Consider the following 120,982-nt stretch of genomic DNA (forward strand, 5'->3'; position numbering starts at 1 on the left):
ACGTTCATACCCCACTCCTTAAAGGTGAACCTCATTGAAAATAAAGTTATATATCAATGGAAAGCTTATGATGTCAGGATACTAAAAATAATTTTTTCCGATTTTTTTGATGGCCAATAAAGCTGAAAATTTTTAAAAAATGAATGAATGTTTGGTCTTTTTTAAGGCGCCCAAAAGCACCCAAATCAATCGTCTATGACCTTGGGAATGCTTGTGACGTAAGCTCAGGGTTCGCAGTCACGTGATCCTACTCGGAAACATGTAAACAAGACTTGCTTCCTGTACTTTGCAAGCTGCCCGGCAAGTCTGATTTTCACAATATAGCTTGAAATTAGAGGAATCTTCAAGTTCCTGGTTCCTTCTATATATATTAGAAAGAATAAAATTATTGTCAACATATACATTTTCCGTAAATTTTTGACAAAATCAGTCATAACTGGCTGGGTATAATTGGGTAATTGAGTTTGAATTTCGCGCTGGGATCAATTCCATGCGCAAATGCTTGCTGCTACCGTATACCGTTCATATCATGGACTGAATAAACATGATCGTCATTGATCGAATAACAAATTAAATACTTGTTTGTGACATTCCCTATTCTTGATTCATTTCAAAATATCTGATTTTTAAAAATATCGTCTTGCAGTAAACAAAAAAATAATAAAAAGTCCAGCCCATTTTCATATTTAGCGCATTGCGGTAATACATTCTTTCCACACAATCACGATTGAAAGAAACAGATACTTTATTATGAAATAAATACAATTTAGGCTTAGTAGACCATTATTTGATGGAATTCTGAAATCTGAATAAAATTAAAATATTGTCACTTGTGTCACGATTCTTTAATGATAGTACAATCAGTATACGGTACTGAAAAAGTGAAACATTCATGTTTTATGGATTACCGAACATGATGCGTAAATTGCTGCTGAAGAAATTGCAGGAACCCGATCAAGGTTGACATGCACAAACACAGCGACTAGCTCGCGCGTCCGGTAGCACCCCGGGGTAGCACTTGCGCTGTGTGCCCGGCTGTGTGTTTCAGCAGATTTGATCAATCGCTTATATTTGGAACATTTACAGGAATAAATGTTGCTGATGAAGTAGCAATAAGTTGGAAATATCAGAATGTGAATATCAAATCGGTCATTTTGTAAGCAAGTACAGTACAGTCGCGGATACCGAACACTCGGCGACTGAGACTCAGTCAGTCACTGAGTTCATCCCGTAGGGATGTATCTACGAGTTCGCCGACCGGTTGTAAAGCTAAGAAATAATTAAAAAAATCCTGTACATATACCTTATTCTATTCCTTCATTTTCTCATTGTGATAAGTTCATCTCAACTTGGTGTGACGATCTGAACTGGTAGCACTAGCAGTTATTTTTTTGTTATCTGTTTTCATTCCGGTTCTTCGGCGAATCTTCGCTCTCCATGCTTTACTGCAATATTCCCTATGCATATCGTGGATGGCTTGGCCTATCCCAAATCACCACGGCCAGCACTTTTCCCATTTTACAATAGGTAACAATTTGTTAGCTACCTGTATAACGGCCTGAATCAAGGAAACTAAAAAAGCTTTGAAACCGCGAAAGGACCTAACACCCTCCAGACAAGCTTCAATCACCGCTACGAGCACTCGCAAGTTCGGTATTACCATCCCTTATGTCTCAGATGTTTCTGAGAAGCTAAAGAGGATCTTCGGACAGTTCCAGATCCCGGTCTCATTAAAACCCTGTAACACTGTGAGACAGAAGTTAGTCCATCCCAAGGACAAGATTCCTCAACGCAAACAAAGCAACATTGTTTATGCGATTAGCTGCCAGGATTCGAACTGTGAGGACTACTACTTAGGAGAGACAAAACAACCTCTCCATAAGCGTATGTACCAACATCGTCGCCCCAGTTCGACAGGGCTAACGACTCTGCGGTATACACGCACCCTAAAGCGGCCAAAGACAACTTTGAGGATAAGGACGTTATTGTGCTCGACAAGGAACATAGGTGATATAAAGGAGGGGTGAAAGAAGCAATATAATTATGTTCGTAGGGAGAGCCAACTTTGAATCGCGGAGGGGACTACGCCACAACTTGTCCAAGAGTCACGAACCGACTATCAGGAAGGTCCCTCGACGACTCCTGTGTGCCGTCATCTACCATTGAGACTTCACAATGGTCAAGAATACAGTGTCAATTCAAGACCAGTCGGCCTAGTGATACCGTAGCCAGCAATAAATAGTAAGTCCAGTTGAATAGAATTATAATTGATCTACCTGGATGATTGATAACATTCATAAAATATATATATGAGGATGATACTTATATCAATTAAAGCTTATAACAAGGGCTTCCACGTGGTGGTCACCTGCGTTTGGGGGCTTTTTTATTCTATGTGCTACGAGGATGATACTTATGTCAACTAAAGCTTTTGACAAGGTCTTCCACATAATGCATGGTCACCAAGTTTTCGTTTGTGAGCAGGGGGAGGGGGTCACGGTCATATATATAATATATTCGTATTTGCTCAAACATAGCTGTGCTATCTAGTATGCGTTTGTTTCAAATAAAACCACGCGATTCGTGCTTGGTGAAATTGAATCGAATTGAAATTTAAAAAAACCTGAATCAAAATAACACTAAACGAACTTCACAAAATTCAAGATAGAACTTTACATATTATATACTGATAAAATCAACAAAGTCGAATACGTTTTGATAGTGCACGGCAGTCAATACTTATTTTATTATGTGACATCTGATTATGAATACAAAATCAAGTGAAATTACATCATATAAATTATATTGCTTGAACATAAAAAAATGCACGTTGACATTGCATGATCGGAATTTGATCAGCATCCAACTATAGACGAGCCAATTTACGTATGAGCTAGACATAAGTGGAATACCAATGATTTTGCTTGCTAGTGACTCTAAACACCCTCCTGAACAACATATCCAAAAAGGACAAAAACAGACACAGGGGAAAATGGTAATATACATCTATTCAAAATGGCCGCTAATGCAGGGATCAAATTTTACATTTGGGCGAATACGTATATAAAACCCATCTAATTATATTCCGTTCAGTATAGTTTGACCTATCTCCAATGTACAGTTCTTGAGTTATAGCATAAATGTCAAATGTTAAATTTTGGTCTCCACCATTGTGCATAGGAGTGAAAAAAGTAAAAAATGCTCCAATTTTGATCTCAAATTGTTCCGCTTGGAACAAAATTTTAAACAGAGGAATAGTTTGCTATATCTCAGGTATTTTGTTACCTGGGTAACATCACATAATAGGTCAAGGTTAACATGATTCAACGAGCTTTTCTTTTCTATTCTTTGGTTAAAATGTTTTACCTAACAGAACAATTAGAGACCACTTTGAACGAAATCGGAGCATTTTTGATTTTTTTTACACCTTTGCATAATGATGGAGACCAAAATTTGACATTTGATTTTAATGCCTATAACTCAAGAACTTTATATCGGAGATCAAACTATACTTTTTCTGAATCCCAATACTGAGCGAAATACAATTAGGTGTTTTTTTAAATCCATATTCCCCAATTCGGAAAATTAAGGCCTTTTGTTGTTGTCCTTTTTGGATATTTTGCTCAGGAGGGTTTTTAGAATCACTAGCAAGCAAAAACATTAGTGTTCCATTTTTGTCTTGCGCCCATTTTGGTGCACCCCATGAAAACCACATTATTCATTATCAGTTGGACCAATCAACAACATTGTTAGAATAATTTCACCACACAATTGGGGTGAATTATTTGCAAAGCTCCATTCTGATTGGTGATTAAAGTGACCCTGGGGTTTGAGAGACAACCTTTTTGTCTTTTATTGGTAATTTTAATTACGTTAGCTTTTTAATTCAGGTAAAATTAAGATCAGAAAGATGGTAAAATATCTATTTCAAAACCCAATTCTTTAATTTCTGAAAGAAACCAATGCCTATTGACTAGCGCCATTCGTACTATACAAGCATTCGATAGGTACAACATATATTGGAGAAAGCAGAAATTCGACACATTTTTATTTCAGGCAATTGGCCTAGCCGAATTTATGAATGGCATATGGTGGTGTGAGCCAATCTGAAAATCCGGCAACACGAGTTGAGCTCTGCATTCCTAAGTAGCCTAGTCACACATGTCACATGCGAGCATAGTAGGAGTGAATGTTATGTCAATTTCATCTGGGGAAATAAACAAAAATAGAATAAATTATTTATTATAATAATAATAATAATAATAATAATAATAATAATAATAATAATAATAATAATAATAATAATAATAATAATATTGACACTGAAGGGGGAAAGGTCACAGAGGGGTCAAGTAGGGCAAAAATGTGATTTCAGCTACAGATTACATGGTACAATAATGAGATTTGTACATTGACCTCATCTATAGACGGTGCATATGGGGTCCTCACCGATTTGGGTTCAAAGGTCATTAAGGGGGTATTTCCGGTGTATAACCAAATACCTTCAAAATGCTTCTTCTGCTACATATTACATAGCACAATGACGTCACTTGCATATGCATCGGCTTTATCCAGTGCCCATATAGTTTCTTCACAGAATTGGGGTCAAAGGTAATTAAGGGGTGAAATCCTACAATTACATTATCTGGACATCCGTAAGGGGTATGAGGCTTAAACTCAGTGACAACAAATCTCATGACCAGGGGAACAGTTTGCAGGGGTCAGAACAAAGGTCATGCAGAGGTCAAATTTTAGAAATGCATTTTCTGGATATCTGTAAGGGGTACGGGGCTCAAACTCGGTGACAAAAAACTTAATCACCAGGGGAACATTTTGAAACATTTTGCAGAGGTCAGATACCTCCACAACACGCCCCAGCTTGGTTTGTGGTCTATGGCCACCATTTGCCACTAGTTCATATTTGAATTGTCAAATTTGGTACAAAATACACAATTATGTTGTGAAAAAGTTTTCCCTGTTTGTAATTTGTACTGCGCAACTCTGATATATGTGACCCGTTCTGACAAAACCAGGAACAAGTTTTGACATTTCATGATTTAAATACAAATGTAATCACTAGACAATAAGCTTTAAAATGGTACCAAAATTATATAAACTAGCGGGTCCCTGCTAGTTGAGTAAACGGGAGCGGTTAGTAAACGGGAGTGGTTAGTAAACATGGTAAACGGTGATGATAATCATGGTGTCTTGTATATAGATTATTCATCCAGTATAGTAAATGATCATGTTAGCTTGATAATCATAAATATCCAGACCTGTGATAATGTTGTTACTCATTCAATCCCTCAGATTATACTTTTGAAACAGTTCGTGACAAAATGATTGATTTTAACTTTATCCCAACAAACATAAAACATTAAGGTTAAAAGAGGTTGGTAGAAAACATTTCAATATCGGGTTATAATAGTATAAAACATGTAAGCAACATCTTAAAGTTGCTGCAAAACATTTTAAGCGATTCCGTAAATTGTTTATAGCTAGGCCTATATTATAGCCAGGATTTAATTGCGGGACGCGTCGACAGGCGCCGCAGAATTTCCAAAATGTGGACTTTCACCCACCCCTAACATTAAAACCTTTTCGGGCTATACTGGACAGTTGAACGACTAATTCGGTCCCTGTTGGCTACAATTTAACATTCTCTCTGAAAAGTGTACTTTTTTGCAAATCTTTTACCCAATGACCCCCTTTTTCATCAGCTTACACCGATGATCATCCCGAAATGGCTTCAAGGCCTTTAGGCTTACTTTGACCAAGTTTCCAATTCTGAGGGGACACAACCCCCTGCACGGCGCGCGACACAATGGTACTTCGTGGCCATTCAAAAAGGTGGCGGCAAGAACTTCGAGTGTGCCCCCCCCCCCTTTCCCAAATTCCTGGATCCGCCACTGTCAGTCACGTACACATACGTAGGCCTACGCGGGGTAAGCCAACATTAAGTGCGTCCATACCATATGCGGCAATGCGGGTGAATGGTGCCGTGTACGCGCAGGTGCGTGACTCACCACTTACCTCGCGTGTTGTACATTTGACGCATTTGCTGTTATGACCTGACCCATAAGGTTATTGACCTCAATGGCCTAGCAACCAACCATTTTTTTTGTTATTTCCATAGTGATTGAATAGTTTGGCAAAATGAACGTCAGATGGTTTAATGGCAATATATACCAGATCAATGTACGAATAAATCAGAGTTGAAAGTCAAAGCGGAGCCTATTCGCGAACAAGATTTAGCGACTTCCTTGAGTAATGGGCCAATTAGTGTCTTGCCTTAAACAGGATTGAATACATGTTTTAGGGATTATTATGGGAGAGCGTTTAATTTATTTTTAGGTAAATACCACTTTAAATTTTATAGCCGAATTACACAGTATCCCTTTAATTTTCATTTTTGACTACGTCATGATAATGGGCTGTCCTGATTGGCTGCCTTTGCCCGTGCGTGGTGACGGAAAACCGTCACTTTCTTCCATTATGGCAGGTAAGCATAGGCCTATTCAAATTTGTATAATTATTTCTGTTCAGATTTCATTATTTTTAGTGTTAGCAATCGGTTTAGGAATTTTAACGATTTTAAAAATCGTTTCACATTACTGTAGGGCATTTAGTATTAGGGAAATTTATGAGCAAATGGTATGGAATCAACAACGAAGGAGGGATTTGGACTAGAGGGAGAGAAGTCTGTTTGGCAGGAAGGCCGAGATTGAAGAAAGAGAGAGAGAGTGTGTGGGAAAGTACGAGAAAAGTTGAAGTGGAGGAGCGACGAGCTACTATTGATACAGAAGTGAGGACGTGGGAGGGGGTTAATGCAGCGAGAGTGAAGATGTATGTGCGGGGTATGCAGAAGGATAGATGGGAGTGGAACTTGGTTGAGGAATGGGTGCTCTATCTGATAAAAGGCTGATATTGAAGAAATAGAGAGGGCATAGAAAATTGGGAGGAAAACTTGAAGTAGTTAAATTGAAGAGCTATTTTTGATGCAGAGGTAGAAGCATGGGAGAAAATTAATAGGAGCGAAAGACAATAGATAAATGTTCAAAATAGGGAGAAGGAACAACGAGGGGAGGAATTGAGGGAGATGATAGCAGAGGTATATGACAGGGAGGAAGGTTGAAGCAGAAGCATAGGTAAAAGGGTGAAAGTTGTGCAAGAGCTGAAGGAGAGGGAGCATAAGAGTGAGAGAGAGGGAGAGAGAGAGAGAAGTGGGATATTGGGCGATTGGATGTCCAGAAAGCGGAGTGTAATAGACGAAGTAGAGAGCTTGAAGGGAGAGCTGTTGAGTTGAGTGATGAGGCAGCTAAAAGTCCAACGACGACGTGTTAAGTTTAAGGACAAGAAGGAGGCCTGCCAGCGCGTGTTAAGAGGTAGACAGACAGATTTAGAATGGGAGGCGGAGTTGATGAAAAGGAAGTGAGGACTGAGAGACTTGGAAAACCAAGAAGAAGAGAAAGACAAGTCAGTGTGGGGGCACGGGGTGGCATCTGAGGGAGTTGATGGTGTTGAGAGAACAGCGAGATGTAGGTGACGAGTGCGACGTTGAGGCAAAGAATGAGAAGCGTCCGTTGGAATTTGATGGAAAGACCCCATTGTTACGAGTCATACTAACTCAAGGCCAAAATCACCTTTTACCACAATTTACACGAATGCACAACAACAATATATTGTTTAAAACATGGTTTAAAATAATACAAGTTTAAGTGACCGTTTATGGTTCGAATTTCAACCAGCCTAAGCATGTAGCTCCCGTGGCCCAGTGGTGAGGGTGCAGGTCTCGTAAACATGAGGTCCTGGGTTCGATTCCCGGGCGGGATCACTTTTTCTACTTGTCTCCTTTATTATTTGTGACGGCGAACCTGGTTAAAAATTATGTTTATTTATATAATTCCTGTCGATCATGCCACTGTTTTTCCATGTGTCATTTCCTCACAGGGAGGATGGCAACTTATTTCTCGCATTTACGGCCCTAGCTACTATGGGCTATTTGCGGGGAGGAGATAAGTTTAAGTGACCGCTTATGGGTTCGAATTTCAACCAGCCTAATCATGAAGCTCCCGTGGCCCAGTGGTTAAGGCGCATGTCTCGTAAATCTGAGGTCCTGGGTTCGATTTCCAGGCGTGATCACTTTTTCTACTTGTCTCCATTATTATTTGCGACGGCGAAACTGGTGAAAAATTATGTTTATTTATATAATTCCCGTCGATCATACCACTGTTTTTCCATGTATCCACTTTATATAATCAGGGATTTCCCTAATTTTGCAATACACTGAACTTTCTGGAATAGCAGGGAATTTCCAAGATTATTGATAATTCTGATTGAGTTTGTTTACTGTAACCAAAGGGGTTTTCCCTAACACATGTCATAACACATAAACTCTTGGTTTCCCCTTTCTCTTATCTCTCATTAATACTTTTAGGGGCTGTGCAATAATTATGAGCCCGGGGGGGGGGTAAAATTTCCGAACGGCCCGCCAAAATATCGCTTGCCCCCCCCCCCCCTCGGCCGGCCAAAAATCGCTTGCCCCCCCCCTCGTCCCGCCAAAAAATCTTTGCCCTCCCCCCTTGCACATGCCAAATTTTTGGGATCCCAATTTGCAAACCTTACATGGTCTAGATATATGTTGCGAGCGCAGCGAGCAGGAAAACTTGCATATTAAAGCGTTTCCGTAAAGAAGAATTACGCATCGCACAGGAGAAAGACGAATTCCGCGTACACTGGTATGTAATGTGTTGTTTGTACTGTTTACACTGACTGCTCATATCCATAAGTACCAGACTTGAGTCCTGTTGATCAGGGACAGTCTGTGAAAGACTTTATACAATCTTATTGCTAGTCTTCGCTCCGCCTCTCGTGAGCTGAGCATCTTGTCGTCCCAAAAAGCAGGACTAAATCCTTCGGCGACTGGGCTTTTTCCATCGCGGGCCCCAACCTTTGGAACAGTCTGCCAATGGACACACGCAAAGCAAAATCCATAGAGCAGTTCAAGTCGTTGTTAAAATGTACCTGTTTAATTTGGATCTCTAATTTGTTCTTTAGGGTCATATAATGTGTTTCATATTTTTATTGATTGCATCTTATTATGTTCTTTCTGGTGTTATTGTTTGCATGTTATTATGATCGTTGTATACATTATTTCACGAGGGTAGTTTCTTGCTTGTTGCCTCGTTTTCCGCATCTTTCTTCCTCATGCAATATTGTTTGATCATTAGGACCATTCAGATTGTCTTTATATTATGATTTTTTTGCTTTATATTGCTAATCAATATGAATGTAAATTAGCTTTTGGTAGTGGGTAGAGCTATATTATTATTATTATTATTATTATTATTATTATTATTATTATTATTATTATTATTATTATTATTATTATTATTATTCACACCATGGAAAGACTTATCAACTTTAAGGCATGTAATGAATACAAGCAGTGGACGAAGGAAGCTAGCAAGTAACACTTTTTACTTGTTGAGATGACGCCCTGAAAAATTTGAGTGTCAATGACGTATATTCTAGTCACCATGAATGATTGATTTTTCTATCCTATTTCTTCGTAATCCTTTAAGGGATCTAAAATGAGCGTTTATTGCGTTTCGACAGTATTTTTTGAGGACATGAGAGCACCTCAGACCTATCGAATTGCATTCTGAATACGAAGCATGTCTTTCTGATATCAAATAATTTTCATTTTTGAAAATCACAATATAATAAATTTTATGACAAATTATAAAATTTGATATTTTTCAAATTTTTGATATATAACAGTCCTCGAAGTAAATTATATAAATCTAATGATATATTCTTAAAGTGTATGTAGCAGGGAGGAAAAGCCGACGGTCAATTGAAAATTTTGACCTTTCATATTGAAGATATGGATTTTTTCCAAAAAGACCTAATTTTTTGGTGTTTTGGGAAAAAATCCATATCTTCAATACGAAAGGTCCAAATTTTCAATTGATCGTCGGCTTTTCATCCCACCTACATACACTTTTAAGTATAAATCATCAGATTTATAAAGTTTACTTCAAGTACTGTTAAATATCAAAAATATCAATTTTAATGATTTGCCATAAAATGTGTATTAAATTGCGAATTTCAAAAATCAAAATTATTTGATATCAGAATGACATTCTTCGTATTCATAATGCAATTCGATATGTCTGATGTGCTATAATGTCCCAAAATAAATACTGTCCAAACGTTCATACCCCAGCCCTTAAGGGGTATGAACGTTTGGACAGTATTTATTGTGGGACATTAGAGCACATCAGACATATCGAATTGCATTCTGAATACGAAGAATGTGATTCTGATATCAAATAATTTTGTAATACACATTTTATGGCAAATCATTAAGAATTGATATTTTTGATATTTAACAGTACTCGAAGTAAACTTTATAAATCTGCTGATTTATACGTGTATGTAGGTGGGATGATAAGCCGACGATCAATTGAAAATTTTGACCTTTCGTATATATGGATTTTTCCCAAAACACCAAAAAAATTAGGTCTTTTTGGGAAAAAAATCCATATCTTCAATATGAAAGGTCAAAATTTTCAATTGACCGTCGGCTTTTCCTCCCTGCTACATACACTTTAAGTATATCATTAGATTTATACAATTTACTTCGAGGACTGTTATATATCAAAAATTTGAAAAATATCAGTTTTATAATTTGTCATAAAATTTGTATCATATCATGATTTTCAAAAAATGAGAACTATTTGATATCTGAAAGGCATGCTTCGTATTCAGAATGCAATTCGATACGTCTAAGGTGCTCTCATGTCCCATAAAAATACTGTCGAAACGCTCAAAACGCTCATTCCAGATCCCTTAAGTCCCTAGTACACAAATTCCCAAAACAAAATATTGTCCCATGGGTGGCGAAAGGTCATTGAACTTCACATGGGGTCAAATTTTAAACTTCACCAAGTTGTGTCGAAAACATTTCTAATGTATTCCTCTGGTCATAAGGATTCAGAAAATATATAGTTTTACCTAGATCTAGGATGTACAGTTCTTGAGTTATTACCAAAAAAGCAGAGGATGATTTAAGGAAGCCCCATCATGCACTGTAAAAGTGTTATCACTAGAGTTTCAACTGCCACTTAAAATTCCAAATCCCATTGAACTCTGTGCAAAAGATGTTGTTTTAGAATTGCCCGTGTGTCATTATTACTTGGTCGATTTCAGATCTAAAGTGATGTATGCAAGAAGGATAATTCACACCTTCTGTAGATAACATAAAATGTGAAATCGACCAACTTTTTGAAGGTGTTTTTATTGTAAATATATCTGTCCAAATTCAAATTTAACCATGCACGTGTGTATGCAGTGGGCGGACAGTGGTGTCATGTTCACTCACACAGCTGTGCTAACCGCAAGACTTGCTGGGAAGTGCTTAAATCATCCTCTGCCAAAAAAGGTCAATGGTTAACCACTGTCCTTTTAAACTTGCTCCGATTTTTTATGAACATGGTGTTACATACGTAGATTAATAGTGTGTGAGGGACTGAACATTTCAGTCTGAACTTGGAGCCGTGGAAGTGTGGGGTTCCTGTGGTGGTTTGTGAGCGGGTGCCTGTAGTGTATGCGGGAGTGATGATGACTGGAAGGCAATTTTGAGTGGGTATTCTTTGGATATAGTACATTTTTCTCCATAATTGTTACAACATACCACTAAATTCCTCTTCAAGTGCATTTGCAATAAGATTTTGCGGGGCTGCAAGGATACCGGCTGGAAACATTCGATCAGTGCACTGCATAAGAACAAAACACAGAAAACAAAACCGTGATTATTTGTCTTATCTTATAATGATGGAGATCTTGGCCTCATCATTGTTACGGGTCGCAAAGACTCACACCTAATACCTTTTACCAAAGGTCACACATGCAGAACAAAACACACTGTTTGTATATGCGTGTACATAATAATCACATAAATCACATATCTTTTTACAACAGATTAATTACCAGATTCTAATTCTTGATACAAAGTTTTGTTGCAAAGCTGCAGACGGCTCTCTGACATATATCCTGTTTCAAACTTGTTCAGCGAAGCTTTCTGTTGACTTGAACACATAAATCCTTTGCGCGGTCCCTCGGGTTTATGCATAATGACTAATGTGGATTATGCTACTTTTAATTTACTATAGTCCGGCTGCCAGTATGTATGACATTGTTTTGGTGTCCATAATATTTTTTTTGATTGATATTGCTTCTCAAGACCAACATGACTCAAAAATAAGTTTACTGGACCTCTGTCAGCATTGAGCGTTTTCAGACATGGTGTGTCAAAGTTCATACAGAGGCCAAACTTCAAACTACACAAATGTTGTTGAAAAGTTCTCCAAATTATTTCTTTTTGTCATGGCGATCCAGAAAAAGTATACTTTAACCTATCTTTGACATTCCCTTCTAGAGTTATAAGCAGAAATGTCAAAGGTCACCATTTGACCTCCACAGGGGTCAACACCTGAAAAATACTCCCAGAAACACTGAACTGTGTTCAGTGAACACCCTGTGAACAAATCTGCTCAGCTGGCCGAAGATCTGTCATGATTGAGAAAGACATGTTCATCTAGCATGACGCAGTATCGTTATTTACAAATACACCCATAGACAAAGCACTTGAAGTCATCAGAGACAGACTTGCAGATGACAAGACTTTTGAAAAAGCGGACACTTCTCAGCGCAAATGACATCATGAGACATCCTGAAATTCATTTTAACAACGATATATTTTACTTTCAAAAGACCAATATACAAACAACTATTTAGAGCAGGGATGGGAAGGCCGGTGTCTCAAATAATGGCTACTTTCTTTATATGGAATTTTTGGATCAATATGCCATTGCCACAGCTCCCATTGAATGCCAGTCAAGCCTTTGGAAACGATATGAAGATGACTTTTTGGAGATTATCCATATCGGAAGTGCAGACAAGCTGATTGACCATCTAAATCAGTTCGATAGCACAGGGATATCAAGTCACTTATGAAACAGAGGAGGAGGGGAAGATTCCGTTTTTAGACTCTTATTATAACGAAAACAAACACCGACCAATACCTCAATTTTTAATCCCATCACCCACTTCATCATAAGCTAGGAGTCATCAGAACCCTTTTGTACAGAGCAGATCGCATTGTTACCGAGCAAAAAGATAGAGATAAAGAGGCCACATATCAAACAGGCACTATAAGCAAATGTGGTTACTCAGACTGGTCGTTTGAGAGAGTCAAAAAGCAACGCACCAATAAAACCAAAGAACTCGGACGATCCAAAATCTCGGGGTATGGTGGTTATACCATATAGACGAATCCAAGTAGCCAAGTCATGGTCAGGATTTGGTCGGACATCTTTGGGTAGCAGCTAGCACCAACCTGATGTTTTGAGCGTTCAATTGTGCAAATAAAATCCGCCTAATACCTAGAGAAGATGCAAGGACGAGGAGGGTTAATAGAATAATAGCTAATAATATATATAATAATTCCGCAGGTAATCCCGTCGCATCTATTCATACATATAGTCCTTTTGTTCGCAAGTACGTCAATGCATAGATACCGCGTATAGTTAATCCGATTATTAATATGTCACTTCAACAACGAATAGACCATGCTGTGTGTTTTGTCGAAGGGAACTGTATTGTGTTATTCTTTTGTCTACCTGTGTTTTCGCGAAAGGTGTAAAACGGGTGATGGAATGCAGTTTAAAATTTCCGCCAAGGCCGAATAATTTCACATTTTGAGTGCATTGTAGCCGACGGCTACCCAACTAAAGGCTGCTAGTCAGGTGTAGGAATGCGTGAATTTAGATTCGTCTATACGTGCAGAGTATATCAGAGAGCACCGTATCTCTGCAGCAGTGAAGCCACACACCACATTGAGGAAAATGTTAGTTCACCCTAAAGAAACAACAAGATGTGTGCATGCACTTCCATGTCGCAACTGCACACACATATACGCTCGTTTATTGGGGAAACAGGTTTGGAATAAGAATGAAAGAACATCAGAAAGAATCACATAATATAGGCAGGTATATCCCAGGAAAAAACTAACACCTACAGGGTGTAACAATAAAATGTGTACAATTGCATTTTGACTTCTCAGGAAAAAACTAAAAAAGTTACGGCACAAATGTTATATGCAATTGAATCAGTAATATCTTGACTAAAAGAAGACGTTTATTTGATTTCTCTACTAGCTTGGGTTCAAAAGTTATGTCCGATTAATTAAACCGTCCAGAAAACGTGTTGGGCCACTTTTGCCATGTTAGCGTATATCAAGTTTGAACCGCGTAGATTGTGCTTATCATGATTAAACATCAAAGAACTGACACAAAAGAATTATAAGTGGTGTTTCTTAATTAACATGAACTTAATAATAATATGATATTTCTTTAAAATCTATAAATGAAGTCATGATATTTCTTTCAAATTATCTTATAAATAAAGTAATTTCTCATATCCCTGAAATATCATTGGTAAAACTGAGAACAGTTTTTGCACCCATAAGTACAAAACAATAAAAAATTGAAATTAAGTTCAGCTGGGCTTCTAGCTGTTCTGGGGCGACCACTATTGCCAGCATTTCTATCAACAAATTTTACATACTTCTCATAGTTATATGTAATTGTATGCCTTGATGGAAGACTAGAGTTGGGAAAATGAGATATAAACAATCTTATGGTTTCTGCTTGACTCCATGTGCTACCTAATGTAACAAACATAAAAATGCGCTCTTCAAACGTAAATTGGGGTTGAAGTTGTTGAGCTGCAGCTACGATTTCTACTAAATGAGGTTGTTATGTCAGTGCTTAGTTCTGACTTTCAAAAACTCAAGGAGATATTCTATTATGTTATCATTTCTACCACTTCGAAAATACCCCATTGTTTAAAACGACTTATCATAAGAGCACCGTCCAACTGGTCCATGGTTCAACTCTATTCGGTCAATTTTAGACAAAAGTGAGAAAAGTGGTTTTAAGACTAGGTTGCATAATTGGCTATATCTTCACTTGTATACCTACGATTTTATTGGAAAAAAGCTTATTATGGTGGCTAAAGAAATTATCTTGATGGACATATAAATATCAAACCAAAAAGTAAGCAGCATACTTGTGTCATTCTATTTTCAAAATTGTACAAATTTTATTGTTACACCCTGTATTCCTACCGGAAAAACACTTGGCACATATGTTGGTTGGGTTAATAGGATAAAAAAAAGCCTCACCATTTCGACTAACATGTATCCAGATATAAGCAAAACATACAAACAGATTAATTTCAGTCAATATCTTATCACTTGATCTTGAAAAATTCACTGTACAGGGTAATGTTGAAAAAATAATGTTTTGACATCTTTATGTGAAGTAAATGCCACCATTTTCGCCTAATATGTGTAAGCAAAATATACAAACAGCTTAACTTCAGTCAATGTATCATCCCTGGACCTTAACATTTTCAAAATGGCTGCCATTTGCACTGTACAGGTTAAAAATCATTGAAAAAAATAATGCTTTGGCATCTTTATGTGAAGTAAATGTCACCATTTTCGCCTAAAATGTATCAGCAAAATATACAAACAGATTAACGTTTGTCAATTTCTCATCACTTGACCTTGAACTATTCAAAATGGCTGCCATTTGCACTGTTCCGGTTAAAAATCATCGAACAAATAATGTTTGAACATCTTTATGTTAAGTAAAAGCCACCATTTTCGCCTAAAATGTATAAGCAAATATATACAAACAGATTAAGTTCAGTCAATGAGAGAGGGCGGCGCAGCTTATTTTCTCAGTCATGCATACAATCAGCTTATCCAAGAAAATCACAACACTACAGCTAAGACAGCAAGTGCTAGTATTAGATACAGTTCAGTCAAGAAGAAGCAACCAGCTAGTAAGGTTGCGAAACTTCACTACTAATTGTGAGTACCTGGATTTGTTATGAGAACTCTTAGACCAGGTTGAAACTGAGCTGAGTACCACTTGGAGAACAAGAAATTCTCATATGGTTTATCTGGACCAGTTTTGCATGGGGAACAATAATTTGATGAGTAAAAAGCCCGTAACCTGAGAACTTTTCCGTGAGGGCGCTTTTTTTCAAAATGGCCGCCAAAATCCAATGAAAAACACATTTATGGTTAAATTAGTCACTTCATCCAATCAGATTTTTTTACATCAAACGAAAGCTAATAGTTCCCCCTAAAATCACTTTTCGTCACTAGCTCAACAGGTAACGAAATTCAATGTTATTGCAAGGCAAATGTGGAAAATCTGTTGAAAACTACCTATCCAAGCACATTTTTTGACCAAAAAGTGTTCCTTACAATATTTTTCAAATTGTATGTAATTAAATGAAAAAGCACGCTTATATTGTCCATATACTAGCGTCACTAGAATGAGCAACGGCCAATTCTCTTTAAATTGCAAATCTTGTGCAAAAAGTTACTATTTTCGCTTGTTTTGGCATACGGTTGTAAATTCAATGAACTATGACTTTGCTAAAGAGCGCTTACATATTGATCTGATCTTAAACAGTGACATCTGCTGCTCTCCACTCTCTTGCAATGAAAATTGCACGAAGGGTATGAAGCGCCAGCGGTTCCTTACATGGTGGTAGTAAGGATATATCTGCAATCTTTTTACCTTTTGAAACTTTCGATCAAAAATATCGTATCTTGCTTCGTTGACATCTTTACCCTTCACTCTTTGCATAATATTTCTGACGGAAAATCTGAACGGATGATTGTATACTCTCTTTGTTATTCCTCACTGTCATCTTCTTCCTGATTACTGCTAAGATCGGGAATCAAAATAGCATCTTGTTTTGTGATACGAAGGCCTTTAAATAATTACAACTCAGCTTTTTTGTGCAAGGGGAAACGTCAGTGCTGGAAGCTTCTGGAGTCAAAGCCAAAGCTTGTGGACACGTTCTGCAACATTGGAATATTATATTTTCCACCAGAAAGTTAATGCAAAGAGCTAGAGGAGTACATTTCACTTCTATACGGAGTGAAGGGCAAAGATGTCAACGAAGCAAGATACGATATCTTTGATCGAAAGTTTTCAAAAGATAAAAAGATTGTAGATATATTCTTACTACCACCATGTAAGCAGGCACTGGCGCTTCATAACCTTCACGCAAATGTCATTGCAAGAGAGTGGAGAGCAGCAGATGTCACTGTATACGATGGTGGAAACATTGCTGACAATGGGTGGAACGAAAACATGGAACCTAAATGGGTTGAAACGGTAATGCCTGAGGACGTCCAAGAACTATTGGTAGAGAATGACTATGAAGATTTGAGTGATCCTGACGATAAAAACAAAGAGAAATGCATCAGTGAAACTATGCAAAAACGAACAATTTATAACACTGTAAGCAACACTATTGAGGCATTCTAGTTTACAAGTTGCTTTTGGGGTCTTCTTTAATACATAAAAGCAATTCTGGTAGTCATCGTTGCCGCCATTTTAAATCAGAATCTACCTTTACCACCCTGAAGTACTTCATTATAAGTTCAAAAAGTCAAAGACAACTGAACTGTTACTTTTTTCAACTTAAGTAACATTTCCTGACGCTTTTTTTGTTGATATCATACTATCTTTCAATTTTGTCGGCCATTTTGAATTTTGTCGCACCCTCGCCTGTGACATCATATTACCTTCGTATTAATAATCTGACCTGGTAATGCTTTACCGCTATCAATAATAACATCCAAAATCTGATTAATGAACGTTTGGACAGTATTTATTTTGGGACATCAGAGCACATCAGAGACATATCGAATTGCATTCTGAATACGAAGAATGTCATTCTGATATCAAATAATTTTGATTCTTTGAAATTCGCAATTTAATGCACATTTTATGGCAAATCATTAAAAATTGATATTTTTGATATTTAACAGTACTTGAAGTAAACTTTATAAATCTGATGATTTATACTTAAAGTATATGTAGGTGGGATGAAAAGCCGACGATCAATTGAAAATTTGGACCTTTCGTATTGAAGATATGGATTTTTTTCCATATCACCAAAAAAAATTAGGTCACTTTAAGAATATATCATTAGATTTATATAATTTACTTCGAGGACTGTTATATATCAAAATTTGAAAAATATCAAATTTTTATAATTTGTCATAAAATTTGTATTATATTGTGATTTTCAAAAATGAAAATTATTTGATATCAGAAAGAGATGCTTCGTATTGAGAATGCAATTCGATAGGTCCGAGGTGCTCTCATGTCCCACAAAAAATACTGTCGAAACGCAATAAACGCTCATTTTAGATCCCTTAAGGTAGCAAACTGCAACTTTTAAATCGGTATCTTTCTTGGGTTTTGTGATCGCCGTGTCTTTATTTTTCAACCAATTTCACGGATAAGGTCTTAATTTCGATCTAAAAGATGCAGCTATTGGCCGCTGGTTCCAATTATGGCATATCTGTCTTTGTTTAGGATATACAGTAGGTGAACATAACTGGTACCTTAATTTTTTTGGCTTACTGTATATGTTTTTCATTGATTTTGGTGGCCATTTTGAAAAACCGACCTAAGCTGTGACCATTTCTTAAGTGACTAATTTAACCATATAATATGTTTTTCATTGGATTTTGGTGGCCATTAAAAAAAAAAGCGCCCTCACGGAAAAGTTCTCAGGTTACGGGCTTTTTACCCAACAAATTCTTATTCACCATGCAAAACTGGTCCACCATATGAGAATTTCTTGTTCTCCAAGTGGTACTTAGCTCAGTTTTAACCTTATTTATTTATTTATTTATTTATTTATTACACTTTATCACTGGCACAGAATTACAAAAAAAATATATAATATTGCACATAAGTTACATCAAAAATTACACAATAATATGAAAGGAACATTAGATTTAAAAAGTCCAGTGAATGGCTGGAGCGAACAGGTGCCAGGCACCTCTAAGACCGCCCCACCAAAACCAAAAAAGAAGGGAAGGGAAAAATAAATTAGAGGGGTGAAATGCAGGTAAGTTACATTTGCCTGCAATTTGGACAATTACAAAAAGATGTCCAAGTGCAAACAGAAGTTGCATCAAAGGTGCGAGCAAATTTGGACTGGTAAAACTCCAAAACTTGTTGCTTAAATGAAGCAACAGAATTTGTAGATCTGATAATACTAGGGAGCTGGTTCCAAATGGGCACCATACGCTGAAAAAAGCCCATCTTGTGGCACTCAGTTTTAGAAAGCTGATTTACCAGCAACAAAGGATTAACCTGGTCTATCTCGTAATAAGAGTCGCACGCTGTATGTATATGCAAGAAACGCCTATTCTTAATTCCGCATTCATGCAATGTTCGCATTAAATTTGTATTGCCCGGCAGCCCCGCGTATAGAAAAACCTGAATATGTTAGATAAAAAGAAATGAAAATTAAAAGAGCAGGGTTCCGCCTGTTTACATATTAAATGGGAAGAGAAATAATTGTTCTCAAATATTAATGAATTTAGACAAACATACGGGATATATTATGTCATAATACCAGTATCTGTAATAACTAATATTTTGCATCTTAAATGCGCAGTCCATATGCACAAACGAATAATAGTCTTCAAGATATTAAGCAGAGAGAAGATATCCTTGAGGCTGAGTTCACATAGGCCCAGGAGTATACGATCAGGCGAGTATAATAATAATAATAATAATAATAATAATAATAATAATAATAATAATAATAATAATAATAATAATAACAATAATAATAATGATAATAATAACAATAATAATAATAATAATAATACATACGGGACATCGAGGCATAATAATAATAATAAGGCGTTTCATACAGCGTCCAATACCAAAAAGGCATCTAGGCCTCTAAATACCATTTTTGCATATTAATCGACTCGATGCGACTCAATCTTACTTCGCGGAAGAACTTCGTTTCCTAGTTATTCGACCGGTTGAAACTTTAATAGCATTACTCGTCGATGGCCGATAGACGGCCAGTTAAAGTACATGCCCTATCACACCACTCCACGCCATACATAAATTCTCCCAGTCACATTTCCCAAATATGAAATTTAAAAAAAGTACAATTTTAATTGACTTCTTTTAAAGTTTGGCAGAGGCGGGGTTCGAACTCACGGCACATCACTTAGTACTCTATGAGCCTAGCGCCTTAGACCACTCGGCCACTTGTCCTGTTGCTATTCATTTGAAAATTATTTAAAAATATAATCGCAACTTCAACATAGGCCTACCACGTGGCAAGCAAAGGCAGAAAACGTATTATATTTTGGAATTTTATCTGCTTAAAACATTAATGTGTATTATAATAGAGCTACCATTATTTATATTGTTGAATTCTCAAGCGCATAGAGACAATTAATACGAGCGTCCTATGATACATACACAATACATAAAATCGATTTTGATCTTCGGCCACGTGCTCTTGGCGGAAGTTGTATTACGAAATTGACAAGGACAACTCCTTTTGTCAAAATTGATTAATCCTATTGTTGAAGAGGACAATAAGCTTATACTTATGTATAGCATTTGTAAAAAGCTGAAGTCTTTGTTTGCTTTGGCTAAATCCCTGTTCAAGTCTTGCGTCTTGAGTCTTAAGTGGTGGTTTAACCAACAATTAACAATGAGAGGACATTCCTGAACCTCGTTCAGTTTGGGATGATTTGAAGTGACCGCCAATTATGACCATTTGATATTTAATACCAGCAATGTGGAAAAAAAAATAATGTAGTGCCAAAATAATGTACCCTTTTACGGAAGGAGCAAAGTTTAACAAGTTATAACTCCGCTTCTGCAGTACGAATGTCAGCGGCGAATGTCAGGTTATTATTTCCCAATCTTGAAAAAAAATTGCAGGCAGAGGTGGGAATCGATCTCGGTACCACCCGGTTAAAAAGCACTGTGCAAGACCACTAAGCCAACTAAATATCTGTTATGAGATGTGTGACATTAATCTTTGAGATTGCTTAATGGAACAAATCGCGGAATTAAGTCAGTAATAAAAGAAGTTGATTCTTCTTTAGCGGTCAAATTGGATAAAAGGGGAAATATGTGTCCCTGCTCTAAAGAAAATATAGGTTAGAAAATTATCAACTAAATTTAAATTAAAAATTGAGATTTTATATTTATTTATTTCACGAGGCGGCAGTTTCATGCCCATATGACAGTTTTTAGTCATTTGACCTCAAATGACCCCTGGGAGGGGGCCCCGGGGTCGGATGACTTAACGAACATAAACTTCTTCTTGCCAGGACAGAACTACACCACCACACCGAATTTGAGCCCCGTACGACCTAGTTTCATGCCCATATGACAGTTTTTAGTCATTTGACCTCAAATGACCCCTGAGAGGGGACCCCGGGGTCGGATGACTTAACGAACATAAACTCCTTCTTGCCAGGACAGAACTACACCCACCCACCGAGTTTGAGCCCCGTACGACCTACGACGGCCTCACATTAGCAGTCACAGACAAAACCTAAATCTACAGAATACATCCATTACTCGTCGATACTCGAAAGAGCTCAAAATAAATAACTTAGAAAATTTTCTTGACGTCCTTTAACATGTTTCCATGGTTAGCCATGGAGATCTATACTGTAGAACTGATCGGTGACTAAGTCTGCTTTATTGGGACGTCTATCGACCATCGACGAGTAATGGCGTACAGATATTTTAAGCACGGATTTTTAATTCTCACTGCACGGATTTTTAATCTCACTGCACGAACGTGCCAGGAGGCACGTTAAAATAGCCTCTGGATGAGTTAATATAAATTATATTAAGCATTTTCCTTGCTTGAGTGTGGTCCTATCAGGACACAAGCGTGAATCCACACGAAGCGACCGTTTAAAATAAACAAACTTAAATAAATCAAACTGACTTTACGCATGGCGTTTGTTTTGAAACACACTACATGTACTAGTGCCGTACTATTACCACAGAGAACCTATTCTTGAGAGGGCACTCTATTCACGTGGTTTCTTTTCCAACGCTAAAAGATCACGAATTTTGGTGGTTTGCAAATGAAAAGTGTCCGCACTATCGATTGATTACGTAACTGTTATGAATAATTTATTAGGTTTTTCAATGCAATCGCCTCGACCCATTTATATATATTATCTGTATTATCAAAGTACTTGGAATAGCAATCCGGTGAGTTCACTGAACTACGCCCTAATACTGATGGAGTTTTAATGGCGTTAATTCTCTCCATACACAGATGAACAAATACAATAGATGAAGGTCAACACGTATGACCTCCTATGTGACATGTTATATGCGATGTACAAGAACCTGAATATCATAAAGATCAGTATTCGTTTGTGCATATGAACTGCACATTTACGTTGCTAAATATTACTCATTATATATTATGACAAATATTGGTATTATGACAATACGGTATATGGTCCTGTGTCACAACCTGGGGTACCTTTGTGTTACATAGTAAAAAAATGAAATGGTTCATACATTTTACCTACACATCTCATTTGAAGTGGTTCATCCTTCTGAGCATTTTGACACCTTTTTTATGGAAATCGGTTAAAAATTGAGAGAGTGCAGGCAAAAACAATCACAAAGTAGGGAGGATGTAACCCCACCTATTTTTTCCACATTTACAATCATTCTGAGCAAGTATTGGTCTTTTAAATGAACTTTTGTATTTATTCACTTGGTTTAGATGTCTGGGAGTTCATTTAGACATTTTTACTAGATTCAAATTTTTAAAGGGGGTTTTAAATCAAATTTACCATATGAATCCCTCCCCCTAATCCTCCTCCCCCTAATCCTCAGCCACCCTTGGCACATTTCATGCCAAACGGCATAAGAAAATAATTGAAAAATATTTGAAAACAGGATAAAAACACGAGTAATATAGAATAAATTAGCCTCAATTTAAGACCTAATTGAATCTTCTAAGTGAAGGAATACTCAAGAGACAGTGTTTTGAAATCCAAACTGCACATCAAAATGTAACAAAGCCACCTTTTTGTGTACCCCAGTATATGGCACAGGATCATATACATTGTATATAAAACGACTACACCACATTTCGCCATACTGCATTTTAGAAACGCTTGCTGTTAGAATAAGAAAAATTTTAATTGTAATTATTGCACAGGTCACGGCGACCCTGTGACCTTTCCGGAAAAAGCCGAGTGGCAGGTTTTTCAAATAAATATTTTCTGTGTAAAAACTGTACCATCAGATAGGTAATGGAATATATGAATATTAACTGTACATCTATCACAACAATTTTTGATAACAATTTGCGTCACAATTGATCTAGTATAGAAGGTAGAGAATTTATTTCAATCTTATATACGCCATTTTTTTTTTTAATTAAGTGAAAATTAATTTTGTAAAAACTGTATTTTTTTAATGTAATTTTCACATTAGACCCGACAAAAGATTACCGTTTTGTTGTTATGATAATCTAATCTTTTGATTTCGTAAATAAAATTACGGGTCTAATGTGGATTTAGGATGCAAACTGGAACAATCCAATGCCTTGTCAAAAGCATTTGCTTCAAAATGGAGTTCGGATGCACTTCGTAATACAACTTCCGCCACTACGGGAAAGCACATGCACCGTGCCAGCAGAGCACGTGGCCGATATCAAAATCGATTTTATGTATTGTGTATGTAGACCTATTCATAGGACCCTCGTATTAATTATCTCTATGTGCTTGAGAATTCAACAATATAAATAATGGTAGCTTTATTATAAATACACATTAATGTTTTAAGCAGATAAAATTCCAAAATATGATGTAGTAATGAAGTTGCGATTTATTAATATTATATGTTTAAATTTTCACGATGACACTATCAAGTCCTTCGTGGTCGAGCGGTCTAAGGCGCTGGACGTATGGTATACTTGATAGCCAAAGCGGTGCCGGCCGTGAGTTCGAACCCCGCCTCTGCCAAACTTTAAAAGAAGTGAAATTAAAATTTACTTTTTAAAAATTTCATATTGGGGAAATGTGACTGGGAGAATTTATGTATGGCGTGGAGTGGTGTGTAAAACGACTAATAGATCCTGCTATCATGGCGTCAGGTCAATGTTCATCATATCCCGTATGTTTCTTAAATTTCACTCATATTTGAGACAAATTGCTGTGCCCATTTTATAGGTGCACAGGTAGACCCGTGTTGTGTTTTATTTTCATTTCTTTTTAATGAAAGAATTAAGGTTTTCCACTGCACGGGGGCCACAAGGGTGATACTAATTTTAATGCTATATTTTCAAAACGAATACGTGTTCCCGGTTGGCTCTATAGCGATTTAACAGAAAAGGTATTTCTAGTACAGTGCAGCGTCGGACTCTAGCTGAGAGCGTAGCCTAAGTCATTATAGACTCCAATAATGGCTCTCCATACACAAATGAACAAACACAAAGGAGGGTAGTCTCCTCCGTGACCAGCTTGATTTCGATGGAGCGAAACCAAATTGGCTGTGGAGGAGACGGGTAATTTTGCCATGCAAATGAGCTGAGTGTCGTAGCCCTGCTATTACGCTGACTTTCGTATTCGGCGTGGAGGACGATTTCGACCTCCTGGTTTGTTTACAAACAGAGAGGTAGACAAAAGACCGTTCTGCTTGTCCAAACACTCAAGTATCAGAAGGATGGTCCACAATAGCGTGATTCACATAACATGAATAGGGATTAAAAAGCTGTCACGTAGAACCATGTGCTTCTATTGTCCAGTTTGCCATCAAGATTTCATAGTGGAAACAGTTCAGACCCAGAACAGGATCATGTCAGAAATTAATATTTTGTTCTGGGTCTGATTCACACCACTCCACGCCATACATAAATTCTGCCAGTCACATTTCCCCAATATGACATTTTTTAAAAGTAAAATTTCAATTTTAATTTTACTTCATTAAAGTTTGGCGGAGGCGGGGTTCGAACTCACGGCGGCGGCGGACTGCTTTGGATACACTATGAACCCAGCGCCTTAGACCACTCGGCCATTTGTCTTCTTGAAATTCATTTGAAACTTATTTGAAGGTATAATCGCAACTTCAACATAGGCCTACCACGTGACAAGCAAAGGCAGAAAACGTACCATATTTTGGAATTTTATTTGCCTAAAAACATTTATGTGTATTATTAGCGCTCAATTAAGTTAACTGCGTGTTTTATACAAAAAAATCCAATAATAAACAGTGATAACTGGGCGTCTGTATGGACAATACATTATATCGATTTTGACACGTGCTTGTGTCTCAGTACATTTCCATGGTCAGTAAAATACTAGCTAATACTATAGAGGAAAACCTACCATTTTCTTGTATACACGTTCGATGTTTTTATCAATTACATAAAAATTCCATTTTAGACCCCAAATGTTTTTTCAGGAAATAAAAGATTAGATTACCATAAAAACGAAACAGTAATCTTTTGCCGGGTCTAATGTAATATTCACATAGGATTTTCAACGTTTTTTCTATCCTTATTTTTGCTCAATTAAAAAAAATATTTTGGCGTATATAAAATTGAAATAAAATTCTCTGCTTCTTAAACGACATCAAATGTGCCACAATTGGGTATCACGAATCGTTATATATGATGTGCAGTTAATATTCATATTTTCTTTTATGCAGAGGATGCTTCAGTTTTGACAGGAAAAATATTTTCTTGAAAACCCTCTCACTCGGTTATTTTAAAAAGGTAACCACGCTTCCCTAGAATGTGCAATAAATTAGCATTAAAATTTTTCTTATTCTAACAGCAAGCGTTTCTAGAATGTATTTTGGCGAAATGTGGTGTGGGTCTGATTATTCGGACTATACATGTACATGTCCTTATCATTTTTCCTACCTCAACACGTGTACCCAACACACGAGATATTGCATTCGTGGCTCTCATTTCACAAAGAAGTACAGTCCGCTTCCGCAGTGGCTCTAACAATTCCTTCAATACAAGAAGTTCTAGAAGTCTCTCTTCTTCCTGCAAAGACAAAAGGTGTATGTTGAACAGAAATTGGCAATTCCCTGAATATTTTGAATATTTCGAATATTTTGAATATTTCGTCGATGCGAACATGATATCGACGCATGCGCATTGACAATGAAATATTCTTAGTTAAATTGACCTTTTCGGTAAATCTCATAAGCCTTTGTGAGTAGACGCGAGATGTCATTTGAAGTCGCGCTGATACGTTGTAACTCCTGTAAGTAGCAAATTGTTTTATCGCAAACACACCGATGGACTCGGGCTTCTTAGCAAAAATACTATAGATGATACGTTTCTTACCAACTACGCATGCGTCACACAGTGTTTGAATGACTCAGGGGCGTCGATTCGGGGGGTGTACAGTATGGTTTTGTCGACGGCAATTTTTTGTAATTTGTTGACCCAAATTTTTTTAGCCAGGACGGCGCTCATCTTTTTTTCAAATACATTTTCATAACTAGTAACTACTATACCATTAAAGGGGGGTAACCCTATTGGTTTTGGATATGGATTGTCTTTAAAATTACATAATAATATCAAATATCGCCTCCTTTATGCTGCTTTGTGAAAAAACGAGAGCATTTTCAGCGTAAATGTGAATAAATAGCCAAATTTGCAATCCAATACCTTGGTATACGTGAATTGCATTCTGGGCAGGCAATGACGAATGCTGACATGCTGTACAATGCCCGGCCCGTATTGAACGGAAAATGTTTTTTTTTCGTACCGTTTCAGAAAAAAGGAAACAAAATATATTTCCCTTGCAATATGTACATTTCAAATGAATATAAAAAAGTTTGGGTAAAATGGAGAGGAAAAAACCCTTCCGAGACCGGGTTTTGAACCGGTACCTCTCGGTAAAAAACAAACGCGCTAGTCAATTGAGCTATTTAGCACACCACGCTTTCCGTTTCCGTTTTCATAACTATATACGGCGCACCGTCTTGCGGTGACTGATATTTCGTTCATAATTCCCTCCCAGAATTCCAAAGTATTTACCATTGTTTACACACTGGTATACCTGTAAAAACCGCTGTGATTCATGATTTCTCCGGAAATACATCGACTTGGAGCGTCAAATTTCAGGATAGTAATGAGAAAAATAGTATCTATTATGTGATACCAAAACCTCATCAACAATGAAAAAAATCGGGGGATGATGCTGTCGATCGGGTTACGGACCTTTAACAGTAGGTCTAATACAACAGCACAATTTCGTAACACATTACTCTTTTATATGCCTCTCACAATTTGCCGACAATCACACATACCTATGACTACATTTGCCGAGAGTCACATGGTTTTGACGACAGCAGTCAAAATTGTGTATTGAGGGTGTCACCCCCCATACCCCCCTCTAGCGACGGCCCTGGAAGGGATAATCCGAAAATCCGAATTTGTTATTTTGATTTCAATATACAGGCTGGGATTATCAGTCTGCCGCCTGGACAACCAATTCTTTAGAAATGCTTAGTCGCGCTAAAAGTCGATCGATACATGTAAAAATCAGCACAATTCAGAGATACACCTTTTTGCTATGAAATTAATTTTCTCGGTCAAATATAAAGCAAAAATTTTTTTTTTCTTCAGTAATGTCAGTTAAAAACTTGGTGCTTGGATATACATTTTTTTTTTAAATCCTGGTGTTAAAATTAAGCATCAAATTGTGTCTTTTAGTGTGATATTTTTGATTTTTATAGGCCTTGAATTCGCCTGCGAGCTTTTTACGGAATTCATGTTTTAGCGTCTCAAACTAACATAGTTTGCTAAAGAAAGATATTTCCCACCTCTGTAAAGCACATCGTGTGGGTCTATATGTTATAGTTTTGTCAGAATTTCCGTTTTTGTTTTACCCTTTTTCCATTCATGATCCGAAAATGTCAAACTAAGTAAAAGTAGGCAATGGTGAGTACTTTTATCTCGAGAGCAACCAGCAGAAATAGTCGATATTTCCTTTGTTGTTATCCAGGTCAATTTTTCATTGAAAGCAAATTGCCCGACCAGCGATTAAATCCCCAATTGGGTGTTCTGGTTAAACATGATCAGTAGGAGCGCTATAGGTCTGGGAATTTCTTTGCTATATTGAAGTTCTGGCAACACTATAGCCATGCCGGTATTCCTATTAAACCCAGGGATATCGATCCACAATGATAGTACTAGCCTTTAGATTTCACGTGTTGATTTAGAAATTTTTTCAGCCGACAGTGAAAGATGGTGAAATCAAAACGGAAATTCTGACAAAACTATGATATATAGCTCACGGTGATGTGCTTTAGAAAGTTGGGGAAAATCCTTCATTAGCGAACTATATTACTTTGAAAGCTAAAAGGTTGATCCAAGAAAAAGCTCGCGGGCCGAGCTGAAGCCTATAAAAATCGAATATCTTACACTAAATGACTGAATTTCAGGCCTAAGTTTAACACCAGGATTAAAAAAAAATCAGTATCAAGCATTATAGTTTTTCCAGCCATTTACTGAAAAAATGAAAATTATTGCTTTTCATTTGGCTGAGAAAAAAAATTTTGCACTGAAAAGGTGTAACTCAAAATTTTGCTCATTTCAACACCAATTTCGATCGTTTGTATTGCCTCATTAAATGACTGAGTGAGCCTTGCAGAACAAAAGAATCGGTTGTGCAGGTAGCTGACTGTTATGTACAGATTAATTCTTACCCCGGGAGCTTAAGGTTTAAGGTTATTAGTTATTTTAAACTGTTGTGATTTGGTAGTTCACAGCATCTTACGAATGGTAGTGAGCTTTGGCAAAAACTGCATTGTTCAATTCATAGCGAGCGTGTAGAAGAATTAAAATATCACAGATATACTTTTATAGGTGCTGCGGTTCTTGAGTTACGTTGTAAAGAGGGCTGAAACAACAACACTTTTGTAAAACGTATATAACTAATTAGCAACAATAAATTAAGCACGTTTGCGAAGTATACGATTTGTAGAATGAACTTTTGCAAAACATCAAGGTGTTAATTTTTAATAATATATTGATCTACATAATGAAAATCGATTTTTAGGTTGTTTCGACCAACAATACCTCGTCTACCCTTAAGCCTTACAATAGGTTTGTATAAAATAACGGGATACGCAAGTCGAGATGTAGGTATTCAAAGATCTAACTTATGAATAGCAATAGCATAATGACACCACCACTGATACGCCATACTCGGTTTAATAGCCCAATTCAGACCCACTCATACTGCAGTTACTGTCCGTTTTCCTATACACAATACACAGTGCTCTTTCCCATTGACGCGTGACCTTTACAAATAGCCCTACGTTAACAGTATGGGGATATGACTAGTTAACGTCGCTGTGTGAAAAATAACCGGCCAATATTAAAAGTACTCTTCTAAAGTTCTAGAAAATATAGTTTTTAACATGTCCTAAATTTTTAGCTAATTTAGATGTTTGGAAATATTCGTACTTTGGTGTTTTAGTTAATGTTATAGGTAATAGTACATTGCCTAGTTAACGTCGCTGTGTGAAAAATAACCGGCCAATATTAAAAGTACTCTTCTAAAATTCTAGACAATATAGTTTTGTAACATGTCCTAAATTTTAGCAAATTTAGATGTTTGGAAATACTCGTACTTTGGTGTTTTAGGAAGGATATGTAAACGACAGATAACACCAAAAATATGAAGAAATTATTTCTAAACCGTGTTAAGTCAAAAATCATTATGTTGCTCATTTTCAAGAATGCTGGTTTACAAAAAGCACGACATTGTCTGATTTCGTGAACAAAGCCACACATAACATTGTTTCCTTTCGTTTCCTTTATAATCGGTTACCCAACTGAAGCTATGAATACCATCTTTATTGCGATATCGCACATGAAAACAGTCACTTGTGCACAACCAGAGAAGATCCGATTTAATCAGTTGAGCTGTTTCAATGAGTGTTATCTTGGTTTAATAGCTTTTAATGGGGTTAAGTCCTGCAAAGGTCGAGATGAATTCTACTGTAGACATGACTGCATCATGTATAGATAGCACAACGTGTTTCTCTTTTTTACATTAAAGCTAGGAATAAAATGATCTTAAGGTGGTACTACACCCCTTGATAAATTTCTGACTATTTGTGCATTTTTCTCCAAATCTAATAACACACTGGTAACAAAAGTTATGTTTGAGGCCAATTATAGGAGCAAGGAATCCAGTTACTACACTGGAATTTCAGTGACTCAAGACAAGCGGTACATTATTTATGATAAGAAAAGAGGCACTGCTAGAATGTATCTCATTATATCTCATTCTTAACATATATAATGAACCACTTGTCTTGAATCACTGGAATTTCAGTGAAGTAATTTGATTCATTGCCCCTATAATATACATAACTTTTGTTACCAGTGTGTAGTTATTTTTGGAGAAAAATGCTAAATTAGTCACAAAATTTATCAGGGGGTGTAGTATACCTTAAGTGGCGGTCATTTCAAATCATCTCATTGAAACTATGTGGGCTAACAGGAATGTGTTCGTATTGGCAAAGAGGCTGTCAATTCTATAGAAACAGTGAAACACTACAAGTTTGATTGTCCCCGTCAAATAGAATTTGGTGGAATTGGATGAGACATCTCATATAGCTGAATTTATACTATATGACTGACCGATTGGTTTTTAGCCAATGAGATAGAACTCCTTTTTTTGCGAGCTACCTTTGACCAAGGGATCAGTCTTTCGTCGTTCATCGACGCAGTATAAATTCAGCTTATTTTATAAAGCGGCGCTTGACGGTGAAGATTACAGACCCACGCACTTTGCTGCAGGGTGTATTTCTATTGGTTAGTTTCCACTAACATAATTATTTATCTGGAGATGACGCTGTGCCCCCTCCCCTCCCCCCGACAAAAAATGAAAAATTAATCCACCTCTCCCAGATTTTAAGCTTATCGTATACTTATTCTGTTGTGAATAAAAAGTGTTTTTCCTGTGCAAAAATCAAGACTCTAGGTGCTTTAGGTTTGTCAAAATCCGAGATTTTGAATAAAGCGCCGGAACCGGCGTCTTATTATTACGATGGAATTATTAGTCCAACACATACACGATGTTCATAACACACAGTACGTACACGGCGTGCGGAACGGTGATCTACACAACAAAGGGTCGTACCATAACATGACCGAAGGAGTAATACGTATTGGCGACATACGCGCTGGTAGTAAATTCCAATTTTCTTTGCTTTGCCGTAGTTGTTCGGCTCAAAAATAAAAGCGGATATACAGGGTTTAACAATAAAATAATTTATACATATATTTTTGACTTTTCAGGAAAATACTAAAAGAGTTATGGCACAAATTTTATATGCAATACAATCAGTAATATCTTGGCTAAAAGAAGACGTTTAGTTGGTTTCTTTACTAGCTTGGGTTCAAAAGTTATTTCCGATTAATTAAATCGTACAGAAAACGTGTTGGGCCACTTTTGCCATGTTTGTGCATATCAAGTTTGAACCGCGTATATGTGACCGTACAGCACGAATGAGCCGTAAATGTCCTAAATTGTATTCTGAGTTACAGTGTAAAATGGGCATGAAGGTCATATTCATAGGTATTTCAATTTGGTGCTACGTGTATCTCATTAAATGAGGTACACGTAGCACCAAATTGAGGTACCTATGAATACGACCTTCATGCCCATTTTACACTGTAACTCAGGATACAATTGAGGACATTTACGGCTCATTCGTGCTGTACGGTCACATATATGCTTATCGTGTATTAAACATCAAAGAACTGACACAAAAGAGTTATAAGTGGTGTTTTTTCGTATAATTAACATGAACTTAACAATAATATAATATTTCTTTAAAATCTATAAATGAAGTCATGAAATTTCGTTCAAATTATATAGACAAAGTAATTTCTCATATCCCTGAGATTAGTAAAACTGAAAACAGTTTTTGCATCCATAAGTACAAGCTAGTACAATTACAATAAAATTTTGAAATTAAGTTCAGCTGGGCTTCTAACTGTTCTGGGGCGACCACTATTACCAGCATTTCTGTTAACAAATTCTACATACTTCTCATAGTTCATTGTCATTGTATGCCTTGATGAAAGACGAGAGTTTGGAAAAGGAGCTATAAATATCTTATGGTTTCTGCTTGACAGAAAGTGAAGTTCACTGGTAAATAATGTTCTCAAGACAGATCCAAATAAGTAAAATTAGGTACTCACTAGAAATATTTCGATTCCTGTCAGGAATCTTGTTCACTCTGGTAGTGGTGAGTGGTAGTGTTTCTAGTGAGTACCTAATTTTACTTATTTGGATCTGTCTTGAGAACATTATTTATCAGTGACTTTTATGAACGATCCTGATGAAGTTGTTGAGCTGCAGCCACGATTTCTAGTAAATGAGGTTGTTATGTAAGTGCTTAGTTGTGACTTTCAAAAACTCAAGGAGATGTTCTATTATGGAATCATTTCTACCACTTCAAATACCCCATTGTTTAAAACTACCTATAATGAGAGTACCGTTCAGGTTGGTCCATGGTTCAACCCCGGGGGTTTAACTCTATTCAGCCACTTTTGTAACACTTAGTAGACAAAGGCAGTTTTAAGACTAGGTTACATAATTTGCCGTATCTTCACTTGTTTAATATCGATTTTATTGGAACAAAGCTTATCTGATGGCTAAAGAAATTATCTTGCAGTTAGCATCCTGGACAACCGATTCTTTTGTTATGCAAGGCTCACTCAGTCATTTAATGAGGCAATACAAACGATCGAATTTGGTGTTGAAATGAGCTAAATTTTTAGTTACACCTTTTCGATGTAAAATTAATTTTCTCGGCCAAATGAAAAGCAATCATTTTCATTTTTTCAGTAAATGTCAGGAAAAATTGTAGTGCTTGATACTGTATTTTTTTCAAATTCTAGTGTTAAACTTAGGCGTGAAATTTAGTCATTTAGTGTAAGATTTTCGATTTTGATAGGCTTAAACTCTGCCCGCGAGCCTTTTTTGGATCAACCTTTTAGCTTTTCAAAGTAAGATAGTTCGCTAATGAAGGATTTTTCCCAACTTTCTAACGCACATCACCGTGAGCGATATATCATAGTTTTGTCAGAATTCATTTCGTTTTCATTTCACCATTTTTACTGCCGGCTGACCATTTTTCAAAATCAACGCGTGAAATCTGAGGCTAATACTAGCATTGTGGATCGATATCCCTGGGTTTAATAGGAATACCGGCATGGCTACAGTGTTGCTAGAACTTCAATATAGCAAAGAAATTCCCAGGCCTATAGCGCTCCTACTGATCATGTTTAACCAGAACACTCAATTGGGGATTTGGGCTACCAAATCGCTGGTCGGGCAATTTGCTTTCAATGGAAAATTGACCTGGATAAACAACAAAGGAAATATCGACTATTTCTGCTGGTTGCTCTCGAGATAAAAGTACTGACAAAAACGGAAATTCTGACAAAACTATAACATATAGACGCACACGATGTGCCTTACAGGGTGGGAAATATCTTTCTTTAGCAAACTATATTAGTTTGAGACGCTAAAACATGAATTCCGTAAAAAGCTCGCGGGCGAATTCAAGGCCTATAAAAATCAAAAATATCACACTAAAAGACACAATTTGATGCTTAATTTTAACACCAGGATTTTAAAAAAAAATGTATATCCAAGCACCAAGTTTTTAACTGACAAAAAAAAAAAATTATTGCTTTATATTTGACCGAGAAAATTAATTTCATAGCAAAAAGGTGTATCTCTGAATTGTGCTGATTTTAACATGTATCGATCGACTTTTAGCGCGACTAAGCATTTCTAAAGAATCGGTTGTCCAGGTGGCTGACTGCTTGATAGACATATAAATATCAAACCAAAAAATTAGCGGCATACTTGGTTAATTCTATTTTCAAAATTGTACAAATTTTTATTGTTACACCCTGTATCTGACAGTAAAAACTAACATAAACATTTTATGGCAAAGAAATGCTAATCTATTTTGTATGATAATGTTATAATATGGCTTTAAATTTAATAGGTAAACAGAATACTTTATTGCTAAGGGTAAAGACGAACTTTCTGCCCATTTCCGTTGATTTGTAAGTTTTGATGCATGATGTCTTTAATAAATTATTGATGGCTGCATGATCTATATGATTCCTTCACATTTTTAATTTTTTTATTCTGTACTCAAAATGCTGAAATAATACTAGTAATAATTGTCGAGAATGGTTTCTGTCCATTTTGATCTGAAATATAACAAGGTATAAAGTGAAAAAAAACCCTATTGGTTATTTTGGCTGTTTAACATGTAGTTCTATCATATCTATAGGAGAATATTAGTCATGAAATATGCCGGGGAAATGCTTTATGTCGAACTTTGCTCTGTTGACCTACAAACACAACAAATTTAGCTGATTTCATATAGGCCTACATTGTACATGTTGTATAGGTGTAAGTTGGGACATGTGTAAACATTTGAAGTTTGCCAAAAAATCAGGTTTGAATAAAATTAACCAATTGTATATTATAAGATCGTACATTAAGCGGTGTTTGTAAAAGCCTTTTTTTATAACCATTGTACAAAGTGGTTGGAATTTGATGAAATAAACTGAATTGAACCATGAACGTATACTAAATCTTATTTAGTAGTAATACGTCCATTGAACTTAAAGAATAATATGGTCAATTGTGTCAAAAGCTTTAGCTAAGTCTATACAAATGATACACTCCTTAGCACTTTCATTATTTTCGATTACTTGCATTTTTGCCACATGCGACATGAGTGAAATGACTCACTAAATCCATTTTAATATAAATTCAATACTTACTATTTCCCTGGCTTTAGGTTGCAATGGAGACGATGTAACAACCGTAATGCAAACTATTATGAATATCAACACCAATGCCCCCTTCTCCATGTTGATACTTTTCAGCAACTTGTGTATTTGATTTAAAATTGAAGACTATTAGTATCTATGATTCCAGTAAGTCAGTCTGACGAAACAGGTTGTGTTCTTTACCACTGCCGGCTAGTCATGTGTATACCTGCTGGTTTGTCAAAGGTGTACCTGCGTGACAAATATGGCATGCAAGAGTCACCACAATCACACACTTGAATGAGTACAAAGAACATTAATAAAGAACCTGTCACCACGGTTAGAATTCAACTTAGGTGAAATCCAGGGTGAAACACGTACAACGACCCTATTCATGTTTTATACAAAATAGAGGAGTGTCGCCAACTATTTAAGTTTTTCAACGTCAGCACTACATGTAGGCCTATTACCTTGAACTTTCTAAAATATATCGATCGCATTTTGTTATGAATCAAAAAAAGAAGAAAAAAACTAGTGGCAAATGGTGCCATAGACCACAAACCTAGCTGGGGCATGTTGGTGTTGTGGAGGTATCTGACCCCTACAAAATGTTCCATAAATGCGCCCCTGGTCATGAGGTTTGTTGTCACCGAGTTTGAGAACAGTATTTATTACAGATGTCCAAAATATGCCATTCTAAGATTTGACTCCAGATGACATTTGACCTGACCCCTGCATGATGTTCCATAATGTTCCCCTGGTCTTTGTTGTCACCGTGTTTGAGCCCCGTACCTCTTACAGATATCCAGAAAATGTAATTCTACGATTTGACCCCTGATGACATTTGACATGACCCTTGCACAGTGTTCCAAAAGTTTGTTCTTACGGAGTTTGAGCCTCGTACCCCTTACAGATGTCCAGAAAATGCATTTAGAAAATTTGACCTCTACATGACCTTTGACCTGACCCCTGCAAAATGTTCCACCGGAGTTTGAGCCCCATACCCCTTACAGCTATCCAGAAAATGAAGTTCTAAGATTTGGACCCAGATAACCTTTGACTTGACCCCTGCAAAGTGTTCCAACATGTTCCTCTGATCATTAAGTTTGTTGTCACCAAGTTTGAGCCCCGTACCACCTACAGATGTCCAGGAAATGCATTTCTAAAATTTGGCCTCTGCATGACCTTTGACCTGACCCCTGTAAAATGTTCCCCTGGTCATGAGATTTGATGTCACCGAGTTTGAGCCCCATACCCCTACCCGTCCAGAGATAATGCAATTACCCCCTTAATGACCTTTGACCCCAATGGTTCAGTTGAAACCTGTTTTTGCCTGCGAAATGGCAAAAACTGGCAATTTGTTAACAGTTTGGCCGGTTTAAAAAACTAACTAGGCAAAAAGAAGAAGATGCATGAAGTTCAAATATTACAAAATAACTCAAAAGCTCATCAACAGTAAAGTGTCGCTTTAATGAATCAATAACTATATTTTTGACCCATCAAGTCCTTAAAATAAAAAAAAGTTTGAACTCGACGGTTCGCTATCTCTAAGGTTCGCTATCTCTAAGGTTCGCTATCTCTAAGGTTCGTTATCACTAATTACGAAAAAGGTTCGCTATACCTAAGGTTCGATATCACTAATTTTGAAAAAGGTTCGGTATTTCTAAGGTTCGATATCACTATCACAAACTCCGTAAGAACAAACTTTTGGAACACTGTGCAAGGGTCATGTCAAATGGCAAAAACTGGCAATTTGTTAACAGTTTGGCCGGTTTAAAAAACTAACTAGGCAAAAAGAAGAAGATGCATGAAGTCCAAATATTACAAAATAACTCAAAAGCTCATCAACAGTAAAGTGTCGCTTTAATGAATCAATAACTATATTTTTGACCCATCAAGTCCTTAAAATAAAAAAAAAGTTTGAACTCGACGGTTCGCTATCTCTAAGGTTCGCTATCTCTAAGGTTCGTTATCACTAATTACGAAAAAGGTTCGCTATACCTAAGGTTCGATATCACTAATTTTGAAAAAGGTTCGGTATTTCTAAGGTTCGATATCACTAATTTTAAATAAGGTTCGCTATCTCTAATTTCCTTTATTGGAATTAGTGATAACGAACCTTAGAGATAGTGAACCTTCAATAAGTTAGTGATAGCGGACATTATTCAAAATTAGTGATAGCGAACCTTATTTTAAATTAGTGATAGCGAACCTTATTTATAATTAGTGATATCGAACCTTAGAACTAGCGAACCTTATTCTAAATTAGTGATATCCAACCTTAGAAGTAGCAGACCTTTTTTTAGGTATAGCGAACCCTTTTCTCTATTAGAGATAGCGGGATTCTGATCTCCATAGACTTTACACGTTAGTAATAGCGAACCTTAGAGATAGCGAACCTTAGAGATAGCGGACCTTAGAGATAGCGGGATGTCACTGTTCTAGTGAGCATGTCACTCAAATAATTGTCACCCTAATAATTTGTTAATTTTAACCGTGAGCAGATTGGTTTTGACAGGCATTATTACTGCCCATTTATCATTTGGGAGCTCTAATATCTTAATTATTAACTAATGAACACGTATACTATAAGCATGATAGATGAGATCAAACACAAGGCCATAGCCATAAAGAGATTGATTTTCATTATCAAGAAATAGGAGCCGCAATATGACAAAAGTTGGCTGTATTTATTATGATGAATTCGAAACACAAAACATGTAATTAAAGTAAATCAAAATCAATGTACTTCTCCATCATTTTGTCTTAAATAATTTACTAGGTGGGCAGCGGTAATTAATGGCATCGAGGTGTTGTCTTAAATAATTTACTGGATGGGCAGCGGTAATTAATGGCATCGATGCGTTGTCTTATATAATTTACTGGGTGGGCAGCGATAATTAATGGCATCGAGGCGTTGTCTTATATAATTTACTGGGTGGGCAGCGGTAATTAATGGCATCGAGGCGTTGTCTTAAATAATTTACTGGGTGGGTAGCGGTAATTAATGGCATTGAGGTGTTGTCTTAAATAATTTACTGGGTGGGCAGCGGTAATTAATGGCATCGATGCGTTGTCTTATATAATTTACTGGGTGGGCAGCGGTAATTAATGGCATCGAGGCGTTGTCTTAAATAATTTATTGGGTGGGCAGCGGTAATTAATGGCATCGAGGCGTTGTCTTAAATAATTTACTGGGTGGGCAGCGGTAATTAATGGCATCGATGCGTTGTCTTATATAATTTACTGGGTGGGTAGCGGTAATTAATGGCATCGAGGCGTTGTCTTAAATAATTTATTGGGTGGGCAGCGGTAATTAATGGCATCGAGGCGTTGTCTTAAATAATTTACTGGGTGGGCAGCGGTAATTAATAGCATCGAGGCTTATTATGGTATTCATGGCATTTGTTAGGTTAGGTTTAATACCAGGTCTTTCAAGAGCATTTGTGATTTATGTTCCGGCCGGACTTTGTCCTTAAACTGCTGGAGAACAGTGCGGTAAGATCGGGTACTGTTTTTCTGGTAGGGCTAGTTTAGTTCCACGGTCTCTTGCTATGAACATCAAGCTCCATCTTCATTTTCTTGAGTATTCTAAGGGTCAAGGACGGTAGTGATCCGGGGTAGTGATTCTCTTCATATTGGAGTAGTCTATCTCAATGGCTCCGTATTTTCATCATGGGCAAAAGAGCGGAAGAGGAAGATTTACTTCGCAACGGTCATTAGGCTGGTGTTGAACATGTCATCATTGGTCATTCTTCCAACACTGGCCAACATGTTCCAGATCAGGGGCGAACTACGGCATATTGGTAGATCTCGGCTGCTGTGTGTCCAGAAAAAAAAGCTGAAACAGGGCTGATCACCCCTAAAGCTGTTGGGACCGGACTAAAATAATTCCCAGCAAACTCTACGATTACGAAAACTACAAGCAAATCTTCATAAATACCGAGGGTAGCTGAGCGGCAGTGTACTGTTGACTCCATGACGGACCAGCGGGAAGTCGGCACATCATCACGCACGAACAGTTGGCCCTGATTATTGTCGCCTGTCTACCTTCAAACCTCTTCTAACATCTACTTGTCCCGGGACTTGTCCGTACTGTTATTCAACCAGGGAAAATCCATCAGCTATTCATGGACTGTGCTGATGCAGATATTGCCGGAATTCAAGAACATCGTCTCATTACACCAGGCCCAACTGATGAACATTGGTAAGACGATAGTAACTGTGTTTTAATATTCAGTTCTGCTACCAAGCAAAGGCATGGAGGCGTGGGTCTGGTCATGTCTAAGCACATTGAAGTTCACAGATGTCTTAAGAGTGTTCAAGCTGTTTCCGAGAGGATACTATTTGTAACATTCCATGGTTACCCTCAGCTTACCATCACTGTTGTGTATGCACCCACTGAGTGCTCAACATCTTCTGACAACGAGGAATTATATTCATCTCTATCTGACCACCTGGATGGTATGAAAAGGCTCAACATCCATTTCATCCTCGGCGATTTTAATGCCAGAATAGGAACAGATAGCCGTCCTTGGTACATTGGTCCATACTGCTACCATAATTCAACCAATGACAATGGTGAGCGCCTGGTCACCACTTGCAGGAGTATAATCTCAGAACGTCCCAGATGAGATTCTCCCAACCAAGGAACCGTCTCTGGACTTGGACCCATCCAGCTGGATCAACCCATGCACAGTAAGATCACATTCTAATAAACAGCAAGTGGGTAAATTCTCTCCGCAACTGTCTAGCATACAACTCAGTAGAAGTGGACTCCGATCATCATATTGTGAGCGTCCGTCTATAGCTGCCAGCCTGCGAACAAGCAAAGGGAAAACCTTGCAAAAGATCAAAATTCAACTGGAAGAAGTTGCAAGATCCTGATACAAAGGAGGGATTTCAGCTGGAGCTATCAAACAGATTCCAGGTCTTGAGCATGGACGACGCTACACCAATCTCTGATAGGTATGAGACCTTTGAAACAGCAGTTCGTGAAGTTGCTGAATAAGTTAATGGAAAGCAAGAGCCATGCGGACTGCCAAGATGGGTATCAAATTCAACCATCAAACTTAAACTTAAACCAAAAAGCGGTACTCCATTTCAAAGTCTCGTCAAGCTAGAGAAAGATGGAGGAACTTGAACACCAGCCTTAGCAACTCTTATAAAGCTGACGATCTTGCTACCCTCAATAAGCAGATGGAAGACCTGAAGCTGGCCGACAAGATGGGGAATTACACCACCACTTGGAAGATCATACTCGCTTTCTGAGAAGAACTCAAGGAAAGGGGTGAAAGTCAAAGAGGGATGGCACAGCCCCAACCAGCTTTAGAACTTCCTGCACCAGCTGTTGAAGATCTTCCTATCATCACTGAGCCCCAAACTCTTTAAGAAGTAGTCGAAGCAATAGCAGCCATGAAGACCAATAAGGCAGTAGCATTGGACTGTGCTATATCTGCTGAAGCACTTCAGGGAGGAGGGGATAGCATGATGGATATGATTCCCGAATTCTGCATGGACGTATTCTCAACGCTGACACCGCCACGTCAATGGGTCACAAATGTAATCATTCCTCTACCAAAGAAAGGTGACCTCGCTCTCATGACAAACTACCGTGGTATTTCGCTCATGTCCATTGCCGCAAAAGTGTATGTACAACAAGATCCTCTTGAACAGGATCCGATCTCACATTGATCCTTTACTGAGAAGCAACCAGACTTTAGATCAGGTCGCAGCTGTACTCAGCAAATACACATTTTGAGGAGGATCACGGAATGCTTCAAGGAGTCCCAACTTCCCTTGACAGTCACTTTTGTGGACTTCAAAAAAGCCTTCAACTCCATCAACAGGTCCGTCATGTTTTCAGTGCTGCGGCATTATGGAATACCAAAGGTTGTGGTAAATGCCATCCAGGTGCTCTACAGGGAATCCAATAGTGCCGTTATGGTAGGTGGGAGTATCTCAGAGCCTTTCCAAGTAACAACTGGAGTGCTTCAGGGTGATGTGTTAGCACCTTTCCTGTTCATTAACCTGGTAGATTACCTTCTGAAGAAATCAACTTCTGGAATTGACGCTGGAATTGTTACCTACCCACGTCGGTCAAGCAGGTATCCTGCTAGGATACTGAATGACCTGGATTTTGCTGATGATATTGCCCTGTTGGAATCTTCCACAGCCCGGGCCCAGTCGCAGCTTACTAGGACAGCAGATCTAGGCCTTGTCATCAGAACCCCTAAGACAGAATATATGACTGTAAACTGTAACGCCCAACCAGCACTTGAAGTCTATGGTAGTACCATCAACCATGTCACAGACTTCCAAGTACTTGGGTTCCAAGATGAGCTCTAGTGCTGGAGACCTAAAAAGAAGAAAAAGCACTAGCCTGGGCAGCTTTCTGAAACTGGAACGCATTTGGAGAAGCCCATCCCTGCCAATCGAAACAAAAATCAAGCTGTTTGAGACAACATTGAAGAGATTCATCAGGATTGTCTACATGTATATAAATTATTACTAGAGTTTTCATAACAAATCCAGGTACTCACAATTAGTAGTGACGTTTCGCAACCTTACTGGCTGATTGCTTCTTCTTGACTGAGCTGTATCCAATACTAGCACTTGTTGTCTTAGCTGTAGTGTTACTGGGTGGACAAATCCCCACCCAGTCAACATGTTATTTTCCTCCCTGACAAGAAGCAGCAGATTGATTGCCCGGTGTTAGACTTCTCCAAGGTATTTGACACCATTCCACACCAGCGCCTATTTTAGAAACTTGAGTATTATGGAGTGAGAGGAAGCCAATTGAATGGATAAGACTGGATATCTCAAAAAGTGGTTGTAGATGGTGCCGTCCATGTGGCTTTCGAGGTTCCACAGGGTACAGTAATGGCCCCACTGTTGTTTCTGTTATTTTATATTAACGACATCGAAGACATTGAGTCAAGTATTAAGCTTTATGACTGCGTTCTGTTCAGACATATTAAGGGAAAATGATAAAACGCCAGAAAGATCTGAATAAAGTTGTTCAATAGTCCTACTGATGGCATGTGTCCTTTAACGCCAAAAACTGCTCTGTGCTGAAAGTCAGTGTCCTTTAACTCCAAACTACTCTGTGCTGAAAGTCAGAAAAGGAGCATTCCGGGGGAGCATTCTGCCCATCAGCATGTCATGAGTGGAGATATACTCGCCATTTTAACCAGCAAACTTATCTTGGAGTGAAGCTGACTAAACTGGCACCACACTTCTAGCTGAGATCCTTATCAGCAGAAGCATATCGTTGAGCAGGTGGAAAAGATCTAGTGAATTGCAGTGCGTTTTGTAATGGCCCTATCTAAAATTATGTTGGAAATTGGATAGAATCTCGTGTTCATCTGCTGCATAAGCCATAAATATTTGAGAATGAGCCATAACATTTGAGACTATTTTACCACCCCAGGCATTAGAGTTTATTATCCGCCAGGTTTTGTGTATTATCCATTCGCACATACTTATCATAACACCCACTCATATCATAGTCCACAGCCTTGTGTTGAAATTTAAATGTGATTTTTTATGTAGGCTAACAGCAACACGAACTCATTTGAACAACAAAAAAAAGGGATTTGGACTAATGTGTTCAATAAGGAGTTGAGTTGCTTTCAAAATGACCGCCAACTTCATTTGGCCTATTTTGAGAATTTATAGCTAAAATATATTGAATAACAGCCCAGAAATGGGTTACAAAGAGTCAAGAAGCAGCACACACCGACACCGCCTGGCTAATAATTATTTGGCGGAGCAGAGACACTAAAACGAATACACGGGATCGATACACGTGAATTGCTATGCACGATTTTGATATCAGACGAAAATCTTCCGATACTGGGTTAGAAATTGATGAATATCTCCCGCAAATGAATTTTTCTCAAGAAACCAGATGTGGTCTCATACACTTGAAAATACGTGTTGAACAGATATGATAGTCGCTAGAATGCGCTTTGAAAATTGGCCGTGCGCTTTGAACTCAAAATTTGACAATTTTATATTGCGTTGGTCCTCTATGGACTACAGCGTGCAGCGTGTAGTACAGCTGCACTCACTGTAGGCAGTATAAAAGTCGATGACCATTGACCTCAATGGGGTATACAAGCTTATTCACGCACAACCAAGATCGATTACCCGGCTATTGTGAGTAGCCTTAGTTATGTCCCTCGACTAATTATTAGTTTAAAGAGCTTTAAAGGTTTGAACCAAATGGCTAATCGTGGCTGTGGATTCAGCCTACCATGGCTATTCCTGCCATGAAGATATAGGGTCGATGACACTGTGCAGCAGGGTGTATACTGTCTGCGGGACAAGGAACACATTACTGTCAGGTTGGAATTATTTGCATGTGAAAGTCATATAAGTCATTATAAGGGGCATTACCGGTATATAACCAAATGCCTTCGAAATGCTTCTTCTACCACAAATTACATAGCACAATGATGTCACTGATATGCATCGGCTATACCCAGTAGGCCTACATATAACCTGTACACAGAATTGGGGTCAAAGGTCATTAAGAGGGTAAAGTCTTACAATTGCATTATCTGGACATCTGTAGGGGTATGGAGCTCAAACTCATTGACAACAAGTCTCATGTCCAGGGAAACATTTTTCAGGGGTCGGGTCAAAGATCACACAGAGGTCAAATCTTAGAAATGCATTTTCTGGACATCTGTGAGGGGTACGGGGCTCAAACTCGGTGACAACAAACCTCATGAACAAGGAAATAGTTTTGAACAATTTGCAGGTGTCAGGTCAAAAGTTATCTTATAATTGCGTTATCTGGACATCTGTGAAGAGTACGAGGCTCAAGCTCGTTGACAACAAACCTCGTGACCAGTGGAACAATTTGGAACATTCTGAAGGGACAGGCCAAAGGTCATCCGGGGTCAAATCGGTAAGGAATACAGGGCTCAAACTCGGTGATAACAAACCTCATGACCAGGGAAAATCATGGAACATCTTAAAGGGGTCTTGTCATATACCATCTGGGGTCAAATCTTAAAATCATCTGGACGATTGGCTGCATGGCTCCAACTCGGTAAAAACAAACCGCATGACCAGGAAAACATTTTGCAGGGTTCAGGTCAAGTCATCTGGGACCAAATCTTAGAATTGTATTTTCTGGACATCTGTAACGTAAGGATATGTAAGGAGTATGGGACTCAAACACAGTGACAACAAACCTCATGACCAGGGGAACATTTTTGGAACATTTTGCAGGGGTCAGATACCTCCACACGTCCCAGCTAGGTTTGTTATGACCACTATTTGCCACGAATTTCTTTTACTCTTTTTCCTCATTCCGGTTTCTTTCTTTTCTCTTTATATAGACCAGCATGCTTATATAACATTTTTGCTTGGCTGAAAGCATTTTGCTAGAGCCCGGATCGACAGGTTAAACGAGTATGAAGTAACATGAAGAAATTAAATTATTAGCTTAAAAATGTGCTAATTCGCACATATTTTCATTTAAGTTAATGTGAACACTGATGGCGCTATATTATGTTTGCATATTACCAGGGGTAGACACTTGTATACTGCCCGATAAAATATAATACAACATGAATGACAACATTTTCTAACAACTTTTCATCGTGAAATGAAAAGAGCAGGCCTAGCTCACATTATTTGGCTAAATTAAATAAAAAAATATACATAAATATAGCACCTCAATTTTCATATAAATATACAGTTTATAAAAATCAGCTCAAAAAGCAGGAAAAAAATTATAATTTTATAGATAAAGGAAAGTCAATAATAAAGATAGCTAAAAACATTTGTGACTTTGTGCATATTAACGTGAAAGCTGTTGGTATTTTCCAAGTCTAGATTTGGATATGTTTTCTTGGACAAAAAATCACATCAAACAATCGAGAAAGATGAAATAATGGTGTCCATAGGGAGCATAGGTGATTTTAATATGAACTTGTATAAAACTTGTAATGCTAAAAAGATCAATAATCTTGTTAGACACAGTAAGGGTCGGTTCATAGTGAATATTCGAAGGCGAATATTCGTTGTCGAATACTTTTTGTGACGTCAAAATATATACGGCAACGAATAAAATATGATGACACGCCGAGTTGAGTCGGATTCGAGGTCACCTGAATATCGTTCGATGAACGATGATTTCAAAAATCCCCAATGAAAATTAACCTGCACAGTTGTGCAAAATACGTCTGGATAGTTCCAAAATGGCTGATAACGAACTGAAAGAAAACGTTATTAGTGCGGTACAAGCGTACCCATTTTATATGACATAAAAGTAAGGGACTAAATAAAGACGTCCAGAAAAAGGAAAATGCCTGGCAGGCAATAGCATTCCAATGCTGTAGTGATGGTAAGTTATGTTTTATGCAAATAATATGATATTTAGGCTTACAAACATAACCTACAAGTGAACGGTTCATTGTTTGCTAAATCCAAGCGAGATCACCCGAAAATCTATGCAAGAGAAATTTTCTACTGCTGCTGATGAAAAATCCTAGAGTGCGTTTGGAGTTTTTTCTTCACTTTACCAGTAGGCCTAATAAATTCATAAAAAAAAATAAAAATCAAATAAACATTTAGAGCGAATCTTTTTACTCACTGCTCATCTGATCCACTTTCCCAGGAAATATCGATATATACTCCTTTTTTTTCCTGACTTTCCAGACATAATTATGAGTAAACATCAAAATTATTGTTTACAAAACAGTCAAATATATACATTCGTTTGCATTTTGTACATTAATATTAATAATGTACAAACATTAAAAAGGGGGCCTAAGAGTATGTCTATTTTTAATCATATATTAATTCCGCCATGCCCAAACATATTTTATATATGAAATCGTGTAAAAACTGACCCCTTGTAAATCTATGGAACCCCAAATTCCAATCAAAAATAAAAACAACTTTGTTATCAAAATACACTAGGACTATACATTGTATTACAGGAATTTAATAGATGGTGCATTTTAATAAATAAATAGATTAACACGGGTAATGGACGAGAAATGTTTGGCAATACCGGATTGACCACATAGGCAGTGAATAAAGAAATTAATAAAAATAAAAATAAATTAAATGAGAAAATGAAAGCAAGGACATTTGGTGAAGTATTGTTTTAGAGTGCGAAGGAGTCCTACATGTTATCCTGGCCCAGGACACTGATTAATGTAAATTCGACCCATAGTTATTTTATCTACTGTTGCCAGCATTCAACCTGTTCAAGGTGATTTATGCCTATTTTAAATAAAATTCCGAAATCTGAAGTATCAACGTTGTATCGTGCACAAATTATGATCCGAGACTATTTCATTTGACACGGTTGTATATGGATTTCAAAAGATCGGTCCTATAATAGATATCGATTAGAGAATTACAGCAAGAGACTTTGAGGATGCCGTAATCCTCTTGACCATCAACCAATCAGATAGACATATTTCAGAAATATATTCGTAGAGTTGAAACTTGTTCAACTCTTAAAATATATATTTCAAGTAATCTCGTTTCACATTTAGCAGCAATAAAGTCACGAAGGGGCGGTAATGCTAATATACGATTTCAGTCAAATATTGGTGCAAATATACAATTTCGGTCAACTATTTGGCTATTCTTTGCCGAAAATTATGAAATGTATATCAGTAACAACTCTTAAGAGGGTTTTCGAGTAATTTTAACGAAATAATGAGGTAAAATAAAAGAAAACCCACTTACAATTTTGGACTTGACGCTTAACTGTGGTGTTCTAGGGAATTAAAATATCACAATTAATAAGTTTCATTCAAAATCGTTGTCCTACAAGCACATTAATTCACCCCCATTAGGTATAAGTTGGGACATTGTCAGATTGTGTGAACATTACAAATACAAACAATAAGGTTGAAAAAGAAAAAGCCATTTAAGAATGAATTTAAAAGATCGTCTATTTGTAGCTTTATGACACTGAATAAACCAAATATCTGCCTCTGACGAAAAAAAATGTTTTCCATGCTGATTTGTTTTTGTAACGAGTATGTCATTTCAAAAAGAAAGAAAAAAAGGCGGATATTACTTTTTAAAAACTCAACGCATTACTATCTAGGCCTATAATTATAATTATAATGTTATACTTGATTAGATAACAATTAGCCATGTGTTTGATAATTACAGAAAATTAAATATGTAAAATTGCTTCTCAAAGCAAATTAAATTACCTGGAATATGATTGTATGGTGTTAAAGTATGCAGTTTAAAGTGAATCATACTGCAGTTACTGTCCGTTTTCCTATACACAATACACAGTGCTCTTTCCCATTGACGCGTGACCTTTACAAATAGCCCTACGTTAACAGTATGGGGATATGACTAGTTAACGTCGCTGTGTGAAAAATAACCGGCCAATATTAAAAGTACTCTTCTAAAGTTCTAGAAAATATAGTTTTTAACATGTCCTAAATTTTAGCTAATTTAGATGTTTGGAAATATTCGTACTTTGGTGTTTTAGTTAATGTTATAGGTAATAGTACATTGCCTAGTTAACGTCGCTGTGTGAAAAATAACCGGCCAATATTAAAAGTACTCTTCTAAAATTCTAGACAATATAGTTTTGTAACATGTCCTAAATTTTTAGCAAATTTAGATGTTTGGAAATACTCGTACTTTGGTGTTTTAGGAAGGATATGTAAACGACAGATAACACCAAAAATATGAAGAAATTATTTCTAAACCGTGTTAAGTCAAAAATCATTATGTTGCTCATTTTCAAGAATGCTGGTTTACAAAAAGCACGACATTGTCTGATTTCGTGAACAAAGCCACACATAACATTGTTTCCTTTCGTTTCCTTTATAATCGGTTACCCAACTGAAGCTATGAATACCATCTTTATTGCGATATCGCACATGAAAACAGTCACTTGTGCACAACCAGAGAAGATCCGATTTAATCAGTTGAGCTGTTTCAATGAGTGTTATCTTGGTTTAATAGCTTTTAATGGGGTTAAGTCCTGCAAAGGTCGAGATGAATTCTACTGTAGACATGACTGCATCATGTTGTAAACAAAATGTGAAAAAAGAAATGGCCCTCTTGCATTATATGACCACTGGGGTCACTTATATTCAATTTGCTCCTCCTGATCATCCTCCACCCCGCAAATTATGCAAATGTTAATAATGTTTACAATATTTATTATGCTTACTGTATTGGTCTCATCACAAGCTTTAGTTTGACACCAAATTTAACTACATAGGCTGTAGGCCTCCCAGGGTAGGCCTATATTATGAACCCCAAAATGTTACATCTCCACTTAAAACGCATGGTCACTTATTGACTTATTTATTGACTTATTTATTTCTTTATTAACTTATTAATTTATTTATTCATTTTTATTTTCAGACATTAAATCATGACAGTAGTTCAATATTGAGTTTACCTATTATTTTATTGACTACGTTATAGAAATTCTCTAATTTTTGCTTACCTAGGTCAACGGGCAATACTTGTTAACAGTCGGGCAACGCTGTGAATTGTAGAAATATATCTTTCTCCGGTTCATAGTTTTATATTCGAAGCCGCATATATTTTGACGACCAAAAAGTATTCGAAGCCGAATATTCGCCTTCGAATATACACTTTGAACCAGCCTTAACTTACGCCAACTAATTAATGAGCCTACTAGAATTACTGAGAAAAACTATTATTGATCTTGCCTCTGTTTCCAACCCAGATCGTATCTCATCTTCAGGTGTTCGATTGAGTGATCAATCGCTTATATTTTGGTCCGTAAAAATAAGAAAGTTACTGTACCAACTAAAACAATTAAATACAGGTCACTCAAAAATTTAAGGATCGCGATTTTATTGATACTGTAAAAAAGCAAAATTGGAATTCTGTATTTCAATGTGATAATGTAAATAATGCACTTGATGATGTTTGGCAAGATCTGTTTGATAATGCATGTGATGTTCATGCACCAAAGAAAAACTTGTTAAGGGTTCCCAGCTTCCTGAATGGATCAATAATGATTTCATCATTTTAATTAAAATTATCTAAAGAGAGGGATATTACTTCTATTTAAAAAAAAGGCTCAGAAAACTAATGATCCGGATGACTGGAAGAGTGCTAGGTCATTAAGAAACTAAGTTAACCACATGAATAAGTATCTAAAGAAGACACGTTGTAGTAAATCTATTAATGACAATGTCAATGACTCTAAAAAGTTGTGGGGTACTATTAACAAAACTAATTAATAAGCATAAATCTTCTCTTCAGACAGTTCAGACTGAGCATGGAAACGCAATCAATGATAAACTGCTGATCAATTTAATGATTTTTTTTTTACATCAATTGGTAAAACTCTTGCTGATAAGTTTGTTAATCACAAGAACAGAGTAACCATAGATAAGAACATTACATGTACACCAGGCACAAAAAAGCTCAAAAAGAAACTCGTCAGTTATATTCATCCTTGCTGTTCAATAACCTGATAATTTTGGATTATTCTGAAATATGCACTTTGTTAATTGGACTTTTGCCTTCTCATTTGACACCCTGTTCGTGAAAAACGAACAAGAATTGACCAAGATATGCGCCTCCAAAGCCTCAAACCCCAAAATCAAAAGTTGCATTTTCAACGATTTTCAATGGGAACGCATCGTTGTATTGGCTATTGCACACAAGCACCACGGGCCAATCAATAAAGCACACAGTGTAACAGGCACAATTGAATCTTTAAAATTGCAACTTTTCATTTAGGGTTTGAGAGTTTGAGGCGCATATCTTGGTCAATTCTTGCTCAATGTTCACGAACAGGGTGTCAAATGAGAAAGAAAAGTCCAATTAACAAAATGTATATTTCAGAATAATCCAAAATTATCAAGTTATTGAACAGCAAGGATGAATATAACTGACGAGTTTCTTTTTGTGCCTGGTGTAGTTCTTAGTTGATTACCCTAAAGTTTGTATTTGATGACATTTGTAAAAAAATGGACATAAATAAGTCACCTGGTCTTGGTAATGTTAATGTTCATCTTTTAAGTTAGCTGCACCTATCATAATGTAATCAACTGGCTTATACATGTATTAGCAAACCTAAGTAACCTTCTCTGTTCACATCAAGCTTTCCAACTGCCTGGAAGCAAGCCAAAGTTACCCCTATTTTTAAGAATGGGGACAAGTTTGATGTAAATAACTATAGGTCTATATCAGTGCTTCCCATTATTTCAAAAATCATTGAGCGTGGTGATCAAGATTAGCGGGGAGGGGAGAAGACAAAAAGAAAATGAAAGGAAGAGGGGAGAGACTAGGAGAGCAAGAAATACAAGTCCCCTAAAGTGTAGGCATAAGATTAAGAAAGAATAAGTGCAGATAAAGGAAAGGGAATAAATCAAGAAAATAATAATTATTATTATAGAAACTAAACATATAACAGCACTAGGCAGCCATTCAATGATGCCAAAACCTTTATGGTCGTGCGTCTTGATTTCGCCACCCAAAAAAGGTGGCAACGTTACGTTTTTTCAAAGTCGACTCGAATCAAATGATGATATCTCTGCCAAGCAAGAAGTTATTGTCATGCTTGTGGTCTCATTTTATTGCTAAATAAAATACACTTTCAACCGGGCTTTCAACCCTGTAAAAAGAAATTCCTCAGCCTTTGTATAATGACACTGTGCTTTATAGAATTCAAAATGGGTAGGGTGGCGGAGGTGGGGGATGTGGAGGTGGGGGATGTGGTACACACAAACTCTATGGGATTGATATTTTTAGTGCATAATCTGCTTCTGTAAAGGCTGTAAATTGGATTTTGACTCTATTTATCATCTAAAAGACTCATGACCTTACAGCTAAACAATTCTACTAATAGTTTTTAATCATTTATGATTTAGTCTAGAAAATACAAACTTTTCCATACAAAACTACCTGTTTTCATATTAAACACTGTAGTAAGTAATGCGGATGTCTTCAAAATCTAAAAGTTACTGTAAAATCTTAATTACTTATCTTATCATAGTAAGTATGGCTTTTCTGAAGGGAAATTTAATGAGGAATCTATTATATGGACTTATTTTTTCTGTATGGGTTAGGGGCAAAATGTTTCAGTTCAAAATATGTTGAATTGTAAAAAATTCTAACATACTTTGGGACACCCTGTATTCCAATGAATGTTGTTTACTTCCAGTTTATTACTGCAAGTTGGTAATAAGCAATGGATTAAGTAACCCATTTTTTATCTGAATCTTTTTTATTCCACCCTGTCCCTGTATAACTTGAAGGTCACCCTGTATAATTAGTTGAAATGTATATGAATTTCTTATGCCTTTAGCTTTTCAAAAATGTATACTTTTACTAGTTTAGGGTTGATAATTGTGGAGATAATGTAATTAGAAACTTGATTGGTATAAAAATTCATAATATTTGTGATGTAACGCTAAGGGTGGCGAGTTCAGGACACACAGCCTTATACGTTACATAATTAAAACAACCAGTCAGACGTATTTCACACCTGCAAAACACAAGTCACCCAATTTCGATAACTGGACGTTGCATGTACACTTTCATCTTAGGTCGTCTTAGTTACAAATGTTATTTAATTTGCATGAAAATATCCCATTTGCTTCCATAGTGAATAATAAAACAATGTGTGAAATACGCTCACCTGATTTTCACAAAGAGACAAATAGCTTTATTCATTCAGAGTTCATAATGATCATGTACAATCAACATTTACCAAAAATATTCACTGAAGTGGAGCTCACCTAGCAAACTGGCATTAAGGTTGGTCTGAACCCTGGATTTATGGAAACTTTCTGGCCTCATAACTGCTAAATTGTTGGTCTAAAGTATATAAAAGTATACATATTTAGAATGGCAAAGACTTGATAAGTTTATCTGTGAGGTCAAATTTGGGCCAAAATGCTCATTTTCTGGCCCAAAATATAAAAAAACACGTTTTTTTTTATATTAATTTTTAAAAACTAAATAAAAATGTCTATAGTCTGTCCACATAGTAGTACAAAGTAAATAGACCTCGGAAAGTGGAGGTATGAGAATAATTGTTTCAGCGCAATGCTGCTTTGGCGCTAACTGCTGCGCGATTTGTACACCACGCTCTTTCTGGCGTCAAGCGTCAGCTCACAGCGTCTTGACATAAAGCATCGACCCCGATGCCACAGATTTGGTTTGTACTTCTAAGTGGACAGACTGTAGGAGCCGTTTTTTCATTTTTTTGAATTTTGACAAACTTCACCAAAAATATTTGAAATTTGGGCGAAAATCTGGCTTTTTATGATTTTTTGAAAATTCAGCATTTTTTACCCTTTTGGTGCAAATTTTTGAAGTTGGTCGAAATTTAAAAAATGAAAAAAAGGTCCTAGATATTTTTATAGTAGTTTTTAAAAATTAATAATAAAAAAATTTTGGCCCAAGAATTTTTTTTTTTTTTTGCACAATAAAGAAGTGGGCCAAAAACTGTTTTTAGGATTTTGGGCCAAAATGAGCATTTTGGCCCAAATTTGACCTCAACAGATGAACTTATCAAGTTTTTGCCATTCTAAATATGTATACTTTTATATACTTTAGACCAACAATTTAGCAGTTATGAGGCCCGAAAGTTTCTATAAATCCAGGGTTCAGACCAACCTTAAATAAAGGAGAGCTATTGTGTGTGATGGTGAACTCAACGAAAACCATTCTGATATTTTCAGTCCTTTATTATAGTGCCAGTTTTTTTGCCTGAGCTCCATTTTTTATATATTTTCTCAGGCATATTATCTTCTGGATCCTTGCATTTAATGTCTCACATTGATTGATGTCCTGCTAGGACACAGCACTTAGGCCATCCTTGTGACCATCCATCTATTTGTGACCATCCACCACAAACCGCTTGTAAAGTCGTGAAAATCGTATTATGAGTTACAGTGCAAAATGTGCATAAAGGTTGTATTCATTTGTACCTCAAGTTGGTGCTACATGTTTCTCATTTTGCTAGTACCAGTCAAACACCTTTTACACCGATCATTAATCCCATTGTTGAAGAGGATAATAAGCTCCTACCTATGTATAGAATTTGTAAATAGCCCTTCTTTGTTTGCTTTGGCAAAATCCAAAAGCAACAAGTCAAAAAGCAATGTCCAAAAAGACATTATGCAGTACTGAAATAAGGTACCCTATTGCTGAAGGGGCAAAGTTCAACAAACCATAACCCCGCTTCTGGATATCGTTTGAAATAAAATTGACCGAGGGCCGACTTTACAAGCATTTTGTGGTGGACGGTCACATTTAGAACTTTATAAATATATTGACAATAATTCAATTGCATGATTTTAAGTACATGATCCGTAAAGATGGAATGACTATATGCAGATATTGATGATAATAATATAAGAATACAACCATTGTATTGCATCATGAACGTTCATTAAAGCCATATTATAACATTTCTGTAAAAATAGATTAGTATTTATTTTCCATAAAATGTTAGCTTTTACTGTCAGATATGTCCCTTTTAATTTTGAGCTGAACAAGTGAGGTAAAGCATAGAAAATTGGAATTTACTACTAGCACCCATGCATGTTACTCCCGAGGTTGTAATACGGTACGATCCGCCGTGTACGTACTGTGCATACGTGTTCGACTAATATTTCCATCATAATAATAAAACAACGGTTCCAGCACTTCATTCAAAATCTCAGATTTTGACAAAACTACAACACCTAAAGTCTTGATTTTTGCAGAGTATCTTTATTGACTAAAGTACATTACAATTGTGTAAAAAATATGATTTAAAATTTTTTTGAGGGCATTCTCCTCAGCAAATGTTATAATATGGCTTTAATACTTTATCTTAGTAAGTAAAAGTGTACATAAATTCATCTGGAATGTTTGTAAATGCTGTGCTTTGACATCCTACTTGTGACCTGCCCAGTCTTGACTATACAGAACATGTTCTCTCATTATTATGTTTTGATGAATCCAAGTGTGTGAAAATATTGGATCCAACACGTAATAATGATAAAATTGGATACTTTACGCCCGATATTTATTGGTCTCGCTATGAGTTTTAAATAGTTTACGTCTCGTCCAATATTTTAAAACTCAAACTCGACCAATAAATATGTGCTCAATCAATCCAATTTTATATCAGTATAGTATACTGATAACTGACCCGCTGCCAAAATTACTTTATTGGCAAACATGTGTGCAAAGTACCGTAAAACCCCGTCTACAAGCATATATAGTGTTTTTATGAAAGCTAAATTAATTCGAAGCAAGCGTAAATATACCGATACAATAGATTGGTCTTAAAATAATACTCGTTTGTATATGCTTGGATCCGTAATTTATTTGCTCAAACTCCATAATGGCGCCTGGATAAATGTAGCTTTCATCAGAAGTACTCTATATGCTTGTAGACGGGTTTTACGGTATGCACAAAATTACAATTGTAATCCAAAAATGTCCAAAATGAGGTAACTTTGTTCTTTCCCAGGGTGGGGGCACTCCCACTTGGAGGTGATGTGTATGTAGGGCTGTTAAGACCCCCTTTTTCAGCGTTGCTGTCACCCAAAGACCCCATATTTTTCTACGAACACATGCTCTGTCACCCGAAGACCCCCATTTTTTCATTTGATCTGTCACCCTAAGACCCTTACAAGTTCCATTTGAACAGCAACTTTCATTTATCACTGATTTTGTTACTTATTTGGAAAAACCAAAGAAATTTAAAGCCATTTAGAACTAGATGATTTGATTGTTGAGGTTTCTGAGGCACTGTTTTGGCTCTCACCCAAAGATTCCATTTAAAAAAAGGTCATGTTCTCACCCAATGACCCATATTTTTTACATTTTGCTCTCACCGAATGCCAAAAATCATGCTCGCATCCAATGGCGCCATTATTTTACATTCTGCTCTCACTGAATGCCCCTTACTGCGAAAGTACCAGCCCTACACCTATATCCATTTCATATTGAAGTGCCCCCCGGGGGGGATCTTTCATAATTTCATTACTTCTTTCATAGACATGGAGTCAGCAAAGTGTCTTGCAAAGTAGTACTCCCACATAACACAGCCCCCCCACTACTACCAAGTACAATATCCCTTGCTATGAGTTCTATCATAATCTCATTACTTCCTCCATAGATAGTGTGTGGAGTCAGCAAAGTTTCTTGCAATGAAGTCCTGGTATGTAGCACCCCCACATGTAACCCAGACCCCCTGACACTATAATAGTTCCTTTACTTAAGTACAATATCACTTGCGATGAGTTCTATCATAATCTCAATACTTCCTCCATAGATAGCGTGGAGTCATCAAAGTTTCTTGCAATGAAGTCCTAGTATGTAGCACCCCCACATGTAACCCAGACCCCCTGACACTATAATAGTTCCTTTACTTAAGTACAATATCCCTTGCGATGAGTTCTATCATAATCTCAATACTTCCTCCATAGATAGCGTGGAGTCATCAAAGTTTCTTGCAATGAAGTCCTGGTATGTAGCACCCCCACATGTAACCCAGACCCCCTGACACTATAATAGTTCCTTTACTTGAGTACAATATCCCTTGCGATGAGTTCTATCATAATCTCAATACTTCCTCCATAGATAGCGTGGAGTCATCAAAGTTTCTTGCAATGAAGTCCTGGTATGTAGCACCCCCACATGTAACCCAGACCCCCTGACACTATAATAGTTCCTTTACTTAAGTACAATATCCCTTGCTATGAGTTCTTTCATAATCTCATTACTTCCTCCATAGATAGCGTGTACCCTGGAGTCAGCAAAGTGTCTTGCAATGGGGTACTCCCACATATATCCCCAGCCTCCATGTAACTGTAGACATTCAGTTGCCACACGATTACAAAATTCTGTGCACCTGCATAGGAAGAAGACAAAGAGTATTGAAATATTTTAGATGAATCAAGGAGTTAGTTATGCATCATCCTCTACCCGATCTACACCTATATGATACATACCAGTACTTGGCCATAGATGATGTAACTGAATCAAGACATTTGTTATGCATCAGTCCAATACAGTCCCCTCCCCAGATCTACACCTATGATACATACCAGTACTTGGCCATAGATGCTGTAGCTGCATCAAGGCATTTGTTATGCATCAGTCCAATACAGTCCCCCCTCCCCAGATCTATGCCTATGATACATACCAGTACTTGGCCATAGATGCTGTAGCTGAATCAAGGCATTTGTTATGCATCAGTCCAATACAGTCCCCCCTCCCCAGATCTATGCCTATGATACATACCAGTACTTGGCCATAGATGCTGTAGCTGAATCAAGGCATTTGTTATGCATCAGTCCAATACAGTCCCCCCTCCCCAGATCTACACCTATGATACATACCAGTACTTGGCCATAGATGCTGTAGCTGAATCAAGGCGTTTGTTATGCATTAGTCCAATACAGTTATCAACAAAGCTACGACCAACACAAAGATTGCTTTTCAATTCAGCCAGTTTATGTTGTACCGTCTAGGGAAGAAAAATATTACAAAGAATATTGACATAGTTAACAATGTGTATTTTAAAGGGGCATTTTGTGATTCACAGCCTCTTCCCCACACTTTTATCAAAATAAGTTGAGATTATCATACTATTAAAAACCTCTGGCTACATAATGTTTATGTACAATACATTTCTTGCAGATTAATTTGTTTCACACAAATATTGTCAAATTTGAATTACGTTCTGTATACCAGAATGAAATTACATACAGTGGCCTAGAGAGCAGTGTAATATACATTTGCAAACGCAAAATCAGAATTTTGCAAACGCAAAATCAAAATTTATGTTAAAATATAAATTTTGGGAATAAGCTTTTTTGTGGATATCTACTGAAACATGTCATAAAAAGAGGATGCTAGAATCACAATATACTCCTTTTAACTATGGAAATTAATACTGGAACACTGTCTGTTGATTTATATGCAAATAAAAAAACCCCAGTAAACTCTGAATTGATCAGGTCAGATTCAGATTTACAGTCAGCCTTCCATCATTAAAATGCTGTTCCCCTATAAATTATTATACAATGTATGATGGCAAACTTTTGAGAAACAGTTGTAATACATCCACTATTGTATTCCTCTATGCATGATAATGGTATTGACTGTGTTAGAGACTAGCTGTTTAGTACACAATATTTCTGACTCCCATCATTATTGTACTTCTCACATTACCTGAAGATCCATCATACAAAAGATGGTAAAAGAGAACATTCTTCCATAACTTTTCTTTACAGTATTATCATGTGTAAGTAATGACTTCCAAATTTTAAGCTTTAGTGCATCTGTGGAAACCACAAGACTGATGTGATGATCAATACTACTATAGTTTGATCAGCTCGTATTCGGCGGGCCTTATAACATTGTGGATGAATATATATATTTTGTATTATGAGAATTGTCTTGTGACATCTCGCCAGAAGCATCACAAGTTATTCATGTAAGTCCTATATGTTGTCTTTTTTCTTTAACACATACCATACATGCAAATTACTGGACTCAAAAAATGCCACGGTAATACGGCAAGTCGCCGCAAAGATGAACAGCAGCTAATTTTCAATTTAGGAACACTTACGCCTGCAGGAATGAACGTTGATTTTCCCGCTTTCCGTCGTTAGGCCCTTCACGTTTTTGTGCTTCCCGTTCGCGTTTTTGTGCTTTCCGCTTTCGTGTTTTTTTTTTTGCTTCCCCGCATTTTTAGTGCTTTTCCGCTCGCGTTTTCGTCCCATACTCGCTCGCGCGTTTATCAACGTTCATTCCTTGTGTATGTTTTGTTTCCACAAGTATTATATCATGGCTATGAAAAAGGCCTATGGCCGAAAGCTCGCCCAATTTTATATACTTCACGGTAGTTTCCTACTTTTTACTTTTGTATTCACTCTTAACATGGGTCTATTTTTCAGCATAGTGGTAAAAGCCTAACAATTCCCCCAGATTACGATCTGATCAAACTATACTGTGTACCTTGTTTCAGCACAAGTCTGAAGGATGATCTGTGGAAACCAAAGACTCATGTGATGATCAGTACCTCTACTGTGTACGGATACCTTGTTTCAGCACAAGTCTGAAGGGTGATCTGTGGAAACCAAAGACTCATGTGATCTTGTTTCAGCATGAGTCTGAAGGGTGTATCTATGAAAACCTCAAGACTCATGTGATGATCAGTACCTCTACTGTGTACCTTGTTTCAGCATGAGTCTGAAGGGTGTATCTGCGAAAACCTCAAGACTCATGTGATGATTAGTACCGCTACTGTGTATCTTGTTTCAGCACAAGTCTGAAGGATGATCTGTGGAAACCTCAAGACTCACGTGATGATCAGTACCTCTACTGTGTACCTTGTTTCAGCACAAGTCTGAAGGATGATCTGTGGAAACCTCAAGACTCATGTGATGATCAGTACCTCTATAATAATTGTGTATCTTGTTTTAGCATGAGTCTGAAGGGTGTATCTACGAAAACCTCAAGACTCATGTAATGATCAGTATCTCTACTGTGTATCGTGTTTCATGGTACACAGAGGCTTGATATAACCCAGGCTCCAGCCTTCTGCAGCATTATTTACTAACCTGAAAGTTGCTTAGTGTTGATCCAAATGCCTTCCTCTCTTTGACATACATCCTGGTTAACTCAAACATACACTCTGCTTGTGACTGACCCATATCAGCAATAATCAACCTCTCCCATGGAAGCTGATTCATTAGATAGAAGAACCCATGGTTTTCTTTTCCTAATAAGGCATTTGCTGGTAGTCTCACATCTTGGAAGTATAACTCAGCAGCATCCTGTGAAAATGTAATCAAGAGAAATTGAATACCTGAGTGGAAGAAGGGCCCAACTCCATCAAAACTGTTTTTGAGATATTAGGAAAAAAACTAAATATTTGGAAAGTTTTATAGGCAGAATGTTTACCTCTTCAGGGGACCTTTAATACATGAATATACAATATTTCATATATTCAAAATTAAATATGATGTTTCCATGGCAACGGTACAGGTCTTAATACTTAACTGGAGTTGGGCCCTTCTTCCACTAATATACTGCAAGTGCCAGTTCCGTAAGCAGATGTGTTATAAATAGCTACAGAAATTTGGCAATTATCCATTAATTGCACAAGTAGAAGCATGTCAAGAAAGTTTATTGTAGTGAAAAGCAGATTTCATGGATGAACAAAATTCCTCTTTAACCCAATATTTGTGGAAAAAGGCCCAACTCCACGGAGTTGGGCCTTTCTTCCATGAAAACCATGATTAAGTGTACTTGAAAGACTATTTGGAGAGTTGATTTTGGCTCATCTTTCACACACAAGGAAGAACAATCTGTTGGCAATAATATGCTGGGTCTAACTCATTTTTGTAAAAAATTGGAGTTGGGCCCTTCTTCCACTCAGGTATTCAATTATCTCACCATACCACTTTTTTCAAACTCATTTTACTTAGGATCCGGTGCTCAATCTCACCCACTAAGTCAACGTCGTCTAGGAGCATTTTGATGGCTCTCCTGTGTCTTGCAATTTCAAGACGCAGCCCGCCGATAAATTATTAATATAGTGTAGCCATATTACTGGTTGCGTCTTTCAGAGCAATTATGGCACTGACTTCGCAACATCTTGCCATTGTCTTGCTCTGTGGTTTGTCATTCATTGTCCTTTATATTAATTATAGGTTAATTAATGTGCATCACTTGAAATTGTACAAAATAATGCACGCCTACTAAGATGTTGGGGTTTGTGTACAAGTGCATTTTAATATTCATTGTACAATTTCTTGAGCAACAAGTGATATGCATTTATTTAACTTCTCAAGCAATAAGTGACATGCATTTATTAACCTACAATGTATTTATTTCATTCACAACTATAAAATCCTGTGATTATTGCTATTTTTATAACAAAATTGTCACAAAAATGTTGGAAAATGCAAGCAAATATAAATGCATCTACCTGCCAGAAAAATGAACATGCCCGAAAGCACTATGCATATAGTTTGCTCTGATTGGTTCTCACTATCTACATGTACATATGTAGGAGTGTATGAATATTTATTGTAGTACTAACTTGAGTTTAATCATGCACTGTGAGCAATTTGGGCATCACTTGATATAATCTGGCAAAGAATGTATATAGACGGTCATAATGATATCATTCAAGCATAGAAACAGAATTTTTTTTTTATCTTTTCTCAGTTTTACCATGGTTTCATGGTATATATACATGTATGTGACCATCCACAATGAACCCAGTAGTATTAAGTTGCCAGCGCTTATTCAGAGATATGGTCCAATGGAAATCAACAGAAAACCAATTTCAAGAGCAAAATTGATATTTGAGCACCTATTTCCCAAGCAGTTATGACAAGTAATATATCATTTTAAAGCTTGTTTAATGGCGATTCCAATTGTTTAATAACCTATACTCAAAAGTGTGACTTTACTGGATTTGCTTTGGATGGTCACAGATGTTTCCGTATTTCTCGACATTACATATTATTTGCAATAAAACATGGATTTTAACCTTTGCTAGTCTCTGATGACATCATTATTTGACAATGTTTGATGAAATAAGAAAGCGAGATTTCTAATCAAACTTACCATTTTGGGTTTGAGGTTTTGTGCTTATGGATGTGAGATGGGCATGGGGGTAGTTTGCATTTGCTCTAAATTTTGTGCCATTAATTAAATTATGAGTTTCCAATATTGTTGCTTAATTGGTGTTCTTAACTTTTATTTGTTTAATTAATGTATATACTCTATTTAATTGTGTTTTATATGCTTTATTGGCTTGTGTATATTATTCAATATCTGTATGAGTTTTAAATATTATGCAGGATACATGATTGGGCTACCTTGGATAAATATGATATAAAAATAAATTTATCAATTGATCAAAATAATATTCATTTGTATTATTCTTTCATTTTCTTGAATAGTCTAAACTTAAAAGAAAACAATCTATGCCGGCTATGTGTAGTTTTATTCAACAAATTGCATTCAATAGTTTATCATGCAAATGTCATCACGGTCATATAGGCAATTGCCTTGAACTACAGCAGACTAACCTTCCATTGGAGTAAAGTATGCACAAATTTTGAAATGTGTAAAAATGGTTGGGTTTGGCGCAGAGATTGGGTAAATGTTATCAAGTACTAACCATTGCCGTCATTAATCAACACACTCAAGGACAAGGTTGGGTATTGTTGTCAAGTGTTATAAGCCGGTTGGCCTGATGAACCCGATGAACGGGTGACTGAATATGGCTTTTTGGGCAGACACACATTTTGTTGCTGCATATCGCAAGTGTATTATTATTATTTCTCAGCATAGTTGCATCGTTTTGGGTCAGCATCTTGGGTTCTGGGCAAGCAGACAGGTTAATCAGCGAGATTGAGCAACAGACCCTTAAATACACTTGTCTAAGACTCCGTCACCATGATCACTCACACCCTCACTCACTCCACCCTCACCCACCCCATGACTCATTCACTCCCTCATTCATTTACTTACTTGCACCATATTCAGTCATTCGTTCATCCATCCATCCATTCATTCATTCATTGAGGGGGCTATTATTTTCTTTGGAAGGGGGGACCCAAATTTACAAAAAGTTGGTGTCAATAAAATTGTGACCCCCTATTTTGGCAACAAATTTTTTTATACCCCCCCCCACCACCACCACCGATACACCTTACCACCTGAACAGGCTAAAATTGTATTGAAATCAGTCTTTTTGAATAAAATAAACACACTATCTGTGGTCATCTTGTGACTCCCTAAATTTTGGTCATCAAAAAATTTATTGACCCCCTATTTTACTTTCCAAAAATTTATGACCCCCATGTATATTTGGGACCCCCTTCCGAAGAAAATGATACCCCCTAACTCATCAATCAAACACTCAATCAATCAATATCACTCACTCACTATATAATGCTTTTAAAGCATAAATCTGTGAATTTGCAAGGACTTTAGTCCCTAACGCCTGGATGCTCCAACCAGCCTCGGACCCAGGGCTCAATTTATTTTTTGCTTCATACAACTATATTGACCAGATTCTACTAAATGTAGCCTGCCATGCTTTTAATTTTTGCCATTGAATAAATTAATATTTTCAATGGGGCTATTCTTTTTAATTCGGAGGAAAGCTCGGCATATTGTGAGCCCTACCCAGATCCATGTGTGTGTCACATGGTAGGACAGTTTTTGAAAATGCGCTGCTTGCATATTTTTTCCCAAAATGCATGATTTTTCTCCCAAAAAGTTTGAATTTGCAATATTAAAATTTTTTTACTTTTTTTCTTCTATATTTTCTTGCAATTTCTTGTGACTGTGTATTTTCTATACTTTTTTTCTGAGACGATAATATTTTAGGTATTATCGTCTCAGCTGATTTTAAACATGGATTATGTTGCAGATCATTATGGATTCTTTGATTTAAGTGAAAAATTCAGGTTTTTGGAAAATGAGTACTTGAAAAGTGGTTGTTTTGGTCTGACCCAAAATGCACGCTTATACCCACAATGCGCAAATGTCAGTGCTTTTTGCGCATCACAAATTTTCCCTATCCTTAGCTTATAGGATAACAGGGCAATTTAGAATTAATGTCTTAATTAAAACATTAAAAACCCCATAGAACACAGCAATTAACAGTCAATATAGTAAGTGGTAAGTGTGTTTTCTTTCATTTGACCTCATTATTATGACCAGAAAACCTTCCTGACATAACTAAAATAGTATTTCATCGTTTATGGCAAAGAATAACAAAATTCAAATTGGACTGTAGTCGTATATTATGGCTTTAAAGAAACAAATCAAATTACCGTAGCCTTTTGTCCAATCTTCTCCAGTGGTTTACTGCCTTTAGTAAATCCTTCAGTGCCATTTTCTACTATAAACAAGCTGATACCTTTAGCTTTATGTTTGGCTTCCAAGTCAGTTATTGCTACAACTATGACGACATCACACAGGAAGCCGTTGGTGATGAACACCTGAAATTGAAACGGAAAAAGAACATTTCTGAGTTGTACAATATTTATGTGTGAATCTGGGGGGTCAATAAATAAGGGCAGAATTTGTGGTACAATATTTATACATGAATCTTAGAGGGGTAAATATGCTAGAATATGTGGCTTGGGAAGAGCTATAATTGTGGTAGGAGTATTTGCTTGCACCATGATGATGATGATGTTGACGGTAATGATGACCATGATGATCATGACATTTCTACCGATGATGTTGATGGTGATGATGACTGATGATAATCATGTTGATGATGTTGACAATGATAATGATGATGATTATGATGCCCATCATGACTATGACCATGATGATGGAGATTATGGTGATGATTATAGTCAAGATGATGACAACAACAATGGTGATGATGTTGATTATGGTGATGATGACAGCAATGTGATGATGACCATGACAATCATGAAGATGCCAATGATGATAATATATGGTGATGATGATAGTGATGATGATGACCATGATGACAGTGATGATGATGGTGATGATGATAGTATGACCATGATGAGTGATGGTGATGACCATGATTGGTGATGATGACCATGATGAGGATGATGGCTGCGATAAAGACAATGGTAATGAAGGTATGTTTATTCATTGCCTGCGCCTCTTTTCAAATCATATCTGCATAGTATCTTGGTTATGATAATAATGGTAGTGGTGTATGTGGTAATTATGATGATAATGAGGATGAGGATAATGGTGATGATTAAAATAATGACATTGATGACCATGATGACAATGATGATGATAACCACCCATAATAACAGTGGTGATGAAGATTTAATGTTTATTCATTGACTGCTTCTTTTCAAAATCATATCTACATTTAATATGTCTATGTTATGGTGATGATGATGATGGTGGACGTAGTAATGATGATGATGATGATGATGATGATGATGATGATGATGATGATGATGATGAGGAGGAGGAGGAGGAGGAGGAGGAGGAGGAGGAGGACAGTGATGGTAGGGTTGATCTGATGACAATGACAGCGATGATGACCATAATGATGAAGTCAGTGACTGAGGTAACGATGATGAAGATTCATTGACTGCTTCTTTTCACAATCATATCTGTATATTAAATATGTCATGTTATGGTGATGATGATGGTGCAATGATCATGATGATGTTGAAGTTAAGGACAATATGATGGTAATGATTACAATAATGACAGTGATGTCCATGATGCCAATGACAGGGATTACGACTATAATTATGAAAACAATTACTGAGATGATGATGATGATGAAGATTCATTGCCTGCTTCTTTTCAACTCTGTATGTACATTAGGTGATGTGTAGTAATTTGGTGCAATAATAAGTTGAGGACAATATGATGGTAATGATGATTACAATAATGACAGTGATGTCCATGGTGACAATGACAGGGATGATGAAATAATGAAGACAATGCCTGAGATGATGATGATGATGAATTTCAAAATCGGTGATTAGTTGTTTGGTTATCAAAAACTTCCTTCACCCAATGGAATTTGGGGAGCTGCGGTGGATGTTACAATCTATAGTGCGGATAGGTTTGAGCTGGGTTCGGCTGCAACTAGCCTAGTTGATGCGATCTGATTGTGATGATTCACCAGGCAGCGAAATTACAGCGCTTTAAATTTGAATCCTCTGGAAAAATGTGCTATATAAATCTAAATTTATTATTATTATTATTTATGATGATGATGATGCTGATAATGTTGATGATGATGATGATGATAATGTTGATGATGATGATGATGATGATGATGATGATGATGATGATGATGATGATGATGATGATGATGATGATGATGATGATGATGATGATGATGATGATGATGATGATGATTCATTGCCTGCTTTTAACTCTTGTATGTACATTATAACCCTGGTTTAGATTTACCTTGCTACCATTTACCTTGCTACCATTTAGAATCCAATCATCGCCATCTTTGACTGCATATGTTTTGATGCCTTGGAGATCACTGAAATGGAAAAATTACAGCATTAGTTATAAATAGTATAAAATCCTACCAAAAAGTTGCCGACAGAATTCAGGGTTTAGAAGTCTGTTATGCTCTCACTGAGAATCCTCTCTGATTGAGCCTAATTAAACAAACAATAAACCCATATGGGTGTAAATATAGACAAAAATAGATGAAAGTAGCAAGAAATAAAAGAATCATGAGGGATCCACAACCTCTGACTTTGAAAAGTCACAAATTAAAACAGAATATGTGCAGTGTGAAATTGTTTAGCCTAAGAATTCCACTTACCCAAACATTCCCAGCTGGCACAGGTTAGGATTTCAACGTTGCTTCAACCTCACCTGATTTCAACCTAGTTAAAGCTTGGTTGAAATCAGGCTTTTACAGCAAAGCAAACACTAGTTTTCAGGTAAACAGTACAGCATGTGAGTAATATGTGACAGTGTAAAATATGACAATATTAAGGGGTATGACTTTTGACCTGCAAAAATTGCTTGATTCCCCCTTTTGACCTGCCAAAATATGCTTGCCCCCCTCTTTTGGCCTGCCAAAAAACTTTGCCCCCCCCCCCCCCGTATAATTTACCACCCTTGGGGTACCCAATCATTGCAAGACCCCTAATGATTGTTTTATTTTAAAATAATACTAGATAGTTAGAACAATCAATTGACTCCATATTGATACCTAATGAATTCATTATCATCAGTAAAAGTTGTGGTTTGTATGTATCTACCTGATAACTAATGGTTGTTTTGTTTAAAATAATACTAGAAAGTTAGAACAACCAATTAGCTACAGATTGATTTTATTAGCTACATATTGGTTTTATTATATCATCAGTAACAGTAAAACTTGAGTTATGGTAGTTTGTATGTCCCCTACCCCTTAATATTGTCATAATTTATGCTGTTACACATAGAAAACCCAGGATGGAAACTTCACATTTTCTCACATTTTATGTCTATCTACCTGACGATTAATGTTTTCTTTGCTTTGCCTTATATCGTAATATTTTATGCTGTTGCATGTGGAAACATAACTTTTCTAACATTCTTGGTTTATTTTTTGATAAATATTGGTTACTCACAACCCACACACATAAATATTCAAAACATTACATCAATGGAAAAATATTTTGTTGGTTCAGACTGCATCAGTGACATATTAAGACATGTATTCCAAAAGAATACACCCCAATACACTCTATTATACGCCAACCCCACATCTCACCCATACACTTCACACTTACCACCAAACACACCCACTTAAACCGGCACAAAAGCAAACACGCACATAAATTTTTGAACCGTCAATGTTTGCATAGACATGTTTGACGTGAAAAACAAAACTAAAAAATGGAAACCAAAAAATTGGGTAGTACTTTGATTTGAAGGTAGTATCACATCATACACACACACCCTACATATGGTTATGAAATACCGTAAAATTCCGTCTACAAGCATACATGCCTCTAAACGAGGTTTTTTTGACACAAGAGACAAGAGGCAGACACTCTCAACAAAAACGTTATTTGGAGTTTGAACTACTATATTACTGATAAAGGCGGCTGTACAAACATGTATATTTGTTTGCAAACATGTATGCCTCGTTTAGAGGCATATATGCTTCTAGACGGAATTCTACGGTATCTAATGGGCTACCCACATCCAATCATGGTCTACTCTAATGAAACCTAGGTTTGCTTTCAAATAATACTAGAAAGTAAGAAAAATCAATTTAGCTACATTTTCATACAAAAACTAATTTCTTATCATGAGTAAAAGTTAAGTTATGGAAGTTTATATTTCCCCTACCCCTTAATTTTGTCCTATTTTCAGGATGTTATGCTATAATTACAAATCCATTAACCTGTAGAGAAAAATTTATACCACATACAATTTGAGACCACTACCAGTGGCGTACCGTGGCCGCTCCTACCCCGGGAGGCTGAAGAAAATTCAATTTTGCCGCCCCTTCCCCAACAGCCCGAAAAGGTTGACCCAATTTTTTTCGGTGGTTTGAAAAAGTGAAGAGCAAAAAAAACAACAGAAAAGGATTTTAGGCGCTAGCGCCCTAAAAGCAACACAAACTACCTGGCCACTGACTGTTCTAACTACCTATGGTGTTAAACCATGTCTGTAGTGGGGGTGAATAGCATATTATTGTGTGCTGCTAATACAATGTATGTGCCATTTATCAAAACCAGACACACAAGTCATTTATGGATGCATGCTGAATCAAAGCATTGTCATCAAATATTTTAATTGGTATTTCTAACAAAATTGATTTACAAACCGATGTTGAAAAAAATCTATGCTGATAATGAAGGTAGAATACTTGGTATAAAACTCAGGACGAGAGTCCCCATAGAGACATTATTTGGTGACGTGAAATCTCAAGGAGAACTTCATGCATTTTGATACTGTGATATCCATATACAGGCCATATCTTTAGTTGCTCAGTTTTATTTTGCATAAAACTAGCAATCTTGAACATGATGAAATAAAACAAACTATTTGAGCTTTATTTTTTGGGTTTTGTTGGAAAAAAAAATAAAAAAAGGGAAATAAAAATAAATTATAACTTGATATTTGGAGGATAAGGAATGGTGATAAAAAAAGATTCACCTGGACGCAAAAATCTCCTCCAATTAAGTTAAAGACCATGAGGAAGGACCGTGTGGACAAGTATCCGTGTTAAGTTATGACCTTGCACTACCTCTGTATTACAGTAACATGGAGGAAAGCTCCTGTGTCATGCCTACAGTTATGCAATTCTTTTAATGCTGTTTGATCATCCAGAGCACTTCTTTTTTCATTGTATTAAGACAATTCATATATGGGTATTTGCCAACAGGGTTATCATGCAAAGGCTTGGTATAAACTTTAGGCTTTCTGTTGAAAATGTTTTATTTAATTATCATAATGACATTACCATGCAGTGCTCGTTCAAAATATATCCACTATGTGTTGGCAAAATGTGCAAAAAAAGAGTTTTACTTGATTTTGTCTTACACAGCATTTAATCTGTAGGCTCATGTTAACTAGCTTTCATTTCCAGAAAAGAGTCGTAAGTAGCATACCAACAAATGCTCAAAGGTTTTTGAATTTGCATAAATCTTTTTCAAACATCAACTTAACTGGTTTGAAATAGGTATCGCATGAACTGCTACGTATAAAACCCTTGTGCTGAAAAAGCATGGTGGGCAAGGGGATGGATGTAAAATCCATATTTTTCTTTTTTTTTTCTTCATGAAGTATAAAAAGAAATAAATTTTGATTCCAAATTTCAACTTTACAATTTCAGTAACTTTTTTGTCAAAAGATCTGATTGGCAATACAAAATCAAAGGCATTTAAAAAACTATATAACATACCTATTAAAATACCTATTTTAAAAGTTGTGTTCAACTTTAAACTTTAAGCAAGGTTATTTCAAAGTTATTGATTACATTTTCTTTTCTATATGACATTCCGGCAATTGATTACTTTTTCACAATTATTTCTTCTTCCAAAGCTTCATTTCAAATATGACAAAATAGATTGATGATGTCCGTAATCACCTACTATGGTTCCAGAAGAATTAACAACTGACGCCAAAAGTCATGTTGTAATCGCTAAACAAGATTGTTAAGAACTAAATGATGAATTACCATATAGATATTTTGGAATGAAGAAAAATCCCCGGAAAAATCTTGCCTTCACTACTTTATTGCGACATGACTTTGATGTCGTCGACCTTAAGGCTTGACTTCACAGGTATTCCTGTAATTATGCGTCTATTTTAACATGTTGTGGTTAGTGTTCTGTGTTTCCATTGACAAACGCATACCTTACTGGATATAAATTTGTCATATAATGTAAAATATTCCGCACTATTCTGTCAAAAGAAATTATTATTCTGTATTATGTTTACATGTATTATTGAATCATGAAATAAAACTGAAACTGAAATTGAAACATATGAAATCAGTTCAATAAGGCATAAACACATATCCTAGAACCAAGTTGAACTTTTTAGTTTTAAAACTTCTTTTGAATGTTGCATTTATTATTCATAACCTCATTAATAAACGCGATGCGTGCGATCCAATCATATTTTATTATTTGCGAAAACGCCAACGCAAATCGAGGTCATTAATATCTCACAATTGACCGCAAAATGCGTAATTGTTCCAATGTCGCACACAATTGACTTCTGCGTCGCGTGTATTGTCGTCCAACAAACTGGCTGCTGCTGGCTGCCGTATTTGGATTGCGCGCGACCATATTTGCACAGATTGTGATACGCACTTTTGTTATTGGTCGTTCTGTTTTAGCCTGATCGATTTTTGGCAAGGGAAGATGTAAAAATCATCTATTTTTATAAACTTTTGAGCAAAATTTTGTGTTATTTTGTAAGGTGAAGAGATTAAAGTGAAGGTTATGAATGAGGTTAATAACTTTGCATCGGTAATATATGGGCATTGTGAAAAATCTAAACATTTTGCTTTGGACCTCGAATATCCTCGGCTACGCCTCGGGATATTCCTCGGTTCCAAAGGCAAAATGTTTAGATTTTTCACAATGCCCTCCAAATAACCGATGCGCAGTTATTAACCTCTAAATAGTCACATGGATCCATTTTAGATTTGACAACAAATAACAGAAAGTGGTCACTTCTTTTTACATGGCCATGTGTCACAAGTTGGGACCTTGTTTTGTGACATACTGCTTTCAGAGCTGAAAACATAAATTTTGAGGTGAATGGCTATACCTTTTATGTTACCAATTACAGGTATGTAAAAGTATACATTGCTGGAAAGCATAAAGAACATAGATTACAATGACCTAAACCTGAGGTCAATATTCATGGTGCAGAATGTATACAGGGTGCAATTAACTTTTTAATGATCATGTGGTATAGTTCGGGAGTGTCTATTTCTTTTCAGAAGTATTTTGTGCTGACGACCACAAAATCAAACAGAGCTTGAAAAGGCCCACCAGAAAATATATACTTTATAATAGGGTGCGATGCTTCCTTCTATGTATACAGGCTGATAAAAATTTGCTTCATTATAAGACCTAATTAATTATTCAAAAGGTTTAATTAGTGCTGTAGGAAAAGGCATGGACAAGCCTGTAAATGTGCTCGTTTTGTGTAATTAATGAGATGAAATTACACATAGTACATTTAAGGGCAATTCCATGCTAACTCGTGCTACACTTTTGGGCATCCTTTTACTTGTAACTCGTGCTATGGTAATTTGTGCTCCAGTTTGTCCGGCCATATACAAAATGGTAACGTTCTTCTAAATGCCAAAGTTTCTTGAAAACTAGTCCTCAACAAATGGTGTAATGATCAAATAACCCAATCTTTGTACAAATAACCCCCAAAATAACCCAATCTATATACAAATAACACCAAAACAGTGTATGATGTATCAGCATATAAAAATTGTTGTCTCAAAGCCACCGCAAGCACGTTCATTTTTCTTAGCGCATCCAAGTCAGTTGAAACAGCAAAATTCATTTTTTATTTCCCCCCTTTTTTTAGTTTTTTGAAATTATGAAATTCTAAAGATAAATTTGGAAGAAAAGTTACTTGATTCAATACTTGCATTGTTTAGGTATAAAACAATTGATATCAAACCAACTATGTAATTTATGCTGTGTTCTTTTGAACACTTGAAAATGACATCTTAATTCAAAATTTCATTAAAAAAATCTTTAAAAAAATTAAAATCATATAAAAAAACCTCATTCCGCATTCGTTTTTGGTACTGCCATATGGGCTTTGAGACATAACAATTTTTTTTAATACAATGTACTGCATACTGTATAGTGGGATATATTTTTGCTGGGTTAATTTTTCACAATTATATCAATTCTGGACAATTTAATTTGCATAATTTCCAAATTCACATTAATTACTATGTGTAATGAATATTTTTGCCAGGTTAAAAATTCGTAACTCCCTGTTTGACCCGAAAAACATGAAAATTAAACCCCCGCAAATGTTTCCTGCTATACATGTCAGTTCATTACACCTCAGCATTACATGCTCCATCCTGTTTGGCTATTTCATACTGGGGCTTTAATATTTTAACAGTTATATTGAACAGTCAACATTTGATAGACTTTACTTGGGTTATATTTCACCCTGAAATTGATCACAAAACTTAATACCTTTACGGAACCTTTGGATGTCCACCAACAGATCGATATGAACATACCATTGGTTTGGAGAGGAGGCATTTCTGTAGACCATAAATCGATATAACCTTCATCCAGCGAGGATCAGCCAAGCACGAAAAGTTTCTTGTTTAGCCAAACTAGCATATTCTCTACAAGTATTTTTACCGTAGGCCTATAATCTTACCACAGGCCTGATGAATCAAGTGTAATGTGCAAGTAGGATGTTTGTTTGATATTATTCTTCATTTTGATTATAACATACCTGTTTGTTTCCTTAGCATCTGTTTTTAACATTACAATTTTGAAAATTCCACTTTAAAAGAGGCGTATAATGAATAATGAATAAGTATTATTACTTTTTGGAATTTGTATTGTGTTTAATACATGCCTGCATTTGTGACACTTACATCGGGGAGTATAAACAGAATATTATGTGTGCATGGCCTGAACCAAAGTTCTGTGGTGTAAAGCTGTCTTTTTATCTGGTGTTTAGAGAATGTTTACTCAACCGCTGCTATCAAAAGACTGTGGATTCTGGATTCTAGTCCGAGTATGTGGCATATGCCTACTACAAATGTAGTTGCATACCATAATTCTCCACTGACGTACATGTATACATGGTATATAGAGCATCATTCACAAACTTCACACTTCTCGGACCTAAAGATTACAAACTTGAATGATTTTGTATTCATACTTTGTATTCATACATTTGTGATGCGATCAAGCAAAATCAGTCGGAACTCGGAAATATTGATTGTGAGATATAGCCAAAGAAAGGAAATATTTCCTTTTGTTTCCTCTGGTTTTCGAAACTCATATCTTGTTGTTCAATATCAATGGGGTTTTCTGCAAAGCGAAGCATTGTAAATGCCTTTTATTTCATTTTTTTACAACATGGCATAACTGGGCATTTACAGCAGAGACAAAAATCATTTAGAAGCTGCTGATGAGGAAGCACCCAGAAATCGATTAACCTCCCTGCTGAAGCTGGCCCTCGATCTAATGGCTGGAATTTGGGCAGGAAGAGAATTCCATAATTGGGCTGTAGATGGTAGAAATGATCTATCATATAAGAAACTAAAATTTGATATTTCCGAGGTCTGACTGATTTTGCTTGATCGCATCACATATGTTGTATTCTACATGTATATCCTTTCCAATATGCTTCTTGTGTGAAGTGTGTTATAAACAAGTTAGGTGTGAAGCATGTACGAAGGTTAACATCATTACAGGTCTGCAGATGCCCATAGGTGCTGCTAGTATATGAACTTTCATTTGATATTCTACAATGTAAATTCTAAACCAGCACATGCACCTCAAATCCACTTCTACCTCTAGTCAGGTAGACATAGTCCAAAGGTGCCTTAAACATAATGTTCATGGTTATTAATAATGATCGGCTCTGTAATATAAGTTTCTTTATCATCTGCTTTTTAAGGTAGAATGTTGGTCATCTTTTGGTTGAGGCCATTTCCAGTGATTTCCTGCACGGTGCATTACTGAGACACAGAAGTGATTTTGCCTGATTTCAATCACTTCGCCTGGAAAACAAACCCCATCATACTCATCAACAAACCAATTTCCTACAACAATGTCACTGTGGCTGTTAGTCTCAGGATCAACAATGTCACTGTGGCTGTTAGTCTCAGGATCAACAATGTCACTGTGGCTGTTAGTCTCAGGATCAACAATGTCACTGTGGCTGTTAGTCTCAGGATCAACAATGTCACTGTGGCTGTTAGTCTCAGGATCAACAATGTCACTGTGGCTGTTAGTCTCAGGATCAACAATGTCACTGTGGCTGTTAGTCTCAGGATCAACAATGTCACTGTGGCTGTTAGTCTCAGGATCAACAATGTCACTGTGGCTGTTAGTCTCAGTATCAACAATGTCACTGTGGCTGTTAGTCTCAGTATTAACAATGTCACTGTGGCTGTTAGTCTCAGTATCAACAATGTCACTGTGGCTGTTAGTCTCAGGATCAACAATGTCACTGTGGCTGTTAGTCTCAGTATCAACAATGTCACTGTGGCTGTTAGTCTCAGTATTAACAATGTCACTGTGGCTGTTAGTCTCAGTATCAACAATGTCACTGTGGCTGTTAGTCTCAGTATCAACAATGTCACTGTGGCTGTTAGTCTCAGTATCAACAATGTCACTGTGGCTGTTAGTCTCAGTATCAACAATGTCACTGTGGCTGTTAGTCTCAGCATCAACAATGTCACTGTGGCTGTTAGTCTCAGTATCAACAATGTCACTGTGGCTGTTAGTCTCAGGATCAACAATGTCACTGTGGCTGTTAGTCTCAGGATCAACAATGTCACTGTGACTGTTAGTCTCAGTATCAACAATGTCACTGTGGCTGTTAGTCTCAGTATCAACAATGTCACTGTGGCTGTTAGTCTCAGTATCAACAATGTCACTGTGGCTGTTAGTCTCAGTATCAACAATGTCACTGTGACTGTTAGTCTCAGTATCAACAATGTCACTGTGCTGTTAGTCTCAGTATCAACAATGTCACTGTGGCTGTTAGTCTCAGTATCAACAATGTCACTGTGGCTGTTAGTCTCAGTATCAACAATGTCACTGTGGCTGTTAGTCTCAGCATCAACAATGTCACTGTGGCTGTTAGTCTCAGTATCAACAATGTCACTGTGGCTGTTAGTCTCAGTATCAACAATGTCACTGTGGCTGTTAGTCTCAGTATCAACAATGTCACTGTGGCTGTTAGTCTCAGTATCAACAATGTCACTGTGGCTGTTAGTCTCAGTATCAACAATGTCACTGTGGCTGTTAGTCTCAGTATCAACAATGTCACTGTGGCTGTTAGTCTCAGTATCAACAATGTCACTGTGGCTGTTAGTCTCAGTATCAACAATGTCACTGTGGCTCTCAGGATTTCCAGTATCCATATTGGTTGGTTCTTAGGCTTGATCCTCACTAATCATCAGGCTCGGACATCATTTCAACGTCTAATGTTGCCACATCTTGTCGACCCTGTTCATCATTTGTGTTCATCATCACCAAGATCAGGCTGTGCATCTTTTGAAAGGACGAATGCTGCAAAGCTGTATCTCGAGCTGCATTCTGTACAATATGCGCTTCCTCATGCATGTCCCGTACATATCACTTCAAGTGGGAGGACCCACCTATGCCATCAACAGGACCTTTCCTGATGACTTATGATAAAAACAAGTTTTTACCTTTGTCTTTCAAAACAATTGTATTAGTTAAGTTGAATCCTTCCCTGGACCAAATAAAGCACATTAGAAATGTACTTTATCTGTACTTTATGGGTACTTTAACTATACTTTATAGGTAATAAGAACATATAAAGTGTACTTTAAATGTGCTTTAAATGTGCTTATCTTTCATATCCTGGAAAAACATTGTACTTTAAATGTGCTTTATATGACTTTAATTATGCTTTATGAATATTTTGATAAATATGTTATAATTTTTTATGCTTTAACTATACTTTATTTGGACTTAGTTTTTTTCCCAGTGTCAGTGAGTATACTTTAATTGTACTTATTTTGGACTTGACCAAATTTTGAACATCAGTGTGTACTTTAAATATACTTTATCCGTACTTTATGTATACTTTACCTGACTGATATTCCTGGTGGTATTGTCAGCAGTGTAAGAGTACTTAAAATGTGCTTTTCAGTGTACTTTAAATGTGCTTTAAATGTACTTTAAATGTACTTTAATGTGGTCATGTGATGTTTACATGTACAAGTCACATCGCTACATTCTTCTAGATTTGAAAAATACCAACGGCCATCTTGTGGCAGTTGTGCTAAGGTTGTATCTTGCAATGGATGTATAAAACTATTCATATTTATATAAAATGAAGGACTTAATGGACTTACAAATACAGGCTTGATTACAGGAGATAGTTACTGGTAATGTATGCTTGTGAACACAATAGTGTTACCAACACTTTGAGAATTAGCTCCATAAATGTGGTAAGCTTATAAAGCTTATAATTATAACCTTACTGGTGCATGATGTATACTGAATAAGTGTTTTGGTATAAAGTATCATTAAAGCACAGTACTTTAAATATGCTTGTTTGGTATAAAGTACAATTAAAGTACAGTACTTTAAATGTGCTTTTTTCAGTATGGTTTAAATGTACTTTTCTGGTCATTGTGCTTTATTTGTACTTTAAAGGTACTTTATCATCGTTCCAAATGTCGCACATTGGAGTGTTGTTTAGAAAGCATATTTAAAGTACAATGCTTTAAATATACTTGTTTTGGTATAAAGTATCATTAAAGCACAGTACTTTAAATATGCTTGTTTGGTATAAAGTACAATTAAAGTACAGTACTTTAAATGTGCTTTTTTCAGTACGGTATGCTTTAAATGTACTTTTCTGGTCATTGTGCTTTATTTGTACTTTAAAGGTACTTGATCGTCATTCCAAATGTCGCACATTGGAGTTTTATTTAGAAAGCATATTTAAAGTACAGTGCTTTAAATATACTTGTTTTGGTCCAGGGAATTGTTTACGTAATGACATTAACATAAACACAATAGCATATGGACACTGTCTGATTTATGGTGAAAAATAGTGATGAAAATAACAAGCCAAATTGAGGTATTGTTACATAATTCCAAATATCTCGAGAATAACAGTATGGAATCTGGCGCGGTTTTGCAATTTGGTAAACTGATAACACAGGGTTGATGCTCTACTCTTTTTAGACCTATACCATTTTTGCTGAACCATGAAATGGTATCAGCCTATATGAGTGAATGTTACTTACTAGCTTACTAGCTTACTTACTAACTGACTAACCATTTGGTCTGAAATGGACATATCTCTAAATGCCACGCAGGTATGACGCCATGAGTGGTGTCATATGAAAGAGGAAAACATAAAGAATATAATAAAAATATTTCCAAACGTCAGAGGTCATCCAGGGGTCAAAAAAGGTCATTTTAACCAAAAATGCTCCGATTGAGCTTAAATTTAAATGCAATAATCCTTATGACATTCTAAACATGTTTAAAACATTTAAAAGTTATTTAAGGTCATTAAGGGGTCATAAAGGGGTCAAAGTTCAAGGTTTCCAAAATGCTCCAATTGAGCTGAAATTTAAATGCAATGATCCTTATGACATTGTAAACATTTTAAAAATATTTTAAAATTCATTTAAGATCATTAAGGGGTCATAAAGGGGTCATAAAGGGGTCAAAGGTAACATTTTCCAAAATGCTCCGATTGAGCTGAAATTTTAAAGCAATGATCCTTATGACATTTTAAACATGTTTAAAATATTTAAAAATACATTTAAGGTCATTAAGGGGCAATAAAGGGGTCAAATGTCAAGTTTTCAAAATGCTTCAATTGAGCTGAAATTTAAATGCAATACTGCCGAAGCCACATGGTTCAGCTATGGTGCGGTTATCGCTCTAGTTTATTAGAGATATTGGATCATGTTGAATATCTCCAATTTTGAGTAGGCTTTATCAGCAATTGTTCTTTACATAATAAGAGATAGTAGATCAGATAGTAATTTCAAATTCATAGTTATTATTATGTGGATGAATAATAATCTTCACAAACTTTTTTCCAATCAATATAACCTGCCAAAAGTCAAAAGTGAGTGATGATCAGCATGTGTCATTGGTCAGTTAGAAAACACAATGATAATGGTATTTTCATTTTGCAGAGCATTATGGCTTGATATCCTGTTATGTATATATTGTTGCATTTATATAGAGGTTGCAATTCCCCTGCAGTTTCATTCTAGCATCAATTCATCAATAATTGCAATTTCCTTTTTATGCAAGTGGTATCATACTGCAGCTACAAACAAAATTCTCTACATGTTTACTTGAAATGCTTTTAATTTATACTTGTGTTAAAACTTATGACCACCTAAAGACGTGGGGACTTTCTTTTTGGGTTGTGTGTATAACTGAGACATAACCTTATGATATCAACTTATGACCACTTGAGTAAAAGAAATGGGGACTTTCTTTTTGGGTGGATGTGTAAAAATGTAATTTTACTCTGATACCAACTTATGACCACTTGAGTCAAATAAATGGGGACTTTCTTTTTGGATGGTGTGTATAACTGAGGCATACAACTTTGCCTGATACATACCTTCCAGCACTAGGTTCTGTCATAGCTATAGCCCCTACCATTCTTCCAGCCGTCATCTCAGGTAAATATTTCTCTCTCTGTTCTTTGGTTCCATATTGTGATATATAAGGCATAATGATATCGCCATGTAAGGCAGCAGCAGGCCCAACGCCATTGGCATACATTCTGAAATGGAAATATAGTGCGTAAAAGAATTAAAGTACCAGTTATGTTCACCCCTGTATATTCTATTAAAACAAAGCCAAATATGTCAGCAGCCAATACCTGATATACTCTTTAGCTCTGATTTAAGACCTCGTTTGTTGATTTGGTTGAGAATTTAATGAAACCTATGGAAGGAACAGAAACAAAAGTTGCACTTTTATGTTTTAATCAATAAAAGCATGACATTAGTTTTAATGTTCTAATCATTGCAAAGTATGGTGATAGTTTTCTTGTTTGAGAATGCTCTGCATATAAATCAAAAGGGCATGCAATGGAGCAAACTGCAACTTTCAAATCTGCATTTTCCTCGAGTTTTTGGATCATTGTGTCTTTATTTATTGAACGATTTCAATAAATGAGGTCGTAAATTTGAGCTAAAAGATACAACAATTGGCCGTTGGTTCCAATTATGACATGCCTGTCTGTGTCTAGGACATACAGGGGTGAACATAATGTGTATCTTTTGTGCACTGTATGGTAATGTCTACTATTAATACCAAGTTGTACTATAAACAGGGAGAAAATACGAAGTAATAAACATTTGGATTAATTCCAGCATGAAGCTACATATACAAAAAGTTGGACTGTACATGCATGTACGTGGTATCTTTATAGTTAGGATTTATAGTAGCACACATGCCCTTTTTAGCCAGATCCAAATTTAGTCTCGGTCCCAGCCGATTTGTGCTCCTTCGCCAGTGCTATAAAAATAAAACAAACCGTCTGGTGACAACCCCATAGTATGTCTTTTCTGATTGGTTGAACATCAACTCAGTAAAATACGGAGTTGCCAAATAAGGACTGTGATACAGCAGTTGATGGACAGCCATGCAGTGATATAAATCAACACAATGCAGTGAGTACGCTGTGAGTCACTGACATGAAAGGCAATATCAGGATTGACGCCTTAGTGGCTGCAAGCTAGCATACATTTTGCGTTTGTGGTATCTACAAAATACAATGTTTGTGTCACTTACACAAGTCATGCCCTGATTCAGCAGCCATATATGGTTCCATATAGCCAATTGAAAACCTTGTTATTTGGAAATTCATTAAACCAATCAGCGATTGTTATTTCACGGGTTGTTGCTAGACGGTTCGTTTAGTGACGGAGGAACACAAACCGGCTGGGACCAAGCCAAATCCAAATTAAGCTTTTACTTCAAATTAATATCAACAGTGTATATGTTCCAACATACATGTACATGTACACTGACAGACCTGTACTTACTGTTCTTCTATTGCGATACAAGCCATTATTACATCACCACCTACTCCACCATGTTCTGCTGGTACTGATATGCCTAGAAGACCTGCCGCACCATACTTCTCCCAGATTTCTTTGTCAACATGGCCAGCCTTTTCCCACCTATAATGAATAAATCAAACAGATTGCAGACAATCATCAGAAATTCTTTATCAATCACCACCGTAAGGTTAGCAACTTTTTAAAACTGTTGCGATTTGGTAGTTCACAGCATCTTACGAATGGTAGTGAGCTTTGGTAAAATTTGCATTGATCATTTCATAGCAAGCATGTAGAAGAATTCAAATATCACAGATATACTTGTGGTTCTTGAGTTATGTTGTAAAGAGGGCTGAATTTTGTAAAATGTATAAATCAAGCAAGTTTTTAAAGTACATGATTTATAGAATGAACTTTAGCTTTTGAAGTGTTATTTTTCAATAATATATTGATTTAGATAATGAAAATCAATTTTTTAGATGCTTTGACCAACAATACCCCGTCTACCCTTAAAGAAATGCTTTTTTGCTTTATTGCATGAACTGATTGTATATTTTTTTGTCTTTGTATAGTAATTTCTTTTTGTTAGTGAATAGTGTATTTATAAAAGCTGGTGTAATTAATATTATTATTTATATCAGGCTTTTGAGCGATACAATAAAACTGTATATTGTACAATATTTGCAAAATACCCGGATGCAATACAATATTTCTTGAATATTGTACGCGCGTATGCGTCGCGTGTTACCATGGTGACGGGCACCAACACGCGTCATGATACAACAGCACAACAATATACACTACAGACATCGTAATGGCTTACAGGAGATTTCGTACTGTATAAAAAAGTAAAATCATGATTCGCGGCAATTCTGGATGATGATAACCTTAGGAAATATAATCCACATCTACAAATAAACCTATATATAATAATTCCAAAATTGTCTTTGGAGAGTAAAGAGCAGAAAACAAGAAGGTCAAAAGGTAAGCTTACATTACAATACACATTGGTTGTGGCTAGGTACATGTAAGCTAAAATGTTATTTTTACCGCATAGCAAAAGCCTAGATATAAATAATAATAATAATATTGAATGGCTTATTTTCGTGTGATACAAGAATATATTGCACTTTCGATAGAAAAATATTGCACTCGCTTCACTCGTGCAATATTTTTCTATCTCGCAATATATTCTTGTATCACACTCAAAGCCATTCAATATTATATAAATATTAAAGCTTCAAGACCAAGGTGTATCAATAACTCATTGAATTATTAATTTCCTGAAAGTTCCACAATGAAATGTAGAGATGGGTGAGGTTCATGGGCTCACTTTAGGCAAGGGGGTGACACTAAATTCACGGTTGTTCTATTAGCAACGCAAAACCTATGAAAAATTCCGCTGGTTTACTATCTAGAAAGTGAGGCCAGTTATCGATCCGTTATGAATAATTCATGTTCGACCCCTTGGATCATGTTAATTGATATTGGCAAATAACACCGTTGTTAGTTTTGCGAACTTTGCCTGTTCAATGAGAGTATAGCGCGGCCCCAATACATCTGGGCACAAACCAGGCTAAAACGATCCAGTTTAATGAAATGGCGGACGGATATTCCCATCGGGCACCAGTGATATGTTTTTTTCAAAGAAAGTCTACTAATTTGATATGAAATGACATTTTGCAATAGCAAAGTCAAAATTAGGACTTGCGGTCAATAATATGAAGGAAATACGTGACAGAGGCAAGGTGTGAAACACAAGTAGTATTTGAAGTTAAAATAACCTTTGATACCCGACCTGACCTTCCATAGCTTTCCATCATGGCGCCTTATTCGTTTTATGTATTTCTATATGCTCTCAAGTAAAATAAAATACCAAACTGCACTAAGCAGACAGAATGTTACTTGGCTCCCAGCATGAATTATTGATTTTATACGGAGGTAAAGAAATACACAGTTGCCTGCAAGCCGTGCACCATACTCAAAATACTTCGGTAAATCTGAATAATGGTCACATGTAGACATATCACATGTTCGGGAAATCACGTGGCAACATTTTAAGATTTCAGACTTGTTTACTAGTTAAATTGTCATTTGTACTATTGATTATTTATCTTTGTTAATTAATATTAATTAATATATCTTTTAAATGCTGATAAATCGTGGTTGGCTGCCCATATTATATGTTAAATTCAATGTTTTATGAATATAATTCTACCACGCAGAGGGGTCACACAGCATAATTTCACACTACACGATTTAGCTAGATTTGGAGCTCTGCATTTCAAATTCACGTCAATTTTAAAGTTTATACACTTAATATATTTAATATAATACTTAATATCCCTGGTGGGGGTCCATGGGGCAACACTCCTGGAAGCCCTTGGGTTTTAGCCTTCTTAATCCTATATGGCTTAGGATATGGCTTTCCCTCCCTGGTGGGGGTCTATGGGGCAACACTCCTGGAAGCCCTTGGGTTTTAGCCTTCTTAATCTTATATGTCTTAGGATCTGATAGCTTTCGAGGGGACCTTGGGGTCTATGGGGCAACTTTCCTGGAAGCCCTTGGGTTTTAGCCTTCTTAATCTTATATGACTTAGGATCGGATGGCTTTCCCTCCCTACATGGTGGGGGTCCATGGGGCAACACTCCTGGAACCCCTTGGATTTTTGCCTTAAAATCTTTTATGACTTAGGATCGGATGGCTTTCCCTCCCTACATGGTGGGGGTCCATGGGGCAACACTCCTGGAACCCCTTGGATTTTTGCCTTCTTAATCTTATATGACTTAGGATCTGATGGCTTTCCCTCCCTGGTGGGGGGTCTATGGGGCAACACTCCTGGAAGCCCTTGGATTTTAGCCTTCTTTATCTTTTGTTAGTCATTCAGGGGAATTCGGGGGACGGTGCAAAAAATTTGCCCCCTAAAATAGGAATCCTTGGCCTTTTAAAACGCTAAAACCCAGAGCTTCCAGGGGCGCTCCCCCGGAACCCCCGCCAGGGGCTTTGCCCATGGACACACCAGGGGTCCTCAACAAGGCGGGTCCCTGGACCCCACTTGTGAGGGGCTGGGGCTTCACGGCACCTTACACTCCAGACTCCATTCGGGGGACCTGAACAACCTGGCCCCGCCACTTTCAATGTGCTGCGCACGCCACTGTTGTTAAATAGCTCGGGTTATGGCTCTATTTGGGCATCAAAATGCCCTTTTTCCTAAACAGCTGTGCGCCATTTGGAAATTATGCGGCACTGCAGCATAATTGGCACGAATGCCCCCAGTTGCAGATGCCTGCTATATAAACAAATTTTCCAGCTTGATACCTGTTGCCAACTGTCAACATTTGACAACACAATACCTCAGGTGCAGGTTATCTTCTTTTCTAGAAAATCTGAACTGAGCACTTTCAGGTTATCTGACAAATTGGTACTGACAGATTGGTAAACTCCACATCTTAGGGACATGGAAAGAACTTTGGAAACTATAAGAGGCTGTGTAATAATTATGAGTCCTGGGGAGAGGATAAAATTGGAAGGGGCAAGAATTTTTTGGCCAGCTGAAAGGGGGGGGGGGGCAAGCAATTTTTGGCAAGCCGAGAGGGGGTAAGCAATTTTTGGCACACATTCATTGGGTGCCCTTTTTAAGTAATATGCCTTATGTACATGTATATGGTCATTTTCACGGTAAAGGGTGTAACTTTGGATTTTTAACATTTTAATCCGTAGTGTTCTAATAAAGCCACATAATTCCATGATTTTTGGCCACATAAGTCATCTACTTAGCAGCTACCTTGGGTAGCATAATCAGCTTTGGGAGTTACTGCGTTCAGTTTTAGCAGGCTTAAATGTACTTAATATTGCCATTTTGAAAAACTATAAAAAACAGTAACATTTTTGTAAAACCCTGTGTTTTCTTCAGTTAGTTCATGGATAATTTTTCTTATCCTGAAAGTACAGTCATACATGTATGTTCAGTAAACACCGCCACATTAGATTTAATTGTGAACAGCCCTGTATTTTTGAGAACCGGACTTGATATTTGTCGCTTTGAGGCTTCATTTTCCGTTAACAATTGTTAACAAACTTTGTGGGTGTAGCTTTGGTTCATAATTCTTGGTTATTTCTTCACTTCTTCTTGATTCATAACAGTTGTTATCTTTAAAACTTGAAATGGGTAACAAAAATTAGTCGATTTGCAAGCTTTTAAAATTTTTATAAAATCTTGACTTCAAAGAGCCTGTTTCCGTTAACTTTTTTGAAGCCTCCGAAACAAAGTGTTCAGCAAGCTTGTGCAAATATAAATAAAAGAGCTCATCCAATCTATTTATCAAAATGTAGCAAAGTAGATCCTCAAGTCACATGTTTTTAAATCGTGGAGATGTATATCACCGTTTGAAAATGGGACCCAATACAAACTTTCCGTTAACAATTGAAGCCTCCGAAACAAATGAAGCCTCCGAAACAACAATAAGATTAATTATCATCTATGCATATCTAAATTGGTGTGTTTCATACTGATATCTGCATTGTAATTATTACTTGATATGTGCAGAATGTCATAAATTTTAAAAAAAATTGACATTATGGTTGATGTTTGAAAAATATACTGATACCCAAAAAAGCCTGTTTCGGAGGCTTCACATGCAAAAAACACCATACTTAACAAATGGGTGAAAAAATTAAATCTACAATATCTGCCGCATAGAATCATTGATTCAATACACACAAGAAAATAACAGCTTAGATGATCCCAACACTGTTGTTTTAAAAAAAACTACTTCTGCAATGTTTAACAATTGTTAACATGAAGCCTCCAAAACAAAAAAAATGACTTGCTGTGATAATTTAATTTTTGTCACAACTGAAATTCAATACTTAGAAGCAAAGCATGAAAATTGGTAATTGTGATATTTTTCACCTATTTTTTTATGTCAACTTGTAGTAGTTAGCCAAATATTTTACTTTTATGATCACTTGTGTTGTTAACTGAAGCCTCCGAAACACAAATCGCTTGAATTGCCAATTCTAAAAATAACTCCAAGTTGAATTTCTGTGAAACTTGGCTGGGAGGTTCCTAATTTCATCAAGTAGTATTTGTACATGAAATAAGACATTCAAATTATTTTAGGAACCCAATTAAAACTTAAAAAATATGTTTAAGGTTTGGAAATTTCCATTGTAAATGACACTTGATGTTAAAAATTTTCAAAACTGCAATTACAAACATACATGTAGCAAAACATGGTATAAAATTTAGCTTATATCTGTTGACTTACTTTGGAATGGGATTTCACATGTATTCCAGCTTTCATGTCATAATTTTCTGAGGTTATGTAAAATACATTTTTCTTAGATTTTAACCAAAATGTTATGGAAATGTCAAATTTTTATTAGAAATCAAAAGGTTTAAGCCTTGAAACATTATTTTACTGGAATTTAAGTTGCTTCTATGCATGATTTCAGTAAACAGAAACATATTTAAGTGGTTTGAAAAGTTACACCCTTTACTGTGAAAATTACCATATATGTAAAGGCTCAGGTAAACAGTACTGAAACACTAATTATATATGCAAATTTCCCTGCTCGGTGCACTCACAATATATATTTCTAGATCAGGCAATATAATTGCCTCCCCAATGTTTTGGCACGCTGTTTGGAAATATTATCCCCCCCGGGCTCATAATTATTGCACAGCCCCTAACAAGCTGTGAAGAAGAATTTGTAAACTCCTCAACTCATGGAGAGAATCTTTGGGGAACTAATATCCCAGTCAAGAAGAATTGTTGAAACTTTAAGGGATCTTTTCATCTTATTTACCTTGGTTGATGAGGTGCAACTTCTTCTTGGAAAAATCTTCTTACATTTTGTCTGAATATGTCATGTTCTTCACCAAATATACTCCTTGTACCAATGTCAAGCATTGAAGATGCCTGGCCAATTTCTGGTCTTACTGTTTGGCTGCAAAGGAATGTTCCGAATATAGACTATTATGGTTTTTAAACAACATAAGTTATAACAATATTTTATAAATTATAACATAAGTGTAAAAAAGTAACTGCAATTTATTTTGAAAATATTAACAATGTAATTTTGTGCAAAATATTACCAAGTGAAGCGACCTTCAACACACGTACAAAAGGCTATAATTTAGCCTAACAAATTTAGTTAGTTCCCGATAGATGCACAAGTTCTGTGGGACATGGAAATAGGTTATTTGCATAGTAAATCAAATATGGAATTCTTTTCTGACATGTTTCATGATGTTTGTCAAACATGATAACTTTTAAACATTGAAAACTGGTAGAGCATAGTTGAACGATCCAGTACAAAAGTTGAGAGCGCTTCAATGATTGATCGAACCAAAACAAATATGTGTCAGGTCGCTAATAAAACCCACTTGAGATTAACACACAAATGTCGGTCATTTCTATGCATATTTATACTCAATCGCTAAATTACTAAATTACAGCCGTAGGTTTGGTAGCAAAGTGGCAAAAACCTGTTTTTGCCAGTTTTTGCCTGGTTTAAACCGGCAAAAACTCATTACTCAAATATCAAAAAGTAACACAGAAATGCAAGAATGTGTCTTCCATGTGGGATGAACTATGTTTTTATATCAACAGTGTCACTGGGGATTCTTTTACATTTTCCAAATTTGATAAAATGTTTGGTATCAGGGATACCTCAGAACATGACCTGTGTATTACAATGTAATTTCCTTTTTCTGTGCCTTAAATTTTACATTCATAAGTGCAGATTTAAACAGACTAACCTTAGTTTCAATTCTTTTCTGAATATGGTCAAATTGAAGCAGAAAATTGAGTATAAAATTGCTGAAAGTAGGGGAGATTGGGGTTAGTTGGAACGCGGGGTAAGTTGAAACATTGTATTTTTTTCTGACACAAAAAATTAATTTGGTAAAATACTGGCACCTAGTAATAGGTATTAGTAAGGGTCATCCACCAAATTAGCAACAGCACTGATGCCCCACCAGTGTTGGCTTGGGAAAGGAATATGATCCTGTGCCATATACTGGGGTACACAAAAAGGTGGCTTTGTTACATTTTGATGTCCAGTTTGGATTTCAAAACACTGTCTCTTGAGTATTCCTTCACTTAGAAGATTCAATTAGGTCTTAAATTGAGGCTAATTTATTCTATATTACTCATGTTTTTATCCTGTTTTAAAATATTTTCAATTATTTTCTTATGACGTTTGGCATGAAATGTGCCAAGGGTGGCTGAGGATTAGGGGGGAGGAGGATTAGGGGGAGGGATTCATATTGGGTCAGTCCATGTCGAAACAGATTGAGTGTACACCCACCCTCTTGGATTTTGCTCTCCTTTGGCTCAGGGGTACCTTTCATGGATCCCTAGGTGAGGTCACAAGAAAAAATTCAAATTCCATTTCGTTTGCGAATGGCGGGCAATCAAAGTTTGGCGACCTCGACCAAAATTGTGAATTTAAGTGGTCCAAATGACAAAGTGCTCTCTTTGAGGGGCATTTTCTTCTTAATTTAATCAGTTGTGATCCTCTTTTTGAATGTGGTCACTCACTGGCTGTGTCTGAAATGCCTAATGCCAAAAAAGATAGATTTCGGAATTTCGTTGGGATTTCAGAGGGGGGTCAAAATCAGCACTTCGTACTGTTCAATCAAATTATCTTGATTTTGAAGGACCCATGATAATGTCACAGTGCACTTATAGGTCCTAATTATGTTCAGAATGGATTAACCATATGCCAATGTCTATGAGCAATTAAAAAAAAAGAGAAATTTCTAGACCCCTACAGAATTTTAGGCCACCCCTAAAGTGGTTCAGCCACAAATGGCACTTAAAGTCGGCAAATTTTGACCCCTAATAACTTTAGGTGTACACCAGATATGAATTTCTAGTCTTTTGCATCTGAAAGAATGTAGTTTAATGTTACTAGGAACATAAGATTTGTTTTGTATTTTTTGTGTTTTAGTATTAAGCTTTCAAAAATAGTCATTTTTGCCTAACATACCATGCATACAGGATACGGTACAAAATGCCAATTTTAGTATGATATTTTTTTTAATTTTTGATCACTTTATAGCCATTTGTATTATTTATCCTGATATTTCAAGTTGCTCTTGAGTCAAGTAATAAGAAAAAACTACTTTCTAATCCTCTGTATGGATTTTTAAGGGGGTCAAAAATGCACTTCCTGGCAACGATGCACATGCAAATTACAGGTTATGGGGGTCAAATTTTCAGAATGCTCCCAATTATGTCAAGTAATATATCAAATTACTCGTATGGTCATGTGGATTCCAAAAATGTATAGTTTGTTATGTGTCAGACCTTTCAGGAGGGCGCTATGACGAAAAATGTTCATAGGTCAACGACCTTTTGAAAGTATCAAAACACAAAAATACAAAACAAATCTTATGTTCCTAGTAACATAAGACTACATTCTTTCAGATGCAAAAGACTAGAAATTCATATCTGGTGTACACCTAAAGTTATTAGGTGTCAAAATTTGCCAATTTTAAGCGCCATTTGTGGCTGAACCACTTTAGGGGGGGGCCTAAAATTCTGTAGGGGGTCTAGAAATTTCTCTTTTTTTGAATTGCTCATAGACATTGGCACATGGTTAATCCATTCTGAACATAATTAGGACCTATAAGTGCACTGTGGCATTATCATGGTCCCTTCAAAATCAAAGATAATTTGATTGAACAGTATGAAGTGCTGATTTTGACCCCTCTGAAATCCCAACGAAATTCGAAATCAATCTTTTTGGCATTAGGCATTTCAGACACAGCCAGTGAGTGACCACATTCAAAAAGAGGGTCACAACTGATTTAATTAAGAAGAAAATGCCTCTCAAAGAGAGCGCTTTGTCATTTGGACACCTTAAATTCCCAATTTTGGTCAAGGTCGCCAAACTTTGATGGCCCGCCATTCGAAACGAAATTGAATTTGAATTTTTTCTTGTGACCTCACCTAGGGGTCCATGAAAGGTACCCCTGAGCCAAAGGAGAGCATAATCCAAGAGGGTGGGTGTACACTCAGTCTGTTTTGACATGGACTGACCCTATTGTAAATTTGATTTAAAACCCCCTTTAAAAATTTGAATCTAGTAAAAAAAATGTCTAAATGAACTCCCAGACATCTAAACCAAGTGAATAAATACAAAAGTTCATTTAAAAGACCAATACTTGCTCAGAATGATTGTAAATGTGGAAAAAAGAGGTGGGGTTACATCCTCCCTACTTTGTGATTGTTTTTGCCCGCACTCTCTCATTTTTTAACCGATTTCCATAAAAAAGGTGTCAAAATGCTCAGAAGGATGAACCACTTCAAATGAGATGTGTAGGTAAAATGTTTGAACCGTACCCCAGGTTGTGACACAGGACCATATCTGTTTTTTGACTTACATTTTGTACTGACTAATTTTTATACCCCTCAGAAAAGATGCGTTATCTCCATGTTGTTTGAAGATTCAGGGATTATTTTTGAGTATCATAAGCACTTTCGTAGTAAGTCCCAGAATAATGTTAAATAAAAGTTTTATTGTATTTCTTATTTTGTGTAATGAACTTTGAAATGTAAAAATAGGCATCGGGGTTAGTTGAAACTTTTGAGGTGGGGTTAGTTGACACGTGAAAATCGCATAGAAAAATATGGTTAAAAATTTGACTTTTGAAAAATTTGTAACATGTTTACCATTTCTTCAATATTGCTTTTTATGGTTAAAAAGCAATAATACAAGCAAAAAGTGCACACAGAAAGTACATTTTATAATATTTTAGGCTTCTCATATTTTGGTCCATGGTGACACTCGTCACCTTGTGTCCAAAGTATTGACCCGACTCCACATATTTATTTATTCATTTTTTCACACTGATTGTATGTTAAAGGGTGCCTTCAAGGGAAGTATAACCCTAACAACACAATAATAATTATTTTGAAATTTTACAAGCCGTGTTTCAACTAACCCCACCCTATGTTTCAACTTACCCCAGGGGTGGGGTTAGTTGAAACACTTTTTTTCAAATTTTCAAATTGGTTTATATGAATAATCATAAGCAGGTCCAATAAAGTTTAAGGCTGTATTTGTAGCATGTATGTATATGTTTATACTGATATGGTTAGTGTTTCTTGAAAGTAATCGGTTTGCGTTAAAAAGACGATTTTGTGAAAAATGTTTCAACTAACCCCAATCTCCCCTAAAGGTAAACTGCGGCTCCATTTCAAAAAATGGACCATTGATCTTGAAGCATCTTAAATTGTTGTCCTTTTCTTCAATTTTTTTTAAAACTGATTATGGCAGGATCAAGATGGGTGTAACCAAGTACATGTAATGTGTGCACTTGTTTGACACAAGACTGGTGCTTGTGTTTTGTTTGTAAGAGTGAACGTTCTCTTTGTCCATCGTCTTTGTCTCTTTTGTGATTGTCCTTTGTACCTGTTCTTAACAATTTTGACTATAATATTATGTTTTAATTCATGATCGTTGGGAACTGGTGGCCCATTGTGTATGTTTTTTCTCCCTCCACCAGTTCCAAGAACAGGGAATAAGTAACACAGAAAGCTCACAAACAGTAACACACAACTATAATTACATAAATGAATCATTCAACATATTTTTTGTCTCATCAAGTCCTTAAAATAAAAGATTTTAAAATTGATTAATTTGCCACATTTCAGTTAAATGCACTAGAGAGCAATGAAAACCCATGTCTTTAATTTCTTAATATGTTACTTAGAATTACAAAACCTGGCCTTGTTACACTCAGGAAATTGTTTTTGTAACTTAATAATATGTTGAATAATGAAGAAGGAGGTGGCCTATATGCTTCACCCTAGCAGGGGGTAAGACAATGCGAAACACAAATTAATATATGCGAGGATCGGAAATAAACGATGCAAGCCCGAGAAATTTAAATGGCGTGATTGGGGCTCGAGCAAACTGGCATATGAAAATATTGAGAGAGAAAAAAATCAGGACTCAGCGGGATTGAACCCCAGTCGCTGGATTACGGTCCAGAGCTTTACCACTGTACAACCTGAGTTCACAGTCGGTACTCGGGCAATCTCAACTAAAGTCCCCATGATAACTCTCTCATTGTGTCTCAAGTGGCCAATTAATAATATGTTCTGAGGTGAAAAAAAAACTTAACTTTTTATCACTTTTTTTTAGTTTTTGCCATTTTTGCCAGCAAAAAAGCCAAGCCATCAGCTTTTGCCCTCAGGATTAATTACTTGCTATGAATGTTTATAAGGCTTACATTGTACATGCTGTAAAAATTCTCCAGCCATTTTACATTTCTTGTAGTGTGGACAGACGTGTGTAAACCTTATACCCCGGTACATAATAATGTTCAAGGAGAGAGAAATTGCTAGAGAATGGAGGAAGAAAGGTCTTAACCCAATAGAGAAATTGTGTACTATTCTAAAAGAAAGGTTTTTGTGAAACTTCTTATCGCAAAATCATAACACTTACAGTCCAGAGTGGAGACCTACTGTTTGACATATTCATTTGACCCATATATGTAGGGCTATGATATTTTGTGATTTTTAAACAAAATCTGAGAGGGTGACCAGCTAACCTTTTCTGAAAATTAGGTGAACATTCATGGCTGCTCATGCAGGTACTTCTTTTGAAAGTCCTAAACAAGGTATAGCAGTCGTTGATAGGATATGCAGCTTTACACGGATAACCTATTGTATGTGAAAGGACAGATACAGATACTACGCCGCAATTGCGATGCGATGTGCTGCCGCACTTCATTGTACTGCAGAATACTGGAGTCCAATCCAATGCAGTGAAATTAACAGCTAATCAATTTCAATTCAATTCTGAGCATTCATTTCAATTCCAATTCAATTCCAATTCCAATTCAGTTGCTGTTTGTGTTAATTGACCAAAGGCACACTGCAAAAACTGGGTCTAGAGATTGAACACTTTTTTGTCCTCGATTTGTAAACACATGTCAAACTGCAAAACATCAAGTGTTTAATATTATCTAAACACAAGGCATCAAATTACTAAACATGTTTAGCATTTCTAGACATGTTTACAAATCGAGGACAAGATGGTGTCTAGAATGGTGTTTAATATCTAGACACTGTTCCGCTACTAAAGTTTGGTTTTGGTAGGGGTGTGCCGCTGTTTTTCAAGATATTTGGACCCATTGATATACTAAAAAAAGTACCAAAAAGTCAAAATTTTTGGCCAAATTTAACCCATTTTGTCTTATTTTGCCAAAACTTTTGGGAAAATTTTGGCTAAATTCAGGCAAAATTGTGCTATTTTCCGAAAAAATTGAGAAAAGTTTGAAAAAAAGGACCCATCCATGTACCAAAATTGGCTTAGAAAAAGGGGTCATATACCAAAAGGCCGAAAATGCTACCCATGTTTGCGACACTTCCCCGTATGGTCATTTGTACTGAGTACCCCCCCCCCTTGGGGTTTTTTGCAGTGCATGTTTTAAATTTTACTACTAATTTAATAACACTTGAGTCAGCAACACAAAGTCATAATCAAGTGCACTACTTGTCACAAAAATGCATGTTGTGCCAGACATAACAGGGCAGGGATGGTCATTATATGGCACCATCTATTGATGCTAAATTTTTAATGTGTGTCTCTTGTGTGAATAAACCTGGAATGTGTGGAAGTGTATCAGAATTCAGAATGGGGGAATTGAAATGCTGAATTGAAATCAAAGCTGAATTTCATTTCAATTCCACTTCATTCTTCATCACTCAATATGATTTCAATTCCAATCCAATTCAATTCTTCATTGCTCACGATGATTTCAATTGCAATCCAATTCAATTCATGCCCAAGCCCACTCATTTCGATTCCAATTCAATTCCAATGCATTGAAATGAAAATTGCCCAAAATTCATTTCAATTCAATTCGATTTCAATGCATTGAATTAACATTAGTTACAACAATGATTTTAAACTGGTTATATTTAACCAGGCCTTGAAATAAGCGGGCGCGGGGAGCAAATTTGCTCTCGTAATGCCACCACTTGCTCCTGGTCCTTATCAAATTCACATGAACCAGGAGCAATTTTCTAAAACAAATTGCTCCTGGTTCCAGTTTTGCACTTGATCAGATGCAGTAGTGCTGCTACTTGGTACTATTGTATAATTATGCAGAAAAGGATTACTTTTTGAAAATTGCTCCTGTTTCTTCAGAAATTGCTCCTGGTAATGGTGAAATCCCAGTGAACCAGGAGCAATGTTCAAAAACAAATTGCTCCTGGTTCCAGTCTGCTTATTATTTCAAGGCTTGTATTTAACAGCGTTTTATGGCAATAAAAATAACATAATGCCATTTTGATTTGTTCAAAATATTAGATACAACGGTAATGATTGCTCGAGAACTCTAGCCAAGAATTTGCTCACCGACGATAGCTTCACATTCTAGGCTAGAGACCTTTGCATTCAAAATCTAGTTGGATTCGCTGAAGCATGACACAGTGTAAAGCAATGGAAGGTCAGAAGTAAACACAGCCGATCACGACAGGCGATTGCATCAAAAATGTTGCTAAAATTACACTTCAGCAAAATTTTAGACTGTCCAATTAAATACGCAAATCTTGCTCAAAAGATACATGAGTTGACTCATCGAAATAACTTTCATCCAAATTTCAACATTAACAGAATAAATAACCTCCGGTGTAAAAATTTGCACCGCTGTCCGACCGAAAAACCATAGTAATACTCTAGCATTGAATGCGTAACTATCGTGTGCAAATTCGAAGCTAGAGTTCTCGAGCAAGGTAATGAATGACAATAATAACTTTGCACCATCTATTTTTTAGGTCATTGTGTGAAATTATCGGGTTTTGTTTTGGGCCTCGGTATTTTCCTCGCCTCGGGAGCTACCGCTCACCGCTCCCTCGGAAAAATACCTCAGCCCAAAACAAAACCCTCCGATTTCACACAATGACCTCAAAATTATGGTGCGCAGTTATTATTGTCTAAGTACATGTATGAACGGACCTTAAATTTTACAGTGCTCTTGATGGATTTCATGTTTGTTTTCAAGACCTATTGTTTTGAAAAGGGGTATAATCCTTCTTGTCTTCCATGAGCAACCGCGTCATATCGGGTATAATCTTCCTTCCAGGAGCAACCACTGTGTATGATTGACGGGCTATTCCATTGCTCGTAATAGGGTAGTGTATTTTAGCGGGGCATGGTGCACGCGCGGTTGCACATGTACTAGTACAAGGTAGACTTTCGCCAAGACTTGGCATGTGGTTGTTGGTGTAGGGGTGTGTAGGTGTGTGTGTTGGGGGAGGGGGGGGTGTTGTCTGAGATGTTAGGGATTATTTAATAATATTTTTTAATATTGGAAGAACGTTTTAAACTTTAATTTAAGGCATCATATACGATTTTATACTATTTTAGATTTTCAATTAGGCCTAATAACAAAATAATAAAATAGCATTTAAAATTATATTAATAGGCCTATTTAAACTATACAGGAGAGGGTTGTGTTTGGTGGCCATGGGAGTTCAAATATGTTATTTAGGTGGTCACTTTTAAGTGTCTAATCTGTACAATTTTTGAGATTTTGTTCATTTTAGGGCTGAAAATTTTAAAAAGATTAGCAAAAAATTTAAAATGAGTTTTAATCAATAAACCAAAATACACCCGAATCTGTCGCACATCCCCGTAGTAGGTATACCCCCGGGGGTATACCCTTCTTTCCACCCCGCCCCCGTTGCCCTAAACTATACGTGTATAATAATATATCCACCACGAGTATTTACCTGTAGGCAAGCTCACCCCTACAGTCGCAATAGTTATAACCCAGATAGCTTTTAACTCACGCCTACTAATAACGTACTTTCATCAAGTGATGGCGCTATAAGGTTTACCACGGAAGCTGTTTGGTTTACCGTGGAAGAAGATTATACCCTATATGATTGTTTTACCTTTCTCCTTCTGGACGTTGGGAAACATTGCTTGTCCACAATTGTCGTAGGCCTACATTTTTTAGAGTTTGTAAGCTTACTGCAGGAACAAGTTTTGAATGAAAAGTCTGTGCGATTCGCCCTAAAGTATGCAAAGACATTGTACTCCACGAATGCCAAAACCTTGTCAAAAAGAAGACCTTGCTTAATATCTGGTGGCCATCAACTTATCAGATAATATATTAGAACTTGCAAATTGAACTTTGATCATGTTTTTGTCAAAATCACAGCTGATAAACAATTATTACTCTTTTTCACATGCTCTCCATTTCCGGGTACCGTCTACGAAGCATACCGCATGGCTGATTTTCATTGTATGAACTGCGGAGAGTCTAGTCAACAAAACGCTGGTACTCATTTTTTTGTTAAGTGGCAACCCGTCCCATTTGTTTGTACATTTCTTATTGGAGCAAGTAAACGCAATGGTACCAATACTGTGAAGACAACACGTAAGAGAAAGTGGCATTTATTTTATTGAATATTTCAATAAAAAAGTAATGATAGTATATTGGAGGAATATTTAATGTTAACGGATACATTAATGATGTGTCTGGTGCAGTAAAGAAGTTAAACCTACTTCAGAGTAAAGCTAAATAATCAAATGTAATATGATTATGGTGTTATGATTCAACTGCTGTTTACTTCAGAATTCGACAGCCTTGCATATTGAAACTATGAAAGCATGCACAGTTTTAGCTTTATTTATAAAGTCCGTTTGGTCTAACTGTGAAGGTTATTGGGAGTTAATAATTCCCAATGTTGATAATAACCAAACCACATCATTACTGCACACTAGCATGACTAGAGAGCTTTTCTATCAACAACTGATAAATATATTTTAGACCAAATTAAAATAGTTAATTAAATTTTAAAATCAGTCTCATCATCAGTAGAGTCCCAACCCCAAAATTGGAGAATTCTCCCAATAGTAGGGGAGATTGGGGTTAGTTGGAACGCGGGGTAAGTTGAAACATTGTATTTTTTTCTGACACAAAAAATTTATTTGGTAAAATACTGGCACCTATTAATAGGTATTAGTAAGGGTCATCCACCAAATTAGCAACAGCACTGATGCCCCACCAGTGTTGGCTTGGGAAAGGAATATCTGTTTTTTGACTTACTGACTAATTTTTATACCCCTCAGAAAAGATGCGTTATCTCCATGACGATGTTGTTTGAAGATTCAGGGGATTATTTTTTGAGTATCATAAGCACTATATAGACTTATAGTAAGTCCCAGAATAATGCTAAATAAAAGTTTTATTGTATTTCTTATTTTGTGTAAGGCCGTGTAAAATTAATATTTTGGTTCTCGTCCCCTCCCTCCTCAATTTCTGGGATTTGTAAGATTTTTTTTTTTTTTTTTTAGATTTTTCAATTTTTTAGACTTTGGAATGATTTATGAAATCTTCATACATATAAATAAGTTTATTAGAGAACAAGCATCACTTCCAAGTCTTTTTGTGGTACTCTAGGGGTTTATCCTCAGAATCTCACATTTGAAAAAAAAAAAAAAAGGGCCTCATCGCTTCCTCGAGCACTGTTGGAGAAGACCGAAAACTACTGACAATGCTAATTTTACATTGAAAAAAAAAAAAAATAAAATAAAAAACACCTCCCTCCCTCATCAATTCATGAAAATCCTCTGGACGAGAACCAAAACATTAATTTTATACGGCCTAATGAACTTGGAAATGTAAAAATAGGCATCGGGGTTAGTTGAAACTTTTGAGGTGGGGTTAGTTGACACATGAAAATCGCATTGAAAAATATGGTTAAAATTTGACTTTTTAAAATTTGTAACATGTTTACCATTTCTTCAATATTGCTTTAATATGGTTAAAAAGCAATAATACAAGCAAAAAGTGCACACAGAAAGTACATTTTATAATATTTTAGGCTTATATTTTGGTCCATGGTGACACTCGTCACCTTGTGTCCAAAGTATTGACCTGCACTCCCACATATTTATTTATTCATTTTTTCACACTGATTGTATGTTAAAGGGTGCCTTCAAGGGAAGTATAACCCTAACAACACAATAATAATTATTTTGAAATTTTTACAAGCCGTGTTTCAACTAACCCCTATGTTTCAACTTACCCCAGGGGTAGGGTGCATCAAACGCCCCTCATGTCAACCATATTTTTTGTACCTAGTGTCACACTGTGCCACTTAACTAGAAAATCATCCCCTCCAAATTTAAATTCAATCGGAGGTCGGGAAGGGGGTCCACCGTGAGCTTAAAGTTCGGACAGAGGTAACCAATAAAAGTCCGGCCGGCAGCTATTGTATTATATATACAGTTATACACACACATTAATAGCTGCCTTTAGTGAAAGTTTTTAAAGTACTTCATATCTCAGCCAATACTCAATCAAATGCAAATCCATTTGAACTAAGCAAAAAGGCAGCTATTTTCAGACATATTTGAGGTCATAATAATAGCTGCCATGTGCATGTTTCTCTATTTACAGCTGTTTCTGCATGGAAAATGGATCCATCACATGCTACAAGCTTAAAGTTTGTGTATGATAGGTGCCTTTAACTAAATGACAAATAAATCAGGCAGCTATTTAGTTTTCATTACTTTATACTGCACATCACTGTGGCTGCCATATGAATAACAATGTAATAAATTGCTTAATATTTATCAGTGCATATGATATGCTTTCTCAGATTAGGTGTCTGTTTTCTATCTTGCTCCACCACTTGCAAGACATGGGCAGTAGCTAGGAAATCTGTATAAGTTTCACGACACTTTCTGCTGCATCATTTACCACATTGATGGCTCTAACATTGCTAAGCGATAGCAGTAAAGCTAAGGACTCGGGCCAATCAATTACATTCAAGCAGTCATGTATGTCCAAACTGCTGTATAGTATCAAAATCTCTCTAATGCAGAATCACATTGAACAGCTTCCGCAAGGCACTGTGACAACAAAGCACTGGCTACCAAAGATATGTGAATTTGTTGTATTTGCAACAATAATCTAAAGTTCCTGCTGGATAACATGCAGTGTTGCTTCTGACCCGCCATGGAATGATCTTCAGTTGTACAAGCGCCTCCTGCAGTATGCCGATATCAAATTCGGTGTTGCAACAAGTGCACGCAAACCCACAAAGCCCTGAGCAGACATCTGTGGTACATGTATCTCACCGAAGAGATGGCACTGCTTGCTCTCTTCAGTGGAAAGGTATCAGTACAATAGAGACAAGCTTTAGCGAGTTAAACCTGATGCAGCAGCACTAAAGCTATATATTCGCTTGGTGCAGGCTTTGGAAAGCCAAAGTTCCCTGACCCTGAGAATATCACTTAGTCAACAGTCGTCCTAGCTGATTTTGCAGGCAAGGTTCACTATGAACATCCTGCAGATCAATGACAAATTCCTAGCAGACAATGTTGCCACTTGGCCCGAGTCCTCAGTTTATCTGCAATTGCTTAGCAATGTTAGAGCCGTCAATGTAGCTCAATGTGGTAAATGATGCAGCAGAACGTGGCGTGAAACTCAGTGCAGATTTCCTAGCTGCTGCCCAGAGTTAGGAACATTATCAAAATGTCTTGCAAGTGGTGGAGCAAGATAGAAAACGGACACCTAATCTGAGAGAGCGTAAACTGAATGATGTTCCCTAATTTACCAATATCATATAGACTGAAGCAACATAGATAAGTACATTTATTACATTGTTATTCATATGGCAGCCACAGTGATGTTCAGTATAAAGTAATGAAAACTAAATAGCTGCCTGATTGATTTGTCATTAAGTAAAAGGCACCTATCATGCAAACTTTAAAGCATGCGATGGACCCATTTTCCATGCAGAAATGGCTGTAAATAGAGAAACATGCACATGGCAGCTATTATTATGACTTAAATGTCTGAAAATAGCTGCCTTTTTGCTTAGTTCAAATGGATTTGCATTTTATTGAGTATTGTCTGAGATATGAGGTACTATAAAAACATTCACTAAAGGCAGCTATTAATATGTATGTATAACTGTATATATATAATTCAATAGCTGCCGGCCGGATTTTTACTGGTTGCCCCTGTCCGAACTTTAAGCTCACGGTGGACCCCCTTCCCGACCTCCGATTGAATTTAAATTTGGAGGGGATGATTTTCTAGTTAAATGGCACAGTTTGACACTAGGTACAAAAAATATGGTTGACATGAGGGGCGTTTGATGCACCCTACCCAGGGGTGGGGTTAGTTGAAACACTTTTTTTCAAATTTTCAAATTGGATTATATGAATAATCATAAGCAGGTCCAATAAAGTTTAAGGCTGTATTTGTAGCATGTATGTATATGTTTATACTGATATGGTTAGTGTTTCTTGAAAGTAATCGGTTTGCGTTAAAAAGACGATTTTGTGAAAAATGTTTCAACTAACCCCAATCTCCCCTACGAATTCTCACTATAGTGCGAATTGTTTATTTCAAACACACGCTCGCAGCTAACGATAGGTGATCGCACTTTGGCGACATCGGCATCGTAAAGAGCGGATCAAAACGCCCAAGACTACCGATGGAAAAAAAAATTCGCCGATGCATTTTCAAGTTATGAAAAAAAGTAACAAAAAATGCCTTAAAAATATACTCATTTGCATTTATTTAATTAGCTATTCTATATAGTTTTATTTGATTATCAGTAAAAATGTAAGTTATTTCCATTTTTATTGTAAGTTTGAGAAGCATGCGAGTCGGAAAATTCGACATACGAGATTCTGTGTCTGCAAAATTTTGGCCCGATATTTGCCTGATTTTTACCACAAAAATCGTGATCAATGACTCAAATCAACTTAAACGAGCAATGTTTGGATATTATTTAGCTTAATTGTACTGAAAAATGTAGCTTTAGTGCAACGTACGAGTGGATGTTAATGGATTTTGACCAATGGTCACAGCAAGAAATTGACAACTGAAGATGACGTCTTTGCCGTCATCCATGTACCATCTCTTCCACAGCGCTTGTACCGGAAGTCAACCTATCACTACCAATTGTAGCAAAGCACTGACAGTTGGTGTAGAGATGGATGGGCAATACCATTTCTCACTATTTGGCGAATTCGCACTATTGGGAGAATTCTCCAATTTTGGGGTTGGGACTCTACTGATCATCATCATGATGATCATTGTTATACATGTAGACCTTTTTCTTGTGACGTCCCCGGGTGACGTCACATTTAATCGATATTGGGGTCTTAGATGTAAACCATGTGCCCGCGATGTGAAAGCACCAAATACAGTACTTCATATTTTCTCCTCGGTTTTGTCATCTTTTTCACTTCAGCTTCCACAAAATAGTTGTTTACCTTACTTTAAATGGGAAATGCATACTGGTTAGAGATGGAAATAAATCAAAATTGAAACTCTCAAAATGTCTTTAGTGACATTAGTTGTCACTGTTGTAGGGGTAGACTAGAGGGTGTGGTAAATAATGAAAATTTAAAGATTACCTCATGTTTCTCATTACAAAAATTGCAAATTTCTTTTCATTTTAATGAAAACAAATTAAAATCTTTTCTCAATCTGTTTAATTTTTGGTAAGCTGAAAGGGGGGGAAGCAATTGGCAAGCAAAGAGGGGGGGGCAAGCAAGTTTTGGCACACATTCATAGGGCGCCTTTTTAATAAAACGCTCTAAAATGGCTTAGGAAAACAGTACGGAAATGAATGCAAGTTTTCCTGCTCGTTTGGCTCGCAACATGTATCTCTAGAGACCATTTAAGGGGGTACTACACCCTTCGATAAATTTGTGGCTATTTTTGCACTTTTCTCACAAACTAATAACACACTGGTAACAAAATTTATGTATATTATAGGGGCAAGGAATCCAATTACTACACTGGAATTTTAGTGACCCAAGACAAGATTCCTTGCCCCAATAATATACATAACTTTTGTTACCAGTGTGTTTTTAGTTTTTGAGAAAAATACAAAAATAGTCACAAATTTACCACAGGGGTGTAGTACCCCCTTAAGATGGCAAATTTGGATCCCAAAAATTTGGCATGTGCAAAGGGGGGGGGGCAAAGATTTGTTGGCAGGCCAATATATAGGGGTAGGGGGACAAGTGCACATTTTTATTGTGGGGCAAAGTTCCACTTTTGTGCTGCACATAGGGCCGTGTGTCGTGAACTGGTGTTCTCAATAGGGTGGTGTTGTTTCATATTTTAGTAAAAAATGACTTGTTTGTAATAAGTAAGCACCTTTAATCATTTCCAATGCCATCAAATTTACATTCATTTTAAAACCTATAGTGTACTCCTTAATTTGATACCAAACTTAATATTCTGAGGTTTTTAATTACAAAGTTGTAAGTAATTTAAACGAAGACGCAGGGTGGTGCAATTGGGATACGGAATTGGGATACGGAACCATGTAAAGTCTATGGGAGAAATGAGCACTCTGCTCATCAAGGTTTTTCTATATTACAACAATGAATAAAGTCTTTAAATAAGATACTGCCTAAAGGCCTAGAATGTACTCTTTAATTTGGTACCAAATTTGATGTTCTGAGATTTGAAATAAGAAAGATTTAATTAATTAAGTAAACAAAGACACCGGGTGGTGCAAAATTGGGATACAGCACCATGTAAAGTCTATGGGAGAAACGAGCACTCATCAGTTCATCATGGTTTTCTACATTACAACAGTGAATGAATTCTTTAAATCTCTACTTTTATACTAAAGATCTATTTGTTTTGTGATATAAATTAATTAATCAATTAATTTTTAATTAACACAGATCTTGGGAATAATATAAATTAATTAATCAATTAATTTTAAATTAACACGGATCTTGGGACACCGAAATCTGAAGACAACCATCTCAGGTTTTTTTTAACTGCCATAAATCAATTGTACCGGTAATTTATTTTAACAGGCCTGTATTGAATACTCATTAAATTAATTAATTAAATAAATAAATTATTAATTAATTATCTAATTAATTAATTATTTAACAAACAAATTAATTAATTAAAATTAATCAATCAATCAATCAATCAAAATCAATCAATCAATCAATTAATTAATTAATACAGACCAAAATTTAATATTTGCTCAGCCTCATTCATAATATGGCATTTTAAAATTAGACATTTAAGGGGGTACTACACCCCTGGCCAATTTTTGCCTATTTTTGCATTTTTCTCAAAAATTATAAAACATTGGTGACAAGTAAGATATACATCTATATTATAGGGGCAAGGACTACAACTACTGTACTGAAAATTCAGCAACTCAAAGTAAGTAGTTATTGATTTATTGATCAAATATTGGTTTTCCCTCGTTTTTGACTGTAACTCCACAACTTTTGTCTGTGCTGAAATAAAATTTCCAGTGCAGTAGTTTTAGTCCTTGCCCCTATAATATACATATCTTACTTGTCCCCAATGCGCTATAATTTTAAGAAAAATGCAAAAATAGGCACAAATTTGAGCAGGGTGTAGTACCCCTTAAAGTAATACGCATTTTTTATATTATAAATGATTATATTATAATTGCTCACTGCATGTGAGCTGTTAAAGAGTGTCAAGAGAGTAATAAAGATTAAGGTGAATTTGGTAGGGCTCGGTTGCTCACAACCTCTCTGGATAGTTTATAAAAGCAACAGTGCCCGAAAGTATTGCTAGGAAGAATCTGAAGTGAGTTAAAGTTGTAGTTAATACCTGCAGTTTTTACATGTTTGAAGTCAACACAAGAGATTGATTCTTTTTATTTTTTTAAACTGAACAAAATTTACGTCTTTTATGTCACCGTGACATCACACCACAGAAAGTACCCTATTTAGGTGCAACCTTATCAAAGTAAACATTTTTAGGATGGTTGTTGCTTGCACTTTACAAATGTATTAATGTTTTTAAGAATAAACTAAGATTTTAGTATAAAGAGGCCCTTTTAGCAATTCAAGTATTATTTTTGTATTTTCCTCAAATTTTGATGGAAAATTTTGTAACGTGTCATTCCGTGTATCAAAAAAGTACATCAAGTAGGGGTAACCCTATCAAAGTATACATTTTGGGTGGGCTATTGCCTCTACTTTGCACCAATAAGGTTGTTTTTTAGATAGGTGCTATGGTTTGGATGTTACATGTTTTTGAGGAGGTACTACTTTTTTACAACTTTTTCATGCATATTTGGATTTTTACCTGATTTAGACTTACCCCTACTGAAAATTAGATGCCATTTTTGGAAAGATTGGACTTTTTCCATTCAGAAAATGTTTACTTTTGCTATGATAGGATATATAATTTGGAAGTTATGAATGTTTCAATGCAAAATGATGCGCGATCCTAGAAATTTACTAACAAAACGCACAAAGGAACCTCACTTCAAGACACACGCCGGCCATAGGCAAAATAATACCAATTCGGCACAAAGTATGAACTTTTACCTAGAGCTAATAATAGTGCGCCTACATGATCCCAAGTAGCTGTTGCTTGATTTTTGCCCGGATTTTTGTCTACTTGAAAAACAATGACAATTCTATTTTTTAGGGAAATCATGTGACAGTGTGGCTGAAAGTATTTATAATCCAAATAAATACAGACATGTTCATAAAACAACCGATTTTAATACTCCATTTATAAAATCATTGTACTTTTTTATACATTAAGACATCACATAAAATCAAGGTTTTTATTGCAAAAGTACATTTGCTTCTGAGATGATTTCATAAATGTACATTTTATGGTGTGTGAAAATCAATGTATCTCATTAAAATGTATTCTTGGTCTCATTATATAGACAAGCAGCAATGGATTATTAATCAATCAATATTAACGTTCACACAGGTGCGCCTTAAAACATGTAAAACACCAGAATTGCATATAGAGGGGGTACTATAGAGTCTAGATTCTGAGGACATTTTCTAATCCATAATATGGTTATATACAAAGTATATGTCATGTCATGTCCCCGTATATTAATCCAGTGTATATAAGCATCTTGTCCCGTACAATGCAGTTTGTATGTGTGTATAATATTAGATTGCATAATGCCCCGCTTTTGTCAACCAAATTTAATGTAGCTAGTCTTAAAATGTGCCAAATGTTGATATAATAAGATTCCCAAAATTTAAATTAATTCTGAGTTTGTCATATGGGTAATAGCCATACAGCAGCTATACATATTCTCATGTATAATGGTACATATGATGGCTGCCATGTACTTAAAATTCATGATTAGGTATGTAATTTGGGTTTGTTTTCAACCAAACTTGAAGTTAAATATGGCATATACATCACAAAAATGAATAGCTGCCATGTGCTGTAACACGCTTATTTAGCATAGTGCTGCCATATACAAATAATAGCTGTATTTTAATTATATTTCAAAACACTCTTATGCTAAAAACTTACCCACAGTTCATGTGGGATGAAAATCACACTTTCTCTTAGCACTCCTTTTATGTTTGCCTTAAATTCACAAAGTATATTTTTACGCAGATTTGGCCTATTTTCCCCCCTTCCTGTCATGTTCACCAAACTGTAGAACATTTTGATAATGGCTCTCAGATTTTGCAGTACTGAGGAAATCCGAGCCCAATTTCACTGCACGCTCGGCTGCATCGTTGATGATATCGATTGCACGGATGTTGCTTTTAGAAGTCTGCAACAGTCTGTTAAGTAGCACACATGGCCCAGTTCTCCACTCTGTCTTCAAGATATTGACGCAGTATCCTCATCATGAGCTATGAGTTGGGTCCTAGCAAGTCTGCGAGTGATGTTGACTGTATGATGTTGTCTGGGAAAGTGGTTTCCCAAACCCAGTGCCAAACCAGGTACTTGAGAGTCCAAGTCCCAGGTCCAAGTAACGGTTTGGCGCAGGGTTTGTTAAAATGGTAAACCAACCTTCCCAGACAACATCACACAGTCCACTTCACTCGCAGACATGATAGGACCCAACTCAGGATACTGCAGATCAACCATAAATTTCTTGAAGAGAGAGTGGAGAACTGGGCCATGTGTGCTACTTATCAGACTTCTAAAAGCAACATTAGTGCCATCATTGTCATCAACGATAAAGCCGAGCATGCAGTGAAATTGGGCTCAGATTTCCTCAGTGTTGCAAAATCTGATTATCAAAATGTTCTACAGGTTGTTGAACAGGACAGGAAGAACAGGTCAAATCTGCGTAAACATAAACTTTATGAAGACAAACATTAAAGGGAATGTTAAGAGAAAGTGTGACTTTCATCCCACATGAAAAATAGAAGTTACCCAACTGTCTATTCTATTTGAAACTCATACTCCCTCATTGGAAGACTTTAGCTAAATCTTCCACAAGGGTAGTGTGGATTTTAAATGGAATAGCCCATTATGTACACACATGAATTGAAAGTAAATTGATCCCTATTTTTCTTTTCAATGTACAGATCCGACAGCCAGTCTAATTTGCTTGCTTAACTTTGCTTTTCTTGCTGGTCCAACACTTGACTTTGAAGATGAAAAGAAGAGCGCACATACTGGATGCATTCAAAACACGCAAGAAGCCACGGATAGCGCCCTCACATGATGCAGACTGGGGAGATGATCACCAATCTATCAGTGGTAAGAAAATTTTTTTATTTTTTATTTTTCTGGTTTAGTTGTCATTACTGAACTTGCTTTCTTGGTTTCAAGTTGAAATTTACAAACAGATTTTACCAGTGTGACATCTGTTTGAATTAAGCCAAAATACTCAAGGACCAAGTGGGCTCTTGGTTTGAAATCTACAGGCCCTCATCATTTTTCACTGGCCAGAATGATGTTACACTGTAAGACTTCCACAACAGGTAATGCCATGGATTGATATTTAATTGAAGTCAACATTGAGGCTGGCTTGCATTGGGTGACAAAATTTCACAGGCCCAAGCGTATCGGTAAGACCACAGTGATTTTCTTGGGTTTTGACAGGGCCAATGATATCGTATCGGCAAGACCGCAGTGATTTTCATGGGTTTTGACCAATGGGGGATTAGCAAGTTATTTCTTGCTGTATTTTTGTTTGCTGGTTTTGTTTGTTTACTTGTTAGGTCATTTTTACTCCTGTGAACCCCAGGTCTCCCATGTTAGTTCTGTGCATAATAAGGGTCCGTTTTTAATCAAATGTTATCTTTAATGAAAAGCCACCAACTTCCTACATCACATGAAAATGATAAAAAATAACACTTATTTGGCACACTACAATGTACGTATATATGTTTCTTTTTTTGAAAAAAATCATGTCGACACATGTTGAATGAACACATTTCACATTTTGTATTATTTTTGTTTTGCAGCTGAAGATATCCCCAATGACACAAAGGCTTCTTTACTGCTGCTGCGTTCCCTATTCAACACCAAAGTGTTTGAAGACAGGGTACCAGCCATTATCTTCAAACATCAAGTATATAGTATTGTCAATAACAAAACCTTGGTAGATCAACAAATAGTAAGTAATTTACTCAAATAGTATGTACAGGCTATATCAAAACTATTATTACCCATAATATCATCATTATTACCCAGCTATTTTAAAGGTCTCTTCATTTCCAAAGGTGTGTTTGGAAGAGACAGGCTTGTATTTGTACGGATAAGTAACCTTCATTTTGATACAACCTGTATAGCAGGCCATCACTTTTGAAGAATTATATGCAAGCTACACCTCACTTTTATGAGCATGTTAAGGAGAGCTGCCAGGGGGGTGATTTGAATTAATACTGTAGGTCACTCTCCTGAACAGATGTGTAGGATAATTAACTTGAGGAGAGTGATTACCCTCACTCACATGAAATGCCAAAGCCTATCTGATATAGAGCACAAGTTTAGGGGAAATGTCAGGCGAGTGATTTAACTTAAGGTTGGTCTGAACCCAGGAATTATGGTAACTTTCGGGCCTCATAACTGCTAAATTATTAGTCTAAAGAATATAAAAGTGTACATTTTAGAATGGAAATGACTTGATGAATTCATCTGTGAGGTCCAATTTGGGCCAAAATGCTCATTTTGGAGAAAATCCAAAAAAAACAGGTTTTTGGCCCAAATTTTTTCAGTACTGAACGTAACAAAAAAAATGTTTGGCCAAAAAATTTTTTTTATTAATTTTTAAAAACTAGATAAAAATATCTAGGGAAGGTTTTTTCATTTTTTTGAATTTTGACCAACTTCACCAAAATTATTTGAAATTTGGGCTAAAATCAGGCTTTTTTATGATTTTTTTGAAAATTTTGCATTTTTTGACCATATTTGGTGCAAATTCCTCACAGATGAATTCAGCAAGTCATTTCCAGTCTAAAAATGTATACTTATATATTCTTTAGACTAATAATTTAGCAGTTATGAAGCCCGAAAGGTACCATAATTCCAGGGTTAAGACCACCCTTAATACTGTAGGTCACTCTCCTGAAAAGATATGTAGGAGAACTACATAGCCGCTTTCGCCAAACGTTTGACAAACATTTAGCGATCAAAACATTTGCCAAACGTTTGCGGGCATTTACGAAAATGTTTGACAAACGTTTGTGCTTGGCAATTGTTTGACAAACGTTTGGCGAAAACAGCTGTGTATACTTGTGGAGAATGATCACCCTCAGTCACATCAAATGCCAAAGTCTAGCTGATATAGAGCACATGTTTAGGGGAGCTGTGTCAGGGGAGTGATTTAACTTGATACTGCAGGTCACTCTCCTGAAAAGATATTTAGGAGAACTATACTTGAGAGTGATCTCACTGACATCAAATGCCAAAACATAGCTGATATAGAGCACATGTTTAGGAGAGCTGTGTCAGGGGAGTGATTTAACTTGATAATGCAGGTCACTCTCCTGAAAAGATATTTAGGAGAACTATACTTGAGGAGAGTGATCTCACTGACATCAAATGCCAAAACATAGCTGATATAGAGCACATGTTTAGGAGAGCTGTGTCAGGGGAGTGATTTAACTTGATAATGCAGGTCACTCTCCTGAAAAGATATTTAGGAGAACTATACTTGAGGAGAGTGATCTCACTGACATCAAATGCCAAAACATAGCTGATATAGAGCACATGTTTAGGAGAGCTGTGTCAGGGGAGTGATTTAACTTGATAATGCAGGTCACTCTCCTGAAAAGATATTTAGGAGAACTATACTTGAGGAGAGTGATCTCACTGACATCAAATGCCAAAACATAGCTGATATAGAGCACAGGTTTAGGAGAGCTGTGTCAGGGGAGTGATTTAACTTGATAATGTAGGTCACTCTCCTGAAAAGATGTGACCGAACTTTTAGAAGAGTGACCAAACTTTCTCGCAAATGCCTGATGTGTAGAGCATAGATTTTTTGGAACATCATGCAGTTATCTGCATGCCAAATAATTTGCCACAACCTTTATCTCACTAAAGGCTGGTTTTGCCTCACGCTGGTGAATGACACAATTTTGTAAACACACTGAAAGCATTCTTAACTTGAGACCATGTGCTTCGTGCTTGATAATTAATTTTCTATCATATAAGGCATAATGTTGTGATTGCCAGAGACATCCTTTCATAACATGATAACTTCAAATTCTAAAAGTTTAAACTGACTTTCAACACCTTGAATTTGTATGAACTTTCATTCGAGTATGATAACTTGATGCTACTTATTTTGTATTTTGTAGAGTGAAATGAGAGAAACTAAAGAGATCAAATTATTCCGCCTGGGCAAAGAAGCTGATGAATTCTGCATTGTATTCACTGACAACTATAAAGATCACTTGAGGAAACAATTTACAAACTCTGATATCATAGCAAAGTTTATTGACACTGTTGTCATGGAAACTACAGATGTAAGCCTCAACAAAACCAAGATGGTAGAATTTGGCTTCACTGATAAAGATATTACGTAAGTGTGGCATATTTCTCTAGTCTTGGGTGTGTCCGTAAGTGCACACTCACTGACATGGCAGGGTTACCAAACCCCCAATTTGGTAGCCCAATGTGGGCAACTTTTGAAGATTTTCTCCACAACTTAGGAAGATTTTCTCCGCAACTTTTGACCACAACTGCATATTTTTAAGAAATATACAAATGTCACTTTCTTAAAAATATGCAGTTTTGATACTTTCCGCTAGGAATGCGACGAACACCAATCGAACCTAATACCAATAGATCAAAATCTTCCTCTCTTCTCCAGTGTGCCTCTGTGGCTCAATTGGCTAGAACGTCTTGCTAGTACGAAGGTTGCCGCTTTGAATCCGGCCAGATGCATTGTTTTTTTAGGGGGGTTCAATGTTTATGTGCGCTGGCTGCTCGGGGTAAAAATTAAGATTTGTTCATGCAATTTTGTTGTTGCAAAGTGATTTGATGCAATATGAAAATTGTCCACAAGGCCCATATATCACTAGGAAAAAAGCTGTAAATCACCACCGTGCCTTAAATAGTGGCAAATAGCTTACAATCACCTTTTTTAATCGCATAAAATTGTGCAAATTTTACCCAATCACAGTAAATCCTGGTAAGTTTTGATAAACCGCTGGAGACTGGTAAATTTCACGAAACAGCATTACATTCTGAAAAATTGCATAAATTGGCGCTGAATTAAGCAAATTTGTACTGCATTCTGATCAACTTTGCAAACTATAACAAGATTTGCCTGTGTTCCTAGTGAAGTGACATGGGGCCTATATCATCTACAAGATTTACAGTTAGAATTAGGGTTAGTTTAAGGTTAGGATTAGGGTTATATTTAGCATCTAGGGTTAGGGTTAACATCTCGGGTTAGGATTAGATTTACATGGCAAGTGTTAAATACAAATACTGAGCAAAGCCATGCCAGCATGCTGCTTCAAACCTATGTTTATAAGGGGTAGGGAAGAAGTGTAGCAACAAGTGTTAAGGGAGTATCCCCTGCTTCAAATACATGACTGACTGGTGCTACTTGAAGTTGTGATATCGGTATGTAAAAAAACACATGTGTGTAAAGTGTGGACTATTTTTTCCTTGATTGTAGCATGGCAATATGATATTTCAGACCCTGTGCATAATATGCACATTTGTATTTATTTTAATGATTGAATATTTTGTCATTGCTTTGCAGACATTTACTTCGAGGTGGTGCTCTCAACGTGCGTGATGTAGGAAGTTGGTGGCTTGCCATACCTGGTGCTGGCTTATTCATTAAAAATTTAGTAAAAGGTAACAATTACAAAACAATTATTGCTATGAACAGTATTGATGCATGTTTCAATTGCTGCACTGCCTGCCATAAAAAAAGTGTTCAAACAGTCTTCATACATTCTTAGATAGCGAGAACCAATCAGAGCAAATGCTAGGAAAATGCAGACCATGCGTTACTTGTGTATAATGCATGGGTGCACATTCCGCGTACTATGTGCAGTGCTTTCCATCGCGTTCATCGGGTTGATGCATTTACATTTGCTTGTATTTTCCAACATTTTTAGTGACAATTTTATTATAAAAATAGCAAAAATCATGCAATTTTTTACCTTGTGTATGAAATAGGTTAATATGTGTATCACTTGTTACTTGAGAAATTGTTCAAAATAATGCACTTGTACTGAGATATTGATGCATCTCAGTACGCATGCATTATTTTGTACCAGGGTGGGGTTCTTAGTTTTGGTGTGGTTAGAGATGTGCTGCTCAAAAAAAAGAAGAGCATGATGTGGCATGTTAGTGTAAGAACGTTGTTTCTGCATTTTTGTCTTTTTACAGGAGAAACATTTTTGTTTTTCAGTTTTTTTACTTATTTATTATTTTATAACATTTTAATTATATACAGTCCAACCTCTTTTATCCGGCCATGATGGAACCAAGTGTTGTCCGGATAAGTGAAAAATCCGGATAAGTGAATTACATACAATTCTGCATTGACTGTCCCAAGTACTGAAATTGTGACAACAAAAGATTGTTTTAAAATGGGTAATAACACTAAAAGATGGCTTTGGAGTACTTTATGCAACTTAGATATGTCGTTATAAGCATTCAGAGCATGGAATTAAGGTGTTAAATCCTCAAAAACATGTTTTCCTGCAAAGATTTCACAGCCGGATAACAGAGAGATCCGTATAATAAAAGAGGTCTGGATAAGAGAGGTTGGACTGTAATTAATAATTTAATTAATTGCTTTTAGGACTTGTAAAATAGCTTTTGTAAAAGAGCATTTACCTACCTATATTTTCATAATCCATTATTCAATTTTTCTGAACTGTACCAACGGGTCGCTATGTACCAACAAGCCATCAGTCATAAAGGGGTGATTAATATACCAAATGGCCAATGATGTGACCCATGTTTGTGGCATATCCCCTGTATGGTAATTTATAGAGGCCGTCAGCGTGATGTCATATGCCGCCATCTTGTGGGTACATGTTGCGATGGTTGTTCGATCTCCATGTGTGAACAGCAAAATCACCGTGTCGATGCGCGATAACAGCTGCGTGGCAAGCTGCGCCCTGCGCGTAGTGTCCGACACATGCACACACACGTATCATCTGTACCCACAAGATGGTGAAAGGCTGACGGCCTCTATACCTTCCTTCCTGGGTTAGGTCTGGGCTTGAAGTTGATCACAATCATGAAAATCCCAGCATCCTCTGTTAGTCTATCACATCCACATTACACTTTTTTTTGAAGCTGTAACTCTTGTGAATCTTTTTTGAAAAATATGATAAGAAATTCAACCGTATGTTTTTGTCCTTGTTTTTATTAAGGTCGAGAATCACTTGTGAGGACAATAAGGAAATCTAAATACAAGGAGATGCTGCAATCAGTAAGTATATTACATGCGTTTATTTTCCACCGGGGGTGGGGGATCTTAGAGGGTGGGTGGGGGTCTTAGTTGTGGTGTGGTTGGAGCTAATCTAAATACAAGGAGATGCTGCAATCAGTAAGTATATTATCTGTGTTTATTTTCCATCTTGGGTTGGAGGGGGTCTTAGGTGTGGTTGGAGATGTGCTGCTCAAAAAGGAAGAGCATGGCTTAATTGTAGGGGTACTCACTTTGGGCGTATGCGTTAGTGGCAACTTGTTGGGTAATTGGCTGGGAGAAAAATCTGAATATAATTGGCGACATCTGTAGATTAAATACTGACTACTGTTCTCCCCATGGTACATTTAGAATTAGTTAAATGAACCATGAGAGTACTCTGTCCTTTGGAGGGGACATTAAGCTGTTGGTCCCATGTAAGTTATACCTGTAAGATGTAGTTAAGATGTAGTTTTTAACTCAATTGACAGCACCATCCCCACTTTACTTCATCAAAATGCAGATTTTAGTAAGAGCACTGGGACCCAAACTAAATGTATTTGTAGACAGAGATAAAAAAGACTAGTTTGCGTGTGACGTCACTGTCTATCAAATTCCTTAGGATCCTTGATTGGTTAATAGCGCGTAAAAGGAAGGTCGATTTATCTGGTGCCTATCGAAGAAAAGGAATAGCAGAAAATGGCGAAAAATATGTACTTTTAAAAGGCAAAAAGCAACTTTTCTAGGCATTGTTGACATGGTGCCTTCGCGAAAGAATGTTTCCTACTATAAAGACCTAACTTGAGATGGTTTGTATGTTTGAAGGTACAAAATTAATAATAAGGCGCCTGGTTTTACCGCCGCGTTCAGCATGAAGCAACTCATATCATTACGACACTTGTAAACAAACCATGCTCGAGTTTGTTTGACAGATGACGTCAGACGCATACTAGTCTTTTTATCTCTGTCTTTCTCTGGGCTCAAGTTTTAAGCTTAATCGATATAGGGTTTGGTGCTAGCTCTTTAAGTTTCTTTTCTTGAAATAATTGAGTCTGATGAAAATTTCCCTAGACACAGAATGAACTGCTTATTATCTCAGTCTATCTGTATCAAAAACGGAGCTGCCGGTTGTGATGGTGCTGGATATAGGCTGATTAGGGTTATGTGCAAGCCTCAAAATAACCAGGAGCCACACATTTGGAAAAAACAGCTCTTGGTTTGATTGACAGATGATGTCAGATGCAAACTAGTCTTTTTTATCTCTGTCTTCCATTATACCAAGAGACTCCTCCCATATAAACTGTCAACCAAATATGGACCAAAATGACAATGTGGTGGGACAAGGATCTTACACCAATCATTTTTGGTCCTCCGCAGTGCCAAACTTAGTTTTTGCTTACCCCACTCCCTGTCCGAACAAAAAATCACAGAAAATCGTACTATTTGGGGCAAAACCCGGGGGCAAAACATGCTAAATAATAGGTTTTTTCAAATTTAACCCCTCACCAGATGTTTCATTTTGCCCCCCCCAACAAAGGCCTGGTACTGCTACTGTCCTCACAACAGTATATTGTAGATGGATGATTCTTGCTGGATGAGTAGAAGATACCATAGTAGCAGCTCAAGTTTTAGCTAAATCGATATAGGGTTTGGTTCTAGCTCTTTAAGTTTGTTTTCTTGAAATAATTGAGTCTGATGAAAATTCCCCTAGACACGGAATGAACTGCTTATTATCTCAGTTTATCTGTATCAAAAACGGAGCTGCCGGTTGTGATGGTGCTGGATGTAGGCTGATTAGGGTTATGTGCAAGCCTCAAAATAACCAGGAGCCACACATTTGGAAAAAACAGCTCTTGGTTTGATTGACAGATGATGTCAGATGCAAACTAGTCTTTTTTATCTCTGTCTTCCATTATACCAAGAGACTCCCTCCCATATAAACTGTCAACCAAATATGGACCAAAATGACAATGTGGTGGGACAAGGATCTTACACCAATCATTTTTGGTCCTCCGCAGTGCCAAACTTAGTTTTTGCTTACCCCACTCCCTGTCCGAACAAAAAATCACAGAAAATCTTACTATTTGGGGCAAAACATGCTAAATAATAGGTTTTTTCAAATTTAACCCCTCACCAGATGTTTCATTTTGCCCCCCCCCCAACAAAAGCCTGGTACTGCTACTGTCCTCACAACAGTATATTGTAGATGGATGATTCTTGCTGGATGAGTAGAAGATACCATAGTAGCAGCTCAAGGTTTAGCTAAATCGATATAGGTGCTAGCTCTTGAAGTTTGTTTTCTTGAAATAATTGAGTCTGATGAAAATTTCCCTAGACACGGAATGAACGGGTTATTATCTCAGTTTATCTGTATCAAAAACGGAGCTGCCGGTTGTGATGGTGCTGGATATAGGCTGATTAGGGTTATGTGCAATCCTCAAAATAAGCAGATCTGTGATTATCTAGTGAACCAGGAGCCATTTTTAAAGAGCTAAGAGTCATTTAAATTTCATTAAAAACAAAACCTGCTTTAACTACCAGGCTCTATTTGAAAGAAAATGTAGAGCCTGGTTCATATGATGACCAGGAGCCAAAATGTTATGACCATTGGGTAAATGGCTCCTGGGTGCCTGCTTATTTTGAAGCTTGGTTATGTGCCTGTATAGAGTTGTGTCCCTGAATGATGCAATGGTTTAATACTAGTGTATGTGTCTTGGGCCATAGTGATTAGCAATTTCCTCTCAATCACCTGTTTTATTTTGTTTTTAATCCACTCTATCACTTAAATACAGTGGCTGATCATCTTCAAAGCTGGTAGGGAGATAGAGCACAATGACTCCTGAAGTTCTGATGCTGAACAATTTTTTCCTCATGTTTATGTTTGTTTCTTTTTTACCATTTTCATGAATGGTGAAGACCTCATTGATATAATTGGTTGTGTGTGCAAAATTTTATACATAATTCTTGTTGGATTTTATCTTGCCAGGAACTTGAAGCTCGTAAACTACAGGCTGTGAAGAAATTAAGCATGCAATTCCACATGCATGACATTATTGGTGCTGAACTAGTGACAAAGTAAGAAATATCATCTCCGAATAAATTAAGTTTGGTAGTGACGTCAGTGCTTTTATGCAGCAAACCGCTCTTGTACTTAAAGTATGTATACATTCTACAAGAGTAGGTTAGTGTACATGATTCTACGGACAGCAAAATATGCACCTACGTCACTACCAGGGGCGGCAATCCTTTCTGAAATGTGGGAGAGGGGACACAAATAAATGTAAAGTGGAATTTGCTGTGTGAGTGCAGCACATTGCGTGACAGAAGGAGGGGGTTTCTTAGGGGGATGCACCCCATTGAGATTTTTTTTTTTTTTTTTCAAAATGAAGCCCCAGTTGAAGTCATGTGATGCACATCCCCCATTATTGGTTATAATAGAACAGACTTTAAAACGTGGGTCTAATAGACTTACGCAACACTGGGATGATTGACTCTGTGATTGAAATTGCCAAAATGATTTAAGGGAGACATTTAATATTGTGTCCCCATCCGCATCTAAACACAAAAGGGAGGAGATCTGCTTTTGACTTTTTGTTAAAACATTATTTTTTAAAAAAGCGTAGTGATTTATAGTGCGCTACGCACAGGCACAACGCCTAGACGTTGATCCACAAGCCTCAGCACACTTTACAGGTTGTCGCTGACCACTATGGCCCCACATCATTCCATAAACCATTAAACAACAATTCAGGGACTTTGCTGCTTCAAGAGCGCACACCCTAGACATTCCACAAATAACCATCGCAACCAGGATCAGCTCCCGAGTTTTACAGTACGGGTTACAACAAGACAAATTAGCAGTGAGTTCCTTGTCCAAGGGAATTTCAAGCTAACTCAATTTTTCCACTCAAATTTTCCACAAAAGGTACCTTTTGTCAGCAAATCATATAAGGATTTACAATTAAAACACATGTTGTGGAAGGTTCCAGAAAAAGTTGTGTTCTTTCTTCATGAGAATATTTTTTTTCTAATGCATATAACCTTGATTTATTTTTCTTTCAGAATCCAAACCACTTCAGGGACATTATTAAGGCTGGTGGAATCATAGATTAAAGAGGTACTACTGATAGTTCACCAACAGGTAAAGTCCTTGTGCTTTGTATGGATTGAGAATGATGATGCTGGACTTTGCCACTTGGTGGAGCATCTGTATTATATTATCAGTCTATGGGTGGAATGAACGTGATCAATGAATTGACAACTGCACACTTGTAACCATGTATTATTGTCTGGCCGCTAAATTTGGATACTTTTCAAAGGTGTACTGCACTTCGGAACATGACATATTTCGAATGTGAGCTAAATGAAATGAAACTAATCAGTGCATTTTGTATTTTTGATGGTTGAATTTTGGTGTCAATGTTCAATGTTTTTCACCATTGCAACGGCTTAAATGAATTTGGTCAAACGTGCAAGGTTGGGAATCAGCCTTGTGTTTTGATGTGTATATAAAACTATCTAGCAACTAAATGATTTGGAGACTATTGGTTATGCGGACATATGGACATTTCTCAACGCTTTACAAATCTTTTTGCATCTACAGATAGCTAGTGAACGTGTAACTAGAACAAAATGTTGTGATTATAACACACACAAAGTGCTAGATTGTTGCTTACCAGTTAAAGGGTTAAAAAAAGGTGGAGATGGAAAAGTGTATTATAAAATGTATATAAAATAAATGCAAATAATATAAGAAGAGATTATATTGTTTCAAGATCTTACTTTACTCCTGGTTTTGGGACATCATATGTGACACGATCTGCTCCACGGGAGCCAAAGGAGGCATTTTTGAAAATTGAGTTACTATAATTATTATCTTGTAGTAACATTAATCTATCATATACTGAAAACACCAAAGGTCTAGCATATTTGGTTCTTAAGGTGGTACGAAAGGCAAAATCAAGTTGCTCTGATTGAGATTAAAATAGACTTGTTGCAGAGATATATGCAAAATAATCTTTAATTTCAAAATTTGAGCCAATCGGACAAACGGTTTTGAGATATTGCTGTTGAAAGATTCTTTGTATTCTATTGTTTTTGCCAATATATTGATGAAGTTAATGAGGAAAATTGGCAAAATGTGCTCATTAATATTAATTTTTGCCAATATTTTCCCAATATTTTATGAATAAACCTTCATACTACTTTTACCTTTAAAATTTTGACCTGAAACTTTGCCAATGTGTCTCTATGACCTAAACCTTTAACATGTGATTTTCCCGCAAATCTAATTTGCATTTTTGCTTTATTTATTAGCCTTAAGTATAATGCTAATTAATTTTGCAATTCTGCATGCGCGGGAAAATCACATGTTAATGTTTTAGGCCATAGAAACACATTGGCAAAGTTTCATGTCAAAATCATTTAAAATAAAAGTAGTATGAAGGTTTATTCATAAGATATTGGTATAATATTGGCAAACATGAATATTCATGTGCACATTATGCCAATTTTCCTCATTAACTTCATCAATATATTGGCAAAAACAATAGAATACAAAGAAACTAAAAACATGTATATCTTGACAACCGTATGTCCGATTTCCTTCAAACAAAAACTATTTTTCTCAGTGTATTTAGCTTAACTTATTCAATCTATTCAAATGGTTCTAAATTCAGTTTCTGTTTTCCAGAAACATCGTTTCGAACCCCCTTAAGTTATGAGGTTTTGTGATGTGTATTTTCTTATGTATTTTATTGTTTTTTACTACATATTTTTGCCTTTATCTCAATTTCAAATTTGCCGCCTTTGGCCCCCATGGACCAGATCGTGTCACATATATTTAAGTGAATCCTGGTTATTTCAATGCTGAGAGGGTTGGATCATTTAGACCAAAGATTTAAAAATCTTAGATCTATATGATCCAACCCTCTCACCATGCAGCATCCAACTGATGTTTCCTACACCCAATATCAGCATTCTTATGCACTTTTATGCTGGTGTAACATGAGATGTGTAAATATTGAAGTGTGTTTCTACCAAAGTGAGTAGTTGCTGGCTGGTTTTGGGATATTACATAAGTGAATCCCATAATATCGTGCAGGTTCTTTATGATCCATCCCTCTCAGCATGCAGCATCCAACTGATGTTTCCTACACCCAATATCAGCATTCTTATACACTTTTATGCTGGTGTAACATGAGATGTGTAAATATGGAATTGTGTTTCTACCAAAGTGAGTAGTTGCTGGCTGGTTTTGGGATATTACATAAGTGAATCTCATAATATCTTGCAGGTTCTTTATGATCCATCCCTCTCAGCATGCAGCATCCAACTGATGTTTCCTACACCCAATATCAGCATTCTTATGCACTTTCATGCTAGTGTAACATGAGATGTATATATATCAAAGTGGGTTCTGCCAAAGTGATTAGTTGCTCCTGGTTTTGGGACATTACATGTATAAGTGAATCCCATTTATAAAACCTTGCAAGTTTTTATTTCAAACATTCGGAAAAAGCTAGGAAAACCATAGGCGAGATCCCGGGGGATGGGGTGGGATAAATCCCCAATATTTTGCCAGGGGATGGTCCATACAATCATCCCCCAATGTTGATGCCTGTTTGTGGATTTCTGGCCAAATTAACCTCATATTTAGCCATTTTAGCCCCAAAAGTGCAAATTTTCTGCGCTTCGCAAGAATTTATTCCACTTTTGCACCATATTTCATCAGTTAAGCTTCAATATGCCAAAATTTTGCGTGTGCTTCACGCGCATTTGTACCATAAACTTTTTAGGTGCTGGATTCGCTATACTTAAAAAAAAATTTCAATGTCAAAAAGAAATCTATGCCACTGAGGAAAACCCCAATATTGACAAGCAATAAATTGAAGAGATGCCTAAAACACCAAAACAAAGTTCTTTTTGATCCAACTGTCTCAGCATTCAAGTTTGAAGTTCAAGTTTAATTTGTTTTCATCTCAATTCACAATAATGTTATAAAATGGAAAATGCAAGATAAAGAATACATTATGTTATTAATAAGATAAACCATAAGAACATGAAAAAGTGGCAAGATGCGGATGCCTCAAAGATTCAATACATGAAGCTTGTGGCCTGGCCCCCAATCTGAACAAGATGGAAATTTAACTTGCACTACAATGTGTACAATAATGAGATCATGTGGCAGAAGTCCAGGTAAACTTTTATTTTCACAACCAAAAATTTCGATGTTATTGGGTTTAATATGACCAATTAGTAGGTGTATGCAAATTAAATCCTAAGTGTCATTGAAGGTCATTGACTCATTCACAACAATAGAGGTTATCCACTTCACTCATCATGCTCATGTGTGACTTCTAACAAAAGGTGCTGGTTCCCGTACATGTAGTATTCCTCATTCAAAACAATTCAATACATGACCTCGGAGTTGCCTGCATGACTTTCGCGGGCTATTTTGAAACAGTTATGGTTGCACATTCAGGTACTTCTTTTGATAGTTCTAAACAAGGTATAGCCAGCAGCAAGTTGTAGATGGTATGGGCCTAAATATAAGAAAACGTTTAGGGTTGAAATCTGGTGAAAAATACATCAAATGAGCACGAAACTTCACATTTATGTTCAGAAAGGTGTCTTCTTAGCATGATTCGAAAGGAGTATGGAAATTCCAAAGGAAAGCTGATGATTTAATTTGTAACTCGAGATCTACTTGTTCAATATTTTAACCTTTTTACAGAGGGTATGATAGAGGTATTACTGGCAACTCTGCCAAATTTCAGCTCAGTAGGCCACGTTTTTCACCTGAAATTATTGACATGAATATTTTGTGCCATTTTTGAGCAGTGCTGAACTCAGCCACTGGCAATTAAGCGCACTGTGGCGATGGACCAATTTTGACTCGCACTTACAGGAAAATGAAATAAGTTATGTTGCTGTAATTTGCAAGATAGTTACAAAATATAATTGGCATTAACTTCCCCAATTTTTACAGAAAAATATTGAAAAATAAAAGAATGAGATCAATTTAGAAATGTCTGTGCAAGCAGTGCACAGTTGAGCTCCCTGCATGTCTATGGGAGTGTTCTAATCAAGTTGATGGTTCATTGGTCATCCCTACTATAAGGGTAAAAGTAAAAACATGCTTGTTTCCTGTAGGCTGTGCACACTTTGTAGTGGGGAGCCATTTTACTGCATTTTGTTTTTTATTTGAGAAATCCTGCAAAAAAATAACATTTTCAAGCAAAAAAAATATGACCCAGTGTTTTATTCAATATTTGACAAAGAAGCGATAAATATGAAAAACCCTGAATCCAATATTGATATAATATTGGATGGCTGAGCATGATACCATAACATATCGGATGAGTCATAAAAATATCGGACGAGCCAAAGGCGAGTTCGATATTTGTATGACTTAATCCGATATGTTACGGTATCATCGAATAAGCTATCATCAATATTATCATTATTAGGTTTTCTTAACTCCTAATAACCCTGAAAACATAATAATGATAAATATTGTCAGACCTAACAAGTTTTCAACTTCCACTTGACAAACCTGATGATAAATACTTAATTCTTTACAAATTTGGTCTTTTTCCTACAATATTTTCATAAAGAGCTGTAGAACGTAGGGTACCATATTAGATTAATTAGATGTGCTGAGATAGTATTTATTCAAATATCCGTATCAAGAAGTGTTGTCCGGCAAACAGAAGCAATATTTGCCAGTAATTTGTGCTGAAACCCCACTGTTGAAACATTACTTTGTTATTAAAATGTGAAGATGATCTATGTTTTCAGAACATATAGGCCTAGATTATGCAAATACATTCCTTGCGTATTGATTGATTGATTGATCGATTTGTTTATTTCTTTATTGTTTGGGTGGGTCTGAGAGGGTGTGGGCCTATTATAAAACCATACATTTATTTTCAACTTGTTATTTCGTTATTGTTGTTGTTGTTGTTGTTGTTGTTGTTGTTGTTGTTGTTGTTTTTGCTTGTTGAATACATACATATCGTTATGAACACGGCTGTTCTGAGTAAACGGCGTTTGAAAATCTTGGTACCATTCCATTGGTCCTTCTAAAAATTTAGAACATTCGTGAGCACTCATTTGAAATGTATATTATAGAAGTGAATGTACACGAATTATTGGCAATACTTGCATTTTCTGAAATAATCGATATATCCCTCAAAACGCGGTTTAACAGCTATTCGGCTTTATGCTGTATCCAAAATGTCTCTACCACTGCACAGAGAGAGGTCGAATACGCATTCAATTACGTGTAAACCATAGCACGCATTCTTGATTTGGGGCTTTTGTGCAGAAATTACTGGTGGTCCTAAGGCTATGTAGACTTAACTTGCTATATAAGTTATAAATAGTCATCCCTGTAATATTTAGCAAAAACTCAAGGATTTTAAAGCAAAAATAACAATATTGGGCTATATTTTGTGTATGATTTTCCGGGATTTTCCAATTTCACGGGCATCTTGCGTATTTTGGGGGCTTTGGGGTGCCAGCCCCGGGTCAAAGTAGGAGGCGGCAAAACGAAGGGCGGCAAAAAGCGAAGGGCGGCAAAAACAGGGCGGCAAAAAGCGAAGGGGCGGCAAAACAATTAGCAAATAAAAAGGCAAAAAATTGAACAAAGGTTGCTTTTAGGGCGCTAGCGCCTAAAATCCTTTTTTTTTTTTTTTTTTTTTTTGCTCTTCACTTTTCAAACGACCGTGAAAAAATTGGGTCAACCTTTTCGGGCTGTTAAAGAAGAGCGGCAAAATTGTTTCTTCTTCAGCCCCCGGGTTGGGGCGCCACGATGCACGCCACTGACGGGCGCCAAGCACTCACATTAATAAACCACAGCAATATCATGTGGGGAATGTTTGTACTTATTTTGGTATCACTGGATAGAAGATACCTACAGCTATACGTTGGTGTCAAATATATTAGTATAGGACATGTAATATAGAAAATTCAGGGATTCCGCTATACAATATTATAGATCAACATGATTTGTACAGCTAAGTATACGATTCGTCTCTCTGCCGAATTCATTTATCCCACTTAGGCGCGATTCGTCCAAATCAAAATTTCAATAACTACGCGGAGAGTAAGATCTACCATTAATTTTTGGTGGAAATAAAAGATAACCTGAAACATAATTATAAGCATACAAAAACTCAATTTGCTCAAAATTCTCGATTCGGCACTCTGCCGAATTCATAACGATATGTACTATGAGAAGGATATTTGGAAACAAAAGAACTTTTGTCCAAGAAAATATATTATTTCAGAAAAATGACAGAGGTTACAGAAAACATTTCTTGTTAAGTCACTGTATTCCAAGCGAATGCTGATTTTCTTGGGAAGGAATGATGGTATTAAGTAAAACTCAATTTTCATTTTTATCGATGAAACCAGTTGGAATAAGAAGGAAATGCAATGTTAATCATTGTGTATAAAAAAATATGTTCATGCTCGGAATAATGCTGTGAATAAAATGTAATCGCGCATACCTCATGGAGTTTCACCTAATTTTGCACAACAAAAACAGTTGGAACATCATCACCATCCAATAAACCAACCAGAACAGAATAACAATTGAAATGGCAGCCATGTGGTGGACAGTTCTTAGTGTCAGAGGGACAGGTCTCTAGTTCGATTCCACAACCATTCATACGGTCTATCTCCTGTTTTATTAATATTATCATGCGAATTGCCCTGTGGAGGTTTCTTGGTGGACAGATTTTTT

At 36.5% G+C, this 120,982-nt stretch overlaps 3 protein-coding genes across 4 annotated transcripts; 1 reads left to right on the top strand and 2 right to left on the bottom strand.

The window, feature by feature from the left end:
• Window positions 1-2,713: 2,713 nt before the first annotated feature.
• On the bottom strand, window positions 2,714-35,065 carry LOC140150783 (uncharacterized). Its single transcript, XM_072172901.1, has 4 exons — window positions 34,804-35,065; window positions 25,864-25,992; window positions 11,702-11,783; window positions 2,714-4,207 (listed from the first exon to the last, which is right to left on the bottom strand). The coding sequence occupies exons 1-4, from the start codon at window positions 34,891-34,893 to the stop codon at window positions 4,152-4,154; spliced, it is 357 nt and encodes a 118-aa protein (XP_072029002.1). The 5' UTR covers window positions 34,894-35,065; the 3' UTR covers window positions 2,714-4,151.
• A 17,267-nt stretch (window positions 35,066-52,332) lies between these two features.
• Window positions 52,333-93,785, bottom strand: LOC140150784 (long-chain specific acyl-CoA dehydrogenase, mitochondrial-like). The gene is made up of 9 exons (XM_072172902.1): window positions 93,496-93,785; window positions 84,377-84,517; window positions 78,551-78,688; window positions 77,116-77,280; window positions 64,741-64,807; window positions 62,622-62,789; window positions 58,377-58,592; window positions 56,148-56,275; window positions 52,333-55,657 (listed from the first exon to the last, which is right to left on the bottom strand). The coding sequence occupies exons 1-9, from the start codon at window positions 93,633-93,635 to the stop codon at window positions 55,480-55,482; spliced, it is 1,341 nt and encodes a 446-aa protein (XP_072029003.1). The 5' UTR covers window positions 93,636-93,785; the 3' UTR covers window positions 52,333-55,479.
• A 10,130-nt stretch (window positions 93,786-103,915) lies between these two features.
• LOC140150785 (inactive serine/threonine-protein kinase 19-like) lies at window positions 103,916-114,901 on the top strand. 2 transcript variants are annotated; one of them, XM_072172903.1, is made up of 7 exons: window positions 103,916-104,090; window positions 104,801-104,952; window positions 107,141-107,364; window positions 108,559-108,656; window positions 110,195-110,253; window positions 113,216-113,304; window positions 114,292-114,901. In XM_072172903.1, the coding sequence occupies exons 1-7, from the start codon at window positions 103,985-103,987 to the stop codon at window positions 114,335-114,337; spliced, it is 774 nt and encodes a 257-aa protein (XP_072029004.1). In that variant the 5' UTR covers window positions 103,916-103,984; the 3' UTR covers window positions 114,338-114,901. The 2 variants fall into 2 exon arrangements, with proteins under 2 accessions (XP_072029004.1, XP_072029005.1); XM_072172904.1 differs by lacking the exon at window positions 113,216-113,304.
• Window positions 114,902-120,982: the final 6,081 nt, after the last annotated feature.

The sequence above is a fragment of the Amphiura filiformis genome, chromosome 4, assembly GCF_039555335.1.
Source record: "Amphiura filiformis chromosome 4, Afil_fr2py, whole genome shotgun sequence".
Taxonomy (NCBI): Eukaryota; Metazoa; Echinodermata; class Ophiuroidea; order Amphilepidida; family Amphiuridae; genus Amphiura; species Amphiura filiformis.

Excerpts from the sequence above, each read along its gene's own strand:
- LOC140150783 (XM_072172901.1), bottom strand. The coding sequence starts at position 34,893 with ATGGAGAAGGGGGCATTGGTGTTGATATTCATAATAGTTTGCATTACG. Across the intron at positions 25,993-34,803 it reads AACCTAAAGCCAGGGAAATA|GAAGAAGAGAGACTTCTAGA; the intron begins GTAAGTATTGAA and ends TTGTCTTTGCAG. Across the intron at positions 11,784-25,863 it reads TGTTGGGTACACGTGTTGAG|TGCACTGATCGAATGTTTCC; the intron begins GTAGGAAAAATG and ends GTTCTTATGCAG.
- LOC140150785 (XM_072172903.1), top strand. The coding sequence starts at position 103,985 with ATGAAAAGAAGAGCGCACATACTGGATGCATTCAAAACACGCAAGAAG. Across the intron at positions 104,091-104,800 it reads TGATCACCAATCTATCAGTG|CTGAAGATATCCCCAATGAC; the intron begins GTAAGAAAATTT and ends TTTGTTTTGCAG. Across the intron at positions 108,657-110,194 it reads CATTAAAAATTTAGTAAAAG|GTCGAGAATCACTTGTGAGG; the intron begins GTAACAATTACA and ends GTTTTTATTAAG.
- LOC140150784 (XM_072172902.1), bottom strand. The coding sequence starts at position 93,635 with ATGTCTTTGCATACTTTAGGGCGAATCGCACAGACTTTTCATTCAAAA. Across the intron at positions 84,518-93,495 it reads CAACGTCCAGAAGGAGAAAG|CCAAACAGTAAGACCAGAAA; the intron begins GTAAAACAATCA and ends ATTCCTTTGCAG. Across the intron at positions 64,808-77,115 it reads ACAGAACCTAGTGCTGGAAG|TGATCTCCAAGGCATCAAAA; the intron begins GTATGTATCAGG and ends TTTCCATTTCAG.